The sequence below is a fragment of the Geotrypetes seraphini genome, chromosome 7 (genome assembly GCF_902459505.1).
Source record: "Geotrypetes seraphini chromosome 7, aGeoSer1.1, whole genome shotgun sequence".
Taxonomy (NCBI): domain Eukaryota; kingdom Metazoa; phylum Chordata; class Amphibia; order Gymnophiona; family Dermophiidae; genus Geotrypetes; species Geotrypetes seraphini.
Window position 1 is genome coordinate 159145013 of NC_047090.1, and position 144179 is coordinate 159289191.

The 144179-nt window shown below is 42.9% G+C and overlaps 1 protein-coding gene across 4 annotated transcripts; it reads right to left on the bottom strand.

Annotated features, from left to right (window-relative positions):
* Positions 1–34503: 34503 nt before the first annotated feature.
* LBHD2 (LBH domain containing 2) lies at positions 34504–99717 on the bottom strand. Of its 4 annotated transcripts, none has more exons than XM_033950686.1 (4): positions 99495–99717; positions 57508–57592; positions 52989–53178; positions 34504–37156 (listed from the first exon to the last, which is right to left on the bottom strand). In XM_033950686.1, the coding sequence occupies exons 2-4, from the start codon at positions 57589–57591 to the stop codon at positions 37113–37115; spliced, it is 318 nt and encodes a 105-aa protein (XP_033806577.1). In that variant the 5' UTR covers position 57592; positions 99495–99717; the 3' UTR covers positions 34504–37112. The 4 variants fall into 4 exon arrangements, with proteins under 4 accessions (XP_033806577.1, XP_033806579.1, XP_033806578.1 ...); XM_033950688.1 differs by lacking the exon at positions 99495–99717 and adding an exon at positions 98856–99300; XM_033950687.1 differs by lacking the exon at positions 99495–99717 and adding an exon at positions 98847–99299.
* Between the last annotated feature and the right edge of the window lie 44462 nt (positions 99718–144179).

The window sequence follows — 144179 nt, forward strand, 5'->3', positions numbered from 1 at the left end:
GAAAACACCCTCCAGGGATTCAAGACAAAGTTAGAAAAGTTCCTGCTGAACAAGAACGTGCGCAGGTAAGGCAGGTCTCAGTTAGGGCACTGGTCTTAGACCGGAGGGCCACCGCGTGAGCGGACTGCTGGGCACGATGGACCACTGGACTGACCCAGCAGCGGCAGTTCTTATGTTCTTATGTAACCTAACCGCCAAAGTTGATGCATGTAATATAGATAAAAATACATCAAATAGAACCACCTTACAAGTGTCAGTAGTGCTCAGAACCAATTTGATGGTGCAAAGATCACAAGCGGGGTGATACCCCGGAAAATGTGCCTTTGACGTTCAGTCACTGCACTTTGAACACCGTGATGGCTGTGAATAATCCAAGCATATAATCTTGTGAATAACCCGGAAGATGAAGTAAAGCAGAGAAGAACATGAGGTCGCATTCACTTTAAAGAATTTTATGTGTGGGTTCTCTGAGGAAGCCTGGTCTGGCGAAACGTGTCAGAACCTAGAACGTTTGGACACCCCAGATGAGTAACAGTTTTTGAATTATTCACAAGATTATGTATTTGGATTGTTCGCAACCATCACAGTGTTCAAAGTGCAGTGACTGAACGTCAAAGGCACATTTTTCGGGGTATCACCCCGCTTGTGATCTTTGCACCATCAAATTGGTTCTGAGCACTACTGACACTTGTAAGGTGGTGTTATATGTACATGTGTGGGTGGTATTTTGTATTATTGTTCACTCCACCTATCACCCACGTGGTATTATATACCTTGTTCCCAAGTTCTTGCTTGGATTTGAATACCACCAGAGATGGAGCCCAACGCACCGCGTCAGCCAGGTTGTTCCAGGGATACTATGCAGCAAAGTAGAAGGGGCGGAGTCGAGAGGGGCGGCAGCGCCATGACCAATCATGTCCTCAACACCCTCCCCCCTTGCAATTGCTGCTTCTTATGGACATCTGCATGTAAACTGAGTCCTTTCTGAAATTCAATATACGAGGGGCCGCTGAAAAGTTCTCAGTCTGACCAACATAGCTTGGGCAGTCTCCATTGAGGTCTAGACACTTAAGCCAATGAGTTTCCACTTTTTCCATTCCATATTTTTTTGACAGAATGAAAAAAAAGTGGAAAATCGCCAGACTAAGTATATAGCCCTCATTGGAGACTGCCCCGACTTTCTTGGTTGGGCTGAGAACTTTTCAATGGACCCTCGTATACAAGGAGTGAAAGTATAAATCACAGAAACTATTCAACAAAACTGTTTCAAAATCTGAAAAGAATGAACAAACAGCTAATTTTAGAAAATTATAGACCTGGAGAAAAACACCTCAGGATCTCACTCACATACTCCAATAGAGCTATGAGTGGGTAATTACCATCACTGTTTAAAAAACAAACAAACTGCATTATCAATTGCCAAAAACATATTACACTTCTCTATCTGTATTCACGGGTTCAGCAATCGCGGTTTCGATTATTCACGGTTTTTAGCTTGCTAGCTCCTCCCCCCCAATTATGTCAGCTTGCATAGAGAAATTGCTGATGCCAAACGTTTACAGAGAAAAATCGCCGATTCCCAGCACTTTCTTCAGGAACAGGCCAGGTCTCCCACCATATTATTCACGGTTTCACCACATTGATGGTTTTTAACATATGAAAAAGTTATTCACGGTTTTCCTGTATTTGCGGTTCTGTTAATCCCCTATCACCGCGAATACGGAGGGAGAAGTGTATGCGGTAGACAGTCTTTTCAGACTTCTTTAACTGTTGCTCAATCCTTAATGGTAAGGTGCCAAACAATTGAAAGAGGCTCAAGGCTATTTTTGTATCATTTTCATATATATCCAAAGCTTTTAAATGCTGCTTCAGCAACCACTTAATGTCAATTTCTAAAATTCCCATTTACACATGGGCATCATATCTACTCGTAAATGTCAGAATTTCCACATGGAAATTGTTAATAAGGCTTCTAAAATAACCCCCGTGGGCTGGGCTAATCTTTCGAAAACTATTAATACTGAGGCGTGTTTCTCATTCTAGCTAAAATATATTGCCTTTCCCTTAGAATGGAATTCAGTTTTATCACGCGGCTGAACTTGAGAAAATCCCTGACATAATCAGGTTCTGCAAGTTGGAACACGTTACCAAAAAATAATTGCCTATCATCTTATCGTTCTTCCAGCTTCTTCCTTGCTGTATAAAATAGGATATCAAGTTTCTCGGAACTTCTATAAGGCATGGAGAACAGCAAAGATCAGCAACAAGTTTCCAAGTTTTATTAAAGATTTGATTAAACGCTTATATAATTTCTAAGCGATTTACATTAAAATAAATGATACATACAAAGAAGACAGATAAACAATACTTATGTTAATACTGACTTACAAGAGGCACCAGGAAAAAATGGAGAGAACTACAGTTTTTTAAAAGCAAAGAGACATTCAAGGGAGGGAAGGGTTTTTAGTAAAGCTAGTTTCTGTTATTTTAGAGAGTCTTATCTATCACTTTTAATGGATAATATCAACCATTTCAGAACCTAATTCTGAAAAGCATCTTTAAATAGACAAGTTTTAAGGACAATTTTAAATTTATCTAACTGTTTTTCTTCTCTTAAAAAAAGACCGAAGACGATTCCAAATTTGTGGGGCCGCTCTTCTCGTATTTGTGATTTTCAATGATGGAATTGTTAAAAGATTTTGTTCCACTGATCTAAGTGCTCGTGATGGAGCATAAGGCAGCAGCAATGCCAAGGAAAATAGGTTGTTGTGATTGCCGCATTTTAAATGTGAGAAGCGCTAGTGGGGTGTAACGTAATCAAACTTTTTTGAGTTAGCAACACTAAGTTCTCCACTGAAAGAGATGGAAGGTCTTAACATGCCAGACTTAAAGCCCTAGTTTGCAAAGGATGAGTATTTTACAACAGGCTCTGTTGAATAAAGAGCCTTTTATAAACTGATGTATATTTGCAGGCTGTCCGTAGGCTGCCTGCCTTTCGAAAATATACCACCTTTTGGGAGCAACACTATAAGTTGGTCTTCCGTTTGTACATTTCTCCTAAGAGGACTTATTTATCACGACTACGTGAGACCGCTGCCTGTCTTCATTGTCAGGTTTCAGAAGTGGGCTTGGGACACATGTTTTGGACTTGCCCTAATGTACACGATTTTTGGAATGCTATTTTTGTGTTTGTGGAGCGCATTTGGACAATTACCATTCATCACTCCCCTTTGCTCTTATTTGGAGCTGTCCCCCACTATTTCCCTTGTACAAGGGGGGGCTGCAGCTTTCCTTAAGTGGACTGTCCTCGTTGCCCTGAAATGCATTTTGTCGAAATGGCTTAAGGATGATGCTCCTTTGGCGCTGTCGGATGATTGCTCTCCTGATGTGGGAAAGGAGGGATGTGACGGACCTTTCTTCTCTCTCAGGCCGCATTTTTCAGCGCATTTGGGAACCATTTTGGACAACCATGACTCCTTTGGCTCGCAGCCGTTTGCTTAACTGTTGAATTTTTGTTTTCTATCCCATCATGTTGCATTTGGTATGCCTGTATCTTTTTGTGTTTTTCATTGGTACTGTTGTACCTGGAAGGAGGACCCGGGGGGGGGGGGGGTTTGGGAGGGTTTGTTTGGGGGCGAGGTGGGGTTACTCGGGGGGCAGAGATCTGTGTGGTTTGGGTTCTGTAATCTAAAAATGTTGAGCTTGTCTGTACTTCGTTTTGTTACACTGTTGGTGTTTTTGCTTAGCTCAATAAAATATATTTGAACATAAACTTATGTATATGGACATTGGCACATAAACGGTCATTTGCTCACATGTATGGACTAAATTGTAAAATAAGCGCTAAGGGTCTAATTCCATAAGCAGCGGCTTCCGCTGCAGGTGCCTTCAAAATATACGGCTGCAGCGTGTCAATCACGGACAGGCACAGCTTACAGAATCACAGCTATTAAGGATCCAGGGTTATACAGGGCTACATTTCTGGCGCCTAGGGTCCTTGCAGAATCACGGCCAGTGGCGCCTAGTGATGCTGAAGTCTGGTACCACCCCTAAATACGCTCATTTACGGGCTTCAGTATCACTAGGCGCCACTAGTTTTTAGTGGTGCAACCAATTATCACGCCACTTAAAATCATGTAAAACATTTACGTTAGGCACCGGTAGACACCAGAGAATGACACGTGACAAAATTTATCACTATTCCCGTCCCTGCAGTGTGGTGGAGTGGCTAAAGCTACAGCCTTAGCCCCCTGAGGTTATGCTGCTCATTGTGACCCTGGGCAAGTCACTTAATCCCCCCATTGTCCCAGGTACATTAGATAGATTGTGAGCCCACCGGGACAGACAGGGAAAAATGCTTGAGTACCTGAATAAATTCAGGTAAACCGTTCTGAGCTCCACTGGGAGAACAGTATAGAAAATTGAATAAATAAATACTATGAAAAGTTTCAACCTCTGATAACCACAGCTGGTATTGTGACATCATAATTCTTCATTCCACCAATGAGTAAGAGCCAACCTCATCAGTGATGTCACAATAGCTTGATTGTCCTATATTTGGATCACTTTTACTACATTTTGATTTCTAGAATGGTGCAGTGGTTAAAGCTACAGCCTCAGCACCCTGAGGTGGTGGGTTCGAACCCACGCTGTTCCTTGTGACCCTGGGCAAGTCACTTAATTCCCCCATTGTCCCAGGTACATTAGATAGATTGTGAGGCCGCCGGGACAGACAGGGAAAAATGCTTGAGTACCTGAATAAATTCATGTAAACTGCTCTGAGATCTCCTGGGAGAACGGTATAGAAAATTGAATAAATAAATAAATAATCATATGAAACAATCCCGTGCCATTCTATCATGTCTATCTCAACCTCAGTCCTTCTACACCAGCATTCTTCAATGCAAGGCTTGAGGGTCAGTGGCTGGGCCCATTCATACTCTGATTCTTATGTAGCCAAGTATAGGATTATGAAGCCATTGTGACATCACTGATGAGTTTGGCTTGTAGGCATTGGTGGAATGAGGCATTATGACATCACAGTCTCAGCTCTGGAATGTTGCTACTCTGGGTTTCTGCCAGGTACTTGTACGGCAACACTTATGGTCTTATGTTCCAACCATCCTGTGTCATTATTTAGTGTCTGTCTCAACCTCAGCCCTTCTATACCAGCATTCTTCAATGCAAGGCTTGAGGGTCAGTGGCTGTGCCCATTCATACTCTGATTCTTCCCTCTTTCCTTAAAGAATAACATTTAGATGGTTTCCCGCGGTTATCCATAATGCCGCTTTATAGAGCGATGGTCAGACCACACTTGGAATACTGCGTCCAGCATTGGTCTCCATACCTAAAGAAGGATATAAAACTGCTAGAGAGGGTGCAGAGACGAGCAACAAAGCTGGTGAAAGGTATGGAGGACCTGGATTACGAGGAAAGACTTAAGAGACTGGGATTGTTCTCCCTTGAGAAAAGGAGACTGCGAGGGGATATGATCGAGACCTTCAAAATACTGAAAGGAATTGACAAAATAGAGCAGGAAAAAACGTTATTTACAATGTCCAATGTGGCACGGACAAGAGGACATGGGCTGAAGCTAAGGGGGGACAAGTTCAAGACAAATATCAGGAAGTTCTGCTTCACGCAATGAGTGGTGGACACCTGGAATGCTCTCCCAGAAGAGGTAATTGCGGAATCCACCGTTCTAGGATTTAAGGATAAGTTAGATGTACATCTCCTTATGGATGGCATGAAGTGACATGGATAAGGGTACGCTAGATGCACTTCTCTTTACGAGAAGCTTGGAGCGATATGGGGACCAAAACTATGCCAGGGTACACCTGGCGGGGCCTCCGCGTGTGCGGATCGCCGGACTTGATGGACCTAGGGTCTGTTCCGGAGATGGCGCTTCTTATGTTCTTATGTTATCCACGGGGACAGGAATGGTGATGAATTTTGTCACCATGTCATTTGCTAATAGGCGCTTCCTGATGCCTAATTGTTGGTGACTTGTTTCAGAATCTGGCCCTAAGTGCTATTATCTAAATGGCGCTCAGAGTTGGTCACCGTGTATAGAATAGCGCTTAGCGCCAGGATGTGCATCCACGTTTAGGTGCAAGGATTTGCAGCAACTGATATTTGGTTGAAATCCTCACACCTAACTTAGGCATGGATTTGCCTTATTCTAAAATACTGTACACAAATTCTAGGAATGCCCTGCCCCCCCCCCCCCCCACCACCTCACCCCCAAGCCCCTCCCATGGCCACGCCCTCTTTTTTTGAAGCCATGCAGAAATATTTATGCATGCATTTGTGTACAACACCAACTACAAAGATGCATGCATAAATTCAAATTGGTCCAATTAGCACCAATGGTTGACTCATTCTTCACTTAAATTGCGTATGCAAATTGAGTGCGCACCCAAATTTGCATGCACAATTTTGAACGCCATATATAGACTTGGAGGGTAAATGTTCAGGGAAAAAAAATGTAGCTTCACCTGGCAAGTTCTATGTACAATTGCTGATAATTATAATTACGGAGGTCAATATTCAGCTCACTGCCGTAAGTGACGTAAAAGTCGCTTTCAGTTGCTGGCTGACCCAACCCTAGATCTTCAGTGCCAGGGCATGCATAACTCCCAGCATTAATAACCAGCCAATGTTCAAACTAGTGCTGGTTAACTGGCCACACAAAGGTAGGATACAGCTGTTTGCTGTCCTAACTTCATACAGTTACTCAGCTGCTTATGTTAATCAGATTTTCTATTCCGCCTTTACCTATTCAGTTCAAGGTCAGATCGCATTACAAGAGGTTGGGTCAGTTGCCCAGGAAATTACAATGGACAATTTAACATGGACATTCAATAGGATTGTTTATTGAGAGCTTTTATACCAAAAAGTTTGACCACGTAACACCCCTTCTCAATAAAGCGCACTGGCTATTGACAAACGTAACAAAACTAAGAACATAAGGGAAGAGAGGGATAAGAACTACAAATTATTTAAAAGTTAAAGAGACAGATAAGGGAGATACAGAAGGAAAGGGAAGTTAAAAATTACTTCAATAAAATTAGAGAGAAAAAGTAAAATTGGTTGGAAGACTAAATGGCTAATTTTCAAAGGCGTCTTTAAAAAGAAAGCTCTTTAGTTTACTTTTGAATTTTTCTAAGTTGTGTTCTTTCCTCAAGTGAATAGGAAGTGAGTTCCAAGTTTGGGGGGCTGTAACAGAAAAAATCAATTGCCGTCTAGTATTAATAATTCTAAGAGAGGGAATCGTCAGCAAGTGCTGTTCAGTAGATCTTAACGTTCTATTGGAAGTATATGGAATTAATAACTTATAAATGAAAGCTGGAGTTTTGTAAAGAAGGGTTCTTATCCCTCTCTTCCCTTATGTTCTTAGTTTTGTTACGTTTGTCAATAGTCTTGTCAGACCTGATTTTTGTTATTTATTGTATTGTTCCCCACATTTTGTAATTTTATTATTATGTACATCGCTTAGAATTATGATTAAGCGATTAATCAAATCTCCATTAAACTTGAAACTTGAAACTGACTAATGTCTGGGGAGTCAATTTAGAGTGGTCAACATGAGCTTCTGCAAAGGCGCTACAATGCATGAGCTTCTGTAGAGATGTTACAATAAGGAGTTGTGAGGTGTTAAAATACTGTACATGGGCTCTATGCTGAAATACACGGAGCTCTGTGGTGGTGTTACAGAGTTATTAATACCGGCCTGATTATGCCATAATCTACCATCCTACATATACGCACATGTTTATACCAAATTAATTGTCCTATTTATATACACATGCAATACTAGGTTTTGCTATTGCAGCTAAATACTCAATACATTTTTATTTTAATACCACCTCTTAAGGAGGTTGGCCATTTCAACTACATATAATCTATTTACACGCATCCCTGAAAGTTCTAGTTTCCTCTCTCTGTCAACTCCCCATTAAAATCTTTAAGATCAGAAGACAAAGCCCTATTAATAGTCCCTTCTTTCAAAGTTATATACTCTAGGAGAGACATGATTTTTTCTGTTTCGGCCCCCCACATCTGGAACTTACTTCCACTTAATCTAAGAGAAGAAACACTATTGAACAAATTTAAAAGTCTCCTAAAAAGCTGGCTTTTTAAAGACGCTTTTTAATAAATCAGTCTTACTATATTTTAGGGTAGGATGAGGAGGTTACTGAAATATGTGGGTATGTGTCTCCCATCCTGTGTGTACTAAACCTATACCCGATTTTATTTTTGGCTTTATTTTTTTAATATTGTAATTTAAGTTGCCCTTTTCCCTAATGTTTTAATGTCAATTAGCAGTATATGTAATATATGTGGATTTTATTATTTTATCTGATTTTTATCTGATGTAAATCGCATTGAAATGAGATTTTGCGATCTAATCAAAGAATTTATTAAACTTGAAACTTCATAATTTCAGTTGATTGCTAGTACAGGTAGATCAGTGCAACTATTAATAAAGTTAAGTCATATAGTAACAAAGTAGTTGACGGCAGAGAAAGACCCAAATGGTCCATCCTGTCTGCCCAACCTGATTCAATTTAAATTTTTTTTTTCTTCTTAGCTATTTCTGGGCAAGAATCCAAAGCTCTGCCTGGTACTGTGCTTAGGTTCCAACTACTGAAGTCTCTGTCAAAGTTCACTCCAGCCCATTTCCACCCTCCCAGCTATTGAAGCCCTCCCCAGCCCATCCTCAACCAAAGGGCCATATACAGACCCAGACCATGCAAGTCTGACCAATACTGATCTTAGTGCTTCAATATTTACTATTATTTTCTGATTCTAGATCCTCTGTGTTCATCCCACGCTCTTTTGAACTCCGTCACTGTTTTCCTCTCCACCACCTCTCTCGGGAGCGCATTCCAGGCATCCACCACCCTCTCCATAAAGAAGAATTTCCTTACATTGCTCTTGAGTCTCCCACCACTCAGCCTCAAATTATGTCCTCTGGTTTTACCATTTTCCTTTCTCTTGAAAAGATTTTGTTCTACGTTAATACCTTTGAAGTACTTGAACGTCTGAATAATATCTCTCCTGTCCCTCCTTTCCTCCAGGGCAGGGGTGCCCACACTTTTTTGGCTTACGAACTACTTTTAAAATGACCAAGTCAAAATGATCTACCAACAATAAATTTTTTTAAAAAACACAAAGCACACTGTACACAGAAAATGTTAATTATCATTTATATTCAGGGGGGGGGGTTTCAAAGAGGTCAAGGAAGATGACTTTAAAATATGCAATGTCACCTCAGTAACAACTATACAAAAATAGACAAATATACCCCCTCCCTTTTTACTAAACCACGATAGCAGTTTTTAGCACAGGGAGCTGTGCTGAATGCCCCGCGCTGCTCTCAGCACTCATAGGCTCCCTGCGCTAAAATCCACTACTGCAGTTTAGTAAAAGGGGGCCATAGTGCAAAATATAGACAGCAGATATAAATTCTCAAAATGGACACATTTTGATCACTAAATTTAAAATAAAATCATTTGTCCTACCTTTGTTGTCTGGTGATTTCATGAGTCTTTGGTTGCACTTTCTTCTTCTGACTGCGCATGCAATATTTCTTCCCTCCTTTCTGCCTCCTGCATGCTTTGTTTCCTCCAGACCTCATTCCATTCCCCAACCAACATCTCTGTCCTTCCATGAGTCCAACTTTTTCTTCCTCTCTCCCTGCCTGCCCCTTGCCACCCGACACACTCCACTCCCTCCCCCTTTTCCTTCCTTTCTCCCTGCCCCCTCCCCTTTCTTTCTGCCTCCTTGCCCCCTTTCTTTTTCTCTCTGTCTGTCTGTCTTTCTTTCTGTCTCCCTGCCCCCCTTTCTTTCTCTCTGCTGTCTGTCTTTCTTTCTGTCTCCCTGCCCCCTTTCTTTCTTTCTGTCTCCATGCCCCCTTTCATTCTTTCTGTCTCCCTACCCCCATTCATTCTTTCTGTCTCCCTACTCCCCTTTAATTCTTTCTGTCTCCCTACCCCCCTTTCTTTCTGTCTGTCTTTCTGTCTCCCTTTCTGTCTCCCTGTTCTGCCTCCCTGTCTTTCTGTCTCCCCTTTCTTTCTCCCCAAGCCACCACTGGGGCTGTCATCTGGAAACAGGCCCCTAAACCACCGCTGCCATTGCTGACGAATTTTCCCTGTTTCCCAAAGCTGCAACAGGCCAGTAGCCTTCCCCCCTGACGTCAATTCTGACATCGGAGAGGAAGTTCCGGGCCAGCTAGGCAGCAATTGGCTGGCCTGGAACTTCCTCTCCGACATCAGAATTGACGTCGGGGGGGGGGGGGGGCTGGCTTGCCCGGCACATCTGTAGTTGCTGCTGGCCTGTTGGGGAACAGGGAGAATACAAAGGCAATGTGAGTCTATCACGGAGCCCGAGATGGGCTCTGCGATCGATTCGCGTTGCCTTTGCAATCGACTGGTTGATCCCAATCGATCTTTTGGGCACCCCTGCTCTAGGGTATACATATTCAGGGCTTCCAGTCTCTCCTCATAGGTCTTTTGGCGCAAACTTCCTATCATCTTCGTCGCCCTCCTCTGGACTGCTTCAAGTCTTCATATGTCCTTCGCCAGATACGGTCTCCAAAACTGAACACAGTACTCCAAGTGGGGCCTCATAGTTGCAAATGAATAGTTACAAGTACAAGTGGTTCATCATTGGTTTTTTGTTTTGTCCCAGGAGTTGCATTATACAGTTTAGGGATGGGGTTTTACAATTGACATTTCAGTTACTTCAGAGCTCGCTCCCTGTCTTGGTACATAAATGCTTTTAAAAGTTTTCTGAACCTGAGATAGTGGTCACAATATCGTAAATTGGTTCCAGCATTTTGTTCATTGATATTTGATAGATAAGGTGATTTGCCTGGTAGACTTTATATTGTTGCATGCTGGGAATTTTAAGTGGAAAAGATTTCTGGTAGAATATCTGATGGAAGCACCCTGGAGTAGGATGGCCAACTCTGTTAGGTAGTTGGGGGCATTCCCTGTTAGGATCTTAAAGGCAGTGATGTGTAATTAAACTTGATTCTTGCAGTCATGGGCAGCCAACGTAGTTTCATATAGGATGGCTTTAGATGTTCTGATTTCCATAGTCTTTATATGAGTCTTACTGCGGCATTTTGAACTAGTTGTAAATGCGACAGCAATATTTTAGTCGAAATAGGATTAGGGATTGCACTAAAATTTGGAAAGCCTCAGTTTTGAAATATTTTCTGCTGGATCTCAGCTTTCTCATCACAAGGAAACATTGTTTTGTTATTGATTGTACCTGGCTTTTCGCAGATAGATGGTTATCAATTTAGAGGTTACAGGACTGAATATTACCACTAACCAGCTCAGTTGATGGTCTACCCATACTCTTCTCCCATTCTGCTCCTAACCCTGTGTGACAGATTAAGGGGTTTCTTTCACCACCAGGTAGCAGGAAGCGCTAACTAGAAAGGTGAACTACAGGTCCCAAAGTGACCTGCATTTTAGAAGCTCACTGCTGAGTCATAGAGGTGAGACTCAGGCAGAGAGGAGTATTTTTGCCCCAGACCAGAATCATTCAGGTAGGTCCCTGAGAGAGAGAAAGAGGAACTCCCGGGTTCCCTAGAGATAGGCTAAGGCAGAGCCTTGGGAATCAGAAGAGTGCCTATGAGTAAAGCAGCATAGCTGACGTAAGCCAACACCTTTTGTGTTTTTGTGTGAGGCAAACATAATGAAAAGAAAGATTTTTGTTCATGTGTGCTGAATGTATTTTCTCCTGGAAGTCCGGGCCAGTCTGCAACACCTGACTAGGTTGTTACACCCTGCCTGTTATGGTATGGCCGATTAGCAGAGATATTGAGCATCACTGACCAATTAAGTACCACTGAATATCAGTGGTCAGCTCTTGTGCCTGGTTAAACCTTTTTTAATATTAACCCCATAAATCCCAATCACTTGGTTTAGAGCTCAGGTGAACTTATGGATGCCTTGGAGAAGCTGCAAAAGCCAACAGGGAAATGTTTAAAACTGGCTCATGCAAATCTTACCCTAAACACACCTGTGCATTCAGGGCAACATATGTGTAAACATCAGCATTTTGAAGTTGTCATTTACATGTGAAGGCAATTTATATGTGTAAATGACATTACATTAGTGATTTCTATTCCGCCAATGCCTTGCGGTTCAAGGCGGATTACATCAAAGTTATCAAGAATTACATTAAAAATTTGCAGGAACAGCATAAGCGATGTCATAATATTTACTTAAGAAGTACCAAAGAGAAGTCGAGATCTTAAGGTGATAAGTATTGGGTAAATTAGAAGCATTTTAGACTTTGTTGGGTAGTTAGAAGCACATTAGAGAGTATTAAGGGTATAGAGATGGTGGGGGGGGGGTTGGGTAGGGACTGGTTGTGCTAGATGGGTTTTATGTATTTTTTGAAGAGTAAGGTTTTAATATCTTTCGTAAAGGTTTTGTAGGTTGTGGTCGATGATAACAGAGTGGTGATTTGTCTGTCTAGTTTAGCTACTTTGGAGACTATTAGGTTGTCATATAGTTTTTTTTTTCGTTTGACATTTTTGGATGTGTACCGTAGATGTCACACAACCCTTAGAAAATGACCTCCTTATGGTGGTATATTGTGGCTTATCAATTTAGATTGTTTACAGATTTATTGACAAATCAGAATAAATATAATGTAATTTACTTTCTACACACATTGATCCCAAAACTAATTGGTTGATATTCTTTACTGGAAAAACTCAGCTTACTGATATTGTAAACGGTAAAATCACTGATCATTGCCTGCAGATTTTCGTTCTCCATCTAGCTTGTAGGAAACTCGATTTTCAGCCCAGGAACGGAGTAATCCCCGTTCTGAGATTTATAATGTAAAGAGATGGATTGCATTTGGTTATTTGTTTCCAAAGAAGCATCCCAAGCCGGACGTGCTCCCTCTGCGGCAGGCCCCCTAGTACTCCTACGGATGTCATCACATCCAAACGGTGTCAGGTCAAAAGCGCGCCGGGACAAAGGCGCGCCCAGACAATTGAGCGCAGCGCGGAGCGCACACCGCTCTAAATTACTGTTTTTAGGGCTCCGACAGGGGGGTGGGGGGGAACCCCCCCACTTTACTTAATAGACATCGCGCCGCATTGTGGGGGCATTGTGGGGGCTTGGGGGGTTGTAACCCCCCACATTTTACTGAAAACTTCACTTTTTCCCTGTTTTTAGGGAAAAAGTTAAGTTTACAGTAAAATGTGGAGGGTTACAACCCCCAAACCCCCCATAACACCGGCACGATGTCTATTAAGTAAAGGGGAGGGGTTCCCCCCATGCCCCCCCGTCGGAGCCCTAAAAACAGTCATTTAGAGCGGCGCGCGCCTCCGTGCTGCGCTCAATTGTCCGGGTGCGCCTTTGTCTTTTGCGCCGTTGTCTATGAACCCATCCAAACAGGGGAGATCAAGTTTCAAGTTTATTATAAATCTGATTGATCGCCTATTCAAAATTCTAAGCGATGAATATATCAGTAAAATTACAAAGTTTAAGGGGCAACAAAACAAAGAACTAAACCTTACGAAACATATTAGAGACTAACTTTACAAACATATTAAAACAGAAGGAAAGGATGGGAAAAGAAATACAATTGTTAATAGGAGAGAAGACAATTATGGTTAAAAAAAAAACACAATAGGAAGGGAGAGATCAATGAACCTCAGAGAGATTATGGAATTGGAATGAAACTCCTAGTCAAGCTTTCTAATTATCAAATGCATCTTTAAAAAGAAAGCTTTTTAGTTTGCTCTTAAATAATGGGCAGGACATAATTGTGACCTATATATGGGCATCGGGCTCACATATGGTACCTTGCTGTGATCCTGTCAATAATTGCACTGTCTCAGTAACCTACACTGAAGGAGAAATGGGATCTCCAAAATAGTCATTTATTTAGTTGCTTTCAAGTGAGATATTATGGAGGTCATTTTAAAAAGGCTTATCTTCTTACAAAGCCACAGTGGCGTAGTAAGGTGAAATGGGTTTGTGACGTACTCACATACTTTATAAAATCTGCATGCATATGCATCATCCCCTTACATAGTTCTATAAAAAGCACTAGAGGGCATGCGATGAAGTTACTAAATAGTTGATTTAAAACAAACCGGAGAAAATATTTCTTCACACAATGTGTAATTAAACTCTGGAATTCGTTGCTAGAGAATGTGGTGAAATCAGTTAGCTTATCGGGGTTAAAAAAAAGCTTGGATAATTTCACAGGTCAACACATCATTTTCATCAGAGTTAATGTTGGATAAGTTTTGTAGTATTTTTTCATGCTGATTCAAATCTGTGTTTAATCTTTCACTAACATGTCACATTTTTGTGATGAAGCTCATTATATATAATTATAAACGTTAATTGGGTGAAATATCATGCATTTATAGGATAAATGTATAAGGAAGATTAACAACAGTTGTCTTTGTTTTTTTATGCTACAGACATTATTTATGGTGATTAATAACAGTCTTTATCATGCCAAGACATTGTATTAATCACCCAGATAATTTCTGTTGCGTCAATGGCTGGGAGGGTGTAGATGGGCTGGAGTAGGTTTTGACGGAGATTTTGGCAGTTGGAACCCAAGCACAGTACCGGGAAGAGCTCTGGATTCTTGCCCATAAATAGCTAAGAAGAAAAAATTGTATAAAAAATTTAAATTGAATCAGGTTGGGCAGACAGGATGGACCATTCAAGTCTTTATCTGCTGTCATCTACTATGTTCCTATGTCTGTGGTTCATTCACGACGAAAGCACGATGTCGCCCAATTACCATAGATCTGAAGAAGGTATACAAATTGTACTTTGGCTGTCGACTGGGTGTCCAGGATAAGTCTTGGGCTCCACATATCATCTGTACCAGTTGTTCCAACGGACTTCGTGACTGGCTCAATTGATGAAAAGCAGCGATGTCATTTGCAATCCTAATGATATGGAGGGAACCGCGAGACCATATTAAAGATTGCCACTTTTGCCTTGTGAATACAAGTGGATTCTTAGCTAAGCACAAAATTATATATCCTGCTCTGGATTCTGCTATTAGGCCTGTTCCTCATGTTGACTCACCGCCTGTCCCTGGACCTCCATAAGATGGACTTGCTTCTGTGGGACATGATGAGGAATGTGATGATGACGCAGCAGCTGGTCACAATCCAGAATTGTCTGATCCTGATGTAAATGATGAAGATTCAGAGCCAGAGACCTTTACACAAGCTGAAATCAATGACCTTATTCGTGATCTAAATCTTTCAGAAGGAAAAGCAGAACTTTTTGCCTCAATGCTTAAGCAAAAGCCCTTGCTTGCAAAAGATGCTAATATAACTCATTATAAAAAAAGGAATCATAACTTAACAACATTCTTCACTGTAAATGGCTCATTGTGCTTTTATCATGACATCAATGGGCTCTTCAGCAGTTTGTCACAAGTGCATTGTCCAGATGATTGGCATCTCTTCATTGATTCTCCACAGAGAAGCTTGAAGGCAGAGTTATTGCACAACGGAAATTCCAAACCAAGTACAGTATATCAATTGCCCATTCTGCTCATCTAAAGGAGTCTTATGAGGATATGAAGAATTTACTAGAAGCAATCAGTTATAAAACACACCAGTGGAACATCTGTGATGATCTGAAGGCCGTTGGCATGCTAATAGGAATGCAAGGAGGATTCACTAAATACTGCTGTTTCCTGTACTTGTGAGATAGCAGATTTACAGCTGAAAATTATGTCAAGCGTGTCTGGCAGCTGAGAGATACCTATAACCCAGGGACAAGCAGTGTGAAATTTATGCCAATGGTGGATCCTCATAAAATATTTCATCCACCTCTTCATATCAAGCTGGGATTGGTGAAGAACCTAGTAAAGGCCATGGATAAAGCAAACTCACAAGGTTTTCAATATCTTGTTAAGAAATTTCCCAAAATCAGCATGGCAAAACTGAAGGAAGGGATATTTATAGGCCCACAGATCAAGTCCGTTATGCAGGATGAAGAAAATCACTCTCAGCAGCTGAGATTGAAGCTTGGGAGGCATTCAAGTAGTTAGTGGAAAACTTTCCGGGCAACCATAAGTCTCCTTCATACATGGAAGGAGTTCAGAATCTCCTTGACTCATATCAGAAGCTTGGCTGTCGCATGTCATTAAAAATACACTTTTTGCACTCACATCTTGACTTTTTTTCCGTAAATTTTGGTATGGTGAGTGATGAGCAAGGAGAAAGTTTTCACCAGGACATTCAGTTAATGGAGCGTCGCTACCAAGGTTTCTGGAATGAGAATATGATGGCCGACTACTGCTGGATGTTGTGCCGTGACAATCCAGACACATCTCACAAAAAGAAATCATACTCTAAGCATTTTTTAAGAAATATTGGTTGCTAAGTGACGCAGTCCAGTATAATTATGCTATGCTGTGTGCTTATTTGACTTTGGACCAAAGATATTTCTTTAAGTTGATGCTGCAGTTCTTAAAACCCTAACACTAGTTATAACTTTAAAAGTGTATGTGACTGAAAAAACTAATAACAGATCTGGAATCAGCGTGTCAAACTGATTTAGAAAAATGTGCTCTGTTGTCAGATGATTCTGAAAAAATATTTTTTGTTGCCTTGTGTTATCCGCCTTGAACCACAAGGTAATGGTGGAATAGAAATCACTAATGTAATGTAATATTCTATTCACCATCTCGTACACTCCGTTCCCTTCAGCAAAACCTTCTTGTAATTCCTTCTGCAAGACAAATTATATATGCATCCAACAGAGATTGTATTTTCAGAGTAAATGATCCACAACTCTGGAATGCTCTTCCAAACTATATTTGATTAGAATCTAATCTTGAACATTTTAAAACATTATTAAAAACGTTTCTGTTTATGGATGCATTTGGTTAATATTCACAAGGCAATTAATGTTACCTTATAGGATTTTAAGGATTGCAGCATCAACTTAAAGAAATGTTGCAGTATCTTCGGTCCAAAGTCAAATAAGCACACAACATAGCATAATTATACTGGACTCTGTCACTTAGCAACCAATATTTCTTCAAAAATGCTTAGAGTATAATTTCTTTTTGTGAGTTGTGACATGATCAAATTTCTTTTTTCCCTGAAATCAGTTTTATCGAAGTCCTTTTGTCTAATACCATAATATAATGAATTACAGTAATCCAGTGTACCAATTACTAAAGAATGGATGAGTATATTAATAATAGAAGGAAGTAAAACATTAGATATTGAACGAATAAGGTAAAGATTATAATAACTATGCTGTATTACTGTAGAAATTTGTGATTGGAAGGTTAACTTTGAATCAAATGTAACACCTAGAATTTTTAATGTTGTTGAAAGTTGAATAGGAACATTAAAAAGTAACAGTGGGGAAGGAAAGTGATTGATTATCCCTTGTAGTGAAAAAGTAAAGCTTTAGATTTTGGAGGTTTCAATAAAAGATTATTTGTAAACAACCATGAAGAAATCAGGTCAAGTTTTCGATTAATGTCTTATATCTCCTGAGGATTTGTAGTATCAATTGGATGAAGAAGTTGAATGTTGTCCACGTAAACAAATATAGTAAAACCAATGAACTGTGCAAGAGATTTGGGAGAATTAGTTTTTCTTAAGGAAGATAAGTTTGTTGGCTGCTTTATAAGATTCTGAAATCCTTCCAGGAGCCTGATAGTCTTATGGTTGGAAGATTTATTTGAATCATAAATTAAGTTGCTAATTTTTTTCTGAATTCTTCTATTCCATATGTAAAATTGGCTCCCAGCAGATGACATATGAATACAGGTGAAAAAGTAGGTTAGGACTGAACCATGTGCTATGGTACTCCCCTCTAAGGGTGACCAAAGTGGTACAGTCCAAGAGTTTGTCCATGAGAAGCTTAAGAGAATCTTCCTGAGAAAACTGAAGAAGGTGGGCCAGGAGAGCAGGAGGATATGTGTCTGAAGAGCTCTGATGTGGAAAAGAAGTCCAGTTACCTGTTCCTACTGTTTTTTAGAACTGGAGAGGAAAAAGACTTAACTGTATGTTTTCTCTCTAGTGCTCTCTGGTGAATTCAAATGACCCTGCAGAAGAGGTCCTATAGTGATGCTTCTGGCAAACCAGAGGAACGATGTCCTGAGGAGTTTGCTGCATGGGTAATACAGTAAAGCAGAAAGCCATTAAACCAGTCTATTGCCTCTCCATTTCTGGAAAAGGTTGTTTTGTTCTTTACTATATTTTGATAATTTAAATGCCATATGTTTCCTGTCACTCTCTCATACGTCTTCCAGCACAATGGCTTTGAGTCTTATCTTGGCAAGATATGTAAGGTGCCTTCGACTTGTGTTCGAACCCTAGAAACTTGAAAACATCATCAAGTTTTCATGGCAGAATACAGAAGTAGACTGCCGGACCTTCTGCACAGTATAAATTCAATGTTGTCACCGTTGTTGCTTCAAACACCATCCTCCGCCTCCAACACTGCCTATCAATAGAAGTTTCGTCAGCCGAAAGCCTGAAGTCATAATGCCGTTGTACAGGGCCATGGTGAGACTTCATCTGGAGTACTGTGTGCAATTCTGGAGGCCACATTACAGTAAAGATGTGCGCAGAATTGAATCGGTTCAGCGGCCACCAGGATGATCTCGGGGCTCAAGGGTCTCTCGTACAAAGAGAGACTGAACAAATTGCAGCTCTACACTCTCGAGGACCGTAGGGAGAGGGGAGACATGATCGAAACATTTAAGTACCTCACGGGACGTGTCGAAGTGGAAGATGATATTTTCTTTCTCAAGGGACCCTCGGCCACAAGAGGGCACCCGCTCAAACTCAGGGGCGGAAAATTTCATGGCGACACCAGAAAGTATTTCTTCACAGAGAGAGTGGTTGATCATTGGAACAAGCTTCCAGTGCAGGTGATCGAGGCAGACAGCGTGCCAGACTTTAAGAATAAATGGGATACCCATGTGGGATCCCTACGAGGGTCAAGATAAGGAAATTGGGTCATTAGGGCATAGACAGGGGGTGGGTAAGCAGAGTGGGCACACTTGATGGGCTGTAGCCCTTTTCTGCCGTCATCTTCTATGTTTCTATGTTTCTATCTGTTGCTACCCATCATTAGTCTGACACCTCCATTGGAATCTGTCCGCCTTGGGAGGCCCCGCTGGTAGTGAAACGACTGATGGCATAGCTTTCAGCTTCTCAGAGGCGCGCAAGCCCCAGTGCCACGACAAACCCGTGTACCATGACATGACTTGACAAGATACAGCCTCTAATACTGCACAGGGGGCTCACCACCAACTTGTACAGGGACACCACCACCCCCCTTTTTTTTTTCCTCTGTTCAAGCCCCTCACAATGCAGCCAAGCATCCTTCAGCCCTTTCGTGTCTTCTGTAAATTTGTCTGCGGTAATACTTGGAAACTTTTCTACTCTGAAGGAATCTTGAAAATTAAACTGCGAATTTCTGTTTTGGGTTCTTTCTCCCTTGGATATATAAGTTCTCTCTTTTTATAAATATATATAGAACATGCTGAACTCAACTGCACATTTGTTCCTGATTCCTGTAATTAAAAATGACTAAAATTCTTCACAAAAGCTCTTCTAGAAAACATTTATATTCTCTTTCATCATCGATTTAATTATAGTACCATCATTTACTCAGATATGATGTGGTGGATAAATTGTTTTAGTTCAATTCTGACATGAATAGAAGATGTTAATGCATGACTATTAGTCTCATTTCTAATGTATTCATATGAAGTGAACTATCACAATTTTACTGCTGACCTTCAGCAAATGGCTCCTCGCTTTTTCTGCCATGTGCACACGCACTCACACTGGTACCCACTCCTCTAATCCAAAGCACAAATGATGGGTGTACTGTAGGCCTGCTTTCTCTAAAGTGATCATTCAGACCCCTTACGCCAGTCCTTTATGGGTCTCATTAGAGATTGGCATGGAGACAAATTTGTCCCTGTCCCTGCAGGAACTCAATTCCCCCGCCCCGTCCCCATGAGTTTTGTCACTGTCCTTGTTGCTGTAAGCTCTACCTTAACCACAGAAGCTTCGAACACTTATGATTTTAAAATGTTTGAGGCTTGTGCAGATGAAGACAGAGCTTAGGCATTGGGGAATGAGGCATTATGACATCAGTGTCTGAGCTCTAGAATGTTGCTATTATGATTTTAAAGTGTTTGAGGCTTGTGCAGATGAAGACAGAGCTTTGGCATTGGCAGAATGAGGCATTATGACATCACAAACTGAGCTCTAGAATGTTGCTACTTATAATTTTTAAAGCGTTTGAGGCTTGTGCAGATGAGGACGGAGCTTAGGCATTGGGGAATGAGGCATTATGACATCAGTGTCTGAGCTCTAGAATGTTGCTATTATGATTTTAAAGTGTTTGAGGCTTGTGCAGATGAAGACAGAGCTTTGGCATTGGCAGAATGAGGCATTATGACATCACAAACTGAGCTCTAGAATGTTGCTACTTATAATTTTTAAAGCGTTTGAGGCTTGTGCAGATGAGGACGGAGCTTAGGCATTGGGGAATGAGGCATTATGACATCAGTGTCTGAGCTCTAGAATGTTGCTATTATGATTTTAAAGTGTTTGAGGCTTGTGCAGATGAGGACGGAGCTTGCAGGAATGGGGCAGGGACAGGAAAAGAACTTGAGGGGACGGGACGGGAAAATGAGTTCCCGCGGGGACAGGGAAACATTTGTCCCCGTGTCATTCTCTAGATCTCATCACTGCCCGGATTCACATGATCCAGCGCATTGGCAGAGTGACAAGAAAGCCAACCTTTGTACCCTCTACGATAATAGTACTGCACAGGGAATACCCATTACCCAGATTCAGAGTCTGATGTCTCATGTGATGAATAACCCCATCAGCAGACATACTGCAGACTTCAGAGTGCGTCTGCGATGTATTAAGGCAGCAGCCATATCACATGATGCTACGACATGAGCAGATGCATCTGTACAGTGAGCCCCCCCCCTCCCTTAGCCCATACAAAGCCTGACCATTGCACCACTGTCATCCCAGCACTCACTATAGCCCCTAATATAATAATAATAATCTTTATTCTTGTATACCGCCCAACCATAAGTTCCAGGCGGTTCACAACGAAGAAGGACTGTACAATCAGTGAAATATACCGGTACATATAAACAGAGATACAACAATAATCACGTTACAAACTTATCTAACTTTCTAAAAGCATAATATGATTGTGCTTGTGGAATCATCTTTCTGATGTATACACTACCACACTCTCTTCCCCAGCCATACGCACCTATAGACACACTGGATATATTGCTGTCTCCAAAGGACATATTTAATTGATTACAACAACAACAAAAAAAAAAAGAGTGAGGAATCATTCTATGGCTGTGTACAAAAAAATACAAATAATGTAAACATTTGATACCAAGAACATGCATAACAGTGAGTACATGACAGCCCCTCCCCCATCCAATGCACGTATACATAGAGGCGAACAGTCTGGGCCTCATAGATGAACTGCACACTGCCAGCTGTTCGTTGGCTGTCAGCCACCCCAGATCAGTGTGCCTGCTCCTTAACAGCCAATGGGGCAGAGGTTTTTGAATGATGCCTGTGATGCGGTTTTCTCACTACCAAAGCTTAAATGCGGCCACAGTTATCAGGGCCAATAAAATGCAATTTAAGTAAGTTCCTAATAGACCTTAGCGTTGTATCCCACAAACGAGAACACGTAACACCACATTTTGGTTGGGTACACATGCTATCCCCGTGAAGACTTTCAAAGTACAGGTAGGGCCATTTGGGCACATGTACGGTAACCAAAGTCTAGCCTACAGAGCAGAACGGGCTACCTTATATGTGCTGAGCCACAAAGCCTATGGCCTTTTACCATGCCACAGCACAACCCCATTCATAAAACAAGCCTTCCACACTCCTAAAAGTGTGATCCCGTGATGGTCTTTGCGAAAAACAATGTTCAAAGGATGTATAGGCATTTGATGTACATAGCCCACCTATCACTTAAAGAACAATTACATGGCCTTCGAATATTCTAGATACAGTGACTGCAAATCCCAGCTCGCCCAAGTCACCGGCCCTTTATCACAGTGGCCCAACCCACGTAACTTTGTGTATGAATGCCATTGGAAGTCACATGCGAGCTCTTCACTGAGATGCATGCACTCCCCAATGGATAATAAACAGCTACTCCAATGACAGTGGCATGCAGTCAGGTCCTTCAGGGGATTAAACCCACCCCCTAAAGGCCCTGAGGGCACTGCTATGAATTTTATTGGTTGATCAGGCAACAGGCAGATGCTGTTCAGCCAATCAAATTCAGATCAGTACTGTCAGGGTCTTCGGAGGGGGGATTTGGAGAATATCCAGCCTAAGAGCCCTGCTTTTTCTTTTCTTTGATGCGGTTTGACTGGTTCAGGAGGCTGCCTACTCAGCAATCAATGAGCAACCCGGTTAGCGATGCAGCTATAGAAAGCCATCATTCATGGGATCCCAGACTGGCATTAGTGGGATCCAAATGGGCACATCACATGGCATAGCTACATTGCAGTTATCCTACCACACCAATGCCTGGGGCTTGATTTTGACCTCCATGCTTAGAAGAGAGTAAATGATGCACTAGGACTCACCAGAGATATTGGATGGCCTGGAATAGAAACACTCCCGATGAGGAAAGCATATCAATGAGAGTCATAACTATACCAATTAGGATCCACACCAGCTCAGATAGCATTATCCTCATTGTTCATAGGGGCCACTGTGTCGAAATGGTCTTCTGGGAACTACATGGATTAATATGAAAATATTATGTGTACATGAAAAATGAATGGAAGAAATTGGGGGGCGGGGCTAGGGTGGGATTGGGGGCGGGGCTAGGGCAGGATTGGGGGCGGGACTGAGAATTAATAGATGTCCCCTTTTGATGAAAAAAATAAATGGTCACCTTAAGCATGAGCAAAAGGCTAGAGTAACTGCTCACGGTGGTGAAGATTTTAAAGAGGTACTTGGGTACAGGGAAGGGAGGGTGCGAGCGTGGCATGTAGGGGGGGCAGAGAGGTGCTGGCATCCCCACCAAGACAGTGCCTAGAGCAGTCCGCCCCCTGCTTCTCCCCCTTACTACACTACTGTGTCTTCATAGAAAGTTAAGTGCCTACCTGCCCTCTTAAACCGGACACCCAGATAGAAAATTACCCTCTAAATAGAATGGACATTTTTTCACATCACCTTCCTTCAAAATTAACACAACCATGTACAGCAATTTTCTAAATGATGAGAGAACTTCAGCTTGACAGACCAATGCGCTCTTTCAACCACGCTGACACATAACCATGTGCTCAAACAGGCAACAGCAAGAACTGCTACTAATAATGTCACAATTAGACTGTAAGCTCTTCTGAGAAGGGACCATCTCTCGCATGTACAGCGCTGCGTGGGCCTGGTAGCGCTATAGAAATAATAAATTGTTGTTGTTGATGCCTTTGAAACATAATTTGGAGACTTATGAGCTCTCTTCATTCATATCGCTAGTATCTTACTCTCGGATTTTTAGACTCAGAGATTAAGCCTCTTTTTATAGATGTTCTCTGGGGGGTTTTTTTCTCTTTTACCCTCATCCCGCCCGGTTGTGTTTTTTTCCCTATGGGCTCCTTTTATGAAGGTGCGTTAGGGCCTTAATGTGCAAAATAGCGCGCGCTAGCCGCAACCGCCTCCTCTTGAGCAGGCGGTAGTTTTTCAGCTAGTGTGCGCTAATCCGGTGCGTGCGCTAAAAATGCTAGCGCACCTTCGTAAAAGGAGCCCTATATGTTCTTTCTTTATTATATAAAATAAATACATATAGGGATAATACTAATTTAATTGTGTTGGTTTATGGCTGCTAAATTGTTTATATCAAGCACATATCAAGCACGAGCACTTTACAACTCCAAGTTGCCTATTGGGTGACCATCAACAGAGAACTAACCACCAAAAAAGATAGGTTCATTGTTAAAATAAAAAAATATATGAAAAGTTTAATTGGTGGTATAGACATAAATAGTGTTATGATAGTCTAACGGCAGCTGGTGTTGTGTATATGATTGCACTTAAACACTGTTTAAATTGTTTTACGTTGTCCTCCCCTCAAAATTTTTGTTTTATTGTTATACGCATTGAAAATATTTGATATTGCGTTTATATCAAAATTTTTATAAACTTGAAACTGAAGGTTGCGGGTCTGAACACTATTTATTTATTTATTCATTTAAAAAAAAAAAGAGGTCTGAACACTATTTATTCATTTAATTTTATTTTATACTGGTTATATTGTGATGTTCGTATTTATAGTGACTTTCTTTATTATAACCATTGCAGTTCCTCCGCTCTTTCACTCTGTACCAGTCCTGTCATTTATATGTCTGTCTAATATTGTACAATAAAGTTTTCCCCATTTTAGATCTGTAATACGCTTTGAATTTATGACCATGCGTGTACATCAAATTTTAAATAAAATTTGAAGCTTGATCAAAGGGATCTTGTATAAGAGAGAGAATTCTTACAGTCAAAACTGTCATCGTATCGGAACATACAGCACATTCAGCGTCAACACCCGCGGTCCAGAAGTTTGAGGAAATAATACATTACTTATAAAGGAAAATTGTAGCAGACATAATTAGATCTGCCAATCATATTATTGGACAAAATAAATACAGGGAGTTGTCGCAAAGAAACGTACAAGAGAAAATATTTTTGATCAATTATTACATTTGTTTTCGGATCAATTAAAGTCAATAGGAAGAGCTTTTCATCCATTTTTAATGACACTTGACTAACCCTTGCTAGCAGGCAGCGCACCCCAAGACTCCAAAAGTGTCAAGAAGAACCCAAGGCACTAAAAGAGGGCAAAGAGCACGAATCATTCTAAATTCTTCTACCAGCTTTCTGGCTGTTCCAAAGATCTTTCCAACCAATTAATCCGCTGTGGTCCAAGCCGATCATCCCGACTCTACCCCTGCCCGCTAAAATCCATCTGGAATGCACCTGTCCTGTGGCTTCCAATTCACGTGCCATCCCTCTGGACTTCGCAGATCCAATTTTAGATCTGAAAGCGATTTGGCCAGGTTTAGGTCTGCTCTGAAAACATAACCGTCCTTTCAAGCCTTCCACCACAGCTGCCTGAATTTAAAACCAACCTGTGCTAACGGGACCTATTTCTATTTTCTAGCAACCCTGCCCCCTACAAAGCAATTACTGGAATTTTTTTTAACAAAGCTGTATTCTTGTACTCATCAAGATACTGGTGGGTTTTTTTTTTTTTTTTTTGGGGGGGGTGTTTGTTTCAGTGGAAAAAGTCAAAGCAGAGTTCATGCTGTAGTCAGTGGCGTAGCGAGGGTGCGAGGCGCCCCTCCCAGCCCTCTTCTCTGCCCCTCTCGCTCCCTCCCCGACCCCCATACATCTAGTTTTTCACCAACGCGAGCGGCAAGAACTTCAACGTGCTCCTTGCGCCCCTGTCATCTCTCCCGCCGTCACTTTCTATGGGCGGCACCCAGAAGCGACGTCGGCGGGAGAGACGACGCGGTCGCAAGGAGCACGTTAAAGTTCTTGCTCATGGCAGTGAGCTAGAGGTATGGGGGGGAGGGAAGTGGGGGCGCACATGTGACAAGGGGAGGAGTGGGAAGAGGCGGAGCAGAGAGTAGGAGGGCCCAGGGCGGACCGCCCCCCCCCCCTCCTTACTACATCACTGGCTGTAGTGAAGATTCCACAATTTATCTCAGGTGTCCTATAGGCATAACCTAGACAATGTGTGATACACTAATTACTGTATACTGTGGCAAGTACCTGTCATTTCTTGTAGGTTACACCACTTTATGACCTGTTTAACGTGTGAAGATCAAGTAAGTTTTGCTTTCATTTCTTCTTCATCCTTCATAGGGGTCTTCTGTCTTTATCCCAAGTGTTTCTGAATTCTCTCTCTATTTCTGATTCCACCAACTCCACCGGGAAGGTCTGCCAGTCATCCACTTCCCTCTTATTTTTTAAAAAAAAGTATTTCCTGATGTTTTTCTAAGTCTACCTCCCTGCAGCCTCAATTCATGTCCTCTAGTTCTACTGCTTCCCTGACTCTGAAAAAGATTTGTTTGCATATCAATACCTGTCAAGTATTTAAATGTCTATCATATCTCTCCTGTCACTCTTTTCCTCTAGGGCATACATATTCAAATCTCTTCTCGTTCAGCTTTTGGCACAAACTCCATAACATTTTTGTCACCTTCCTCCTAGACTGCTTCAAAGTCTTTTTCTGTCCTTAGCAAGATACGTACACGGTGAACTTAAAAAAAATAAAAAAATTAAAAAAAAACCCCGGGCCCGCCCGGGCCTGTTCCCTCTAAGCTGAGCAGGAGTCCTCCACCCACAGTCTCACCAATAGAGGGTGCTGTTTTACTGTCACATTTTTCAATTGTGAGGGACAGGCAAGTTCTGCAGGACTCCAGGGAACATACCTGTCCTTAGCGACTGAAAATATTCCACCCCCTAGTGGTAGCAATGCAGCTGGAGGACACCTGCTCAGCTTAGAGGGAAGGGGCCGGGCCGCACACCCAAATGTTTTTTGTCGTATCTTCTACCGAACTCAGCCGGTTCTTATGAAATTTCGTGCAAATGAAGTTGATGTAAAATGTTGTAAATATTTCCAACTGCACAACACTACCCTGTGAAATTGAATAGTTGCTATATGCAGGGCAGGATTAACCAATAGGCCAAGTAGGCACGTGCCTAGGGCCCGAAATGGTCAGGGGGGCCCGATGAAGAAGGGTATCAACATTGTTTTTTCCAAATGGCAATGGGCCCCTCCAGCATTGATCGGCAACGCAGGCCCCTCCCCCCCCCCCCCGATCGGCAACGCGTCCCCCCCCAATCGACGGAAAGTAAGACAAGCAAGCAACGTGGGTAAGAAAGGCAACGGGAACTGTAATTGTGCAAGCGGTGCTGCTTGCCCAAAGCTTCCCTCTGATGCAGCTTCCTGTTTCCGCCTGGGCGCATGGTGGGGTGGGGTGGGGCAGGGCGGGGCAGGGGGCCCAGTGTACTTGTGTGCCTAGGGGCCCTCGACAAATTAATCCTGCCCTGGCTATATGATAAGCGCAGAAGCAGATGATAGCTTGTAAACAGTTTCTGTATCAAAACGGTTTTCACTGCAGAAGGGTTGGATCAAAAATGGCCTTGATGTGCTGCTAAGCAAGATCCAAGCAACGGGCACTGTGGATCGTAAGCCAGGCACTCGAGACGCACACAGGAGCACATTGACGTTGTACGTGATCTTGTACTGAGCCCGGACGTGCCACAAACATACCACACATCAAGAGAAGCAGGAATAAGCCAGACAGCTGTGGTTAGGATAATTCATGATCTGAAATTAAAGTGTCTTAAAATGTGACATGCCCAAGAGTTAGCTTTACACAACAAAGACACACGCCTGAAACGGTGCAAGTAGCTTTTGACCAAGTACCCAGAGCACAGCGTCAGCTTCATCTGGTATACAGATGAAAAGATATATACAGTATCTCCACCGACTATCACACAACATGATCGCCTGTATGTGCCTTTAACAACACTGAAGCCATAAGGTTAATGCCAAATGCCTACTACGGATTAACCCGACCTTCAGCCAGTCAGTCATGTGAAGTAGAAAATGACACAGGGACGGGTACCCGTGGGACGGGGATGAGGCAAAGTCCGTGGGGTGGGGGACAGGGACAGAGCCCGTAGAATTGGGGCGGGGATGAGGATAGGGACAGAACCCAGAGGGACATACGATATACATAGGATGAGTGTATTGTGGTATAAATATATAGGATGGGTGTATATATAGAGTAATTATTTTATTCTCTGGTGTATATATAGCATGAAGATAGTATGCAAACACTATATATTTGCTGTAGGTGCCGTGTCATTCACTAAAAACCTTGAAACTAGCATCAATATGTAAAAAGGTAACATATCTTAGACTTGATTGTCCAGCCCTCTTTGATTTGAACCGTCTAGAAGTCATCTGACTATGGCGGTATAGAAGAATAAAATTATTATTATTATTATTATTTACGAAGGCGCGTTAGGGCTTTAACGCGTGGAATAGCGTGTGCTAAAATGCTGCCCGCACGCTAGCCACTACCACCTCCTCTTGAGCAGGCGGTAGTTTTTTGACTAGCGCACGCTAATCAGGTGCGTGCGCTAAAACCGCTAGAGCACCTTCGTAAAAGGAGCCCTTAGACATTTAGCAACTGATGGAATTCAATGATTTTTTTTTTTTTTTAATGCAGAATTTGCTTTTGGATTTCAATGAACTACTGCTAAATGACATCATTTGTGTCTTGCCTGACATCTGCAATGTCTTTCCATCGTGTGACCAGCTGCTCAAGCGCCTTACTGTTACTGTAACAGATTCATCCATCGTTGTTGGCATCAAGGAACATTTCACTTAATTTTCCTGTTCATCCACTACACAGTTTAGGTTCTCTTCTACACCCATGTCTGAAAGACAATCCAATTACCTTCCCAGGGGATGTAAAAACATAGGCAACTGAATCTTTGGGAAGATTGTACCCAAACCAGATAGAGAAAGAAAGCTCTATTTGTGATTTATCTAATCTAATCTGCAATTTCTGGGTTGATCTATGCCTAACAAGGTTCAAGGCAACTTACAATTCACAGGACTAACAATGAGTTTAGGAGTACACAGTAAATATAGAGCAAATAACATACAGAGCGGAAAGCATTGGAGAATTGGGGAGCGAGTATTACAAGGAAGATAGAGAGGAATGGGTATACAGAACAGGACCTATGTTTACAATTCCATGTAGACAAGTGAAGGCAGAAAAATAGGTCTGTTTAGTGTCTTAGTGTTAATTGTCTATGGAGTACATTTCCTCAAAGAGATGAGCTTTTAGCATCTTTCAAAATCTAAGGCAGGTGGTCTCAGCCTCAATGATGGTAGGGAGTCCGTTCCAGATCGTCGCACCGATATGGGTGAACAGCGAGCTAAATATGCGTTTGTATTTAGGGGCTAGATGCACTAAAGTCAGCGATCATCGCTAAACCTGTTATCACAGCTTTAGCGATGATCGCTTTTACCGACCCGATGCACAAAACGGCTCACAGTGTGGTTTTCCCCTCGAACGACCATTTTCCAATCCAGGCCAAGTAAATTAGCTAAAATCCCATGGAAAGTAGCTAAGCGATTGATGCACTAACATCGCTTGGCTGTGCAAACCCCCCCCCCCAAAAAAAAAAAAAAACCCCAGGGGTTTTAACTATCGGGAAAAAAGCCAACTGTGTTACCATCAAAAAAGAGAACATAGGCAAAACCATAGGTATAGGTCAGGCCAGTGGCAGTAAACAAGAAGATTCTAGTTACCCTGAGCGTGACACCGACAAACTTGTGTCCTGAGGAATCCCCCAATGAAAGTTTACAAACCAAAACGCCAAAGGGTGCAGTATGTTAGCTGCACCCTGGCATCAATTATGTAAGTCAGACAGCGCTGGAGTCCTAAGGGACAGATGAGTGCAGTTTCACACGTGATTTGTATCAGTTGCTAGTGCACTTTGTTGCGATTGTGCTAAGGAATATTTCATATTTAATTAATTTAAAATAAATAATTAGTAAACAAAATTTAGAAATAGGAAGGTAGGGGGTGGGTGGGGGGAGAAACAAATGATTAAAGAACTGGGATTGGTGAAGGGGGTTCTGAAAGAGCTGTGTGCTTTAAGAGGCCCCATGATCCCTTTCCCAAGTTGAATTTCTGATGTTCCTCTCCTGGTTTAGCTTTAGTTTTTAAAAATAAATTTTAGTGAGTACATATCAAAGACCCACCTGGAGCAGAGGATGTTAAGATGTTTTGAATATTGATTTTTGAAGCCATACTAGTGCAGAAGATAGAAGATATAGAGGTTGTAGGATAACTGGAGTGATCTTACTCATTTTGAAGAAGTAAAGTGATAAACACTACCTGGGTTTTCTCTTTTTTGATGATATGCAATGTAGGTGTGAGAAGTGTTGGATATTTTTGAATCTCCTGATTAATTGTTAACTGTGTTACCGACAGGTCTGCCTGGTTTTGTTTTTTTTTCATTTTTTCAGTGGCACAGATATTTTACATGTGTTACACACGCAAAATATCTGTCCCATAAAAAAAGTCCCCCCACCAACGACCCCCAATGAACGTGGCACCAGGAATCCTTCCCCCCCTCGAGAGAAAATTGGCAGAAGAGATATATGAGAGAGAGGCCAGACCGCAGTGGGGGGGGGGGGGGGAGGGAGGAGGCGGAGACATGGATGATGTTGAGGGAGGATGAGTGGCACAGAGAGTGACCCAGACCAGCAAGGGGTGGGTGGGAAAGGAGGAAGAGATGCTTGGCCAGTGGAGAGAGATGCCAGACCATGGGAAGTGGGACGGGGCTTCAGGGTGTGAGCAAGAGAGGTACTGGTGGGTGGTATTGGGTAGGGTGAAGGAAGGGGACATGGATGCTGGACCTGCAAGTGGGATTGGGGGGAGGATAGAGAAAGAGAGAGTGGCCCAGACCAGAAAAGTGGGTGGGAGAGTAGGAAGAGATGAGAAGACTGCGAGGGGACATGATAGAGACTTTTAAAATACTAAAAGGATTTGACAAAATAGAGCAAGAATCATCGTTATTCACATTGTCCAATGTGACTCGGACAAGAGGTCATGGACTGAAGCTGAGGGGCACCAGGCCCAGGACAAATATCAGGAAATTCTGCTTCACACAACGAGTGGTGGACGCTTGGAACTCACTCCCGGAGGAGGTCGTGATGGAGACCACCATTCCGGGATTCAAGGGCAAGTTGGATGCACACCTTCTCGCAAATCACATCAAGGGATACGAGTAAACAAGGTTTCTCAACAGGGAACACCTGGCTTGGCCTCCGCGAGTGTGGGTCGCCGGAATGGATGGACCTAAGGTCTGATCCGGCCATTTCTTATGTTCTTATGTATCTTTAGTGAACACCCATGACCCACTCATGCTCTTCCCATGGCACACCCCCTTCTCAGTTGCGTACTAAGAAATTTACAGGTGCATCTGTATAAAATAGTGCTTAGCAAAATGTAAATCTAAATTGTCGCCGATTCATGCCAATTGATTGTTAGTACCCAATTATTGGTGCAAATTTGCTTATTACTTAGCTAGCACACAGAAATTGGGTGTACGCCCAAATTTGTATGCACAATTTTGAGTGCCATAAATAGAATTGGAGGTAAATGCTACATCGTAGGTTTAAAATGGACATCATAGCCTTCAGTGCATATTAATTCTATTAGAATTAATTCTATTAGAATGTTAGATTAGAAAATTCGGATATCGGGATGGTCTGTTTAAACTGAAAAAGGGGGATATAATCTTGAAAAAGTCTCACGGCGAAACATGTCGATGTGACAAGCCCCTACCCGATCCTATTAAGGAAACAACATATACTTAAGATAAGTTAAAACTTTTATTGCAAAAATTTTTTATTGCAAATATTTATGAGAGCACTATGCACTTTATACAAGAAAAGGAATTAAATTAAGGAAAAACATATAAAAATTATTTAAAAATATTAAAACGTTTTAAAAAAATTCTTTGAATGGGCGAATGAAGAAGCCACAGCCATAGCCACTAAGACTACTTTGTATCGCCGAAAAAACGGGCGAACAAAAAATGGCATGTCTGAAGCCCTAAACAATTAAATAATTATATAGAGGTTGATGAGATAGTAGAGACATTAGTCCTTTGATATTGAACATAAATTATGGACCAATGTTGAAGAAGAGACTGGGATATTTACTTATTAATTCTATTAAAACACACTAAGCTTTAGTAAAAGAGCCCCATGGTGTCACCCAAGGATGTAGTAAGGGGCCAAGGAGGCGTACACCCCAGGCACCAACTTGATGGGGGCGCTTGCATCGCTCCTACTGCCTGGTGCGGGGGGGGGGGGCTCTCAAATATATTCCTACCCGTACCTCTTGTAGTTGCCACTTTCAGCGAGCAGGGTCTCCTCCTCCCTCGCTGCTTGTGCCAGCCTCAACCCTCCCTCTGATGTCACTTCCTGTTCATGGGGTCAGAGGGCAGGCTCAACTAGCGCGAGCAGTGGACAGGAGACCCTGCTCACTGCTGGTGATGACTACAAGAGGTACAGAGGAATGTCAGGTGCCTTCACCCTGGGAGCCACCTCACCTTGCCATGCCACTGGCATCACCTATCAAAATATAGGCAATTCCCTACCACATTCCACGCTATGCAGTTAACGCAGGGCTTTGCTTGTGCTAAGTATCAAGCTGCTGCATTAACTGTTGGTTGTGTGTTAACTGTGTAATACCCTGTTATATCTGTAACGGCAATTTTTTAAATAAAATATATGCCCCACTCTCACAACCTCAGGTTCAGAAGGGATTACCGCCCTTCCTCTCCCCCCAGCTCATTTGTAGAAAAATTGGCAAGCCTAGAATCAATAAACAAAAGGAACTGACCCCAAATGTAGAAAAATTGGCAAGCCTAGAATCAAAAAACAAAAGGAATTGACCCCAAAATATCCACAAAGAAGAAAATCCAGAGAAAACCAAAAAAAACTCTGTGGAGTGACAATGTTCCTAAATGTACTTTATTTGAAAGTGTCAGAGTTCCAAAGGTACACTGAAATCATCCACATAAAATAAATTCATCCACATAAAAGCCTTAAAGGACCTAGTACGCTAGGGATACAGGACCGAACATGGTCTGCGTTTTGACAAAAAGTCTTCTTCAGGGGTCCCTGGGGGTCCTATAAAGGTGCAAATGCAAGCAGTGTCTCACTTCCGGCTCACCACACAATTGTTTCCCACGTACTCACCTTTATAGGACCCCCAGGGACCCCTGAAGAAGACTTTTTGTCGAAACGTGGATCATGTTGGGTCCTGTATCCCTAGCGGACTAGGTCCTTTAAGGCTCTTATGTGGATGATTTACTTTTATGCGGATGGAATTATTTTATGTGGATGATTTTAGTGTACCTTTGGAACTTTGACACTTTCAAATAAAGTCCATTTAGGAACATCGTCACTCCACAGAGTTTTTTTGGTTAACCCTAGAATCAAACCCAGGATTTCTGCTCAGAAGCGCTGCCGAGGCAACAGCTTGATTCCACGTGGTTGATTAGTAATTACTTCACTACCTTTGCTGGAAAGCCACCAAAACTGTAGCCAAAGAGAATGCTACTAGAGCTACTTATCATTTCTATAGTGTTACCAAGCTCACGCAGCACTGTACACTTCTCTCTCCGTATTCGCTGAGATAGGGGATTAACAGAACCACGAATACAGAAAAACCGCAAATAACTTTTTCATATGTTATTCGCTGTTTTCTATTAAAAACCATCGTGAATAGGGTGAAACCGCAAATAATAGGGTGGGAGACCTGGCCTGTTCCTGCAGAAGAGGCAAAACACGGTGAAGAAAGTGCTGGGAATCGGCGATTTTCTCTGTAAGCGCTTGGAATCAGTGATTTCTCTATGCAAGCTGACATAATTGGGGGGAAGGAGCCAGCATGCTAAAAACCGTGAATAATCAAAACTGCGAATGCTGAAACTGTGAATATGGAGGGAGAAGTGTACACCAAAACATGGAAGAGATGGTCCCCGCTCGAATGAGCTTACAATCTAGCTGAGACAAACTGGACAAAAAGGTGCATCTATATACAGAGGCCAGTTGGAGGAATTATAGAGGGAATAACTAGACAGGTATGGGTGCTTAGAAGTTGGGTTGGAATTGAAAGCAGCTTCAAAGAAGTGGACGTTGGGTCTGGATTTGAATACTGCCAGGGACAGAGTTTGAAGTACCAAGTCAGGCAGTTTGTTCTAGGCATTCAGTGCCGTAAAGTAGAAAAGATGGACACTTTCACGTAGGACGATTGAATAATGGATACAGAGACGTGGACAATAATCTGCTTCAGTCAGTTAACCAGAAAATAGCCCTTCTGATATTTATAAAACAAGTACAATGAGTTCCGATAGCTCTTTAAGCTTTTCAAAAATCTTAAGTGTATTTTCAAATAGACATAATCAGTGGCATAGAAAAGGTAGGTGGCCCCCTCCCGCTCCTTCCCACCCCCCATGCCACACTTGCACTCTTCCCTCCACCCCCATACCTCAAGTAGCTTCTCCAGCACGCTCCTCGCACCAGCGTTGGATTTTCCTCTGACATCACTTCCTGGCCCCGTGACCTGGGAAGTGATGTCAGAGGGGAACCAGGCTGACGTGAGCAACAGGCAGGAGAAGTTGCTCGTGCTAGCACAGACCTACAGAGGTGCAGGGTGGTGGGGAGGGGAGGGATGGCGTGGTATGGCAGGGCAGAGCGGTGCCTGCAGTCTGCATCCACCACATACCCCTTACTACGCGCCACTAGACATAATAAGGTGCTAGACACAAATGAGGCAACCTAACATAAGATTTATTTTTTAAAAAAGTTAAAACAGAAGAAAATGAAACAAGGGTCTTATTTCAGAAAGCTTTTATACATCTACAGACAACATGAAATACAGATCTGATATACTTCCAGCTAGGCTAGAAAAATATTGCTATGAATAACTTTTTCATATTTCTATAAAGCTTTTTTCATCCAGAATAAAAATACAAAAACAATGGATGGATGATACCACTAATGTCACATGTATAGAAAAACTGATCACTTTTTTTTTTTAAGAGTTGCAACATAAATAAATTAGGGAAGGGGGATTTCTCCATGAGAACACTCATTCTGTCTCTCTCTGTGTTTCATTTGTTCTTTCTGATACTTTAATACATAGTAGATGATGGCATATAAAGACCTGAACGGTCCATCCAGTCTGCCCAATGGTCACACACATTACTAATTCATGATTAAATCAACAACGAAAGTTGTATAAACACTTGATCCTGGTATTTCTGTGACGTAGGACCATAAACCACCCAGCGACTGTTCCAACTACTGCTGATTAAGGACTACCTTTTGGTGTCAAACACCTGTCAATCTGATGGCATCAAAGTTTTATGGGGAAAAAGAAATCCTTTCGGTATCTTTAAATTGGCATTTCCTTATTTATCCATTTTAATTCAAAGTACAGATACAATTAGAAAGCAAAAAAAAAAGCATTTGTAGGAGTTCGAAAAACAGGACTTAAGACATCAATAAAGAAGTGCTTCCATGGAACGACAACAAATTTTAGAAAATGGATGCTGTGCTGTAATTTACCATCACTCCACCTTCCCCGTCTTCCTTGAGTTTTGCTTCACTTGAGCTCACACTCTTCTTTATTAAAAAAAACAAAACAATCTTCTTCTCGAACCTCCCAGTTATCGTGTGGCTACAAAATGGATCCAATCAACGAGGAGCTTACAGATATCTCAAGGTGAAAATTCTTCCCTTCCGCTAGTTTAATGGAAATTAAATGCAACAATGAAGTTAGAAAATCATCCAAAAGCAGCTGAGTTAATCATTCTCAATGAGAAGAAATGATTCTTCACATCCTTTAGCTCTGGTGTCCATGAAGCATTTTCAGAACATTCTGACGAGGAGGTGTAGCGAGTTATCTATTTAATTTCTCATATACCCTCTGTAAGCCTGTACATTCAGACACAGTAAATATTCCTCTGTCCCACGGACGGCTCACAATTGAGCTCCGTACCCGAGACAAGAGTTATGTGACTTGCGTAAGATCGCAGGGAGCCATAGTAGGATTTAAACTGAGACCCTCCCCCCGATTCTCATTCTGTTGCACTAACCGTTAAACTACTCATCCACTTCTAGGAGCCTTTGTGGGTTGTGACATTTTCCAAAGGACTGATCAAAAGAGATTGTGGCCATAAGCTGTCGAGCCCTTTTTTTTTTTTTCAGGTGCCACTAGACAGGTTTCCTCCTCCAACTCTATGGTCACATCTGAAGAAGAGGCCTATGAGGTCTGTAAGAGCTCATGGACCACATCATTTTGGTTTGTCTTCATAATCTTTAAGAATATGTAGGGAAGCTTGGGGAGTTATTAAGCTGGTATGAGACTAGTCAGCACAAGGTAAATTAAAACATAAAATCCATTCTATTATAGTCCTGGGGGAGGGTTATTCGAATGTAAATTTCTTGCTGGTTTATAATTTTTATTTTAGCCATTTACAAATGAATGTAAATTGCATTGTGATAAAACAAATAAACATTGTGTCTCCTTAAAACAGGGGTGTCCAACCTTTTGGCTTCCCTGGGCCGCATTGGCTGAAAAAAATGTTTCTGGGGCCGCACAAACGATGCAGCAAGACAGAGGAGGGAGCCAGCAACACCCAGGAGCAGCAGAGGAAAACACTGCATAGCCCTCGACCAGGGCCGCACAAAATACTTCACGAGGCCGCATGTGGCCCTCGGGCCGCAGGTTGGACACCCCAGCCTTAAAACATGCTCAAGAAGAATCTTCACTATACACTTAGGGCTCCTTTTACTAAGGTGCTCTCGCATTTTTAGTGCACGCAGGAAATTACCGCATGCTACGCTTCTAGAACTAACATCAGCTCAATGCTGGCATTAAGGTCTAGTGCGTGCGGCAATGCAGTCGCGTGCTATTCCGCGCGTGAAAGCCCTAGCGCACCTTAGTAGAAGGAGCCCCTAGTCAAAAACATCACAGTGCTAATTTTAAGTAGCTGGGGAAAAGCAAAGGGTCAAAGAGAGCTATAATCTCGGTAGAAATGCATTTATTTTGTGCACCTATTGGAACCTGAAGTTGCACTTTTGCTGAACTAGAAGCTGCCTTCAAAGTCTGGTCATTGTGAGACTCTTAGCGTTTTGCAGTTTCACGATCGTTGGAATGCAACAACTTTACTTCTTGTAACTCGGTAGTTTTCTAAATGAAACTAAACTATATACAATACAAGTCTCTTCCCGAAAGCTTAAAATGTGAAAAAGGAACAGCATTATAGTCCCCGAACATCCTAAAATTTGCTACCAGCACTGGGGGTTGGCAGCTTGACCTTAGATCACTTCACTACTTTTTCTAAGGGGTATTTATCTTCCAGTAGTCACCAGGAGCTTGCACACAAGACGCCCCTGGAACTTCTAGTTATCCTCTCCAGCTCCTGTGCTCTCAGCACTGCCTGCACCTGATAAAAGAGTAAAAGTAAATTACATACAACGCTTGCATTAAATCAACAACAATAAAACAATTCACATCTTACCAGCAATGAGGGACTAATTTCTACAGGTGAACTTAAACATATTCTAGATTATCACAGTGTAGGTACCAATTTATGGCAGAGGATCTTGATTCCACTTAAGTCTTTATTATCTAAGTGTAAGGACTCTGGTCTAACTAATTTATCAAAGAATATAGGCCGTTTATTATCAGGAACCAAAAGAGCATCAAAACTACATAAAATCTTAAGAGAGTGTGAGAGAGAAAAAGATATTCCCCTTCGATAATATGTGGGCAACAGATCTTAATGAAAATCCAAGAGTAATAGATTGGAAATCCTTCTGGGCATTTTCAGCTAGACCTACTATGTCGGCATCCATGTGCCAGTTTACAGTTTTCATTATGCATAAAGCTGCTAAAATGGCTAAAGTGTTACATGCGACTTCAGAGCTCTGTTGGTCATGCCAACAGCAACCTGGGACTCTAATACACTTCTTATATGAATGCCCTAATTTACAAGTTTACTGGTCAGACATTTGGTCCAAAATCTGCTCAATTTTAAACTTGAATATTAATGAGTTGCCCATGTCATATAAATCAATCATATTGCGTTCCTCTAATCCAGATATATCAATACCACCATTAAATAAAAAAATAGTTGATTTCATGATTGCCTTAGCTATCCACCATATAGTTTCCAATTGGAAAGACAATTCTAGGCTTAATTTTTACGAATGGTGAAAACACATTTATGTCATCAGAAAGTATGAGGAAATAATAACATTCAAACAAAATAGCATAGCCAGATTCACAAAAATTTGGACCCCTCATGATGAATATGTAAGGACTCGTATATATATCCTAATTATCTTTACTTTGTATATTAACTATTCTATATTTTGCATATTATTATGTATATTTTGGTATCTGCTGCTTATTGTTTTGTTTTATTCTTATACTTTTGATGTTTGTAAAATTTCAATAAAAAAACCCAAAAAACCAATTCTCTGCAACATAAGGCTGGTCATATTTATTCAATGTACACAGCACAGACATGTGATTCTACCGTTGTGTTATCACACCTTTCAATGCTGAAAATTATACAGCTGAACTTCTTGGACAGGAACTTCCTCTAACCTACTGTATTTGTTTTACCCCAGTCAATACCATATACTGCACAGAGTCTCATATTTCTTATATTCAGCACAGAAGAAGGATTACTAGGTGCCACAGCTAAGATACAAAGTAAAGGGGTGTAAGGTGAACCAGCATTTGTAGAAATTTCTTCTTCTTCTTCTTTTTTTTTTTTTAAATAAATCTTTATTCATTTTAATAACCAACATCAACATATTATCAGACAATGTACAAAATAAACAGCACTTAATTCCATCAAATGATATAATAAATACGTAATCCTTCCCCCCCCCCCCACACACACACCCTTTCATACAGTATAAAGATAAGCAAGAGTAATACCAACACATTACAATCAGATACCATTATGACGTCCGCCGATCTACTCGTGATTCCCTTCTTTATCATGCCCAACATCCTGTTTGCTTTCTTTGATGCCGCTGCGCATTGAGCCAACAGCTTCAGGGTCCTGTCTATCAGTACCCCCAGGTCTCTTTCTTGTTCGCTCTTGCCCAAAGTTACACTTAACATTTTATATTCATGCTCCTTGTTTTTCCTGCCCAGGTGCATCACTTTGCATTTTTCTATATTAAACTTCATCTGCCACTTTTCTGCCCATTTCTCCAGCTGGTTCAAATCCTTCTGCAGTTTTTCGGTGTCCTTTTGTGTCCCAACTGCCCGACCTAGTTTTGTGTCATCTGCAAACTTGATAATAATTCTTGTTGTTCCCTCTTCCAGGTCATTTATGAAGATATTGAATAAGATGGGCCCGAGAACCGAGCCCTGGGGCACACCGCTTGTCATCTTCTCGCAGTCCGAGAACTTCCCATTTACGTGGACCCTCTGCAATCTGTTTTCCAGCCATTTGCCTATCCATGGCTTTGTAGTTTCCTCAGAAGCCTTGCGTGCGGAACCTTGTCGAACGCTTTCTGGAAGTCCAAGTATATTATATCCACCGGGTCTCCGCTATCGATTTGTTTGTTCACCTTCTCAAAAAATTGAAGTAAATTCGTCAAACATGACTTCCCCTTCCTGAAGCCGTGTTGACTGGCTCTCATCAGGTCGTTATTTTCCAGGTGTTGTACTATGCTGTCCTTGATTAGTGCTTCAATCATCTTCCCAGGAACCAACGTAGGACTCACAGGTCTATAGTTACCTGGTTCTCCCCTCAATCCTTTTTTGAAGATTGGGATGACATTCGCTATCTTCCAATCGTCTGGTATTTGCCCGGTTCTAATTGACATGTTAGCTAGGGTTTGCAATAGTTTTCCAATTTCGACCTTAAGCTCCTTTAGCACTCTCGGGTGAATTCCATCTGGTCCAGGAGATTTGTCACTTTTTAACTTGTCAATTTGGTTGTATATTTGGTCCAAATCCACGTTCACTGTGGTGAGGCTTTCCTCTATTTCTCCCTATATAAAATGCACTGTGCTTTATGGTGTAAATTTGCTGTGTTTTTACAGTTCTTCTTATTGTAAACTGCACTGAACCGTGAGGTATTGCGGTATATAAATACATTTATTATTATTATTAGGTTATGTAATAATTCTGGTGCCCAGGGGGTAGTGCTGTATCAGATCCTGAGCTTATGTAAGACCTTCCTGACTCCTCAGATCACTTAGGAGAGAACTGAGGATGGGTCCTGTAGGGAACGGATCATTAACAAAGATAAGTTGGTCTATGGTTTATATTTGTTTATCAGGCTACAACCTGTGAGGTTTAGTCAAAGGTTATTTTGATAAGATCACTATCAGCATGCAGGATAAAAGTTATAGTATTTTTCACTCCATAAGATGCATCTGACCATAAGACGCACCCTAGATTTAGAGGAGGAAAACAAGAAAAAAACCCATTCTGAACCAAATTCTCCCTGCTAGGCTCTGCGCCCTGTCCCCCCTCACTGCTGACTCTGTACCCTGTCCCCCTTCTGGTAGTCTAGTGGTAGGCAGGGACAGGGCACAGGGCAGGCAGGCCTAGTGACAGGCCCCCCACCCCGAGGCAAGCAAGCAGGCAGGCATGGCCCCCCCAAAGTACATAATATTTCTTTTCTTCTTCACTATCCATGTGTACCATTTCCTACCCTTCCATTAAGTATCACATCTCTGTATCTTTATTCCTCCCCTTTCCAGCATTATTCCATGTCCCTGTCCTTATGCTCCCTCCTCCTTCAGCATTTCTTTGCTCTGTCTCTTTCCCTCCCCTAGTTGTCCTGGTTCTTATGCTGGGATTGCTCTGTCTCTTTCCCTCCCCTGATTGCCCTGGTTCTTATGCTGGGATTGTCATTTCCTTCCTCCTGTACTCTTCATCCCCACCCTCTACCCCAAGGCAGGCAGGCAGGTCCCCCCCGTACCCCCTCCAATCTCTCCCCTGTACCTTTAGTTCCTCTGGTGCAGCTTGAGAGGCTCGTTCCTCCATGTCCCGCCTGAATGCGAAGGGAGTCAGAGGAGTGGTGGTGGAGGCAGCTGAGGCCCGGATGCGCCGCCCAGTGGAATAGAAGGGAGAAAAACAGGAGGCTGGAACCAGCCGCTGCTGCTGCTATTTCCGTAGCCGCTCGCTCTCTTCCTATCCTCTAAAACGTCAGAGGTGACCAGTGGAGTACCGCAGGGCTCGGTCATGGGCCCGATCCTTTTCAACATATTTGTAGGTGACCTGACTCAAGGGCTTCAAGGGAAAATAACATTATTCGCTGGTGATGCTAAACTATGTAACATAGTAAGTGACAGCAATTTGTCCAACAGTATGACGCAGGACCTGCTTTTGTTAGAGCATTGGTCCTCGACCTGGCAACTGGGATTCAATGCTAAAAAATGTAAGATCATGCACCTTGGCAACAAAAATCAGTGCAGAACTTACATCTTGAATGGAGAGAACTTGGCTAGGACTATGGCAGAACGGGATTTAGGAGTGATCATCAGTGAAGACATGAAAACTGCCAATCAAGTGGAGAAGGCTTCATCCAAGGCTAGATAAATGCTGGGTTGTATCCGTAGAAGTTTCGTTAATTGGAAGCCCGAGGTCATTATGCCTTTGTACAGAACCATGGTGAGACCTCATCTGGAATACTGTGTACAAGTCTGGAGGCCACATTACCGTAAAGATGTGCTGAGAGTTGAGTCGGTTCAGCGAATGGCCACCAGGATGGTCTTAGGGCTAAAGGATCTTTCATACGAGGAGAGGCTGAATAAATTGCGGCTATACTCCCTAGAAGAACATAGGGAGAGGGGAGACATGATTGAGACATTTAAATATATCACAGGTCGTATCGAGGTGGAAGATGACTGTTTCTTTCTTAAGGGACCCTCGGCCACAAGAGGGCATCCACTGAAAATCAGGGGCGGGAAATTTCAGGGCGACACCAGGAAATATTTCTTCACCGAAAGAGTGGTTGATCATTGGAATGAGCTTCCAGTACAGGTGGTCGAGGCCAGCAGCGTGCCAGATTTTAAGAATAAATGGGATGCACTTGTTGGATCTCTAGGAGGGTAGAGTTAAGGGGAGGGGTCATCAGAGTGGGATCTCCAAGAAGACAGTAAGGGGGAGGGTCAATTGAGTGGGCAGACTTGATGGGCTGTGGCCCTTTTCTGCCGTCATTTTCTATGTTTCTATGAACGGAGTTTTCGGGGAGATGCATAAGGAGAGAAAAGAGAGGAGAGATATTGAGAGGCTGCAGAATAACACACTTGTAGGTTAGTAATAGGAGTTTGAACTGAATGCGAAGGTGGAGAGGGAGCCAGTGAATAATTTGAGGAGAAGGGGTTAGGCGAGTTTAGCAAGGCTGGCGGAAGATAAGTCTGAAAATGACCAGATAGACGCATACAAGCGACCTAACTGATCAGCAGCCGTTCCTGGCTGGTGAACTTGCTTTGAATTTCAGCACAGGCACAGATTGTATAGATGTCTTTGAATTGTTGACCTTTTCGCTGATTGTCCAGCGCTTCTTCTTGTAAACCGCTTCAAACTTTTCATGGCTTTGGCGGTATATAAAAATAAAATTATTATTATTATTATTATTATAGTCTCTACTGATGGCTTTAGCTTGGCTTGGGCCTTCTGCTCTCCCATACAAGGCATTTACTGCTCATAAGGGCCCTGCCAATTGCAGATCATTGCTTAATGAATCATATTTGAGGACTTGCTGACTTCTATCAACAACCTTCCTAATGCTAAATGGTTAATTACATTTGACAAGTTTCCACTTTAAATAGCTACTAATGGTGAACACCAGGTGCTTTTTTCATACATCTCATGGTCAGGAAGAGTAAATCAAAGACAGCATAAATTGGAATACTGCATGCTTGCTTAGTTCCGTTATCTCTGGAGATTAGAGGGAAGTTGTGCAGTATGCAACAAGCAACCTAGCACAGAACTAAAGACGCAGCTCATTGCGCTATTCTTCTGTAATCAAGAACAAATTGTAATCCCAAGTATGTAGGGGAGGTAAATCACTGAAAAAAAAATCCCCTTCTTTTACAAAAGTGCAGAAGAGGTTTTTAGCACCGGCCAGCACGCTGAATGCTCTGCACCGCTCCAACGCTCATAGGAACTCTATGACCGCCAGGGCAGCACAGAGCATTCAGCATGCCGGCCGATGCTAAAAACCTCTTCTGCTCTTTTGTAAAAGCAGGGGGTGGGGGGGTATGTAAGTTAAATGAACCCACCCTAAATAAAGAACAAAAAAAATACAGGACCCCCATTTCCTATTATCCAAAGCCACTGCGGAGCTCTATTCCGAGTTGAGCCCTCTTAATAGAACGGTGCTTAGAGTCCATTACCGTGCCCAGATTGGGTGCAGGTATTTACGCCAACTGAAACCTGGTGTAAATGCTGGCGCCCAGCTCTTGGCACCTGAGCAAAGGAATGGCACTGTTCTATAACTCTGCGAACAATTTTTGGGGAAGGCACCTATCCTACCCCTGGCTGTGACCCCTTCTGAGTTGCAGCCAAGGGGATTTAGGTGCACAGGAGTTAGTGCAATAATTAATTGTTCACAGGTCTGGCAACAATCGCAACAACTATTAGAGTGTACTACACCAGATTCTACCATCATTAATATTTCCAATCGTGAACTGACCCAGGAAGAAGAGAGAGTGTTATCAAAAGGGTTGGCGTTTGTTCCTACGGCCCCCTTTGACTATTTTCAGTTTCAAGTCGATCTTGAAAAATTCATTCGTTCTTTATCTTTGAAAAAATTTTTTTATGATAAAGAATCATATAATGATCGATCAGTTGTTACTAAGAAATCTAGTTGGTGCCCTCCAGGTCCTCTAGACCCCTTGCTGTACACCTTTAAAAAACTGGTCCTTCAAGACGTAGCTCCTTTTCGATATAAGAAAGTTGATTCCTATAATTTAACTAAAAGTGAACATTGTGCTCTACAGAAATTACAACAGGACTCTTCTGTAGTTATTAGTAGAGCGGATAAAGGTGGCGGAACAGTCATCTGGAATAGATCAGATTATCAGGATGAATTGACTAAACAACTATCAGATAACACCACCTATACAATGTCAGCAGTTGATCCAACTCCCCAACTAAAATCTACAATCTTGGCGTTAACCCAAGAAGGTTTTGACGAAGGATATGTGACAAAAAAAGAGTTTCAATTTCTTAACAGAGAATACAGCACTATCCCATGGATGTATTTACTTCCAAAGGTACATAAAAGACTAGATAAGCCCCCCGGAAGACCTATTATCTCTTCAATCAACTCTATTCTTGAGCCTCTTTCAACATATGCTGATTTTTTTCTGAAACCTATTGTAACAACAGGCTCGTCTTATATTAAAGACACGTCACAGTTTCTGTTATGGCTACAGAGCCTAGAATTAACTAATACTCCTATCATCCTGGTGACTTTAGACATTATATCATTGTATACATCGCTTCCCCAGGAGAAATGTTTAGAGATCGCTCATATGGCGCTCCAGTCTAGATGCCGTCCCCATCAAAGTCCGACTGCTTTCATTATGTCACTGCTAAAATTAGCATTAACAAATAACTTCTTTACTGATGGTAAAGATTTATACCTCCAAATAAAAGGGGTAGCAATGGGCGCTACTTGTGCTCCATCCATAGCAGGTCTTTACATGAAACAGTACGAAGAAATGTTTTTGGCATCCCACCAGTGGAGTCACTGTATAGTAGGCTGGAAAAGATACATCGACGATGTCTTTATGATCTGGCAAGGTTCTAACAATCAGCTTATAGAGTTTGTAGCATGGTTAAACACTAACGATGAGAATATCCAATTCACTAAAAACCAATCTATGGAAGGTATTAACTTCCTTGATACATGGGTGAGTGTTAGAGATAACCATTTTGAAACTAAACTCTTTATTAAACCTACTGACACCACCAGCCTGCTGCATTATGACAGTTGTCATCCTGTTCCACTTAAGAATAGTTTGCCATTAGCTCAATTTCTGCGCTTTCGACGGATTTGTACCCATAAAACTGACTTTAAATCGTCTGCTAAGAAACTAGCCAAAAATTTAAGATCGAAAGGGTATCCAGAAAAACAGTTAACTACATCATATCAAAGAGCTAAATTTAACTATCAAGAGTGGTTATTACAGTCTTCTAGTAGAACCACCAGAGAAGTCATGCATTCTGAATTTACGGATGAAGTTCAAACATTCGTGTTAAGATATAATACTGAATCTGATCAAATAGCAGATATCATCCGAAATCATTGGAGGATAGTTCAGAATCATTCCTGCTTTGAAAATTTGAAATTACGACTCACATATTCAAGATCACGAAATCTAAAAGAACACCTTAGATTACAACCCGATCCAATTAAAATAGACTCACATAAGAAGTTAGGGTCTCATTCAAGCTGTGGGAGATGTCAACCTTTGAGAATCCTTTGGATCATAGAAAATATGAGTTAAGACACGTTACCACCTGTAGATCTGACCATGTTGTCTATTTAATCATTTGTCCCTGCCAAAAGGTATATGTAGGTAAAACTACTAGGCGTTTTAACATCCGCATGGCAGAACATAAATCATGTTTAAAATTAAAAAGGAAAGAAGCTCCACTGGTCACTCACTGTTGTGATCACCATCATATTTTTACGGATCTGAAATGTATGATTATCGATTCAGTACCGGCATCCATTAGGGGAGGGGACAGGGGGAATAAATTGTTACGTTTGGAACAAAGATGGATAGATCGGTTACATAGCCTTCAACCATCTGGCTTGAATATTGCCATCAATTGGCAAGCTTTCATGTAATATGCTTTGTTTAATCAATGGCATTTTTTAGATATGATGTCACTTTCCTGGGTTAGTTTGCTTTGAATTTACACAGCGTTATGGCTTCCGGAAGTGACATCAGACGCCTTCAGTTTATAACTTTTGAATGCCGACAGCTTTCTAAGACGGCTCTAGAGAGAGAGTAAGCAGGGCGTGTAGTTGGACTTAAAGGTCTTTCTCTCGCTCTCTTCTTGCCTTCGGTAGAAGTGATGCCGACTTAAATAGGTATGTTTAGACTGTTGATTCTAAAGTTTGGATATGTTTAACTTGAAGCTCATTAGTGGGTTACTGAATGGTTAAATAAGTAAGCTTTTTCAATGTGTTTTAGCTAATAGAAACTTAATATATACAGCAAGTCAAAAATCATAGTAAGTTTAAAACAACAGCAGTTACAATAATTCTTTAATATTTATAGATACGTGCAGATTAGGTTAAATTGTCCTAAAGTACAACCAAAATTGATGTCCTAGTGCGCTTCTTAATACAAGTGTGTAAAACTCAAATTTTGATATTATTGTTCACACTACTTAAATACCTTTTTTAATGATATCTTTTTAAATAGATATTTTGTCTTTCTTCTTTTCTGTAGTGATTACGGCAGTTTCACCTGACGAAGCTCTTATAGAATTATTTTGAGCGAAACGGAGATCTTCCGTAGCTATTACATCACTTTAGCTATCACATCACTTTATTGAGATAAGTACTTGAAGCCTCATAGAAGGAAATTTAAAAGTACTAATAAGTATTTCATAAGAAGAAAATGCATATATATACAAATGTTTAAAAACCTTTTGTGAAGAATATTCATTTTATAAAAAAATATAATAAAAAAATATATATATATAAAAAATACAAAAGATATAAAGAATACACAGAGTGGTTTTGATAAATAAATTGAGAGAATTCATAAGGATCAATGATAGCTCACCCTGTGGTTATTAGCTCTTAAGATACATTGAGCTTTTAGCTGTGAGCGCTTGAGATTCCTTCATCTTCTCTCTTACAGTCCCGGTCGGGAATTGTTTTGGACTTGTATCTTTGCCTACTAAAGGTTTTTTGTGTGTTTCCACAGGTCTGGCAGACCAACCTGTTTTTAATCTATTTTTTTGCCTTTTTTTGTTACAACACGGTCCGGCAGACCAACCTGTTTTTAATCTATTTTGGGGGGCTTTTTTGTTACAACATGGTCTGGCAGTCCAACCTGTTTTAAATCTATTTTGGGGGGCTTTTTTGTTACAACATAGTCTGGCAGACCAACCTGTTTTTAATCTATTTTGGGGGAGGCTTTTTGGGGGCTTTTTTGTTACAACATGGTCTGGCAGACCAACCTATTTTTAATCTATTTTTGGGGCTTTTTTGTTACAACATGGTCTGGCAGTCCAACCTGTTTTTAATCTATTTTTTGGGGCTTGTTTGTTACAACATGGTCTGGCAGTCCAACCTGTTTTTAATCTATTTGGGGGGGGCTTTTTTGTTACAACATGGTCTGGCAGTCCAACCTGTTTTTAATCTATTTTTTGGGGCTTTTTTGTTACAACATGGTCTGGCAGACCAACCTATTTTTGGGGGCTTTTTCATTACAACATGGTCTGGCAGTCCAACCTATTTTTAATCTATTTTTTTGGCTTTTTTATTATGTAAACCGCTAAAGAATGTTGAGTGGTATATCAAGCTTAAATAAACTTGAAACTTATCTGTGTTTTGGCAATAGTTGCCTTCCTCAGGAGTCCATTCGATTCACTATTTTAACAAACACATTAGAGATAAAGGAAGGGAATGGGGCTTGTATACTGCTTTTTTGTGGTTACACATTCAAAGTTTTTTACATATATACAGGTACTTATTTTGATTCTGGGGCAATGAAGGTCACAAGGAATGTGAAAATCCTTGACCGCTATTTACACTGGATGTTTTTATCTACACTTTGGGCTAGATTCACAAAGCAAATCATTGTACCGATCAGTTTGCGACCCCTTTGCGACCAGATTTCCCTCCGGCCCCATTCACTAACCTCTCCTGCGATCTGCTTCGTATCCGTGCATGCAAAGTAGACAGGGACACGATTCACCATCCAAATTTTTCAAACCGACTGGGCTGGCCGATCCCAAGAAGCGACTGCTGGGAACCAGTTGAAAATGTCTTTCCAACTCTCCAAAGCCCTGCTCTCTGCTGCCCCGAATCTCTCCTGCCTGCCGCTCCGATGCTCTTCTCCTGCCTGCTCTGCCCCGATCTCTCCTACTTGCTCTGCCCCGAATCTCCACCCTACTCGTCCCCGGTTTTCTCCTGCCTTCTGCCCCGAATCTCTCCGGCCCTTCCCCGCACTGCGAGCCCATGGTTTTAACCCACGGGTTTAGGCAGGTTAAAACCATGGGCTCACTGGGCTAAAAAGTACAGAAAAAGCAAAGTTAAAAAATAAAAATAAAAAAGTCGCAGCTCGGACGGGTCTAGAGACCAGTGTTCCCTTTAAGGTGAGCGCATGAGCGATCGCTCACTATTTTCAGTGGCGTCGCTCATACTTTGTCTCCTGTCGCTCACTCGAGGGCGGGAGGAGGTGAGAGGAAGCGGCGGCGGCGGCCTGTATTTTAAAGTTAAAAGATGCAGCAGTGGCTCATCTCAAGATCCCCGACTGCATCGGACTTCCGACGCAGGTGGGGATTCGTGAGAGGAGCCGCTGTCACGTCTCCTGTGTCCTACCAAGGGGGGAGGGGGCGGTCCACCCCGGCTGTGCACTCGCCCTAAGGCTGCAGTCGGAGAGGAAGTTCAGGCCAGCCAATCGCTGCCTGGCTGGGCGGAACTTCCTCTCCGAAGGCAGAATTGACGTCGGGGGATTGCTGGTTGGCCCGGTGGGAAGCAGAGAGAGCTTGGGGCAGTCGCGGCGGTGGCTTTGGGGCCTGTTTCCCCCGATGGTTGCAGCGGTGGCTTTGGGGCCTGTTTCCCCCGATGGTTGCGGCGGTGGCTTTGGGGCCTGTTTCCCCCGATGGTTGCGGCGGTGGCTTTGGGGCCTGTTTCCCCCGATGGTTGCGGCGGTGGCTATGGGGCCTGTTTCCCCCAATGGTGGCAGCAGTGGCTTTGTGGAGGGTAGGGAGAAAAAAAGGGGGCAGGCAGGGAGACAGAAGGGAAAAGAAAAATAGAAAGGGGGCATTAAGAGGAAAAAAAAGAAAGAAAGGGCAAGGAGAGAGGAAGAAAAAGTTAGGGGAGGGAATGAGGTCTGCAGGAGAGGAAGCATACAGGCTGAAAGAAGGGAAGAAAGATTGGATGCACAGTCAGAAGATGAAAGTGCAACCAGAGACTCATGAAATCACCAGACAAGGTAGGAAAAATTATTTTATTTTAAATTTAGTGATCAAAATGTGTCTGAATTTATATATGCTGTCTATATTTTGCACTATGGCCCCCTTTTACTAAATCGCAATAGTGTTTTTTAGCGCAGAGAGCCTATGAGCGTCGAGAGCAGCGCTGGGCATTTAGCGCAGTTCCCTGCGCTAAAAACTTCTATTATGGTTTAATAAAAAGGAAGGGGGGTATATTTTTCTATTTTTGTATGGTTGTTACTGAGGTAACAATGCATAGAGTCATCTGCCTTGACCTCTTTGAAAAAAACCCAGAATAGGAATGATAATTAACATTTTCTCAGCCTATAGTGTGCTTTATGTTTTTTAATTTTATTGCTGGTAGATCATTTTGACTTGGTCATTTTAAAGTAGCTCGCAAGCCCCAAAAGTTTCAGCACCCCTAAGCTAGAGCGTTGAAGCTGTGTATTTCTATTATCCCCCTTTTACAAAACTGTGGAGCGTGTTTTAGTGCCAGCCGTGGTGGTAGCATCTCTGATGCTCAGAATTCTATGAGCGTCAAGGCTGTTCCCACCATGGCTAAAATCCACACTACAGTTTTGTAAAAGGGGGAGGGGTTAGTTTGTGATGACATATTCCATACTAGGCGAAGGTGTTTTCTGTGTTCTGTGTGTTCGAAAGACATGGTTTTCTGTTAGGATTGACGGTGTAGGATTGATCTGTGCTGGTCTGGCTTGTTTAGTTTTACAATGGGTATACTGATGTACTGCTCACTGCAATATGTAAGATGCTGCCTTTTCCTAGGTACTCATGTGTGACGTGTGGTTTGTTACTAAAAATCATGTTTTTCTTACAGATGGGGGGGTGCCAAAAAATGATGGGCCCTGGGTGTTACATAAGCTAGGTATACCACTGTATGTAAAGATACCAGAAAGCTGGCGTAGCAAAAACTTTAAGTAAATTGTTATTCTTCTAAGCTTTGAGTATTTAACCCTCCCACAATCTCACGGGCACTCGTTTCAAGTTTATTGAGATTTTGATTTAAACGCAATATCAAATATTTTCAATGCGTATAACAAAAATAAATTTGGGGAAATAAATAAAACCTTTTGAACAATAAACATACAAACATATCCATAGATGATTAAAATTACATAAGGAGTACAAGGATAAACTACATTTGTTTAAAAATGCGTCCTCCGCGCCTGCTCATAAATTTGTGGAGTATGTAACTTGTCGCTCATGCATATTTTTTTTGCACACACCTCATCAATCCTTAGAGGGAACATTGGTCTAGACATATGCGCAGACCATCTATAGATGGTCTGCGCATGCGTTGGGATCGCACACCAGCAATCCGTGCCGGAAGATGGGGGCATTCCTCCGATCACCCCTACTGCATATTTGAGTTTCAAGAATCCATCGGACCTGCTCAGATTGGGCATGGGTCAGTCCTGATCGGGCAGGTTCGTGAATCTAGCCCTATGTAACAAAATTTTTATTTACTTTTTTAACAATTAATTATTGCACTTAGGGCTAGATTCACTAACCCTCCGATCCGTGTGCGATCCGTTTCCATTTGCATGCAGGCCGATGAATTCACTAAAGGCCTGCATGCAAATGGAGATGATGGTTGGCACGCCCCCAGCCAACTACACAGATCGCTAAAGCCCTGACAGTAGTGACAGGAGAAACAGCTGCTGTCAGGGCTTCTGCTGGCTTAAAAATTTTTTTTTTTAATTGGGCAAATATTTTGCATGTTTTACATATGCAAATATCTGCCCGATTAAAAAAAAATTAAACCCCCCCTCCCAACAAGTGCCCCGAATCCCACAAAAAATTACCCCGCAGCCTGCTCTCTGCTGCCTCGAAGCTGTTCCCCGAATCTACTTGCCCCGACTCTCCCGCTCTCGCCCCAAATCTCTCCTGCCACTCCGCTCTCATCCCGAATCTCTCCTGCCCTTCCCGCACTGGGATCCAGTGGTTTTAACCCACGGGTTAAAGTAGTTAAAGCAGGTTAAAACCACGGGCTCCCTGGCCTACAAAAAAGGGAAAAAAAAAGTCGTGATTCCACCCCCCCCCCCGCACGCAAATGCCCCACAAAAGGCAGGAGGGATACCAACTCCCTCCTGCCATGTTAAACCCCTCCTGGCCTTGTTGGGCCCAGCCAGGTCCACCTCCCTCCCTGTTGCAAAATCTAGCCTGGCCGGCCAGCCGGGCCCAGCCCACCCACCCACCAACCAAAAAACAAACTTCAGAAGGGATGCTCAACCCCTCCTGCTCCAATGCCTCCCGTGATGACTCTGAGGCCTTAGGCCCTGCCCTATCATGTGATGCATGAGGAGGAGCCTAAGGCCCTGACTGGCTCAGGCTCCCACCTTGGGAGGGGCCTGGGGTACCTGAGCCAATATTGGAATTCTTTAGGGCTGAGCCTAAGGAAGTCCCTGATTGGTCAAAGCAATAGCCAATCAGGGACTTCTTAAGGCTCAGCCCTAAGGAAGTCCCTGATTGGCTCAGATGCCCCTGGCCCCTCCCAAAGCAGGAGCTTTAGCCAACCCGCCCCGTGCATTGCATGATGCACCGGGGCAGGGCCTAAGGCTGCAGGGTCATCGTGGGAGGCATTGGAGCAGGAGGGGTTGAGCATCCCTCATGTTCCGTTAAAGGTAACGGGAGGGGGGGGGGTGAAAAGTGGGCTTGGAATGAGTAGGGGGTGTCTGGGGGGTGGCAGGAGGGATTTGACATCCCTCCTGCAGTTTGTTTTTTTGGTGAGTGGGCAGGGCCTGGCCAGCCGGACTAGATTTTGCAACGGGAGGGAGGTGGGCCGGGCCCAGCCAGGCCAGAAGGGGTTTAACATGGCAGGAGGGAGTTAGCATCCCTCTTGCCTTTTGGGGGCATCGTGGAAGGAGGTGGATCATCGCAACATCCATACGTTTGAATGGAATCTATCCCCTTTTAACTTTAGAGAGTGCCCTCTCGTATTCTCTACCTTGGAGAGGGTGAACAACCTGTCTTTATCTACTAAGTATATTCCTTTCATTATCTTGAACGTTACGATCATGTCCCCTCTCAGTCTCTTCTTTTTAAGGGAGAAGAGGCCCAGTTTCTCTAATCTCTCACTGTACGGCAACTCCTCCAGCCCCTTAACCATTTTAGTTGCTCTTCTCTGGACTCTTTCAAGTAGTACTGTATCCTTCTTCATGTACAGAGACCAGTGCTGGATTCAGTATTCCAGGTGATGAAAATTCATCTGAAAATCCCTACTATACCTGAATGTACACTATTTTCAGGCCTTAAGGCAGTATTTAAGACATTAAAATAAGTTAGAGAGCAAGACACCTGCTGTAATAAGGGGGATTTTTTTTTTTTAGTTCAAAAACTTTATTGGTATATAATAGCAAAATACAAAAAGAAATAAGAACCAGAAGTTTTATATAATACAGTCTGAAAAATGGTGTCTGATCCCAGCTAACTACCGAAGGGAGAAGCTGGATCATCCAGTATAAACATATGTCTGCAGTTTATACCAGGCAGTGCAGTCTTGGTCAAAAGAAAAACTGATACCAAACTACAAGAATATGGTAGAAGTGGAAAATGGGAAATACAGATTTGAAGATTTAGCATGAAAAGCTGTGCAGGCTGCAGAACCTTGGGCTCTACTTGCTAAAGCAAGGAACGAGGGATTACGTAGAAGACATTTGAGTGAGAGGCACAAAATCCTAGCAGTAAAACCCACCAGAATCCATTATTCAGCTAGCATAAAAGTCGAGAACCAAAAGAAGGCATATGCCAAGGTTAAAGTAAAACTGTTCACTGGAGAAATTTAGGACGAATATTTCTGTTCACACCTATGGACCTTATTACCAGTGTGGAGGAGTCACTTTGCTTAGATTTAAGTGGAATAAAATTCAGCTCTTTTATTTACAAATATTTCTTATATACTGCATCTCTACAAATCTGAGAAGTGTACAACATGCACTTGATTTGAGTTGCACGGTATGACTCTTACCATCATGATAATCCTGTGTTCCTGCATATAATTTCATAGGTAAGAGAAATATTTATAGCACATTATTTCATAAATGATGATAACCTTGGAAGAACCTATGAATGTATACCTTCAAGATCCATTTGCTTTTGCTGAGCAGATTTCGATCCTCTGGAAGGATTTTTGTCCTCTGATTTCAGATCCTCTGGTGGCCATCGCAACTCACCACTCTCCACGTCCTCGGACTCGGTAGGTTCTACCACAATTGATGGTAATCTTTTGGTCAGCTTTGGATACTTCTCCCGTGTATCTGGAAAAGCCTAACATATCCATTCCATTAACACATTTTTAAAAATTAACATTTTTTTAGTTTTATATTTGAAATCTTAGCTTTTATAAATAATAATCACCCCTCTCCCCAGTGAACTAATGCTAATTTTTAAATTTGGAGAAGCAATTTTCACTGTTGAAATGTCTCTGTCCTTTCTAAGGCCCCCTTTTATGAAACTGTGTTAGAACATAAGAATTGCCATCTCCGGATCAGACCCTGGGTCCATCAAGTCCGGCGATCCGCACACGCAGAGGCCCTGCCAGGTGTACCCTGGCATAGTTTTAGTCCCCATATCACTCTATGCTTCTCATAAGGAGATGTGCATCTAGTTTACCCTTACCCGTATCACTCTATGCCACTCATTAGGAGATGTACATCTAGCTTACCCTTAAATCCTAGAACGGTGGATTCTGCAATTACCTCCTCTGGGAGAGCATTCCAGGTGTCTACCACTCGCTGCATGAAACAGAACCTCCTGATATTTGTCCTGGACCTGTCCTGCCTCAGCTTCAGTCCATGCTTTATTATTGCCGGCCATGGCGGTATTAGCTCATAGGAATTCTGTGAGCGTCGGCGCTAATACTGCCACGGCCGGTGATAAAAAGAAGCCTAACGCGGCTTCATAAAAGGGGACCTGAGTTTTCTGGATGGTATAAGTTATTGTTGCAGCTATCTGCCTTGAGGACGCTGGTAGCATGCCATTTTTATGAGTTATTTTTGAAATGTAAGTTCCTACATTTATCCACTATTTGCCCAAAAATAGCAGTTGTGAAAGTCAAGAATAGTCTGCATTCTCTCAGAGTTTGGTAATACAGTTTTGGTAAACATCAATAATAAAAAAAATACGTCATGCCATCTGTTGCCATTTTAAAAAAGCACATCACAAAAGCTCCTGTGTCTTTTGCAACGATGACAACAGATGCATTTCACAGTGTAATATCCTTATAATTTATATTGAACATCTACTTACAAGTTGGTCAGAATAGCGCATGGAAGAGACTCTTCATGGAAGTTTCCCTTGGACAGAACCTCTTTCACAAACAGAGCCCAAAGTATATTAATGGATAGTCTTTGAGGGCTACGAACAGATTGGATTGTCAGGATACCCCCTAATCAATAGTCATCATTTTTATACAACTGAGAAATTGCATGTAAATCTCTCTCATGCATATTCAGTAGGGGGGAGGGGGAGCCTGAAAACCTTGAGAACTGGAAGTGGATACCTGCTCTGATCTCAGCAGTGGTGTAATAAGGGGGGTGGGGGAGGAAGTCCACCCTGGGCGAGGTCTTCCTCAGGGCACCGGCATCCCTCCTGCTCTCTGACCCCCTGTTCCATGCATGTGCCTCTTCCCTTCCCCCCCCCCCATACCTTTTTATCTTGGGCGCGAGCAGTCGGCTCCGGCACTCTCCAACATCACTTCCGGGACCCGCACCAAGGAAGTGACATCAGAGAGTGCCAAAACCGATGTGAGCAGCAACTTCATGGTTGCTTTTGCCAAAGATAAAAATGTACGGAGAAGGGGCACGCAGCAGGGGGGGGGGGAGCAGGAAAGGGGCATCACCGCTATGCCACTGGATCTCAGTCTTAGATTAGCAGTTCCCAATCCTGTCCTTGGGTAACTCTAGCCAGACTGGTTTTCAGGATATCCATAATCAATATATATGAGATAAATCTGCATGCAATGGAGGCAGTCTTCGCTTCCTTCTAAAACGGATTCATTCAACTTGGGCAAGTCCTTCCTTCCTGACTCCTTATCCAGCATCTGGCTCTCTGGGCACAAGCTGTTTTAACTGTCCTAAATTATCCAGACAGCAGGCTGAATGTCGCTACACTTTACCTAACTTGCTGCTCCTTGCACTATCCCGGCATTAGTGCCGCTAAATATCCACAGACAGCATTTGGCCAAGGCATTTATTCAGAGAATGGATCCAGTTATATGGATAAAAGCCTTTGACTATCGAGCCATATGAACCCAAGAAAGCTCAGTTTTATCATTTCTAGAAACCAGTAAACCCCACAAGAAGCAGGGTTCTAAAAATTCTGCCAAAATTACACCTCAGGGACAGAATGCACTTCCTGCAGCTTCCTACCTCCTCCTCCAGCCCAGTACTCATTATTTATTTTGAAAGGGGTTGCGGGAAAATAAGGTTAAAGCATTTCTTCTCTGGAAAGTCATTCCAACCCCATTCCACTTCCATACAGCTCTCTTCCTCATTGCATTCCTCATCCCATACTGTTGCAGTTCTTTCTTCTCTCTCTCCTCTTAAAGACTCACAATTTTTAATTGTTGTAGCTTTTTAATTTGTGGTTTAATTCTAAATATAAAATTTTATGCATTCCACTCCATTCTATTATGAGTTGCATTGGCTTCCAATGGAGGCGCGTGTTCTGTTTAAGCTGGGTTGCTTTTGCTATAAGGTTATGTATGGTACCGCTCCGTCTTATATGGCTAATAGATTCTCTTTAGCATCGTATAAATATAGTAGAAGATCTCATGCCCTGTTTACTTTTCCATCAGTACAAGGCTGGAAAATCAAGAAATCTCTTGACCATGCTCTAGCATTTCAAGCGGCTTCCCACGATAGAGAATTTTGATCGTTATTGCTTGGAGCTTGCTCCTATAAACATTTTAGAACCCAATTAAAAACTCATCTTTTCTCAAAATACTTGGTCAAATAATTTTCCTGCCATTATCAAATTGTTTTTAGTTTCTAATCTTTTGTAAACCATGTAGAACTTATGGTTATGCAGTTAAGAAGTACGATGTTATGTTATATTATTCACCTAGAATCTAGTTTAAGATTAGTGCGGGCAATAAATATTGTAGAATAGAATAGAAAAAGAACATAATCGCCATACTGATACAGAACAATGGTCCATGTAGCCCAGTATCCTCCTTCCAGCAGTGGCCAATCCAGGTCACAAGTGCTAGACAGAATCCCAAAGAGTAGCAAGATTTCACGCCACTAATCCCAGGGACACAAATGGCTTCCCCCATCTCTATCTCAATTGCAGACCATGGATTCCTTCTCCAGGAACTTGTCCTAACCTTTTTTAAACCCAGATAGGCTCACTGTAGTTATCATGTCTTCTGGTACTGAGTTCCAGAGTTTAACTATTCGCCGAGTGAAAAAATATTTTCTACTATTCATTTTAAAAGTTTTGTCCTCCGATCCCTCATTTTCCATTTCTCCTCTTCCCTAAGCACTTTCACGTTCCTCCTCTACTCGTCTATCCCCACTGCAGCCCTCTCTGGGGTAATTTTATAAGGTTATTTTTGCATGACCACAAATGCACATTAATGTCCCGTTACAAAATTCTAACTGGCATAAAAGTACATATAATGACTTACAAGTTCCTAATCAAAAAACATAGACGTCCAAAAAGCATCCTAAATTGGCACTTAGGACGTTCTAATCGCCAGGACGCCCAAGTGCTGATAATCGAAACCGTATTTCTGTACATCTAGCAAGGTGTTCCAGCCTCTGTACATCCAGAGCACGAGATGGGCATGGTGGAGGCATGTTATGGGCGGGCGTTGGGCGGTTTCAAGGGTGGGTTAGACATGGACATCTTGCATGACAATCAAACATTTTGCAAGACATCCTCGACAGAACTTATATGTTTGAAACTAGACCTGTTTTAGAAGGGTCTAAGTGCTACAAATGTGTCCAAATTGTCCAGATGCATACATCAAGGTAAGAAACCCCCACACTCCCCCAGTGCTCACTGATCCCCCTTCCACCACACAAAAAATGAGAACATAAAGGTACATACTTGTCTCTAAAACAGCAGCAACTGGTATGGGGAAGCCTAGTAGAGCTGCACTCCTGGTGGGTGGGCTAATGAACCATAGAGAGGAGGACACGTTAGCGTTTAGCGCATGCTAAAACAGCTTGGGCGCCTTAGTATAAGGACCCCTTATTTAGGTGCACCTTTAAATTATGTGAACTTTTTATTTATGAGCGCTTGTCAGTCGGCATATTCGGGGGTCCTTTTACAAAGGCGCGGTAGCGGTTTAACACGCAGAATACCGCGCGTTAAACCGCCTGCCACGCTAGTACCTAACGCCTCCATTGGCGAGGCGTTAGGATTTTAGGCTGCCGCGGGGGTTAGCGCATGATGAAATGTCCGACGCGCTAACCCCCGTAGCACGCCTTGATAAAAGGAGACCTTGGTTTCTGAACAGAGTGAATACCCAGCTACTTCTTTAAAGTCACCCAGTGACGGTCCAAAGCATTTTACCCTCCCCCCCCCCCCCCCCCGATAGATCTATGAAAACTTTGAATTTTAAAAAGGAAAAATTCAAAATTATACCTGGGCAGATGAGCCGCCTTCTGTGTTTGGATTTAAGGCAAATTCTTCCATGGCAGCTTCACATTTATTCAATACTTCAGTCATGCTGTAATGGTAAGAACAGATTTGTGTATTTTAGCGCCAAAGATAGTTTTGTTCTTTTAATGATGAAGACCAAAGGATCAATAAGGGGGCAAATCGAGTTAGGATAAAAACTTGTATAAAAACAAACTTGTACTATAACTTAAGAACATAAGAAATGCCTCTACTGGGGTCAGACCTGAGGTCCATCGTGCCCAGCAGTCCGCTCACGTGGCGGCCCAACGGGTCCAGGACCTGTGCAGTAATCCTCTATCTATACCCCTCTATCCCCTTTTCCAGCAGGAAATTGTCCAATCCTTTCTTGAACCCCAGTACCGTACTCTGCCCTATTACGCCCTCTGGAAGCGCATTCCAGGTGTCCACCACATGATGGGTAAAGAAGAACTTCCTAGCATTTGTTTTGAGTCTGTCCCCTTTCAACTTTTCCGAATGCCCTCTTGTTCGTTTATTATTCAAAAGTTTGAAAAATCTGTCCCTCTCCACTCTCTCCATGTCCTTCATGATCTTGTAAGTCTCTATCATATCCTCTCTAAGTCTCCTCTTCTCCAGGGAAAAGAGTCCCAGTTTCTGTGGCGAATTATAACCTGTTAACGTATACAGTGGTACCTCGGTTTACGAGTGCACCGGTTTGCGAGTGTTTTGCAAAACGAGCAAAACATTTGCAAAATCGGCGCCTCGGAAACCGAGCTTGCCTCGATGTACAAGCACCTCCCCCTGCAATCCGGCACCCCCCGGTGCGATTTTGCCCCCCCCCCCCCCGCGATCCGACATCCTCCCCGTACCCATCACCCACCCAAACACATCACTTACCCCCATCTGGCACCCGGCACCAACGCACAGGACATGCCGGTGCCGGTGCCCAAAGATCTGTCGCTGGGCCTTGAGCATCTGCGCATACTCAAGGCCTTAGTTCTTGCTCTCTCCGAGATTCTCAGAGATCTCGAGAATCTCGGAGAGAGCAGGAACTAAGACCTTGAGCATGCACAGATGCTCAAGGCTCAGCGAAAAGAACAACAGATCTTCGGGCACCGGCACCGGCATGTCCTGTACCAGATGGGGGGTGATGTGTTCAGGTGGGTGATGGGTACGTGAAGGATGTTGGTTAGCGGCGGGGGGGGGGGGGCGATGCGAGCGGGGGGTTGGTAGATCACACGGGGGGGGGGGGATTCGTGAGTGAGGGGGGGAGCAATGCTGGTTCTCGGGGGGATAGAGCAGTGCCACTGGCCTCGTGGGGGGGGGAAATGAATCAAGCGAGTTTCCCTTACTTTCTATGGGGAAACTCGCTTTGATATACAAGTAATTTGTTTTACGAGCATGCTTCTGGAACGAATTATGCTCATAAACCAAGGTACCACTGTATTATGTATGTTAACCTGTAACCCGTTCTGAGCTCTTTGGGGAGGTTGGGATAGAAACAAATTAAATAAATAAATAACAATTTTATAAGTGGGCACCTCCTTTTAGGCAATCTGATACTGCATGGCGACACCTTATTATTTAATGAAATATGGGCGCCGGAATACCATTATAGGATGCTAGCATAAACCAGACCCATAGACCTGGCACATCTGCAGATGTTTACATTTATTTATCTTAATTTTATATAAATTTTACTCGAAAAATACATCTCATAACTACAATTATACACGGCTTACACAATTACACACGTGGAGGGCCATTATCAATAGGATGTCTAAGTCTGAGTTTGGACGTTTTGGGAAAGACATCCAGAAATCCAGTAGAGAAAATGTCCATTTTCAAAACAGCAAGAGGTCTTTTTTTTTTTTTTTTTTAATGACCTATGTAGTCATTTTGGCCCTTAGTACATCTAACTTTTTATGCCATTTTTTAATACAAAGATGTCCAAATAAAAAATGCGCAAAAAACACAAGTTATTGGGATGGCCAAGCAGCCAGCATTCTTAGCAAACTGGTCACATAGACATCTGAGCAGAGGGGCACTCTAGTGGGTACTGCAGTGAACGTCGCATTTAAAAGTCCTGGGTACATGCCACTATAACCTGCTTATATTGTATGGTGAGGGGGGGGGGAGAGGTAGGGAGAAATAAGAGAGAGATACTGAAGGAGATGGTGGCACATGGACAGATGGAGGGAAGGGGAAGGGAGGGAAGATAGATTTGAGATGGCGGCAGAAAAATGGAAGAAAACAGAATATGAAAATCCATGCCAAAGATGGATGTAGTGCGAGAGGTGAAAGAGAGGAAAGAAACAGTAAATGCGTAAGGAGGCCTTGAAAACAGAGTTAAGAGCTGAATGCCGGAGTTAGGAGACAACACGGCGCTTTCAATTTTAGAAAATGTTTTGCTGCATTGGGACAAATCTTTTGTGAAAGAGAGAAAAGTCCCCTGAGGCAGGCAAGTGCCGAAACACTGTCAGTGTTGGGTCATTTTTCTGGATCACATATTGTGAAATAAAGTAAATTTTCATCCCAGTTCTGGAGGCAGTTTCACCTTTGTTGGGTAGTGGTGTAGTGTGTGTCAACATTGCATTACTACTACTGTTTTCATCCAACTTGGCACACCCAAAAAAAATTTCAATTATGACATAGGGCTAGATTCACTAAGCAAACCAATCGGTTTGTGATCACTTTGCGACCCCACCCCCATTCACTAACCTTACTCCCAATCCGATTCCTGCCTGATCTGATCTGCGTATGCAAATGAGGGGGAATAGTATGTAAATGTAGGAAGGAAGTGATTCACTAAAAAAACTTCAGGAACACTGATTGGGCTGGCCGATCAAAAGAAGCGATTGTTGGGGACCAGTCACTCACCTTTCTGACTGTCCTGCTCTCTGCCTGAAATCCCAGCCTTGCAGCCTGAAACCATCCAAAAAGTGCCCTGCTCTCTGCCGCTCTCCTCTCTGCTCTCTTCCGCCATGCTGCCCTTCTCTCTTCTGCCCTGCCTCTCTGTCCTATGCCACCATGCTCTTTTCCGCCATGCCTCTCTGCAAACCCTTGTTTTTAACCCGTGGGTTAAAAGCGGGGCTGCACTTCTCACCACCAGCCCCAGCTAATCTCAAGGGCTGAAGTGTACTCTTCTGTGTCAAACTGTCACTGTCCTCTGCTAGTTGGGGTGTACTGGAAGGAGAGGCAGAGAAGAGGAGGGATCCTTCATCCTGATTCTTCCACGCTGAAGGCCGACCCTCTGACCTGGGAACCAAGAGCACCGTGTCCCGGAAACCTTCATGTCCTATACGCTGTCCCTGTCTCTTAAATCCGAGCAGACAGCCTTGGATCTAGCCTGCATATTCATTGGGGAAATCCTGAAAACCCGACTAGATTGCCCCCCCCAACACACACACACACACACCTCTCCCTCCCACGCTTGTGCTGAGAGCAAACGCATGCACTGACCAACTATAGGAAAATAAGATGGTCTGGGCATGCGTCCCAATCGCTCTGCAGCGATCTGTTCAGTGACTGTGGGGCGTGCCTCCGACTGCATTAATTTGCATGATGAGGCTTGCTGAATCGATCGCCCAGGAAGACTCGGCCATGGATCGCCCAGCAAAGGTAGGCTTTGTGAATCTAGCCCAGGGGTGGGCAGCGAGGGCCGGAATCCAGTCAGGTTTTTTAGGATTTCCCCAATGAATATGCATGAGATCTATTTGCATGCACTGCCTCCCATTACATGTAAATGGATCTCATGCATATTCATTGGGGAAATCCTGAAAACCCGACTGGGTTCTGGCCCGCGTTGCCCACCCCTGATCTAGCCCATAGTTCTGATTATAACACCTCTAATGTTATCTATCTTGTACAGCAGGGGTCTCAAAGTCCCTCCTTGAAGGCCGCAATCCAGTCAGATTTTCAGGATTTCCCCAATGAATGTGCATGAGATCTATGCGCATGCACTGCTTTCAATGCATATTCATTGGGGAAATCCTGAAAACCCGACTGGATTGCGGCCCTCAAGGAGGCACTTTGAGATCCCTGTTGTACAGTGTCCACGTTCCTTAATTTACATCAGTAAAACTAAAGGGTCCTTTTACTAAGGCACATTAGCTGTTTTAGCAAACGCTAAACGCTAACGCATCCATTATATCCTATGGACGCGTTAGCGTTTAGCGTGCACTAATATTTAGTGTGCGTTAAAACAGCTAGCATGCCTTAGTAAAAGGGCCCCTCAGTGAATGGTTAAAACCCGTATTATAGAATACAGGAGTTGTATTTGTAGGAATATAGAATCAGCCCATCTTCTTAGTCAGGGAATGAAAAAGGCCATTCCATTACTGATCTAAAAGTTCTTGTTTTTAAAGTATTATATTTGAATCAGAATGATGGTAACTCAGACACAGACCTTTTACAAGAAGAACAAAAGGCTAATTTTTGAACTTGATTCTGTTTATCCAGAATTAGATTTGAGACCATTCATTTGAATCAGTGAATGCTTTATATACTAATGTTTTCATTCTTATATTGGTAATAGTTTTTTGATCATGCAGACATATTTCTGTACAAATATTTTTTTATTTCACTATTAATGTGAGATTTAAGGTTTTGTTAGTGTACTTATATATTTTTATACTACACTTCTCCCTCCGTATCTGCGGATTCGCATTTTTCAGCTGCTGACTCCGGCCCCTAATTTTTGTCACTGAACCTGGAGTTTCACATTGGAAATCGTTGCTCCCGGTGGTTCATGGAGGAAATCGCTGCTCCCAGCGTTGTACGGAGCAAATCGCAGGTCGGGTTATTCATGGTTTATTATCTTTTTCAGGTCTATTTTACTGAAAAACTGCGAAAAAGCTATTTGTGGTTTTTCGGTATTCACAGCTATGTTCTGCCCGCATCCCCCGCAAATATGGAAGGAGAAGTGTAATATATTCTTTAAATGTTTCTGGAGTTTTTAACTTTACACTTCAAAAGGGCAATATGGCATTATCGTTTCTTAATACGATGCTAGTTTGGCTATATCATTGTTATATGCCCCCTTAGGTTCGTGACATAATTACATCAGGGTGAACTTACAAATTGGGTGTTTTTTTAATTTCTATTATATTTATTCAGAATTATGATTAATTTGATTATTTAAATTTTTTCTTTGATATTTTTAGTCCTACTAATGAGGATTTTTTCTTTCTTGCTGCTCTCAATATGCAAATTAGACACACTTGCTTCTTGGGTAAGGTCTTTAAGCTAATAATAATAACTTCATTTTCTATACCACCAACACCCAAGAGTTCTAGACTGTTTACAAAAAAGAGAACTGGACATTCGTGATGAGATACAAATAAGTAAAAAGCACAAATACAGTACATGGCTCTTAGTCAAATAGATATTTTTTTTAACAAGTAGGTCTTTGCTAGTTTCCTAAAAGAACAATATGATGCAGCTTGCTGGATCATGTCATCTAACCAGGATTGGACTTTGCCTGCTTGAAAGGCCAAGGTTCTATCCAAAAACTTCTTGTAGCAGCAATTTTTAGGATTCGGAAAAGTAAATAAACAAGTACAGCGAGTAAACTTGACTGATCTATACAATTCAAAGTGCAAAAAAAGATAAACCAAATTAAACTAAACCTTAAGTTTGTATACCGCATCATCTCCATAAAGATAGAGCTCGGCATGGTTTACAGGTAAATTCAATAAGTGAGGGAAGGGCATAATAAGAAATTAGAGGTTATGAAGAGGATAGCTAGCTTTACATTTTAAATAGATAGCTTTATGTTTTGGAGAAAAGCCAGGTTTTCAGATGCTTTCGGAATAATTGGAATGAGCCTAGGTTCCGCAGCGGGGCAGGGAGGTTATTCCAAAGCTCAGTGAATTTGAAGAAAAGGGATTTCCCTAATTTACCTGCATACATGACGCCTTTTAACGAGGGGAAAAAGATAGTTTGAGTTTGTGGGCGGATCTGGTAGTGTCAGGTCTCGAAGAACTCCAGGATAGTGGAATTAGGGGAGGAAGAATGCCATGTAGGATCTTGAAAATTAGGCAGGTACATTTAAAGTGAATCCTAGAAATCACCGGTAGCCAGCGATGGAGACAATCCAAATAACAGTTTGTAACGGATACAAGCAAATTTAAATAATATTTTAGCTTCCACTGGTAACCAGTGCAGTTGCGGGTAGTAAGGGCTGACATGTTCTCTTAATGGGATTTATAGCAGCTGTTAGTGTGGCAAACCCCTTTTCACTTGAGGCTCCTTTTACTAGCGTTTTGAGCGCACGCATTTTAGCGCACGCTAAACCCGCGCTACGCGGCTAGAACCAACGCCAACTCAATGCTAGTGTTAAGGTCTAGTGAGGGCGGCAATTTACCGCGTGCTATTCCGCGCATTAAAGCCCTAACGCGGCCTTAGTAAAAGGAGCCCTTGGTGTTTGATGTTACAGGATGCTTCTTTGTAAAGCACAGTGAGATTTTAACATTGGTAAGTTTTTTTGTTTCTCTCCTTAAATTTTATTGCTGTTTTTGTAGTTGTTCTCTGGCAGGTTCTTGCATTTTTGCTCTTCTTTGTAGCAGGGGTGTCTCTTTACCCCATAGACTATTTTGGACATTTATCTGACTTTTGTCAGTATAGATTATAGACTTGAACACAATTTAGCATTTCCAGTTGACCTGGGTGATCATTACTAACCATTTTTACTGATGTTTTATTGAATTTTTAAGGCATTTATTTTTGGCAGGAGTTAATATACAGTATGGGGCTCATAATCGAAAGAGAAAAACGTCCAAAAACCGGCCTAAATCGGCACTTGGACGAACATTTCTCTAAAACGTCCAAGTGCCGATAATCAAACCGGGTTTTGGACGTATTTCTAAACGACTTAGGCCTTCATAGAGCCGCTCAACGTTCAAAGCTAAACGGGGTGTTTCGGGAGGTATGTCGAGGGCGGGAGTTGGGCGGGACGTGGGCCACACTTAGTCGTACAGCATGTATAACCAAAAGTTATACAGCCCAGGATCGACGGAACTTGGACGTTGTGACTTAGACCATCTAAAACATGGTCTAAGTCACTAAAACCCACCTAAACTCACCAGATAATCACTGAAAACACATAACACAGACCCCCACACACTACCCCAGTGATCACTAACACCCCCCACCCCAATAAAAATTTTAATCATAACTTGAAATTTCAGCCTCCAGACCATCATCACCTGGCTGCCTAGCATAGGAAAGCCTAGTCGTCCAGACCAGAGCCAGCTTAAGTCATCTTGGAGGTGGGTTTGGGACCCATAGAGAGATGGACCCATGCCCATAAGCTCCTGTAATCACTGCATTATTACTGAAACATGTGCACTCCCCTATACACCCCCAAAACCCTTTTGTACTGGCATATAAGTGGCTCCTGCATCCATAAGGGCTATAGGGGTGGTAGATAAGTGGGTCTAGGGGATTCTGGAGGTGATTTGGGGGGCTCACCGTCACCTATAAGGGAGCTGTAGTGAGGAGAAGCCATGTCACCCTGTTTGTGAAGTTCACAGCAGTGCCCTGTAAGGTACCCCACTATTTAGGTGCCCTGTGGGTGTTCTGTCAATCACTTTGCAGACCCCTCCCACATCCAACAGGGCTTGTTCTAGACGTTTTTGACTTAGACGGACATTTGTACGAAAATTGACTATAAAGATAGACGTTTTAGATCAGATCTGCAGGATGTATAATTTGGACGATTTTCGAAAGTCAAAAGAAGTTGGACTTCTCTTTCGAAAATGTCACTTAGGCATTTTTTGGCTTTGGACGACTTGCGAAATGGACGTAAACGGACTTAGACGTCCCTTTTGATTATGCCTCTCTATATATTTATCCTTTCCTTCTTTTGGTGGAGCTGTTTGTCCATCTTTATACTTCACCTTTACTGGTTTGGGCTTTGTATCTCGCTATGTGACTTATATACTCAGTATTCATAATGGCCCTGATTCTGGAAGTGGCACCCTGCCGTCCTCTAAATTAGTTTAATTGCCTTTAACTGGCATGGTAATTGACCGCATTTAAAAGCAATTACAATAATAAAAAGATAGGAACCAGAATCTTGTCTCGATGCAGGAATCTGCTCATTACTATGTTACGTTATATGTAAATCTCGCCAAATCCAGGTATTCCAAGTCCTGGGTACCAATCAGCTGAAGATAAGTTGAATAATTATTTTTTTTCTATCATTTTGAGTTTTCTACAGCACAGCACAGAGTGTTCTCAGTTTTGATGAAGGTTTTTTGCCAATGAGGTGACCACTCAACCACCTTTAATAAACCACTTTTTGTGGAGGTGGGAGGGCCCTTTTCTGAGGCTTTTTCCTTCTATTTAATTTGTTGTAGAGCCTGTGCTGTTCTGGCATTACACAATTTGACATCATGCATTAATTTATGTGAAAGTGTTACTATCTATATCATTGATTTTTTTTTTCACTATATCTGAGCCATTGTGGTCACAATAATAGTTAACAAAGCACTAAATGCCACAGTTCTATCAAATTTCAAAGATATTAATGGAAGATAAGTCAGTATTACGCTACAAGTCCAAAAACAAGTCCTAACGCCAAATGTGGATGATCCACAATTCTTTTCAGAGATCGCAGAAATACTATTACAACAATCTCAGTCAGAATATGTTATAGGAGGTGATTATAATTTTTAAATTAAACCCACTATTAGATAGATGCTGTAAGGTCCAATTTAGAAAAATGAAACCTTGGATCTTACTGCAAGATATTATTGAGCAATTTAATTTATCGGATCCCTGGAGAATCCTAAACCCGAAAACTAAAAAAGTTACACCTTCAAATTTCACGTTTATTATAAATTTGATTGATTGCTTATTCAAAATTCTAAGCGATGAACACATCAGTAAAATTACAAAATTAAGGGGGCAACAAAAACAAACAGAGAAGCAAACCTTACAAAGCATATTGAAGACTAACTTTACAAACATAATAAAACACAAGGAAAGGATGGGAAAAGAAATACAAACTGATTGATAGAAGAGAAGACAATTATGGTAAAAAACAATAGGAAGGGAAAGGACAATGAACCTCAGAGAGGTTATGGGATTAGAATGAAACTCCTGGTCAGGCTTTCTAATTACTAAATGCATCTTTAAAAAGAAAGCTTTTTAGTTTGCTCTTAAATTTATCCAAATTGTTTTCTTCCCTTAAGTAAATACAGAGGGAATTCCATGTTTGAGGAGCTGTAACGGAAAAGATGAAATGCCGCCGTGTGTTAATAATTTTAAGTGAGGAATAACTAGTAAATGTTGATCATTGGACCTCAGTAGTCTGGTTGAGGTATAGGGAATCAATGATTTGTAAATGAAGGCCGGAGTTTTGTATAGCAAAGATTTGAAGGTAAGCAGACTTAATTTATACGTTATAAGTGTGCGACTGGGAGCCAGTGCGCTTTCTTAAGAAGGGGCGTCATGTGATCGAATTTCTTAGCTTTCATTATAAGTTTGATTGATGCATTTTGGATGATCTGTAAACGTTTGATTTCATTTTGGGCTATTCCCTTCAATAAGGCATTGCAATAATCAATTTTTGAGATAACCAAGGAGTGAATTAATATGTTAAGAGACTTTGGACATAAAAATTTTGAAACTGAATGGATTTGACGAAGTCTGTAAAAAATTGATTTAACAATATTACTAATGTGATCATGGTAGGTTAGTTTATCGTCGAAGATGACCCCTAAGATCTTAATGCTACTTATCATCTGTATCCAACCCACATAATTCTCTAGGACTGATTCTTTTCCTAACCACCAACAAAGTTACCAAATCTATGTGAAGTCATTATTAAGGAAATATTGATCTCTGACCATGCCACGATTATCCTAATCACGAACTATGGTAAACCCTCTAAAACCCAAAAAACCTTCTGCCCAATGTGCAGCAGCGGCCAAAAAGCAAACAGGATGCTAGGGATTATTTAAAAAAGGGATGGTTAACAAGACTAAGAATGTTATAATGCCCCTGTATCGCTCCATGTTGCGACATCTGGAGTATTGGGTTCAATTCTGGTCTCCTTATCTCAAGAAAGATACAGTGGCGCTAGAAAAGGTTCAAAGAAGAGCAACCAAGATGATAAAGGGGATGGAACTCCTCTCATATAAGGAAAGACCAAAACAGTTAGGGCTCTTCAGCTTGGAAAAGAGATGGCTGAGGGGAGATATGATTGAAGTCTACAAAATCCTGAGTGGAGTAGAACGGGTCCAAGTGGATTGATTTTTCATTCCATCAAAAATTACAAAGACTAGGAGACACTCGAAGTTATAGGGAAATACTTTTAAAACCAATAGGAGGAATTTTTTTCATTTAGAGAATAGTTAAGCTCTGGAATGAATTGCCTGAGGTTGTGGTAAGAGCAGATAGCATAGCTGGTTTTAAGAAAGGTTTGGACAAGTTCCTAGAGAAAAAGTCCATAGTCTGTTATTGAGACATGGAGGAAGCAACTGCTTGCCCTGCTTCAGCAGCATGGAATGTTGCTACTCTTTGGGATTTGGCCAGGTACTAGAGACCTGGATTGGCCACCGTGAGAACGGGCTACATAGCCTGGAATCTCTCTCTCCTTCCCTCCCTCCCTCTTCCTGAGGTCTAACAATTCTCTCCTCTCCTTCCCTTCCATTCTATGGTCTGGCATATCTCTCTCCTTCCCAGTCTAGTACTATGCTGAATTTTAAAGAAAAATTACAAAGTACTAACAGTAGCTCTGCAAGTTCATTTTTCAATTCTATCATCATTTATAATACCCCATTCCCTTACTTCCTTAATACCTCCCAATGTGGGATCTTGCCAGGTACTTGTAACCTGGATTGGCCACTGTTGGAAACAGGATTCTGGGCTTTCTGGACCGTTGGTCTGTCCCAGTACTGCAATACTTATGTTCCTATGTACCACCAACCAGCTTCCTATCCCAACCCTCACACTCCAGCTCTCTACCCACTGTTCTTCAGAAAACAGGCTGCCGCATACCATTTCCTACTCCCCTCCCCAAAATTCTTGTGTGGTACTCAAGCAGGGTTTCATGCCTCCAACACCATCTGAAGCCACTTCCACTCCTCTCCTTCCATGTACAGTGATCCCTTTGCCTGAAGATCCCCAGCCTGTTTTTCCAATCTTGGAAAGTAGTGCCCCTCCCCCTAATGGGTTGCAATGTCACATCTTGCAGCAGACAATCCCATCCTCTAGATGCGTTTTGCCGTTTTTTTTTCTTTCTTCCCCATGATCCATCTTTAAACAAATCAGGCTTCCAGTTAATACAACCCCGCTAAAAGGAATTCGTAAACCTTTTCGACATGCCATCTGCTTGTAATTGCTAGAGGTCAAGAGTGTATTTATCAAGGCATCTCGGCACTAAAATTAGAAGCAGCTTCCTAAACAGCAAAAGATAATACATGCTGAGCTACTACTGTAACGCAGACCAAAGCGTTACATTTGCTGCTTCCTATAGATAAGGAAGAAGGGGAAACGCTGCAAAAAAAAAACTATTCTACGACGTAGTCTCTCTTCCAATAAGGGTTCTCCCATTTCATTTCTAGGGCAAATTTTCTCACTGGGGAGGGTCCGCTGAATGGAAAAGATGAAACAAAAAAAAAAGCACAATCACATCATTAAAGGCAGAGAGCGTTAAAAATTCTGGAAGTAATTAATCCAGAAATTAAAACAGGTATATATAGCATGCAGTAGACTCCCCTGTTTAAATAAATATGACAGGATAAAAGGAAAAGTAGGCAAGGGAGAAAGAGAAATCCTAATTAGTGACATTTCTAGGATAAAAGAATATAGTATCTGCAGAGACCTGAATTACTAAAGCCCCATCTGTGAAGCTGTAGGCTTGACAGCTGATCTATGCAAAACATGTTATCCAGCACAAACCAATAATTATGGTGGGAATAAAGGTGGTGGGTTGATTTACACACCCAATGCATGGCTCGGAACACCAGTGCAAAAATTCAAGACAGGCGTGAGTGACACACTGTCAAACCAGATGTGGAATGCAAGGGACCGGGTGAAATGCTACCCTCCTTTCGCACTCGCGCCATGCGAAAGCTAAAGAGCAGAAGCTTTTTCAGATTCTGCATCCAAATGCTGGAATATGAAAACATCAGATGCCTTTCCCGATAAATTCAAGTTATTACAGGGAGAGAACTGTTTGCAGTTGATATCAAACGTCCACCACAGCTGGCTCGTTTCCTCCGTTTGGAAGAATTTCTTCCTTCAAGGAAGACCCCGATTCCTTCTAGTACACCAACTGTGGCTTTTCAAGGGAAAGGAAGCTATGAGTTCTCAGAGTAGCAGTAAAAGAAATTGCAAAAAAAAAAAAAATTATATATATATATATATATATATATATATATATATATATATATATATATCTCTGTACCGAGCAGACTGCACATTCAGTGACACTCTCTCAGCAGCAGTAGGAGCTCTCAACAAACATTTGCACACCTTTGATAAACAGGAACCTCATTTGCAGGGTATCAGAGAAGCAACAGCAGGATATTTTAAACACATCTTGTCATTAAGACTAGGGAAAAAAAAAAAGAGTCATGTTCCTGGTAAAATTAGATTTGGTTAAAAAAAATAACAGTTTTCAAATACTCTTCAAAAAGGACACCGATGAGTAATGTGTGGGATAAAGGTGCTACAGTCTAAGCCCATTGCTGTCCCCATGCTCATGTCAGACATTTTTGTGAACCCCCGAGGCTTTCAGCCGCAGGGCAAATCTTTAGATTAAGTCCAATGTAGTCATCACTGACATGTATTCCCCAGGGAAGGGATTTTTGCAACCTTCAAAGTTTGCATCTTACAATGATTTTAGATTTTGTAACAACCACTTGTTCAGGTTCATTCCAGAATAATCAGACAATCTCAGTGTATTTCCCAGATTTCTGGGGTTACCACATGGCGCCATTGTGCAGTGCTTGCACCAGCAGTGATATCTTTGATTGTGGCTTTTGCAAGACTCCTGAAGCAGCCTTGGCGAAACAAGGAAGTTCCCGGTCGGGTCCTGTAGTGAAGACCTCGTTTCAAGTTCTGCTGTCCTGCATGTGCATGCTCGTTTGGGAGGATCGTGGTACGAAAGGCATGAGATGGCCGGCAGCTAAGTATCTGGGTTTTATCCATCTCATGCACTGAGGTTAATCTGTGCCTGTTTGTGATTTTTGAACTTTCCCTGCATTTTCCAAGACTTTTGGATGTTTCGATCTCCAACTGGGGAGTGGCTACCGCTGATACTTGATTCAGTGAACATTTTGATTCAGAAAAACAGAGCCCCTATGAGAGAAAGTGGAGTTTTTTGAGCCCGTGAAGCTGAACTGAGGCTTTTTCTCCACTTTCTTTTTCTTTTCTGGTTCTCTTGTGCTCCCTTTCCCTCTGTTTCTGCTTTGAATTTAGTGTGTGGTGTATGATTGTGGTGATGTATTTCCTCTATCTGTGAGTGATTATTTGGCAGTACTGAGTGGAATTGTAGGGGGCTTCTATAGATATTGTTTATGGAGTATGAGCTTTGTTACTTGCTGATTTTACATACTCTTCCCTATTAATTTGGTAGTGTTACCACATGGCCCCCAGAAAAAAGGAAGATGGATTGAGACATGCGGGTTTTACTTCCACTGCTTTCAGATGTCCCAATCTGTCCTCTTTTTTTCTGGAGCCATATGGCAAACCAGGTGAGTATCTGAATAAATTCATGTAAACCGTTCTGAGCTCCTATCTCTGGCCACTCCATTTTTTTCTAATAAAACCGTCAATGCCTCAAACTCTAATGAGCTTGGCGGTCAAGCCAACTACCAGCAAATCTAAACAGCCCATCTGCTCACTCCTGCCTGCCAATGACAAACAAAGTGCCTCACCCTCCGCTCCAAATGCATAGCTTTTAATAAGGGAAGCAACACTGGTTTGCCATCTAACACCGTGCCACCTTCACACAAACTGGTCAGAGTATACTTCCTTCTAAGAGCCAGGACCATGATAATGGCCAAATAGGATGCCTCCCAGGTACCAGCATTTCAAAATTACTGGGGGTGCCAAATGTAATAGAGATGACCTCTTCATAGACACAACGAAAGGGCTTGCTCAATATTGGGTGTGCACAGCACCTCACTGGCACCCAGAGAATTGGCTCCTAAGGGAAGCCTCCTGCTACTGGTACCTTGATTGCACTAATTGAAAGGAAGCTCTGGACTGAGGGGGCGTGGGATGAAGGCGAAAGGGGACTCAGGAGTAACCTGAGGAAATGCTACTTCGTGGAAAAGGCGATGAACTCATGGAACAGCCTCCCATTGGAGGCGGTGGAGACAAAAACTGTGAATTCAAGAAAGCTTGGGACAGGCACATAGGATCTCAGAGGGAGAGGAAGGGCTGACTGGATAAGTCATACAGGCCTAGATTCACTAAACTCACCAATCTGGATCGATGTTGGGCGATTCGCGGCTGAGTTTTGCCCAACAACCGATTCCCTACAGGTTCAGCATGCAAATGATCTGATTGGATGCACGCCCACAAGTGATCCCGCGGATTGCTGTAGAGAGCGATCGAGACGCATACGCAGATTACTCTTGTTGGTTGTAGATGCCATTTGCGCATGCGCTTGCTCTTTGCGCAAGCGAGCTTAAATTAAAGGGGGAGGGGCGGCTGCAGTTTACTTGCTGGCCCTACGAGTGGACATAAATTTAAAAGGAATGATTTTTGTGCAGCCAGATTATGGAACAGAACACGCTTTAAAGCCGTGAGTTAAAACCACGGGTTAGCACTGCGCTTTTTGCAGAAAGGGAGTTCGTACGCATATGTAGAGATATTTTACAGTTTTATATTTTTTATTTTGATGGTTGGGGTTGTAACCTCGATACTGGGATTTCAGGGCGGCAGAGTGCAGGAGAGTCAGCAAGGACAGTAAGCGACTGGTCCTCAGCAGTTGCTTCATTTCGGATCTGCAAACAAAATCGGTGTTTCTTCTGCTGCTTAGTGAATCGATGCCTTCTTACTTATGCATGCCATTTCCCCTCATTTGCATGGGCGGATCCGATGGGAGATTGATCAGGCAGAAATAGAAAATGGAAATAAGGTGAACCTGTTTATTGGACTAATTTTAATACATTTTTTTTTTTACTAATTCAGAGACCATAGCTTCTTTCCTCAGGTCAGGACAGGGATACTGTAACAGCAGTATAGTTTACTGACCTGATGAAAGAGGTTTTAATCTCAGAAAGCTAATTGAGAAATGCTTTAGTCCAATAAAATTTTCTTTCCGCCATGCCCCATGCCTCCTACCCAAATGCAAAATATAAATTGGTGGGCTTCCCAAAGCCCTGCTAGCTGAAGATCTCTTCCTCCAGGAAGGAAGGGTGTATTTGGTCAGAGATGTTTGGAGATTGCATAGAAGAAAAACTGTACACTGGCACTGGTATGGTCATCTTTGTTGTTTGTTTTGAATTTTAAAATAAAAGAAATAAAGTGGAAATAAAGAAGTAAATAGGAAAATGGGTAAATAAATGGGGGTGAGGCAGGGGGGCCCAGTGAACTTGTGTGCCTAAGGGCCCTTGATGAATTAATCCTGCCCTGCCTGTTGTTAGAATCCTGCCCATTTCTGAATTCAAGAAAGCATGGGACAAGGGAAAGGAAGGGATGGTAGATAGCATGGATGGGCATACTTCATAGGCCATACGAGGGGCTGCTAACTTCTCAGCCCAACCAACAAAGTTGGGGCAATCTCCATCAAGGGCTATACACTCAGTCCAGTGATTTTCCACTTTTTTCATTCCGTCGGGAAAAATACAGAATGAAAAAAGTGGGGGAAAAAAAAATTTGCTGGACTAAGTATCTAGCCGTCGATGGAGACTGCCCCAGCTTTGCTGGTAGGGCTGAGAACTTTTCAGCGGCCTCCTCGTAGGGTCTTTGTCTGCCATCATTATCTTTGTTTCTACGTTTCCGTCCCTGGAATCAGATAGTTTCCAGTATCATCGGCGCCTGACTGAAGGCCTCTACACTCCTGTCATGGTAAAGAAACACACACGATCGAAGTAGCACGAGAACTTGAATCCATAGATGCCTAAAAAACACAAGTAAAAAAGGGCAACTTTTCACATCCGAGAACCAGAGGCACCTTTCACATTTAACAGTCCGCACATCATTGAGCCCATATTAAGGGGAATGCGCCAGACTTGGCTTTGGAGATTGGGGAGGGCTTTATTGCACATCGATAGCAGGCAAAAACCAGGCGTATCTCTTTGCAAACCTCCCCCCACCCCCAGCACTCCCACTCCACCCACAACCAAGCCGGTGAGTCAATGGTCAGGGATCTCTGCACACAGCTGGCTACAGCCGTGCTTGAAAGAGACAACAAGCTCCCTTTGCTCACAATTTAAGCCAAGCGACTCATGGATAAATCTAATCTCCCGAGACCCAGTTACGATCCAAGCTGTAGGCGCCAACACTTCAAAATGATTGCAGGTGTCAAACAGGATACAAATTACTCCTCCATGAACCGAGCGAAAAAGTTTGCTCAATAATGGGGGTGCTCAGCAACCACTACTCTTGGATTACCAGACGTCAGGATTTACCCGGCTATGTCCTCTTTTGACAGTTTCCTGGACTAGAGGGAGTTTGTCCGGGTTTCGGACTTGCTCTCTCCAGTCTAGCCCCTCCCCCCCACTACGGAGTCGGAAGTCTCCCATCCTCAGCACCCTCCTCCGGTGCTGCAATTTCAGAAAACTTCAAGTAGCCGGCAGTTTTAGCAACAGAATCCTGCTGCCGTTTGCCTTCCCACGAAGCCTTCACTCTGCGGCATCTGCCCACCATGAGAACAGGAAGTGCAGACTGAGTGAAGGTTCCTGGTGCAGGCTAACGGCAGCAGGATCTTCTTGCTAACTCTACCGGCTGCTCAACGTTTTGAACTTGCAATGCTGGAGGTGGTACCGGGGACAGGGGAGACTCAGAAAGCCATACCAGATTTTGGGGTAGCTAGAGAATGAAAGGCTGGGGTGGGGTGGGGAGCAGTTTAGGGGCAAGATTAGCGGGACGCAGGGGCAGGGCAGAGTCAGGTGTCCTCTGTTTTGATTTAACAAATATAACAATAACATAACAATAATCTTATATACCGCTTCAACCTCACAGCTCAGCGCGGTTTTGCCAGACTCATTTGATTTTCATTTTCATTTTTTTCTTTCAGTTTATGAATTATTTTAAATTTTATTCCATCGTTTTTTACCCCCTATTCTTTTTATTTTATTAACTGAATTCTACTGTTTAATGGTTCCCCCCTTCTATTCCTTTTTACATATTCCTTTAATTCATTTCAAGATCATTTACATAGTTGATGCTCCTATCTGTAAAGTTAGGAATTTCTATGAAATATTCTACATACTTCTCTCCTCTCCACTCCTTCCTGCCCTCCATTGTCCTCCCTACCTTCTTCTAACCCCTTCCTCTGTAATGTCGCTTAGAGCTTGTAAAGGTACGTGCGATGCACAAATGGAAGAAATAAAATAAAATATGCAGGGAAATGACAATTCTATATAAAGAATTCAAAGAGAAAAAATGGAAGTATAACAGTTGAGATGCCAAGAATTCTTCGTAAAAACGTGAGTTTTTAATAATTTCCTGAAGCTAATGTAAGATTGAGAACTGGAGATCAACTTACCAAAGATCTTATCCCAAAGGGGTAACCCCCAACTATTCCCTCAGAGCTGGCTCCTGTAATCCAGGTCTGATCAGAACAGACTGTAAGTTTGGGCTTTACCTCAATAAGATAGCACTTCACTTTCCTAAAGTCACACTTAAAAAAGACGGCATATGGGAAGGTTAATATATAAGGGGGCGCCCAAATTTAGGCAGTAGGAAAACACCTAAATGACACCTGTTTCTATAAAGAAAATAGCCGCCCACTTTTCTTTATAAAATATTAGCTTACATGGCTGATAAGGCATGAACTGTTATACCAGCCATACATCTGGTGTAATCCTCAAATTTAGATTTTAAAATCCTTTACTCTATATGCAAGTGGTCTCAAACTCGCGGCCCAGGGGCAACATGCGGCCTGCCAGGTACTATTTTGAGGCCCTCGGTATGTTTATCATAATCATAAAAGTAAAATAAAACTGTTTCTTGATCACCTTTCAACTCCCTGATTCATCTGTAGCTTTGAAACAACTAACACTTCTTCTGAAGTGATCCCCCCCTTCCTAATGTCTTTACCACTCCTCATTTACCATCCATTTTTATTAATTTTACTTTGATGTACAGTGGTACCTCAGTTTACGAGTGCACCGGTTTGCGAGTGTTTTGCAAGACGAGCAAAACATTCGCACAATCGGCGCCTCAGAAACCGAGCATGGCTCGATTTACGAGCGCCCCCCCCCCCACCGCTATCCGGCACCCACCTGCGATCCAGCACCCCCCCCCACCGTGATTGGGCACCCTCCGCGCCGCGATTGGCCACCCCCCCCCCCCACCGCTGCTTACTGTCATCTGGGCACCGGCATGTCCTTTGCTTTGGTGCCGGTGCCCGAAGATCGGCCTCCTCTTCTTGCTGGGCCTTGAGCATCTGTGCATGCTCAAGGCCTGCGAGTTCACATTCTCCGTGCATGCGCAGATGCTCAAGGCCCAGCAAGAAGAGGAGGCCGATCTTCGGGCACCGTCACCAACGCACAGGACATGCCGATGCCCAGATGACAGTAAGCAGTGGCGGGGGGGGTGCCCAATCGCGGGGGGGGGGGGTGCCGGATCACGGGGGGGGAGGGTGCCGGATCGCAGGGGGGGGCCTTCGGGGGGAGCAATGTTGGTTCACATGGGGGGGAATGGGGGGGAACGTATCAAAGCGAGTTTCCATTATTTCCTATGGAGAAACTTGCTTTGATAAACGAGCATTTTGGATTACGAGCATGCTCCTGGAACGGATTATGCTCGTAATCCAAGGTACCACTGTATTTTAAACAACCTCTCCCTCCCTTACTTTCCTCCTGTTCCATGTACATTAATTTGAATTTGTGCAATATTTTTTTAATATTTGATAAATTATTGTTTTTATTTACTTATTTTAATTGTTTTCTATAATTTTTTTATAATGTACACCGTCTAGACGTGTATTTTTATAGACGGTATATCAAAAATAAAGAAACTTGAAACTCGAAACTTGATCTTTAGCTATAAATTACAATATTATTATTAAGACTTAGCCAAAAGGAAAGATTTATAAACTATAAAGAGTTTTACCTCATGCAAAATTGTCATTTCTTTAATAAGACATTAACTGTTTTTTTTCTGAGGCCCTCCAAGTACCTACAAATCCATAATGTGGCCCTGCAACGGGTTTGAGTTTGAGACCACTGATATTTTACAGTCTGCAAATGTTAATTATGCATCGCACCCTCACCCCCAGCCAGCTAAATAGCACTTATCATTGGATGGAAAGTAATACTACTACTATTATTTCTATAGCACTACCAGACAAAGTGCCGGGTTTGAAAAGCCGTCCGGGTAAATCCTAATTTGGGTGTGTACTTACACAATACCGCTTAGCCAAAAACTGGTCATTTTCACGCACTTGTATTCATTTATGTGCTAAGTTACTAGACTACCAGCATTTATACACATTCTTGCCACCTAAAACTAGGGGCTCCTTTTACGAAGCCGCGGTAACGGTTTAACGCACATAATAGCGCGTGCTAAACTGCCGGCCGCGCTAGCCGCTACCGCCTCCTCTTGAGCAAGTGGTAGTTTTACAGCTAGCGTGGGGGGTTAGCACGTGATTAAAAGTCACGCGCGTTAAAGCCGCTACCGCGGCTTCGTAAAAGGAGCCCTAGGTGTCTCTTCATAAAGCTATCCCCTAAAGTAGCAATCCTATAAAGAGGCACTCTGATGTGATACAAGGAGCACCTATTCTAAAACTGTATTTAGGTGCCAAATTCCACTATAGAATACTTCCATGAATATACTGTAACATTGGTGCATCTAAATGTAGGCATGCCCATTTATGCTAGGCCAAATGGTCCTGCTTAAGCGTGAGCAACACGCGCAACTTCCAATTATGCGTGCAACTTTTAGAATATTTTAAGACACGGCCATGTCCCGCCCATGCTCCGCCCACATAAAAAATCTACAAGCCCATGACCCAGTCTCTCCAGCACTGATAGAAACATAGAACATGACGGCAGAAAAGGGCCACGGCCCATCTAGTCTGCCCACACTAATGGCCCACCCCCTAACTACCTCCATGAAGAGATCCCACATGCCAATCCCATCTTTTCTTAAAATCTGGCACGCTGCTGGCCTCAATTACCTGTTGTGGAAAATTATTCCAGCGATCAACCACCCTTTCGGTGAAGAAATATTTTCCGGTGTCGCCATGAAATTTCCCACCCCTGAATTTCAACGGATGCCCCTCTTGTTGCCGTGGGTCCTTTAAGGAAAAAGAGATCCTCTTCCACCTCGATACGGCCTGTGACATATTTGAACGTCTCGATCATGTCTCCCCTATCGGCCCACTGGCTGCCCATAACCAAACGCTGCATTTTCAAAGGCCTAGTGTTATCATATAAATCTATCTACAGCATGACACCCAAATACTTCTCAGACAAACTTCCTCTCTACACCCCAAAGAGAACGCTATGCTCCCAAGATGAAATACGCCTACATACACCATCAGGACACGCCCTACAACTCCAGACAGCCTAGAAACAATCCTATTTCCATTTGTTATCAAACCTCTGGAACAACCTACCTCTTCATATCAGAACCCTTAAAGGACTTTCTTAACTTTAGAAAAGCTGTAAAAACCTACCTTTTTGCCTAGTCACTTCCTCAACCCTTCACGAGCAGCAGTAAGTAATCATATATGAAGATATAAACTAAACTAAAACTTTTTTTATAGACCGAGTCGTCAACCAAGAGGAGCTCGACTCGGTTAACAATAATGTAATACATAATACATAAACTTGACAAGGAAAAGTAGACTGAAATAGTTAATTTCAAAAATGTTTAGCAAACAAAAAGGTTTTCAGAACTTTCCGGAATAAAGCAAAAGAACCTAAACTTCTTAATATATGCAGTAAAGCATTCCAGAATTCGGTTAATTTAAAAGCAAAAGAATGACTAAATCTCTTAAAGGTTCTGGTTTTACCACTGAGAGAGGGAAATGTAAGTTTTAATTTTTTGAGAACTTCTGGCAAGATGAGATCTATGAACATTTCCGTCTAAAGGAATCAAAGTCTCATTATCAACATTTTATCCATCTCGCTCATACATGTTATTACCAGGGTGGAAAGAGTCTGAATCACATCCTGTGTGTCTTCTAGAAATTCAGTCAAATTTACCTCTGGTGTGGTCAGATGGTCCTCCCCCTGGGCAGATTCAAGTTTTTTGAGGGGATTTGGTCAGGATTTTTCCGGATGTATCCAGAACTACACAGTTGAGGAGGAAAGAATTTTTGAAATTGAAGGATAGAGTATTGGCACTGGATGCATCCTTTTACCTGAAATTTCCTTGTAAATGTATGATTAAACTACAAGATATCGAATATTCTTTTTGGGATCCACTACAACTACAACAATTCTTAATTGCAAGAGAAAAGAAATAGAAATGAGATTTGTTTCACCTTACTGAGAAATATGAGGAGAATTAATATAACAGTATCCTAGATTAAGGAATGATTCAGGGTTCATAATTATGAACCAAGAATTACCATTCTTTATATTTCCTGAACTTTATTTTTAGAAATAGCAAGATATACTCCCCATTAATGTGGGCTTGAAAGGAACTTTGTATGTATGATTTGATTATGTATTACTTTATTTTATGTGATATCCTTTTTTCTTTTGAACTCTTGGATATTGTAAAGTATTCAAAATTATAAATAAAAAAAAAAAAGGAATCAAAGTGGCAAAAATGCCAAATAGGATCTTAAATGCAATATAAATGCACTTAAATTGAATTCTGAGATACACTGGAAGCCAATGTAATTCCTTAAACAGAGGGATTACGTAGTCGAATTTACTCTTACCGAAAACAAATTTAGCTGCAGTGTTCTGTATGTAAACTCTATATTGTAACACTATGAATGTAAACTGTAACCCATTCTGAGCTCTTTGGGGAGGATGGGATATAAATCTAAATAGATAAATGTATACCACCTTGCAATTGCTTGCTATAGCACTTGCGCACACCCTTGAAGAATAGTGCTGAGGGTTATTAGCTATGTAAGTGCTAATTTCCTCTGCACTTATGCTTGTTAGGCATATGTACATGCAAGGAACAATGACAAAATTGCACCCCCCAAAAAAAATAAATAAATAAATTGGCACTCAAAGATGAACGCCGATGACAGAATTGTATCAAGTGCCCAATTTGGGCAACAAGACTTATGCCTGCTAAAACCAGGTGTAATCTCTGGTGCCCAGGCTGGGTGCACATCCTTGGTATTCTACAATGCTGCGCCTAGATTTCAGGAATGCCCATGGCTTGCTCATGCAGTCCCCACAGCCACGCCCCCTTTGGGGTTGAACACTACGAGATTCGGGTGTATATTGTTTTAGAACCAGGCGAAGAGGGTAACCTGCAATCAGATGGCCGGACATGTTAAACGCAACCGTGGGGATGACACTGGGGGACTTTGCCGGACTGATCTCTTTTTAGATCTGTAATTTATCAAGTCGCTAGGACGCGAGCACAAGTCGATGGCACCTAACTATTGCTTTAGAAACGCACACAGCAAGATGCGTGCGCAAATTCAAACTAGTGACAATTGGCACCCAATTATTGGCACTAATTGGTTTGTTAGCTGTTAACCTCCCAGCTGGAAAAAAAGAGGGAGACGCAGAGACAGCAGTGAGACAGGGCAAAGGTAGTGTGGAAAAAAAGGTATATAAGAAACACTGGGACAGTTCCAACATGAACCCAGCTGCAGCCCCGGGAACCATGAGCTGTACCACCTATTGATCGCCCGGGTTCCCGATCAGGATGGAAAGTGGCAGAAATGGTGATGGTTTCTATTTTGTGTATATAGATATCCTTTGCCTCTACCTTGTATATTATCTGATGTTTATCTGCATTATTTAGTGATCCTCTGATGTTTATGCAATAAAGGATCATATTACTCTGCTGCTTTCTTGGAGGTTACTTTTACATACCCGTGCTTGTTAGATAAGAAACGTGGCAGTACATTAGCCAATTTAGTTGGGCATACATCCTCGATCAGCACCCAAATATCAGCGCCATATATAGAAACCGGGGTTAGTGACTGGAGGCTTAAAGGAAGATTCTATAAATTATTATTATTATTAAGTTCTTATATACCGCCATACCCAAAGAGTTCTAGGCAGTTCACATCAATTAAATTAGGATCCGGTCTGAACACGGATTTACAAAATTTTGTCGGAATTACAAGCAACGAGGAAGGAAGTATTGGGTTTTTGCAGATGTTTATCATAGTTGGATTGGAAGAAAAAAGGGAGGGAGAGGGAACCAAGAGAGGGGGGGGGGAGAGAAAGGAAGGGGTGGGGGGGGGTAGGATTGTAGCGGGGAAAGAGGGTTAAGGGTCCTGTTCGCGGAAGAGGTGTAGGTGCTGGTGAGATCTGTGTTAAACTAGTATTCCATACAGTGCTATACGGTGCTAAGAGCCTTTATAGAAACACAGAAAAATAAAGGCAGATAAAACACCATATGGCCTGCCTTATCAGCCTCTCCATCAGATCCAATGTACTTAACCCATGCTTCCTTGAATTCAGTTAACACTTTTCATCTTCACCAACTAAACTAGGAGGCCGTTCCAAGCATTCACTACCCTTTCCGTGACAAAGTATTTTCTGAGGTTACTTCTGAATTTATTTATTCAATTTTCTATACCGTTCTCCCAGGGAAGTTCAGAACGGTTTTACATTAATTTATTCAGGTACTCAAGCATTTTTCCGTGTCTGTCCCGGCGGGCTCACAATTTACCTAATGTACCTGGGGCAATGGGGGGGGGGGGATTAAGTGACTTGCCCAGGGTCACAAGGAGCAGCGTGGGTTTGAACCCACAACCCCAGGGTGTTGAGGCTGTAGCTTTAAGCACTGCGCCACACACGGTTTACATAAGTAACACACATAAAATTTGACAACATAATTGTTATTAAAACAAATTCTACATAATCATAAAATAACATCAAAAGGCATAAATCAAATCCTTGACCATGCACCACAGCTTCATATCTTGAATCACATTTGCACTCAATTACATAAATGCGTCGACAAACCAATAGGTTTTTAAAAGTTTCTTAAATCCTAATCTGGGTACATAAAACCGCAAGGTTCCAGTCGAGCTGTTCCAAAGCTTGACGCCCCTCCCCCCACTAACGACACCATAGCATCTCATATCCTTGAATGAACAATAGACTGACTTTTATTGGAATTTAATTGCATGCATTTTTCAGATCTCATACTTCTTTGTGGGCGGTAGATTACAAACTACTCCTTCAGTGTAGCGGGAGAGACGTGGTACACAACCTGATGAACTATCGACAGTACCTTGTATTGCACCCTGTGCTGGATCGGTAACAGTGCAGTCGTTTATGAATTGGCGTTATATGGACTTCTCTCGGCACGCCGGTTATGAATCGTACTGCTGAATTTAGAAGTAGCTGCAACGCCCTCAACTTCACCTTTACAACCCCTAGATACAATGCGTTACAATAATCAACCTTGCTTAGAATTAGCGTCTGCACTACCGTACGAAAATTATAATCCTGCAGCATCGGTTTCAACCTATATAACATTCTCAACTGCATGTACCCTACCTGTATTGTCTTCAGTATTTACCTTCAACCTATGCCCCCTCATTCCAGAGTTTCCTTTCAATTGATAAAGACTCACACATTTATACCATATAGGTATTTAAACATCTCTATCAAGTCTCCCCTCTCCCACCTTTCCTCCAAAGTACATATATTGAGATCTTTATGTCTGTCCCCGTACACCTTATGATGTAGATCACCATCCATTTTAGTAGCCTTCCTCTGGACTGACTCCATCCTGTTTATATCTTTTATAGAAATATATAGGACTATGAAGGCAGATAAAGAGCATATGGTCTGTCTAGTCATAGAATACTAGTTTATCGCAGATTTCATACCTAATTTTGGTCACCAGCATTTATACCTGTACCAAGAAAGAGATGGCTAGGCTTAGACTGATTCAAAATACGGGGGTCAAATTCATTTATGGTCTAAAGAAATATGATCATGTGACTCCTTTCTACCGTAAGGTGCATTGGTTTCCAGTGGAGGCGCGTGTTTTGTTTAAGCTGGACTGTCTTTGTTACAAAGTTGCGTATGGTATTGCTCCAAACTATATGACCTATAGATTTCTCATAGCATTTCATAAATATAGGAGAGAACCACATGCATTGTTTAATTTTCCATCTGCTCAAGGTTGTAAGAGCAAAAAATCCTTGGAACATACACTAGCATTTCAGGCTGCTTTCTATGACAGGGAATTTAGGCCACAGTTGCATAGTGCTTGCTCTTACAAGCACTTTAGAACTCAATTGAAAACTCATCTTTTTTCAAAATATTTAGCGAACCAATTTAAATCATCATTAGGTTATGTTATTTTTAATCTTTTGTTCACCACATTGAACTTACGGTTATGCGGTTTATAAGTACGATGTTATATTATGTTACCTTCTGAAACTGGTGAAAATGCTGGCTTCTAATTTCTCTATAGGCTTGCCACTCAACTTGGGATTTAGTATCAATTTTATATATACCATTCAAAAATTCCCAAACAATTAACCACTTTTATCCCAAAACCTCAGCAACACCACTCAAGGCTCAAGAATTTCATTGCCTTAAGCTTTTATGTGTCCACTCGTCATCGGTCCTTATTTTTTTTAGTACCGTATTTTTTGCTCCATAAGACACACTTTTTTTCCATCTAAAAAGGGGGTGGAAAAGTGGGTGCGTCTTATGGAGCAAATACACTTTTTTAAAACCTCCCCCGGTACCTATTTTAAAATGCTGCTTCCTCGCGCTCAGCCCCAGTCCTTCCTCAGCCAAGATCCACAGAGTCCTGCCTCTCCGATCGTTCTGTTGGGGCAGGTACCTAGTACCTGGCAGTATCCGGTAGCCCCGCCGTAGCCAATTACAATGCACTTTGGGATGGTGCAGCTGGCCCCGCCCCTAGACATTTATGTTCCTTCGGGCCGCTCTCTTCTCTAAGCTCCGTGGCACATGCCTGCCCCTGCCATGCCATTGATGCAGATCTCTGCCCCCTTCCAAGGGTTAATGTTGCTCCTAAAGCCTGGCCCCACCCCCTCTCCCCGCGTACTCTCTGACTCCAGTTTTCAATGTCTTCCGCCCAATCTTTCAGCCATCTGTATTTGTCCTCTAAAACCCAAACAGTCACTGCCAGTTCCACCGCTTGGTCCTCATGGGCAGAAACCCAGTCCTCCACCTGCTGGAGTTGGGTAGCCTGCCTTTCTACATTGTCTTTAATCCCGTCCACCAAGATTTGGTTGAGGTGGTCATCCAGAATCGCCACAAGATGGTTCTTTAGTTCGGTGATCGCCTCCGCTTGTAGCGTTACCTTAGGTCTGCATGTCGAGGCAGTCAGGGTCACTGGAGTCACCATATTAACTGGAGCAGCGTGGCCTCCCGGTGTCTTACTTATCTTCGAGGTACGAGCGGGCATACAGTCAAGGCATGGCGTACAGTCAAGGCGGAGGGAAGAAGAAGGTCTGCTACGATGGTGAATGACGGGGATGCTGCGGCCTCCAGACTCCACAGCAGCAAGGGAGATGGGCTGCTCCACTGGGCCTAGTGGGAGTGCCATGGCACTCCTAATGCTTGAGAGGAAAGGGAGGATGGTGGAGAGAAAGTCTGAGGCCCTGAAGCACAGGGATCATTTTTGTGGAAGGAAGGCAGAGAGGAAAGGGAGGGAGGAGATGAGGGGAGGTCTGAGGCCCTGAAGCACAGGGATCGTCTTCTTTATGGAGGGAAGCCAGCAGCAAGTAACAAAGGCTGCAGAAAGCCCTTCACTCTCTCTGGATACTCAGCTCCAGAGCCACAAACTCCTGCACTTCCTGTGCTCAAATGCTGCCCTGATGCACGCTCCTGCATCACCCACATGTCCCTAAAGCATCCTCAGACCACCAGATGCACCCATGTGTAGAGGAGGAAAAACCAAGAAAAAAAATTCTGAACCCAATTTTTTTTTTCTTGGTTTTTCCTCCTGTACACATGGGTGCGTGTTATATTCAGGTGCGTCTTATGGAGCGAAAAATACGGTAACTATTCAAACTTTTTCGAAACAAAATTAAAAAAAAAAAATTCTCAACTTATTTGTTTAATAGTTTGCTTAGGTTAATGGTCCCAGGGTCAGGGAACTTCAAGCCAAAATGTTCTGCCCCCAAACCACCCATAACCCTCCCATAGCTATGTCCTGTTCAGTTGCACGCTATAAGATTTACATGTGGATGTTATAGAATAGCGACTAGGGCAGACGAATGTGCAAATGTGATTGTTGCCAATTAATTACAATTACTGATTTTCAACACCTTGTTAACTTGCTTGCATATCTATCCTCATGCCTAAATTTAGGCGCCCAACTTTTGGGTTAATCTTCTTTGTTTTGACTTTATCAGAAGAAGTTCTCTCTCCATTCACATACTGTAGTGCAGTTTGTTTCATACTCGATCCAACTACAATGGAAATGAATGTCATTCTACAGGACTGTACTACGGACCTGAGGAGGGGAGTTACCCAACAGCAGTAGAAAAAATTTTCATTAGTCCAATAAAAGGTATTTTTTGGTATTCTATCCATTAACCTCTATGAAAGTTGTATGTTCCCAATGTTCTCAAAAACCCTTCAAAGGCATGAATAAACATGTTGATAAAGGTGAGCCAGTTGATGTAGTGTACCTAGATTTTCAGAATAGAATAGTTAAGCTCTGGAACATAGAAACATAGAAAGATGACAGCAGAAAAGGGCTACAGCCCATCAAGTCTGCCCACTCTTCTGACCCACCCCATCAAGTCTGAGTGCTAATGACCCAGTTCCTTAGCTCGACCCCTGTAGGGATCCCACGTGGATGTCCCATTTATTTTTAAAGTCGAGCACGCTGGTGGCCTTGACCACCTGCACCGGAAGTTTGTTCCAGTGATCTACTACCCTTTCTGTGAAGAAATACTTCCTGGTGTCACCATTAAATTTCCCTCCTCTGAGTTTGAGCGGGTGCCCCCTTGTGACAGAGGGTCCCCTGGGGAAGAATATATCGCTTTCCGCCTCGACGCGACCTGTGATGTACTTAAATGTTTCAATCATGTCTCCCCTTTCTCTACGTTCCTCAAGAGAGTAGAGCTGCAGTTTGTCCAGTCTTTCCTTGTATGGGAGACTCTTGAGTCCGGAGACCATTCTTGGGACCGATTCAGCTTGAAGCACATCTTTTTTGTAGTGCGGTCTCCAAAATTGCACACAGTATTCCAGGTGAGGTCTCACCATGGTTCTGTAGAGCGGCATTATGACTTCAGGTTTGCGGCTGATGAAGCCTCTATTGATGCATCCCAACATTTGCCTTGCCTTGGATGAGGCCTTGTTTGGCAGCCTTCATGTCTGCACTGACGATTACTCCCAAGTCCCGTTCTTCTGAAGTCCTAGCTAGTGTTTCTCCATTCAAGGTGTAAGTTTTGCATGGATTTCCGCAGCCGAGATGCATGACCTTACATTTCTTAGCGTTGAAGCCCAGCTGCCATGTCGAGGACCAGTTTTCCAATGTGATCAGATCCTGCGTCATACTACCCTTAAGATTGTTTTCACTTACTATATTACACAGTTTGGCATCGTCGGCGAACAGTGTCACTTTACCCTGAAGCCCTCGGGTCAAGTCTCTTATGAATATGTTGAAAAGGGATGGTCCCAGGACTGAGCCCTGCGGTACTCCGCTAGTCACCTCCGATGTCTCAGAGAGGGTGCCGTTGACCACCACCCTCTGAAGTCTACCACTCAGCCAATCACTGACCCATGCAGTTAGCTTCTCGCCTAAACCCATCGATTTCATCTTGTTTAATAGTCTGCGGTGTGGGACACTGTCAAACGCTTTGCTGAAATCCAAGTATACTATGTCCAGAGACTCTCCTTGGTCTAGCTTTCCCATCACCCAATCAAAGAAGCTGATAAGATTGGATTGGCATGACCTACCCCTAGTGAATCCATGTTGACGGGGATCCCTTAGGTCTCCCTCATCCAAAATCGTGTCTAATTTACCTTTAAGTAGAGTTTCCATGAGTTTACACACAATTGATGTGAGACTCGCTGGTCGGTAATTCGCAGTCTCTGCTCTGCATCCCTTTTTGTGCAGAGGAACGACGTTAGCTGTTTTCCAGTCCAGGGGGACTCTTCCCGTACTTAGGGAGAGATTGAAGAGCATGGCTAACGGTTTTGCTAGAACATCACATAGCTCTCTGAGCACTCGTGGGTGCAAATTGTCCGGTCCCATGGCTTTGTTCACCTTGAGTCTTGACAGTTCTCTGTAAACATCAGCAGTTGTGAACTCAAAATTCTGAAATGGATCTTCCATGCTTTGCTTTGTTTCCAACCGTGGCCCGTGCCCTGGTGCCTCGCAGGTAAAGACAGAGCAGAAGTAATCATTCAGCAGTTTAGCTTTATCGGAATCTGTTTCCACATAACTCCCGTCTGACGTTCTAAGGCGTACTATCCCATTTGTGTTCTTCTTCCTGTCGCTAATGTACCTGAAGAAGGATTTGTCCCCTTTCTTAATGTTCTTCGCTAGAGTTTCTTCCATTCGAAGTTTGGCCTCTCTGACAACTGTTTTGACCGCTGCGGACTTTGTCTTGTATTCAATGTTTGCTTCTTTCTCCCCGGTGCGTTTGTATGAGAGAAATGCTCTTTTCTTCTCCTTGACGTGGCACATGACCTCATCAGTGAACCATTTGGGTCTCTTGTTTCTTTGTTGTTTATTCACCGATTTAATGTAGCGGATAGTTGCCTCCTGAAGGGTCGATTTCAAGGTTGACCACATAGCTTCCACATTATCGGTTGCTTTTTGACCCTGTAGTGTCTGATGAACGAAATCTCCCATGCGTGCGAAGTCAGTGCCCCGTAAATTGAGTACCCTTGTTCTTGTTTGAGATCTAGGGAAGCCTTTCCTAAGATTAAACCATACCATGTTATGGTCACTGGTGGCTAGCGCTTCTCCCACCGAGACCTCCGAGACGCTTTCCCGTTCGTAAGTGGCAGAGGATGTGGCAGCAGCAGTTAACATGTCTGGGTTTTAAAAAGCAAGGTTTGGAGAAGTTTCTGGAAGAAACATCCACCGTCTTTTATTGAAACAGACATGGGGAAGCCACTGCTTGCCCTGTGACCAGTAGCATGGCATGTTGCTACTATTTGGGTTTCTGCCAGGTACTTGTGATCTGAATTGGCCACTGTTGGAAGCAGGATACTGGGTTAGATAGACATCTACACACTTTTATTCATGCATTAGTAATCTCAAAATTAGATTATTGCAATGTTGTATACCTGGGATTATCAAAAAGAAATCTTAAAAGATTACAAACCATTCAAAATATTGCCATTAAGTATTGGGTTTTAAAAAGAAGTTCGATTGGGTAACACCACGCTATTTACAATTCCATTGGTTGCCAGTTTTTTTTATACAGAACCCGTTTCAAAGCACTAATTCTTATACATCGAGCTTTTTATTCTCGGCAACCCAATTATTTGCATTCTTTGACAGTTCCCTATGCACCGATAAGAAAGCAATGTTACTTACCGTAACAGTTGTTATCCAGGGACATCAGGCAGCTATTCTCACTAGTGGGTGATGTCATCTGACAGAGCCCCGATACGGACGTCTCACAAGCATATTTTGCTTGAAGAAACTCAGAAGTTTCGAGATGCCCGCACCGCGCATGCACCAGTGCCTTCCCGCCCGATGGTCCGGGCATGTCTCCTCAGTTCAGGTAGCTAGCAGAGAAGCCAACCCAGGGGAGGTGGGTGGGACGTGAGAATAGCTGCCTGCTGTCCCTGGATAACAACTGTTACGGTAAGTAACATTGCTTTATCCCAGGACAAGCAGGCAGGTATTCTCACTAGTGGGTGACCTCCAAGCTAACCTCAATGGGATGGTGGGAGAGTTGGCAACTTAGGAGAATAAATTTTGTAACACTGTTTGGCCAAACTGTCCATCCCTTCTGGAGAAAGTATCCAGACAATAATGAGAGGTGAATGTATGAACCGAGGACCAAGTGGCAGCCTTACAAATCTCCTCAATCGGTGTCGATCTGCGGAAGGCTATAGAGGCTGCCATTGCTCTGACCTTATGGGCTGTGACCTTACAGGGAAGGGGTAATCCAGCCTGGGCATAGTAGAAACAGATACAAGCCGCCATCCAGTTGGAGATGGTGCACTTCAATACAGGTCGTCCCAGCTTGTTTGGATCAAAGGAGACGAAAAGCTGAGGAGCAGTTCTGTGTGGTTTGGTGCGATCCAGGTAGAAAGCCAAAGCACGTTTACAGTCCAGAATATGAAGAGCTGATTCTCCAGGATGAGAATGAGGCTTTGGAAAAAACACTGGAAGTACAATGGATTGGTTGAGATGAAATTCAGAGACCACTTTAGGCAGGAATTTCGGATGAGTGCGGAGGACCACCTTGTCATGATGGAATACTGTGAAAGGAGGAACCGCCACTAAGGCCTGAAGCTCACTGACCCTGCGAGCAGACGTGAGGGCCACTAGAAAAACCACTTTCCAAGTGAGAAACTTTAGTGGAGCCTTGTTGAGAGGCTCAAAAGGAGGTTTCATAAGCTGAGAAAGGACAATATTGAGATTCCAAACCACTGGAGGAGGTTTGAGAGGATTGACATGGAAAAGTCCTTTCATAAATCTGGAAACCACAGGATGAGCAGAGAGAGGTTTCCCTTGTAGAGGCTGATGGAAAGCCGCAATAGCACTCAGGTGGACTCGTATAGATGTAGACTTGAGACCAGACTGAGACAGGTGTAGAAGATAGTCCAATACAGAGGATAGGGAGGCTCGCTGAGGCTCCTTAGAATGGGAAACACACCAGGAAGAAAATCTAGTCCATTTTTGGGAGTAGCATTGACGAGTAGCCGGCTTCCTGGAAGCCTCCAAGACATCCCTCACCGCCTGGGAAAACTAGTGAGGAGTTACGTTGAGAGGAACCAAGCTGTCAGGTGGAGAGACTGCAGGTTGGGATGAAGTAGAGATCCCTGATGCTGAGTAAGCAGTGAAGGAAACACTGGAAGAAGGAATGGCTCCCTGCTGCTGAGTTGAAGCAGAAGGGAGAACCAAGGTTGTCTGGGCCACCGAGGAGCTATCAGAATCATGGTGGCATGGTCGGACTTCAGCTTGACCAGAGTCTTTTGAATGAGAGGAAAGGGAGGAAACGCATACAGAAAGCGATTCCCCCAATCCAGCAGAAAGGCATCTGCCTCGAGACGATGAGGAGTGTAGATCCTGGAGCAGGAATTGAAGAGAGTATCCTTCCTTGACGATGGACAGGACCCAGAGGTCGGTGGTAATAGCCTCCCAACAATGAAAGAAATGATGGAGGCGACCCCCTATAGGAAAAACAGGAGGATGCAGAATGAGGTTGGTTATGCTCCCGGAGAGAGAGTCAAAAAGGCTGAGGAGCCTTGGGGATAGTAGAAGGCTGAGGTTTCTGCTGAGCCTTCTGAGGCGGCTGCCTCTTCGCTGGTTGCCTCGCAGCTGGAGCCTGCCTTGGAGTGTACCGCCTCTGATAGATCAAGGGCGGTCTAGTAGGCCAAGACTGTTGAGGCTTAGGCTTGGGCCGAAGGATTGACTGAAAAGACTTTTCATGGTCAGATAACTTCGTCACAGTCTCGATGGACTCGTCAAATAAATCCGCTCCTGCACTAGGAACATTGGCAAGTCTGTCCTGGAGGTTCGGATCCATGTCAATGGTCCAAAGCCATGCCAATCGACGCATAGCCACGGAACAGGCGGCAGCCCGTGCCGAAAGTTCAAAAGCATCGTAAGAGGATTGCATCAACTGGAGACGTAGCTGGGACAGCGAGGCCACTACTTCCTCGAATTCAAAGCGAGCCTGAGACTCAATGTAAGGTGTGAACTTCCGAAGCACAGGCAGGAAGAACTCCAAATAAGTTGTTAAATGAAAAGTGTAATTCAGAACTCAGGAAGCCATCATCGAGTTCTGGTATATTTTCCTCCCAAACTCATCCATGGTCTTGCCCTCGCGACCAGGAGGCACCGAGGCGTACACCTGGGACGGATGAGACCGCTTGAGGGAGGATTCGACCAGCAGGGATTGGTGAGAGAGTTGAGAGCCCTCGAACCCCTTGTGATGAACCGTGCGGTATCGAGCATCCAACTTGCCCGGAACCGCAGGAATGGAGAATGGCGTTTCAAAACATCTCATAAACGTTTGATCGAGTAGTTTATGCAGCGGCAGGCGAAGAGACTCCGCAAGAGGATGAGGCAAATGCATGGTGTCCAGGTATTCCTTGGAGTACTGAGAACCGGTGTCCAAGGTAATGTCCAGGTCATCCGCCATCTGCCGGAGGAAAGAAGAAAAAGACAACTGATCCGCCAGCACAGGCCTCTGAGAAGGACTGGACGAAGTCAAGGCCTCGGGATCCACAGAGACCTGGGATCGACAGGGAGAATAAGAGGTACTCGGTTCCTCGTACTCCGGCCCCCACGGAGGAGACATGTCAGACGAAGAGTACCCCATACGTTGCAGCTTCTTCTGCGGCAAAACTTCAGAGTGCCACAAGGAGTGCCGTGAAGAATGTCTGGACCGATGCCCCCTCGGTGTCTGGAGGGAGATCTAGAACGACGATGTTTAGCATAGTCCCCCGACGCCTCAAGCGAGCAGATGGGACTCGAGGCCGTGGAGCGAAGAGGCGGGAGATTCGACGCCTCTCGAGATGCATTCCAGGCCTGATATGGAGTGCGGAAGAACTCTTCCTGAGACTTGCGATGCCCAGGGCTTCGATTACCCGAAGAGGTATGCCAGACTTCTTCGTCTGGGGGTGTGATGGGCTCTAAAGGGGGCATATCACTAAAGGAGGCCCGCCTCGAGGGACCGGCCGCCGCCCGCCGCTCCTCCTCGCCAAGCAGCGAGACCGACCGGCGAGGAGGAGGAGGAGGGGGCAGTCCGCCCCCCGGAATCGGAACCGGAAGGTCACCCTGGATGGTGGCGATTAACCTGGGTCCCATGGTGTGCATGAGCTCGACAAACTGAGCTTCCAAAAGGGACCGCAACAAAGCCGATATGGAGGGATCCGCACCGAAAGGGGGTCCTCCAGCACAGTCTTCGCGCTCCTTCGTGGTTGAGTGCTTTTGCTTGGAAGCTTTCGGCACTTTGATAACCACGGGCGGAATGGTAGAAGGCGGTACCTGATCCGAAGAGACGGAAGGCACCGGCGCCGAAGACGGGGTCAAAACCGGGACAAAGGAAGCCGGCTTCAGTAGACCCGGAGTAGCAGGAGTGGTGGTGGGCTTCGCATGGGCAGGCGAAGCGGCAGCCAAAGTCGAAGATGAAGGTTCCTTCGCAGCTTCCATTTTGAACATCGACTCCCACAAAAAACAGCGATGCTTAAACGCCCGCGCTGTAAGAGTGGAACAAGGCCGGCACGATTTCGGGAATGTTCTGGACCAAGACACTACAGGCAGCGTCGATGCGGGTCCGTCAGCGAAATCGCGCGCTGGCACTTGCTACACTTTTTAAAACCGGTAATTGGCCGGGACATAGGCCGAAAAAGCTCCGCCGCGAGATCGAAGGAGCGGGGCCTGAGCCACGCAGCCGACCCGGCCGAATCGCCGGAAGAATTTTTTTTTTTTAAAAAAAAGAAATAAAAGAAATAAAATTCACGATAAGAGTAAAAAGAACTCAAAACCGCGGCTATAAGAAGGCAAAAAACGAGAATTCAGTCAGAGCAGAATCGAAGTAAAACTTCTCAGCTCCGCGGAAAGAAAAGAACTGAGGAGACACGCCCGGACCATCGGGCGGGAAGGCACTGGCGCATGCGCGGTGCGGGCATCTCGAATCTTCTGAGTTTCTTCAAGCAAAATATGCTTGTGAGACGTCCGTATCGGGGCTCTGTCGGATGACATCACCCACTAGTGAGAATACCTGCCTGCTTGTCCTGGGATAACTAAGAACTATTCAGGACAACAGATTAGTACTTCCATCAGTAAACAGGGCAAGGTAGGAATTTACGAGAAATAGAGCTTTTTATTTCATGGCACCAAATTTGTGGAATGGTCTGCCCCATGATCTGAGGCTGGAGGAAAAACTTAATACTTTTAAAATTATGTTGAAAACCTTTTTCTTCCCTGAGGCTTTTGAGCGAGATTCAATTGAATCTGAGCTTATTCATATTTTCTAATGGACTTTTGAGTCTCCAGTTAGCTCTCCTGTGATTTGACATTAGTACATGATATATTATGGCATGAATTATATATGTGAATGTTGCTCTGTATGTTTAGTTTTTGCGTAATTTAGGTCTTTCCTATTTTAAGATGGAGTTCTTCTACTTGGACCAGTCGTATGAACAAGCAGTATAACAGGGTTGGACCAGTCGTATGAACAAGCAGTATAACCCCACACTTTGCAACATTGTTGTATGGTGTCAGAGATGTGCTCTAGGCCAGTGTTTTTCAACCTTTTTATACCTATGGACCGGCAGAAATAAAAGAATTATTCTGTGGACCGGCATCGGTCCGTGGACCGGCGGTTGAAGAACACTGGGCTAAGTCGTGGGCCAGACCCCACCCATCTCTACCCAATCTCCACCCCAGACCCCGCCCCCATAATAGTACTAATTGCACCTCGCACGTCCCGTGCCTCATCTGGAAGCCTTCCCTCTGATGTTGCAACGTCAGAGAGAAGGCTTCCGGTTCAGGCACAGGATGCCCATAGGAGCCACTGCCCGTTAGGAAGTGGGAGCTGGCTCGAAGATAACGCCGCATCGATCGCACCGTGGACCGGCGGTTGAAGAACACTGTTTTGGGCCTGATGCACATGCTGGCCCTGTGGACCGACAGGAAATTTCTGTGGACCTAGGGGCTATATTCTCCTCTATTAAACACATTCTAGAATTCTTAAAATTTCTACTGTATAGTTAGATGGAAAACTAGATCAGTCAAGTTTGCGATGAATTATTCGTCTATCTTCTTTAACCAAATCAGACATAACATAACATAGGTCCATCTAGTCCGGCGACCCGCACACGCGGAGGCCAAGTCAGGTGCTCCCAGATGGAGAACCTGATTACCTGTATCCCTCAATGTGTTTTGCAAGGAGGTGTGCATCCAACTTGCACTTGAAACCCAGAATGGTAGTCTCAGTCACAACCTCCTCTGGGAGAGCATTCCAAGCGTCCACCACTCGCTGTGTGAAACAGAACTTCCTGACATTTGACCTGAGCCTGCTGCCCCTCAGTTTCAGTCCATGACCTCTTGTCCGTGTCACATTTGACAAAGTGAATGACAAAATGATGTTTCTTGCTCTATTATGTAAAATCCTTTTAGTATTTTAAAAGTCTCTATCATATCTCCTCGCAGTCTCCTCTTTTCGAGGGTGAACAATCCCGATTTTCTTTCTGCTCTATAGGGGCAGAGACTTCTCAGTGCAAATATTTGGCCCCAGGACTTTATATGGAATAAGAGAAATTAGAAGTACTGCCCATGTAGCAGGAAAGCCAAGAGTGAAGGCAAGGAAGCCTTATCATGCAGAGCCCGGCACAGAGAACAACCAGATGGCTGAGGAAGCTGGAAGCAATTCTCCCAGAAGGGCAGTGCAGACAAAACGAAAGGGTAACAAAGCTTCACATCCAAAAACACCAGTCCATCAGAAACAGGAAGGGATCCCCAATACCTTGGTGAGACTGAAAAAGTTGGAGCTGGACTTTGGGAATGCACTTCTCAAGAGGCTAGGTCAGGAATTGGCCTAAAGGACTCGTTTTGTGTAGAAAGAACAACCTGGAATATGCTCCCCCTCTCTTAAGGAATTTAACGTTGCCCTCAAGACATGGCTGTTCACACAAGCCTTCCCACCCACTTAGCATAAATTATATGAACATCCTCGCTGTAGCAAGACCGTCCACAAAGACACATCTTCCACAAAATTGTGTTCCTAACTCTTGACTATCACCCCACTTTATGTGCTGATCAAATAATATTCTGATGTTCTACTCCCATTGGATAGAATCCCTTTTAGACTGTCCTCTGTCTTATGCTCCACTTTTACATGCCGAGTGATGCGATACTTTCCTATCTACAAATTGGCTTTCTTTTCCTACTCTGATAATCTCTTTCTTAGACTGTAAACTGCTAAGACCTGTCCAGAATTTGCGGTAAAGCAAACCCAATGTAAATTATTCATACAGAACCGATGTATAAGGCACTGGCTCTCATCCCAGGCCATGGACAACACTCTACCAGTAAGATTTTTCTAACATCCACAATGAATATTGATGAAATAGTCATGCATATCGAGGAGGCAGCACATGCAAATCTCTCATGCGTTTTCATTGTGGATATTTTGAAAACCTGACTCACTAGGAGCACGCCAAGTCCTAGTGTAGGGAGTCCTAGTATAGGAGACACCCACATTTTTTTTTTAATTAATAGCCTTTTCAATTTTAAATCAAGCATACATAACTTGAAAAAGATTGGAAACAAACAAAAAGAAAAGAAATCACATAATTATGCAATCAAATGTATTGAAAATATTAACTAATATTTAGTCCACAATTTTGAAAATCAAGAAAGGAAAATTTCATCAGTTTGGAAATAAAATTATATATTAGAGTAACGGCAATAGGTAACCCAAGCTACAGCCGGATGGTAGGTCATTTATCATTGGACTGAGATTCCAACCTTTCTTTTGGTCCAATAAAATCTAAAAGCTGTTTGGTCTCAAAAAAAAAGAAAATTCTTACTTTGATAGGTAATGTAACATTTTGCTGGAAATTTAACCAAAAAAGTAGCCCCAAGAGCTAGGACTCTTGGCCTCAGGGCCAAGAATTCCTTCCTTCACTTCTGGGTTTTCTGAGCCAGATCTGGAAAATTTCTAACATTAGAGCCCAAAAACTTATTGTTAATGTGTCAGAAATACAAACAAAGAATATATTCCCTATCACTTTCCAAAGCACAATGTCAGCAACATAGAGGTTCTGTCGGTTATCACCTCAAGGGAACTTTCCAGAAATGAAGACAAATTCATGTCCAAATTTTCTTTTAGATTTTCAATAGGAGTAGATTCCCCTTGGAGGTTTCTTTATACTCAAATAGTAAGCCCTCACAATTGGAGGTAAATTTTCCAATGGAATGGCAAGAACCTCTTGGAAATATTTTCTCGCCATCTCAACAGGTGAAATGACGGGACATTTAGGAAAATTCAAAAATCTTAGATTGTTCTTTCTCAGAGAGTTTTCAAAGTTCTCCAACTTGTGGGAAATAAATGATCTTTCTTTAACCATTTCCATTTGGACAATTTTAATTTCCTTTAAATTTTAAAAAAAATGTTCTTCTTGTTTCTCCAATTTTTTAGTTAAATCAGACAGTCGCACTCCTTGCTATTCTACTTTGGAGTAGATAGTCCCATAGTCAGTTTTAATAGCCGAGAGACTCAACTTAAGGTTGGCGTCCATGATAGATATGGGGAGGGACTGACCTCTGCTCTGGGCTCAGAATCGCCCGTGCAGCTCCTGCGCCGAGCTCCCCCGATCAATCCAGGCTCGTCCCTGAGGTAGGAAGGGTTCCTTCAGTTGGACGGGCAAAAGCACTCGTTATTGTATTATTGGGTTGGCGGGGATCCCACCTCAGCAGCCTTCAATAATTCAGCACAGCCACACTTGCTCTCTTCAAAAGGCTGTAGACCAGTGGTTCCCAACCTTGTCCTGGAGGACCACCAGACCAATCGGGTTTTCAGGCTAGCCCTAATGAATATGCATGAGATAAATTTGCATATAGTAGAAGTGACAGGCATGCAAGCCTGCTCCATGCATATTTATTAGGGCTAGCCTGAAAACCCAATTGGCCTGGTGGACCTCCAGGACAGGGTTGGGAACCACTGCTGTAGACAATGGTGCTAACATGCTGCCCATGGATGACCTGGACGCCTTCTCTCTGACATATTTTATGACAAAGGGAAGGCTTCCAGGTTAGCCACTAGCAACAAATAGTGGCCTCTTAGAAGAGGAAGGAGGAAGTGAGAAAAAATGCTGCATGGGAGGGAGGAAAAAGAGGAGAATATATAGAGAATATTATTTGGGGGTCCCCAATGCTCTGGTTACGTCACTGAAGGTGGCTATGGGCCCAGTACTAAGAAGAAACACATTGTGAGTGAAGGGATTGTGAACCAGCTAGAACAGGCTCACAATTTCCCATGGTGACCCTTCCTTGTCCTCTTACAGGCTTCCTGCCCAAATAAGAAACCCACACCAAACAAGGTTGCCATATTCACACACAAGATGCAAAAACACTATGCTCAGGGCCACCACTAGTTTCAAGGACTTACTAAGCAGGGATATGGCGAGACTGGAGGTTTGGTAGATGCAGTCAGTAGGGCGGAGGCCCAATAGCAGCAGCTGAGGAGCGAGACAACGAGGAAAGAAAGTGAGGCCAAAGGAGCAAGAGATGACAGAAAGGGGAAAAAATGAGGGATGGAGAGAAAACACAAAGACTGGGAGAGAAGCACAGAGAATGAAGGGAAGAGGAACTAAAAACAGGAGAGAGAGATCAGAAAGGAAGGGAAGAATCACAGCCTTTTACTGAGCCTGGGAATTAATATCAATTAACACCAGTGCAAATAAGAGAAACTAGGATGCAGAACAAGAAGGAAGCCAAAAATGCACAAGCCGAATAGGTGAGGTGAGGAGGAGGAAGCCATGAAAAGAAGATAGTGGTAGAGAAGGAAAATGGGGGGGGGGGGGGGGGGAATCTAAGATAAAGGGTAAGTAAGATGCTACATAGGGAGAGAAGAGCCATGGGACAGGAATAAGGGAGGAGTTTCTTTCTGTACAGAGGCCTTTCTTCCTAATTTACAAGGGATCAAATTATTGCTTGCCTATTGTTTAATGTGCTACTGTGGTTGAAAAGCAACCATCATTAACTCTATTTAGGAACGGTCTACATTAATTACGGCTTCCCAAGCCCGACCATGTCCTTTCACAGCCCTTTCAAATGAACTACCCAATAGGAGGTGTGCACAAGACATCCGAAGTGAGCGCTGCCAGCTTCCGAGTTACACACAGTCTCTGGACCAGTAATTACATTCTAGAAGAAAGCCCTCATACACTAACCTCAGTAGCACTCTTCTAGAAGAGAAGGCAATCGCTTTATGTTGTATTATTACATCTCGCACGGTCCAATTATTCCTACCACAAAATTCAGACATGTTGATATGGGGCCCTAGCGGTTTTAGACGCTAACGCCTCCATTGAGCTGGCGTTAGTTTTTCCGCGTAGCGCGGGGGTTAGCACGCGCTAATCTGCAGCGCGTGCTAAAAACGCTACCGCAGCTTAGTAAAAGAAGCCCATAATCTTTTATAGGCTCTGACTCTCTATATATGCCTTTAGAGTAGCATATTCCCAGGTCCGAGGACCCCAAAAGCACATTTAAAAAAAAAAAAATCAGTTATTGAATTTTCAAAATTACAGCAAACTTGACTTGACTACAGAGTTAGTAAATGAAATGTACTAAACGTGAAATAAAGAAGTGGGGGGGGGGGTGTCAAAAAATTATTCCCATAATTTAGTCCACAAATTTAGAGATACAGATATTAAAAAAATAAATCCAAAACAAATAATCATTAAAAAAAAAAAAAAATCTAGAGGATAATATTGAAAACAAATTCCGAGAGCCGGTTCATTTTACTGTGGGTGATGTAGTCACTCCCCCTCCCTAAAAGCACATTTTTAAAATGCAACCGGCTTTCAGTGGCGAGCAAAGGAGCTATTTGCCTGAAGGGCTTGAATCAGAGCAGCCTCAGCTCCAAATGCTCAGGAATGCCGAATCTCCTAGAATTGGGAGCGCATTTACCCTATTTTTTTTAAAAAAAAAGGCCGGTGAATAGGTCTGGAGAGGAGCTTTTAAACGAACACGTGTCCGTTAATTAATTAAATAACAGATGAGCTCCTTCTTAGAGAGCACAGGGAGCCCAAACTGCCACGGGTATCCCCCCTCCCCCCCCCCCCCTCATTGGCTCCGAAGGGGAAAAAAAAGAATCAGAAAAGGGGCTGGATCCCAATCAGCAAACCTCCCCCTCCCCCTCACACACCCCAATCCATCCACCCACTCACCAGCTTCACCTTATTCTGCCTTCGGCGTGACTAGACCGAGAGAGCCATCCCTCTCTGTCCTCAGAAGCAGGGCTGAGGTAGGGAGCAAGAAAAGCTGCAAATGCACCCAAGCTTGCTCGACAGCAAAATAGCGTCCGTACAATTAATGACTTTATTTCCAATAAAGCACGTCTTTAAACGGTGCATCAGAATTTTCTCCCCCCGCAGGCGCCAAGGCTCCCACCCATCTGACTGATTTCGGTCTAACAAATCTCTCTTTGTGTCAGCTGGTCATGCATTTTTCATTTTTTCCCCCCTTCTAATCCAACTTTTTCTTCTTGCAGCTGGTTTGGTTGGTTTGTTTGTTTTTTTCTAGCACTCCCTCCCCCAAACGGGAAATGACTTGTATTTGCATTCCTCCCGAAGAAACTCGAGAGACAAGAAGAGAATTTTATTTTTAACGCGCTGCTCGATTTCTTTCCTTCCTCTTTTTTTTTCTGAAACTAAAATCTCACCCCAAACGGAAAGAGACAGCGAGCACATGCTTGTCCTTCCCCCTCCCCCCTCCCCCCCTGCATTAACGATCAGCCCGTGCGATCCGTTGATGGCATATTTTCCAAGAAGAATAAAGGCGCGAAGAAGGACCGGGACTGTCAAAGCTCGGCTCACCTGAGTTAAGCGCCGGTGGCTGAGAGGACGACTAAAGATCCCAGTTCCTCGTTTCCTCTTTGGTTTCCCCCCCTCCTTCTTGCCCGCGAACCGAAGATCCGTCTGAGAAAGAGAAAAAAAAAAAAAGCAAGTTGTTGGAGAGAGAGAGAGAGACAGCGCGTCAAGAAACTGTGACTCTGAGATGCTGCGGGAGAGACCCTCAGAGGAAGAGTGATATACAGCGCAGACAGGCAGGCAGAGGGAGCCTGTGCTCTCATCCAATCCACTCCTCCACTCACTGACCGGGGTCTCGCATCATCAAGCCAAGCCTTACATGTAAAGTAGCGCTGTCACTTTCACTGAAGAAGAAAAAAAAAAAATTTTCTCCCGACCAAATCGAGTGAAAGTTGGGTTTTAAAAAAAATATATATATATATATAATTATTATTTTCCATATTTCTCTGTGCGATAATAATTAGACAGTGGGGATAAAGGAGAGAGGCTAAAACCACTGTCCTCTGAGAAGGGGCCAAAGAGCTCTCCAAAATTTAACTAAATGATCTGAAACGTGGTACGTCTGAACCCCCCTTACTCTCCCCCAGTAAAAAGACACATCAAGTTAAAAAAAAAAAAGAATGAGTGGATAAAGGTTTACAAAGAAATAAGCTCTCCCCCCCCCCATTTAACTAAATTAACTGAAACGTGGTACGTCTGAACCCCCCCCCTACTTTCCCCCAGTGAAAAGACACATCAAGTTAAAAAAAGAATAAAAGTGGATAAGGGGTTACAAAAAAATAAGCTCTCCCCCTAAATATAACTAAATGAACTGGAACTTGGTATATCTAAACTCCCCTACCCCCCCAGTTAAAAGACATATCAAGTTGAAAAAAAGGATACAAGTGGACAAGGGGTTACAGAGAAAAAAGCTCTCCTACTCCCCCTCCCCAATTTTTTTTAACTATATTAACTGAAACTTGGTACATCAAACCCTCCCCCCCAATAAAAACACACCAAGTTGAAAAAAAAGGATAAAAGTGGACAAGGGGTTACAGAGAAATAAGCTCTCATACTCCCCCCCTCCCAATTTTTTTAACTAAATTAACGGAAACTTGGTACATCTGAAACCCTCCCCTCCCCCCCCCCCCCAATAAAAGAACACATCAAGTTGAAAAGAAAGGATAAAAGTGGACAAGGGGTTACAAAGAAATAAGCTTTCCTACCCCCTACCCCCCCAAAAAAAAAAAAGGCCCAATGTATTTCTATGGGAACAGGTCTGGGGAACAAGAAAGCTCTGAAAACTTTACAGGATGAGATGGAACTTGGCATGTTGGGGAAACTGATTAAAAAATACCTGAGATTTGAAAATGGGCCAATTCAAACTGAGGATTCATAAGAACATAAGCAATGCCTCCGCCGGGTCAGACCTGAGATCCATCGTGCCCACCAGTCCGCTCACGCGGTGGCCCAACAGGTGCAGTAATCCTCTATCTATACCCCTCTATCTCCTTTTCCAGCAGGAAATTGTCCAATCCTTTCTTAAACCCCAGTACCGTACTATGCCCTATTACGTCCTCTGGAAGCGCATTCCAGGTGTCCACCACACGTTGGGTAAAGAAGAACTTCCTAGCATTCGTTTTGAATCTGTCCCCTTTCAACTTTTCCGAATGCCCTCTTATTCTTTTATTATTCGAAAGTTTGAAGAATCTGTCTCTCTTTACTCTCTCTATGCCCTTCATGATCTTGTAAGTCTCTATCAAATCCCCTCTAAGTCTCCTCTTCTCCATGTAAAAGAGACCCAGTTTCTCCAATATTTCTCTATCTATCTCTCTCTCTCTCTTTCTCTCTCTTATTTCTGTGTCTCTCACTTTCTCTCTCTCTCTCTATTTCTCTCTGTCTCCCTTTCTCTTTTTCTGTCCCTCTCTACTCTCTCTATGCCCTTCATGATCTTGTAAGTCTCTATCATATCCCCTCTAAGTATCCTCTTCTCCAGGGAAAAGAGACCCAGTTTCTCCAATCTCTCAGCGTATGAAAGGTTTTCCATCCCTTTTATCAGATGTGTCGCTCTCCTTTGAACCCTCTCGAGTAACGCCATATCCTTCCAGAGAAATAAGCTCTCTCCCCCCCCCCCAAAAAAAAAAAAAGCCCAATGTATTTCTGTGGGAGAAGGAGTTCCAGCTTCTGTAGCATAGGCACTTACAGGGCTCCTTTCACTAAGCCGCGTTAGGGCTTCAACGTGCGGAATAGTGCGCGCTGGACCTTAACACCAGCATTGAGCTGGTGTTAGTTCTAGCCGCATAGTGCGGGTTTAGCGCGCGCTAAAAATGCTAACGCAGCTTAGTAAAAGGAGCCCATAACGAAACACATCTTTAAAAACTGCCCGGCCTCTACTCTCCCAACCCCCTTGAATTATGGTCACACCCCAAAATACCCTCCGCGCAAAGCACCCATTTCATAAAACTAACCTTCACAACTTCCCCCCACCCCCAAAAACCATTCCTACAATCAGTGGCGTAGCGAGGTGAGAGGCGCCCGGGGCGGTGGTGCCCCTCCCCCACCTTCTTCTCTGCTCCCCCCCATCCACTCCTTCCTCCTGCTGTGCCCACTCACCCTTTCCCCCCTGTACCTCTTTAACGTTCCCGGCGTGAACAGCAACCCTAACCCGCTGCTTGCGCCAGCATTGGCTCTTCCTCTTGACAGCGCTTCCTAGGCGCAGGTCCAGGAAATCACGCCGGGAATGTTAGAGGTACAGGGGAAGGGAAGGGGCACATGCCCACGCAGTACTGTTGGGGGAGGGGAAGGAGCGGGGGAGGGGACATTCACTATTTTTAGTGAGCAGACGTTATCAGCAGGAGGGGGAGAGGGATTTACCCTTTTTTTTTTTACCCTCAAGAGTACCTAAAACAATGTTGTGCTGAGTTTGGTGCTTTACCTTGTGTTCATTTCTACAAAACGATAGACTACAGAATAATATCCAGTCTTAGGTTAAGACTCCTGATGCCGGCCAGATAGGCCGATACACTTACGTGTCGAGTCTTTAAGTAAATAAACTGTAGAACACAGAGGTCACCTTCTCTGGGGGGGGGGGGGGGTTCTTCATTTCTCTGTTGTGAGAAGGAATTTTCTCCTGTGATTGTTGCATTCTGTTGGAAACTACAGGCCAGTAAGCCTCACTTTGATTATTGGAAAAAAATAATGGGAAGCGATAGTGAAATTCCTAGAATCAAATGAGTTACAAGATCCAAGACAACAGGGGGCTTATAATCGAAACAGAAATACATCTTTTAAAAAAACCCGCCCAAGTCGGCACTTGGACAATCAACAGGACAGGTCGTCCAAGTGCCGATAATCAAAAGGGGTGTTTGGATGTATCCAGAGACATTTTAGGCCTCAGAATCTTGCTGTGCGCACTTCTAAGGACTATGGCCCAGAATTAACAAAGAAAAAAAAAATACATTTTAATATGAAATTGTAATACATGGGATTATAGGGTAGACTGGATGGGCCATTTAGGTCTTTATCTGCTGTCATTTATTTATTTATTTTGATGTCTATCCCATTCTCCCAGAAGCTCAGAACAGGTTACAAGTAGACATTCACAATCGTTTGAAAACAGACTAGTCATATGTAACTCCCCCCCTCCCCCGAAAATCCCCTGCCAACTGCTTTACCATCCTAGCTACACCTCCCCCCCAACATAGCACATGCAGTGCACACATAGAACATATACACACACACACACATATATATATATATATCTATATATATATCTAAACTGAATAATACAAAAATATATATTACTTGCCAGAAATATACTTCTCCTAGTACTCTTCGCTAAGACCAGTCTGGTCTCTAGACTAAGCTCTGTGATTGTCTGCTGTAACCTATTTGTCGTCAGGACTAGTCTGTCGTCACACGATTGCAAATGTCAACTTTTATAACACGTTCTGAGCTTCTGGGAGAACGGGATAGACATCAAAATAAAGAAATTGTTTAAAAGCAAATCTGGGACATTTCTAAAGAAAAAAAGGTGTTAGAAGTAGAGTACTTCAGTTTAAGTATCTATGCCGCCTTTCATCCTGGGAGGAAAAGGGGGAGATGGGAAGGAAGGGGGAGTGAAAAGCCATCTGTTTACAGCCTTCAATAACTGACCTCACAGAAACCCAATATGCTGGTATAATTAATATATATTTTATTATCAATCAATAACAGGTTACAAGAGCCAATCCTTACAGCATATGGAGCTGACAGATAGTATGCCTCAAGCGCTTGAGTATGGTTTGTCATATAATATGTTTGACGGAATGATGATAGTTTTTATAGATTATATTGATTAGAATTTTAAAATATGTGAAATCATTTGTAAGGAATATTTTTATGCATTGTATGAATGTATTTGTACTTTATTCCTTCAATAAAAATGTTTGAACGTAAGTATCTATGCCTGCAAGTGTGACAATTTTTCTCTTAGATATTCTATCTGCTTTATACACTGCTAAACCTCCCAAAAAAATGTCCACGATCAATATTGAAGAGGCACAGGTATGATAGCACAAGTTATTTAGAAGTTAGAGACTACGCATGATGCTTACACAGATACCGAGGCCCAGATGCTCTAAAGCCAGCGATCATCACTAAGCACAAATATGGGCACCATAGAGAGAATCCAGAGGATTATTTGATACAGATTGGCAGAGAATTTCAATATGAAGATAGTAGCGCACTTTCAGCTAAAACAGAGTTATGAGTAGTATACTAAAGTGCTGTCTCACATTATGATATCAACATTATGATATCAACTAACATTTATATGTTAGGCTGACTACATAACATCTCTTGTCAGTGGTGGAGCCAACCAGCATCTGCCCTCATATCTCTGAACCCCGTCCCTCCTTGGTGTACCTTACAGGCGTCCCCAGTACTAGCAGCAATTCATTTTAACTGCTGATGCCAGCTGTCCCTCCCTCCCCCCCCCCCTCCCGGCTTCCCTCTGCTCTCTCCCACCCTCGCTGATGTAATTTCCTGTTTCCTGTCCAGTAGGATGTGGCATAGGGAAGCCTAGGGGCCGGTGCCAGCAGCATAGATGAATCGCTGCTGGCGCTGGGGTTGCATGTAAGGTATACCAGGGAGGGACGGAGTTCGGTGATAGGAGGGCAGATGCCAGGAGGCCACAGAGTTGAAAGATGCTGGATGCAGGGTAGGTGTTAAAAAAAAAAACCCCAGTATTTTTTTTTCTTATCTATGGGAGGGTGGAGGTAGAAGTTACAGTAACTGTGAGCCCATCCAAAATACTGGGTCTGGCTATACCACTGTTGCTTATCCTGAGTGGCACAGTCATTGAGAGCCAAACTCCTTTTGATGTTGGGCAAATCACAACACTCCATAGTTACTGGTATAAATTTAGGGCCTGATTCTAAAAATGGTAATTGAGGCTTCCTAGCGACGCCTAGCTAAATTTGCACCACCCTATATTCAATTAATTGGCTTAAATAGCATGATAATTGACCATCAGACTTCCCCAAAAAACTTCATACATATGATTTCACAGTTATATACAACCTTAGTTACGGTGATTGACCTTCTGAGGTATAACTACTATTAATTATTTCTATAGCACTACCAGATGTACGCAGCATGGCATTAAAGCCAGCGCTTAAAAGTTTTCCATCTTCATCAGGTCACAAAATCCTTAAAGGCTTTGTAAATAATATTTCAACCAAAAACTTATTTCTTTTCTTTTGAAGAGCCCACCTTCAAGTGCAGGAGACAGGAATTAACCTGAGATGAATTCATGTGTCGCCAAAACGGCTGAGTCATGAGTATCTCCTAGAAATCAAACATGCATAACATTCCAGTTAAACTTCTTCATTTATAAGTCACTTTTCACTTACATCAAATTCCTTCATTACATCTCAATAGATTCTCTACAGAACCGATTATCTCCATTATGAGGCATGTACCATTCAACAGATCTGTATTTCCACTTCTGCAGCTTGTTTAAAATGGTGTGGCTTGTTTCATATCCGCTATCTTCGTGAGAGCTTGGGATCCATTTCTCATGATCATTATGCTACTCTATGGTCTAGAGATTTATCCTGTGTGGTTACTGGATTACAAATTCAAACTGGACTTAAGAGAATTTATGGCATTACACCTCAAGTGACTTTGATTGAAATGAACTACAAATTTCTTCTTCGACTTCATCGGTCCCCGGTTTATCTTTATAGAGCCAAAATTAGTACCACTGATACTTGCCTCAAATGTAATCAACCTTCGGCTTCTTTGGGACACCAATTTTGGGCTTGCCCTCTGGTTCAGGGCTTTTGGACTCAGCTGCACCAACATATTACCGCTATGTGGCATCATGGATATACTCAGGGTCCTGAGATGCTCTTTACCTTGGACCATCTTCCTCGAGTGTCCACGAAGGGTTTTCGGGGTTCCTGGAGAGAGCCTTCTTGCTGGGAAAAAAAACTATTCTTCACTGTTGGATTGTATCAGACTCACCGACCTTGTCGCATTGGCGTACTCTCATGCTTCACCAGGCTTCTATGGAGCGCCTTTCCATGCCAGCTTTGGACTCACCTAGGGGACGTACTTATTGCTCCATTTGGGAGCCTTTCTGGCTTACTCTATCTCATAGAGCTCGCAGTAATTTGCTAAACCCATGATTTTCCTTTCTCTGGAAGATGGTTTCTTTTTATTTTTTACTGTGTATATTGGGCAGGGGGTGGGGGGGAGGGGGCATTTGATCTGTTCTGCTGTACATTTATGTTCTGGTATGTTCTTATTGCAAAATTTAATAAAAACATTTAAACATAAAATGGTGTGGCTTCTCTTGAAGCTTTTTCAACCAACTCAACTGAGTATGGGCAGCCAATCAAAGAGTCTCTTCAGGTAAGCATTATCCATTCAATTTCGTGGTTCAAACCCGATAGGGGTCACGGAGACCAGCAACTAGATCCAATGTTGTTCTTTGTTGTTTAAAGCTCTCTCCATATTACCATCCTCCCACCCGACTTTCACCGTGTCTATAATCCTCCATCGAATGTCAGAAATGGAGTGCTTATAGTCCAAAGACACAAGAAAAATACCTCAAGTCTCCACTCAAAAAAGGAAGAACCACAAAAACAAACCTCTTCTACACATAAGTGCAAGAAAAAGTGAAGTAGATGAACTGGATGCTGTCAGGTTTACTCGAATAAACAACAAATCATAAAATAATATAAATGATTATATAGACAAATGCATAAAATGATATCAAATAGTCTCTGATAGGTGCTAGTCCATAAGATGAAAATGCCTGTATCGGCCAAAACTGGTCATGGGGTGTGGTGTAGTCAGTCGCATCAACATATGATATCATAAGGGTCCCAGACTGGTGCTTAGTGAGGAAGGCGATATCGCCTGTATTAGCCAAAATGGCCCTGAGGTGTAGAAAGCCAATTGCTGGAGTGCTATGTGGCAGTGCTGAGGAACTGAGAGGTAGGAAGGACCCTACACGGTGTGAAAATGCCTTCATCAGGGGTCCTGAAAAAATATATTAGTCATGAGACAGAGGTATATGGAGAGCTGAGAAGGAAAGACCCATGGCCACATCAAATGAAATAACGTTGTTGCAAAAGCTATTAATGGTGATAAGGTGGTATAAAAGAATTATATAGAAAAGAGACTATCAAACTCAAAAGTTGTATCAATTTAAATGTATTGATTGAAAAATTAGAATTACATGTATGTTTTGATCCTCAGTAGTACGAGGAGAGTAAATTTCTTTCCTGACAGCGTTTTTGATTCTGAGTACAGATGAATATTGGCCCAATTTTGTCAGCAGAAAGTCCGATCATCTAAATCTGAAATGCTGCTTTGCTCCTGAAGAAGTTGTTTCCTTACAGTGAAATGGAGAACCTTCGTGGAGTGTTGAGTGTATTGCATCACTGTTAATTGAAATACTCTTCAAGTTTTGGAGTCTTAAAAGAACAAAAGAATAGCCTTCCTGGGTCAGACCAATGGTCCATCAAGCCCATTAGCCTGTTCTCATGGTGGCCAATCCAGGTCACTAGTACCTGGCCAAAACACAAAGAGTAGGAACATTCCATTTTGAATCCTAAAGAATAGCAAGGTTCCGGAACCCCAAAGAGTATCAAGATTCCGTGCTACTGATCCAGGGCAAGTAGAAGCTTCCCCCATGTCTCAATAACAGACTATGGACTTTTCTTCCAGGAATTTGTCCAAACCTTTCTTAAAACCAGCTACGCTATCCGCTCTTACCACAACCTCTTGCAATGCGTTCTCTGAGTGAAAAATATTTCCTTCTATTGGTTTTAAAAGTATTTCCCTGCAGTTTCATCGAGTGTCCCCTAGTCTTTGCCATTTTTGACAGCGTGAAAAATTGATTCACTTGTACCCGTTCTACTCCACTCAGGATTTTGTAGGCTTCAATCATATCTCCCCTCATCCTTTTCCAAGCTGAAAAGCCCTAACCTTTCTAGTCTTTCCTCATAGGAGAGGAGTTCCGTCCCCTTTATCATCTTGATCGCTCTTCTTGAACCTTTTCTAGCACCGCTATATCTTTCTTGAGATAAGACCAGAATTGAACGCACCATGGAACGATACAGAGGCATTATAATATCCTTAGTCTTGTTAACCATCCGGATCAACATTAACCCCCTCTTTAATTTTTTCGAATAGTTCTTGGGAACTTTAGTCATATTTAATAATAATAATAGTTTATTTTTGTATACCGCCACACCATCAGTTCTTGGTGGTTTACACAATAAATTACAAAGTATTTAAAATACAGAGCCAGATAACAGAGTCTTATAGAAGGAAATAACACAATTCAATAAAAGATACTAACTGACAAAGTACGACCCTAACTCATTCAAACAAAGTATGCACAATACAGATTATTTATACTAAAATAGATAAGCTTCTGTAAGCCTTATTCCATAAACATAATAAAAATCCATTTATCAAATTGATATTGATATCTATTAAGTATTGTACTGTTTAAATAGATAGGTCTTAAAATCTTTCCGAAATTGCTGATAAGTGAGGGCTGGAGTAGTAACATTCAAGCATGTATTCATTACTCCTGCTTGAAACGCCAGAGTCCTATCTAAAAATTTCTTAAAACGGCACGCTTTCGCTGAAGGAAAATAAAACCAGCCAGTTCTACGTATATTTTTTTTACAAATAAAAAATCTAAAATGAGCAACAGGATAAGATGGGGCCAACCCAAATAAGACTTTTTAGCAAATACATCCAAATTTAAACCACACTCTAGCCTCAAACGGCAACCAGTGGAGCTTTTGATAATATGGGCTGATATGATCATGTTTTTTTAGATTAAAAATCAAACGAATTGCTGTGTTTTGAATTAATCTTAATCTACTAGTTGTTTTTTTATGAGCACCCAAATAAACAACATTACAGTAATCCAGCACTGAAAGAATTGATGATTGAACCAGTATTTTAAATGATATGAAATCAAAATATTTTCTAATGGTACGCAACTTCCAAAGAGTGATAAAACATCTTTTGAAAAGTAAATCTGTATGAGCCTTAAATGATAAAGTACGATTTAATATATGGACTGCTTGCTTGCCTGTGAGATAAGTGGAAATAGGGCATTTCATGGACATATAAATTAGCAAATTGGGTAAAAGAAATTTTGAAAAAAAAAAAATAGAAAAGAAATTAAGAAAATAAGGATAATGAATCTCTGGTTCATCATATGTAAAAAGAGGAAGTTTTTCTGACTAATGATGGCTCGACATATGTGAGTAGTACAGGAATGCTATTATGCTTTCAGGAGCTGTCTCACTAAGCTCTTTAAGTCTTTTCCTCCTCTCTTAACTCTGATAGCATTTCTGTAATTCTTCTAATTTTTCAATCAATACATTTTTTGTTGATACAATTTTTTGAGCCTCAGTCAACTTTGATATTTTGTATTTCTTAGGCAAGATATTTTTTTTCAGTGCAGGTAAAATAATTATACGACATAAAACAGTGATGATGTGAGATAGTGTGAAAGAATTATATGACAGAGGATGATCATCCATCCACGTGCATGGGACGTATGGATATACCGTTATTAGAAACAATTTTCCTTAGCCATGCTGTGAACTATAAAAGAAAGTGTGTAGGACATATGGATATGCCGTTTCTAGACATTATACACCTGTGCCGTGCAGTGCACTATAAGAGAGATTTGAAAAGGTGTGCATGAAAAAGAGACCCTTTTAATATTGTATGTTGGTACAACTGACTGTAATACACCCCAAAACCAGTTTTGGCTAAAGTAGGCATTTTTGCCTTATTGACTAGCACCTATCAGAGACTATTTGATATCAGATATCTTTTTGTAATCCACCGTCTTTAACTCTTTTGTAATCCGCCTTCAACCGCAAGGTAATGGCGGAATAGAAATCCCTAATGTAATATAATGTAATCATTTTACGCATTTGTCTATATCATTGTTTATATCATTTTGTAGATTTTTATGATTTGTTGTTTATAATAAACCTGATAGCATCCAGTTCATCTACTCTACTTTTTCTTGCATCTGTGTGTATAAGAGATTTGTTTTTGTGCTTATAGTTCAACCAATGTTTATGGTGGTTACTTAATTCACCATGCCACTGAAGTTAATTGAAATTTATAATTAAAATTTAGGCACAGAATTCCACATGGTGCCTAAGTGGAGGTGCCTTCCGATGCCTAATGACACCTACCTGAAAAATAAGGGTGGAGAATAGGCCTAGTTGACTTAGGTGTTGCTAGATGCCTGAGTTAGGTGCTGGTAAAACCAGGCCTAACTTACTGGCGCCTATCTCTAGGATGCCTAGAGACACCTAAGCATGCCTAGGTGCCACTAGGCGGGATTCTATAAAAGGCGCCTAGCTAGGGTTACCATACACTTCTCCCTCCGGATTCGCGGGGGATAGGGGCAGAGCCGGACCGCGAATGGTGAAATACCACTAATATCTTCTGGTCCGGTTCTGACCCACCCCCGCCTCCCTCCCGCCTTCCCCCCCAGCATCCTGGCCTTACCTGGTGGTCTAGCGGGCTTTCGGGGCAGGAGCAATCTTCCTACGCTCCTGCCCCGTGCAGATCGCCAACAGGAAATAGCTGCCATGAGTTCCCGTAGTCTCTTGAGACTACGACGGGAACTCCCCACAGCCATTTCCTATTGGCGATCTACATGGAGCAGGAGCGTAGGAAGATTGCTCCTGCCCCGAAAGCCCGCTAGACCACCAAGTAAGGCCGGGACACCGGGGGGAAGGCTAAACTGTGGGGGGGGGGGTTCTTTTTTTCCCCCCCCAAAAAAAAAAATCATGAATATGTGAAATCGCGATTACCGAAACTGCGAATGGGGAGGAGAAGTGTATTTTACAAAGGAAAACCTCGGACACATAACCATGCCCTGTTCTGCCCCAGCCCTGCCTAGTTCTGTCTCAAGCCCCGCCTAGTTCTGCCCCCCAGCAAGCCTCCTCTCTTCTGTGACGAGCTCCGGTCGTGTCTGGGGGGCCTGGAGCATGTGCGGATGTGTTTGGCATCATCTACACATGCTCAGAGGCCCTCCATATGCGGCTGGAGTTCGTTGGGGCTTTCTAAAACCCTGACAAATGCCGGGTTTTGAAAAGCCTGTCGGCACCAACTAGAACAGTGCTCGATGCAATTCTATACAAGGTACGCGCACCTTATAGAACTGCGTTAAGCGCTGGTGCCTGTCATAACTTTTAGGCGCACCCATTTAGACCACGGAAAACCAAGCCTAAATAACTGCACCTAAGTTGTAAGTGTAAGACGTATTCTTTATCGGGATGCATAACTTTTATGAATGTTCACGATGCACCCATGCTCCTCCCCTGGCCACGGCCCCTTTCTAGATTTGCACCCTAAAACTCACACGCACCACTGTATAGAATGTACCTACCAAGTGGTGTGCGTAACTGTTACTTTGTGCCAACTGGCATTCAATTATGAGATGTTAATTCCCAATTACTTGTTAATTTGTGCACGCAGATTGACTCTGTGTACGATGTGGCTGCATAACTTAAAGCGCCATATACATAATTTAGGGGATAGAGCTGCCACAAGTTGGGCACCTGGATGCAGCACGCCGATCGCTAATTCTATAATAGCATCTAGGCACTAAGATTCCATCAGAGCAGTGGCCTTCTATAATTTTTAAGTCGGGTAGGGGGGCTACTTGGGATCCAAATGAACTGAAAGAGAGCCACCAAGTTTCAAGTTTATTTAAAATTTATTATACCGCCTAATCAGACTTCTAGGCAGTGTGCATCAATTTAAAAAAAAATAAAAAAAAAGTAATTATTATAAGGTACGTTTAAAAAAATAAAGAACATCTGAATTAGTAAACTAAACTAAACTAAACCTTAAGTTTGTATACCGCATCATCTCCATAAAGACAGAGCTCGGCACTGTTTACAGGTAAATTCAATAAATGAGGGAAGGGCATAATAAGAAATTAGAGGTTTTTGAAGAGTATAGGTAGCTTTACATTTTAAATAGATAGCTTTACGTTTTGGAGAAAAGCCAGGCTTTCAGATGCTTTCGGAATAATTGGAATGAGCCTAGGTTCCGCAGCGGGGCAGGGAGGTTATTCCAAAGCTCGGTGAATTTGAAGAAAAGGGATTTCCCTAATTTACCTACATACATGGCGCCTTTTAACGAGGGGAAAGATAGTTTGAGTATGTGGGCGGATCTGGTAGTGTCAGGTCTCGAAGAATTCCAGGATAGTGGGATTAGGGGAGGAAGAATGGCAGGTAGGATCTTGAAAATTAAGCAGGTACATTTAAAATGAATCCTAGAAATCACCAGAAGCCAGTGAAGTTTGGACATTAGTAAATGTAAACATCACGGGAAAAATTAGTACGACACACAAGTGGACGGGACAAACTGTAACAAAAGGAAAGAGGGATAGAACTACAAAATTAACAGAAAAGGAACCTGGAAGGGACAAACAGAAGGTGGGAGAAAGGACGCAGTTGCAGGACGTCAAATTGTCCTTATAAGGACAATTACCGTACTTCATTGGCTGCCTTTGGAGGCAAGAGTATTATTCAAATTTTCCTGTATCTGCTTTAAGCTGATATCGGGATTGTCTCCAGCTTACCTTTTTCCTCATTTTGTGTTGCATAGACTATCAAGAGAAACTAGAAACTTCTACTTATTTGCTTATCCAAAAATTAATGGGTGTAGAGATAAGACCTTCTTAGATAGGACCCTAGCATTTGAAGCTGGTAGGCAACAATCTTGGTTAGGTAAATGTATTCAGCAAGCTATGTTAGCCTATTGCTGTTTTTGGAAATTAATTAAGACCACTTTGTTCGATAAGTTTATTATTTAGTGAGTTTTATTATTGAAATTCTATTTTACAAATATTTGTTTTTTTTAATTGTGTTATTGTATTTCGCTGAATGTCCAGCTCTTTTTAGTGTAAACAACCTAGAACTTTTGGTTATGGCGGTATAAAAGAATAAAGTTATTATTATTATTGGTCAGACAAGTAAGGATGGGATCCACCAATGGCATGCACCTCAGTTGTTTCAAATAGTCCCGCTGCAATATGCCCATGATGAGCTCTGTGCCAGACACTAAGGGGCTCATTTTCAAAACAGAAAGACGTCCAAAAAACTGCATAAAGTGGCACTTGGATGTTTTTCTTGCCAAAACGTCCAAGATGCCATTTTTGAAACTGACTTTCTAGATGTTTTGCTAGGCTTTTTTGTCTGCATTGCCTCTAAATCTTAAGGGTGCGTGTTGGAGGCATGTTATGGGCGGGCTTAGGGCAGGCTTAGGACTTGGACATTTTGCAGGGATAATCAAACATTTAACAAAACGTCCAGGGCACCATTTAGACGTGTGGGGCTAGACCTGTTTTAAAAATTAATAAGGATCAAAACGGTACCCAAACTGACCAGATGACCACTGAAAGGATTAAGGCATGAACTCCCACCCCTTCCTCTCCCAGTGGTCACCAACCTCTCCCACCATCCAAAGATGTGAAAGAAATAGTACATTCTAGCCTGTATGAAAGTTTCAGGTGGGCTCACAGACATCTGAGCAGAACAGAGGGGCAATTTAGAGGGTACTGCAGTAAATGCCACTTTAAAAAGTCCCAGGTACAGATCTCACTATAAGTCGCTTATATTATATGGTGAGCCCTCCAAATCCCAACCAAAGATGACACCTGCAGGCATAAGTGCTATTGTTATGGCGTACAGATAGGTACAGTAAGTTTTGGTTGGGGTTTGAAGGGCTCACCATATAATATAAGTAGGTTATGGTGAGATCTGTACCTGGGACTTTTTAATGTGATGTTCACTGCAGTACCCCCTAGAGTGCCCCTCTGCTCTGCTCAGATGTCTGTGTGGCCAGTTTGCTAAGAATGCTGGCTTCTTGCATGTGCCAATGGGTTTTGTTTTGGGGGCTTTTTTTTGTGTGTATGTATGTACATTTTTTGTTTGGATGTTTTCATATTTGAAAATGGTCAACAATGACAGATGCACTAAGGGCCAAAACATCTAGAAAGGTTATTTTCAAACAAAAGAAGACAGAAGTCTTGCAGTTTCAAAAACGGACATTTTCTCTACTGGATTTCAAGACGTCTTTCCCAAAAAGTCCATACTCTGACTTAGACATTCTTTCGACAATGCCCTTCTAAGATGATAAGGTCATAAATGAAACCTTGTTAGCCCCAAATGCATCAGGATATGAAACCATATACCAGAAGCTGTTTAACCTGCTCATCTTCCTCCCATCAGGATCCCTAAGAGAAATGAATCACCTTGCCCTGGTCCAACTTTCAGATTTATTGGATCAGTCCAGTAATCTGAACCTCTTGTAGAAATCTGTATATTTTAACATTCATTTGTACATTTATCAAATAAGTAGAATGCCTACCCACTCCTTACTGTACCGCTGAAACCACGACCACCATTTTTTATTTTTTAGTAGATGGAGTTTGCCAATACAGGTGAGTTCGGACTAAGGACATCGGTTTAAAGGTCAAGTAATCAAGCATGTGTGGAAACTTACTACATCCCCATCTTCAGTCCTCTACTCAATTTGAAAGAACTAATGAAACTATTATTAGCATCTTGAAAAGTGCTTGCCAACGTCCAATAGAGATTGGAATATGAAGTTTTCCTTGATACTGATGACTATCAAAGTTATACAGCACACAGAAAGGGATCAAAATACACAAAAAAAGTCAGCAGCACCCACAAAAGAGTGTACATGCCAATATTGGTGTGTACACTCTTTTGTGGGCGTTATCAAAGTTATACCACATCGCTCTACAGGAGTATCACCATCAAGATGATAGATAGGAAGTGTCATATTCCTATCTATCTGTTTATTGGACCAATGATGTAAATCTAACCAACACCACTACAATGTATGAAGATACATAACTCATTTACAGCGGCATTTGCAAAATGTATTTTCTTTTCACCAAATAAATCCCAAGAATACTGCTTTGAACTGTATGTCCAAAATTGGGCAGTATATCAATTTTTAATAAACAATAGATATAGGAAAGCCTACCATGATTTGAATTTGAACACTAAAGAAAGCCATATCAGTGATACATATGTTCTATTATAAATCCGACAAATATAAAACCATATCCCACAAATTCCAGTACCCAGTAGAAAAAGATAGGTTGTTCATCCTCTCCAAGGTAGAGAGAACGAGAGTGGTAGAAAACTTGAACACTCTTCCGGAGGCTGTTATAGGGGAAAACACCCTCCAGGGATTCGAGACAAAGTTAGACAAGTTCCTGCTGAACCAGAACGTACGCAGGTAAGGCTAGACTCAGGGCACTGGTCTTTGACCTAAGGGCCGCCGTGTGAGCAGACTGATAGGCACGATGGACCACTGGTCTGACCCAGCAGCAGCAATTCTTATGTTCTCATGTATGGCCTTTACCTAGTGATAGATAAAGCATCACCTGTTACCTAACAAATTCATATTACTAAAGATGTTGAGGGTTGGACATGTCCAAAAAAAGGACATTTTTTACTTTTATGGGCACAATAAGAGGTTTATAACTTGGGAATATATTTTGGACATGTCCAACCCCTGGACTTGATTTCTCATTATTCTATCGTTGCAAACCTCTCTGTGATAGTTCCTCACAGCTCTCTCAGTCAGAGCCCTTTCTAGATTGAAGATTTCTGTATTCTTTTACAGCTTTTGCAATTTAGCAAAATACATTTTCTAAAGCAATCATTTGAAATCATTCTCTCTGCCTGCAAGGAGGAAAATAAAATGGTGCTGTATTCTCTGTCTCACTCTGCCAAGGAGCTGATGATGATGTCATCAGCCATGGGTTTTGGAGCAAGGGTGTCAGGGACAAGCTTGTTTGGCGGTTTGTCAAAAATATTTCAACGTGATTGGTGAAGTGCCTTGCACGTCTGCCTTCTCCCCCTCCCAAAGTAGCTTTTGTTTTGGCTGCCATCCTTCCAGAGGGTTACAGTGTGTAGCCAAAACCAAACGGAACGAAAGGGCACTCAACTCAGTGGTTTGATTCATATAAACGTACGTGATCTAAAAATGCCCGAATCCATTGCATTTTACCATGTGTCTGTAAAGGACTGCATGTTCCTAACTAGCATTGATTCTTTTCTTCAGTTCGACACAGGATCCTACCAGCTATGGAGGGTAACCACAGCGATTGATCCTTGCAGTCCTATATGTCAGTGCTACCTCCATTCCCCCTTCCACCAGTGGCGTACCTAGGGTATATGACACCCGGGGCCGATCATTTTTTAACATTTTTAGTAATAACTATGAAATGAAATGAATGGTCAGAAAAGAAAGGCAGTGAAATTTTTATTTTATTGAATCTCATATATATAAACTAAACTAAACTAAACTAAACCTTAGGTTTGTATACCGCATCATCTCCGCAAGCGCAGAGCTCGGCACGGTTTACAGAGGTTGAGAGGAAAGGAACTACAAAGAAGGATATAGGAGAGGGAATAAGAAGATAGGGAGGGAACAGGGTACTAGAGAACGGGGGGTGATTAGATTTTTTAAAATTTTATCACCGACCTCAGCAGGATTAGCTCTGATGCTCATAGGAATTCTATGTGTCAGAGGTAATACTACCATGGCCGGTGATTTAAAAAAAAAGCCTAATATTGCAGTGATTCAGCGACGTTGCCCATGGCTTCCCTTCCTGCTTTCCATCTGCCGTGACACCACTTCTGAAAAAAGCACATTGGTTACCAATCTCCTATAGAATCACATACAAAATTGCATTAATAACCTTCAAAATCTGACTATCAAATGCAGCAATATTTCTTGACCGTCTTCTTATACCATATACTCCTTTTAGGACATTAAGATCTACAGAGCAGCATCTTTTGACTATTCCTTCTCTAAAAGTTATTGGCACAAGGAGGACTACTATTTATTCAGTCATAGCTCCTCAGCTTTGGAATACTTTACCAAGCTATTTGTGTGGAGAAACATCATAGAAACATAGAAACATAGAAATAGATGGCAGATAAGGGCCACGGCCCATCCAGTCTGCCCACCTTAATGACCCTCCCCTACCTTTGCCTTGTGAATAGATCCCTTGTGTCAATCCCATTTGGCCTTAAAATCAGGCACGCTGCTGGCCTCAATCACCTCCAGTGGAAGACTATTCCAGTGATCAACCACCCTTTCAGTGAAAAAGAATTTCCTGGTGTCACCTCGTAGTTTCCCGCCCCTGATTTTCCACGGATGCCCTCTTGTTGCCACGGGTCCCTTGAAAAAGAAGATATCTTCCTCCACCTTGATGCGGCCCATGAGATACTTGAACGTCTCGATCATGTCCCCCCTCTCTCTGCGCTCCTCGAGCGAGTATAGCTGTAATTTGTCTAACCGTTCTTCGTAAGGGAGATCCTTGAGTCCCGAAATCATCCTGGTGGCCATTCTCTGAACCAACTCCAGTCTCGGCAAATCCTTGTGATAATGCAGCCTCCAGAATTGCACACAGTATTCCAGGTGGGGCCTCACCATGGATCTATACAATGGCATAATGACTTCCAGCTTACGGCTGACAAAACCCCTGCATATGCAACCTATGATCTGTCTTGCCTTGGATGAAAACAGAGATCAATCCTTGCTGGTTATAATACCGCTCTCAGAAACCTGTGCTGTCCTCACACTACAGTGTATTCCTCACACTACAGTGTACGGAACCCTATTCGCAGGTAAAGGATATCTTTCATTGAGTCGGTATTTTTTATGCAAAAACCATAATCACGCAAGCTCGTATAAAGTGCTGAGTGCAATAAATAAATGACTTTAAAAATAGATATCAAAAAACTTTTTGCACTTATCTTATAAAGAGCTGGCTTGTAGTTCTTAGTTGTTCATTATATGGCTTAACGCCCTACGGGACCCGTTTCACCACAAATAAAGGGCTTCTTCAGGGGTCTTATATTATAATTAGAAACTGCAATAGAACAACAAAACAAAAACAAAAACTTAAGTTTCATATGAATGTAATAATGCAAGAACTTCATTTAAATGAATAAGACGGATGTACTTACTGTGCTACAGTATTAGTATTAACACAAAATGGCGCTGGTGAACTACAAACGCCGCGCCTGCGTCTTATATTCCCTTCTGAAAAGTGACATACGCATGCGCTTTGCTTGCGCAAGTCTCACTAAACAAATTCAAAAAACTTTAAACATAATATAAAGAAAATTGTGTTGAAAAAAATTCAAAAACTGTCAAAAAGTATCAAAAAATGTTAGAAAAAAGATGTTAGAAAAAAGAATACCAGTCGATGCCAGAATTTAACCCATTCGGTTTTATCGTATTCAGTCTAAATATCCATCAGGACTCCCGCTGATGCAACCTTCGTTGCCTATTGCCACCTCTCATATTCTGTTCTTCTTTATCAATCCCAAAGCTTTTTAAATCGGAAAAAGAATGATTCATCCTGATGCAATGTTCAGCTAAAGGTGCATTGCGTTTAAAACATTTGATATTTGATTTATGTTCCCCCAACCTGTAGTGTGAGGACAGCACAGGTTTCTGAGAGCGGTATTATAACCAGCAAGGATTGATCTCTGTTTTAGTCCTCCTTTGCGTTGGTTGGATTTAGTTTTCACATGAGGACTTGTTTGCCTAACATAGTGGTTGAGTATATTGCCTTGGATGAAGCCTGCTCCACCTGACTGGCAGCCTTCATGTCCTCACTGACGATCACCCCCAAGTCTCGTTCTGCTACCGTTCTAGCTAGGATCTCACCATTAAGGGTATAAGTCTTGCATGGATTTTGGCTGCCTAGGTGCATAACTTTGCATTTTTTGGCATTGAAGCTGAGTTGCCAGGTCCTAGACCAGCGCTCTAGTAGGAGTAGGTCGTGCACCATGTTGTCGGGCATTGAATCTTCGTCCGTTGTGCATTTGCCCACTACATTACTTAGTTTGGCGTCATCAGCGAATAATGTTATTTTACCGCGAAGCCCTTCTGCCAAGTCTCTTATAAAGATGTTGAATAGGATCGGGCCCAAGACCGAGCCCTGTGGCACTCCACTGATCACTTCTGTCATTTCGGAGGGGGTGCCGTTCACCACTACCCTTTGAAGCCTACCTCCAAGCCAGTTCCAAACCCATTTTGTCAATGTGTCACCTTGGCGGAATCGACTTCATGAACTTATGGGCTGGGAGGCCCGTTTGGCTTGTTCTTCTCATCGCCAGAGCAGAGACTTTATCAACACTTGGACTCCCTACTTGAACATTTTGTCCCCTGCGAGTCGTAGCCATATCCTGAATAGACTCCAGATGTAATGGCATATCTCTATTTGACATATCTCCTCCCTCTGTTTGGGTGTTGGGGTATATTTTTCTTGGTGGGGGTGGGGGGTAAGAGGGGAGGGTGGGGTTCTGTCTGGGGGGGTTGGGATATTGCTCTGGATCGTGGAGGACATCAGAGTCCAGTCCTCCGCGGTAGTTGATTGTTATTGTAACCCTTGTTTTCTGTTAAGGTTATACCTGCTGTTGTCATTGCTCAATAAAAAGATTTACACATAATCCTATAGAACTCATCTTGCTCAGCAACCTGCGGTGTGGTACGCAATCGAATGCTTTGCTAAAGTCCAGGTTCACAATGTCCAGGGACTCCCCAACATCCAGCTTCCCCGTTACCCAGTCAAAGAGGCTGATCAGGTTGGATCTTAAAAAAGCTTTCTGTTTAAGGATGCCTTTGTTCAGTTCATGTTAAAAATAATTTTTTATATCTTAACATTCAACATGAAATCAGGCCTCATTTGTAGGGCCTTAATTTTTAATCTTCATTTTTTGACACCCCCCCCCCCCTGGTGTGTTACCCATATATGTCCTCTTTTTTAAAAAAATTATTGTAGTTCACCCCCCCCTTTTGTACCTGTATTTAATTTTTGTATGTATATATTAGTTTGTACTAATCTACTACAGTTTTTCCGCCATTTTTAAATTTGTAATACGCTTTGAAATATTTGACAATGCGTGCACATCAAATTTTAATAAAAACTTGAAAACTTGTTGCGTCATTGGAGAAAGGCAGACTTGGAAAGCAGGAAGGCTAAAGAGTCTCCCGTACGAAGAAAGACTGAGCAAATTGCAGCTCTACACTCTCGAAGAGCGTAGGGAGAGGGGAGACATGATTGAGACATTTAAGTACATCACAGGATGGGTCGAGGTGGAAGATGATATCTTTCTTCTCAAGGGACCCTCGACCACAAGAGGACATCCGCTCAAACTCAGGGGAGGGAAGTTTCGTGGAGACGCCAGGAAGTACTTCTTCACGGAGAGAGTGATTGAGCATTGGAACAAGCTTCCAGTGCAGGTGGTCGAGGCATGCAGCATCCCAGACTTCAAGAACAAATGGGATACCTATGTGGGATCCCTACGAGGGTCATGCCAAGGGATAGGGTCACTAGGGTATAGACTTGAATGAGCGGGTCAGTAGAGTGGCAGTATAATTACAATTATTCTTAAGGGGGTCAGTAGACTTAAGAGGGTGGGTCAATAGTGTGGGCAGACTTGATGGGCTGTAGCCCTTATCTGCCGTCATCTTTCTATGTTTCTATGAAGGGGAGTCGCGGGCAACATCACTGAATCACTGCCGAGGCCGGCAGTTTTTTTCAGCTTGACGGAAGGTAAAGGTGACATCGGACTGGACAGGAGAGAAGGGTGAAGACATGCTGGGCCACGGGGACCACCCAGAGGCTTGGGGCCGGGCCGTGAGAAGGGGAAGTTCCTGGACCTTGACTCCAAGGCCAGAAACACCTTCTCATGGCTTGCACCCGGGGCAGTGTGCCTCCCGCCCCTCCCTTATTACGCCACTGCCTTCCATCCACCCCCAATGGCCTCCTAGGCAAATGCCTGCTTCATCTAGTGGTTAGACTGGCTCTAATTGTGTTCCCAACAAAAGGTATGATAATCTGCAAAAGAATACTGCATACGAGGAGTTAATTTGCATGCTATGTAAGGAAGGAAATGGAAGAAATACCAAGTGGAGCGAACTTATGTTTCAGACATTTTCATGGTCTCCTGCTTGCATTTATACTTTAACATCGAGAGGAATTTCCTTGTCAGAATCATGCCCCGGCAATAGGCATGCTTTGAAGAGGCATTTCAGCCTAATCAACTCAGAAATTCAGTTAGGTTTAAATGGTACTCAAGGGCGTGCAGAGCTAAAATATAGCACTTTGCACTTTTTAAAGAAGAATATATGTTTGGAATGATTTTTTCCATAAATCAAAGGGTTTTGCAGTAGCATACCAATTGAGGTTGGAGGGGGAGTGTGGCTCCATGACTCTCAGTTGCTGACCTGGGTCCCGTGCCTAGGAAGTGATGTCAGAGGAAGTGGCGACACCAATGTGGGCAGCAAGTTCGTAATGCTGCTCATGCCGGGAAAATTAGAGGGAAGGGGCGTGGGCGGGCGGCATGCAGAGGCGAAGTTGGGGGAGGGGGTACCACCGCCCAGGCGCTACTCACCCTCACTACGCAACTGGGGTATGGGTGAGATGGGGACTAGAGAGCCATAAATGGATAAGGGTCATGTATTTGATATACCAAGTTTTTCTGATAATTATATATGGGTACTTTCTCTGTCCCTAGTGGGTTTATAATCTAATTTTTTTTTTTGTACCTGGGGCATTGGAAAGTTAAAGTCTTGCCCACAAGGAACTGTGGTGAGACTCTGACCCGGTTCCCCTTGTTCTCCATCACTTCATTGGCTCCCCGTCCATCTCCAAATACAGTTTAAACCAGGGGTAGAGAACTCCGGTCCTCGAGAGCTGTATTCCAGTTGGGTTTTCAGGATTTCCCCAATGAATATGCAGGAGATATATTTGCATGCACTGCTTTCAATGCATATTCATTGGGGAAATGCTGAAAACCCGACTGGAATATGGCTCTCGAGGACCGGAGTTCCCTACCCCTGGTTAAAACTCCTCTTGCTGACTTACAAGTGCATTTACTCTGAAGCCCCTCCTACCCCCCCCCCCCCCCCCCCCGATATCTCTCTTCACTTATCTCTCCCTATGCTCCTTCCTGTGATCTCCACTCGTCGGGCAAGCCCCTCTTATGTGTACCCTTCTCTTCTACTGCCAACTCCAGACTCCGTCTCTTCTTTCTTGTGGAGCCGTATGCCTGGAACAGGCTGCTTGAATCAATACGTCATACTCCCTCCCTAGCAGCGTTCAAATCCAAGCTAAAAGCCCACTTTTTTAAAATCTGTTTTCAACTCCTAACTCCCACTCACCGCTGTCAGATCCCTAGACCCACTGTATCATTTCCTCTAGCATAATTTCCCCAACCCCAAAAGGTCCTGTCTAAATTAGATTGTAAGCTCTTCTGAGCAGGGGCTCATCTATTGTATGTTCAAATGTACAGCGCTGCGTACGCCTTTCAGCGCTTTAGAAATAATAAATAGTAGTAGTACTCATTCTACTGCACTGAGCATTAGACCACTCCTACAATTCTCATAATTAAAGTAACGGAGTATTATTTGGAGACTGCAAAAGAAGTGTAGATTATGCTATCCGGAACTGCATAAAGACTGCCTCTGCTCTCCCTATTATTAAGCTATAGAGAAGCCTACAAGTACAGTTATTTTTGGCTCACATCACAACAAACAATGTAATCTGGGATATTGAGTGAGAGAGACTTTTCAGTGTGGGAGTTCAGATTATACCTTTCTGGCCTACTGCAACATAGAAACATGATAAAGGCCAAATGGCCCATTTAGTCTGCCTGTCCACAGGAACCATTAACTCTTCCTCTCTCTAAGAGATCCCATGTGCATATCCCACACTTTTTTGAATTCAGGCACAGTCTCTGTCTCCACCACCGCTTCCGGGAGACTGTTCCACACATCCACCACCCTTTCTGTATTTAAAAAAAAAAAAAAAGTATTTCTATAGATTACTCCGGAGCCTATCACCTCTTAACTTCATCCTATGCCCTCTCATTCCAGAGCTTCCTTTCAAACGAAATAGACTTGATTCATGCGCATTTACATTACGTAGGTATTTAAACATCTCTATCATATCTCCCCTCTCCGTCAGTTTAAATACACAACAACTGACCCGAGCTACTATAAAACATCAACACATGCCCCCGACCCAATCATGTCAGCAAGAGTCTGAGGGATGGCATGCATCCAACATCCCCATTCACCAGGGTCACCCGACCCAGCTCGGGATACCACTCCCACTACTTACGCTAATCTACCCAATCAACTAACCAACATAAATAGAAAAAAAGGGGGGAGGGTGGGCGGGAAAGCCGCCTCAGAGGATCCGGAGCACCCTGAGTCCTCTGAGGTCCTGGCCTCTTATCACCTCCCTCCCCTCACCCCGACTGTGGCCGCCCAATCCCTTCACTCTTCTTTGGTGGGAACGACCCACTGGCCAATCCCACCCCATCACACTTGTAAATTTCCTTCAGCCCGCCGCTCGAGCGCATGCTGGCCTCCCCTCCCCACATTATTTGCACCCTCGAGATGAGCTCTCGGGCTTGTATTTTCTGTGTAGACATCTGTAGCCATGTTTTGTTTTCCCACTAGTTGGTTTGTTGCTGTTCTAGGGACCGGTGTAATGCTTGTAGTGTTGTTTTTTCAAAGGTATAGTTGGTGCTGTTATGGTTTGGCGATTTTGCTAAAGGCTTTTGAGTGGGGGGGTTGTATGGATTTGTATTATTTCATAATGTGCCTGATAGTTGACGTTGGAGATAAGTTGTGTTGCTGTTATTGGGATCACTTTCTCAAAAATGTGTGAATTAAATGTATTCAATAAACATTTATTAAATACATTCAATAACTCTATCATATTATTTGGATCTTCAGAGTCTTGCGCAGTAATCTTTCATTCATTTATTTAGAAGACTGCAGAGATCGTCATTGATCCACCTTTTTTTCTTTTTTCTAGTTTTAAAATTTTTTTAGTTTTTCTTATTTCCTCTATTTTTTACCTTCTAACTTTAATAATTTAGAAGGGCATAATCGAAAGGGACGTCTAAGTCCGTTTACGTCCATTTCGCAAGTCGTCAAAAGTCAAAAAGTGCCTACGTCCCATTTTCGAAAGAGACGTCCAACTTCTTTTGACTTTTGAAAATCGTCCAAATTAGACGTCCTGCAGATCTGATCTAAAACGTCTATCTTTTTAGTCCATTTTCGTCCAAATGTCCGTCCAAGTCAAAAACGTCCAGAACAAGCCCTGCTGGACGTGGGAGGGGCCTGCAAAGTGAGTGACAGAACACCCAGACAGGGCACCTAAATAGTGGGGTACCTTACAGGGCACTGCTGTGAACTTCACAAACAGGGTGCCATGGCTTCCCCTCACTACAGCTCCCTTATAGGTGACAGTGAGCCTCCCAAACCACCTCCAGAATCCCCTAGACCCACTTATCTACCATCCCTATAGCCCTTATGGATGCAGGAGCCACTTATATGCCAGTACAAAAGTATAGGGGGTGTATAGGGGAGTGCACATGTTTCAATATCAATACAGTGATTACAGGGGCTTATGGGCATGGGTCCATCTCTCTATGGGTCCCAAACCCACCCCCAAGATGACTTAAGCTGGCTCTGGGCTGGATGACTAGGCTTTCCTATGCTAGGCAGCCAGGTGATGATGGTCTGGAGGCTGAAATTTGAAGTTATGATTCAAATTTTTATTGGGGTGGGGGGGGTGTTGGTGATCACTGGGGTAGTGTGTGGGGGGGTTGTTATGTGTATTCAGTGATTATCTGGTGAGTTTAGATGGGTTTTAGTGACTTAGACCATGTTTTAGATGGTCTAAGTCAAAACGTCCCAGTTTCCTCTAGGCTCTGTTGTTTAACCTTCGGTTATACATGCTGTACGACTAAGTCTAAGCCGGCCCACATCCCGCCCAACTCCCACCCTTGGCACGCCTCCCGAAACGCCCCGTTTAGCTTTGGATGTTGAGCGGCACTATGAAGGCCTAAGTCGTTTAGAAATACATCCAAAACCCGGTTTGATTATCGGCACTTGGACGTTTTAGAGAAATGTTCGTCCAAGTGCCGACTTAGGCCGGTTTTTAGATGTTTTTCTCTTTCAATTATGAGCCCCTTAATTTTTAAATCATTGCTTTTTCTTAAAATATTCATTTCAAAAAGTCAGAACTTTTTTTTTTAATTCCGTTGGCTGGGGACGCTGCCGACATGTTTCGCCACTTGGGCTTTCTCAAAGCTGTCCCCTTTTGCTATCGCTGTCCCCCATCAAGTAAGGAAGCATGAGCGGATGTTGACACAATGACATCACATGCATGATTGCCTGCGTATGATGTCATCACTGTGGCAGCAAAGGCTTCCAGACGCAGCCTCCGAGCTCAGGACTTCCAAAACCTGGACATACTGCCGGGTTTTGGAAATCCCTGCTGGCGTCTGAACAGTCCTCTAAAAAGGGGACATGTCCGGGTTTTCCTGGACTTCTTCTAACCCTAGGCAGGAGGAGCGCCAGTGGCAGAAACTAGGGTTACCATATAGCTCCAGAAAAAAGAGGTCAGATTGAGACATCTGGGTTTTACTTTCACTGAAAGCAATGGAAGCAAGGAGGACAGACAGAGACATTTGGGTTTTATTTCCATTGAAAGCAATGGAAGCAAAACCTGGATGTCTCAAGCCATCTTCCTTTTTCTGGAGCCATATGGTAACCCAACATATGGTAACCCTAAGAAAGAGCAGGTTAGAGAAACACTGGGCCTGCTGTGCTATCTATCTATCAGCTGAGACTTGGGGCAGGGGGGTCAGAGGAAATTTGGTGGGGGAGGGGTATAAATATAAACACTGACGCCCAGGTGCTAGAGTAGAGACCCACCGCTGCTTTGCCGTCTGGCAGATCTGGCTGGAGCACCAAACCTGAAAGAACAAATGTTTGTTCATTGCACTCCACACCACCACATATTAGGGCTTTAAAAGTTTTAAAATTTAACACGGACATTCTACCCCTATTTACAGCCTCAAATATATATCTTAAGTTGTAAGCCCAGGGGAAGCATTTCAGCCTAGCCAACATTTTGAGTCATCTAGACTGAAGTGCCTCTTAAACAGGGCTTAATAGTTAAAAGGTAAACTAATTAAGCAGTGGTCCCTTTGGTAAAGGGCTCTGCTGTAAGATAATTGCCTTCAACCCCAGTTATACATTTTGAGACAAAGGCTGATGGAAATCAACAGCTATTCTTTCAAGGCAGGAGGCCATAAACAAGGGGTCGCCTGCTTTTAGAATGAGAGAAGGGGGTATTCGGTTTCCATAGAAACCCATCGGCCATGCAATGGAAGTTATGCTGTCAACATTCCAGCAACCTTCTAGCGTGAGTTAGAGTTCATCGCAACTTAGAGTTGGCTGCTTTACAATAAATCTTTACATTCAAGCACATTATTATTGTATTTCTAAAAGAGTGGGTATAACGGGAATGACTAATTCAGTTCTGAACACAGCAGGGCCAATATACAGAGCCATGACTCCTGTGTAAAGATAAGGAGGATGGCTTTTCTGCTTTCCTTCCTGCACAATTTTCAGCAGATCTATCGTTTTCGACAGGACTTCTCACTATGTGACTTTAAGCTAGTAACATAGTAGATGGCAGCAGATAAAGACTCGAATGATCCATCCAGTCTGCCCAACCTGATTCAATTTAAATTTGTTAGTATTTTTTCTTAGCTATTTCTGGGCAAGAATCCAAAGCTCTACCCGTTACTGTGCTTGGGTTCCAACTGTCGAAATCTCCGTTAAAACCTACTCCAGCCCATCTACACCCTCCCAGCCATTGAAGCCCTCCCCAGCCCATCCTCCACTAAACGGCCATATACAGACACAGACCGTGCAAGTCTGCCCAGTACTGGCCTTAGTTCAATATTTAATATTATTTTCTGATTCTAGATCCTCTGTGTTCATCCCATGCTTCTTTGAACTCAGTCACAGTTTTACTCTCCACCACCTCTCTCGGGAGCGCATTCCAGGCATCCACTACCCTCTCCGTAAAGTAGAACTTCCTAACGTTGCCTTTGAATCTACCACCCCTCAACCTCAAATTATGTCCTCTGGTTTTACCATTTTCCTTTCTCTGAAAAAGATTTTGTTCTACGTTAATACCCTTCAAGTATTTGAACAACTGAATCATATCTCCCCTGTCCCTCCTTTCCTCTAGGGTATACATATTCAGGGCTTCCAGTCTCTCCTCATACGTCTTCTGGCGCAAGCCTCCTATCATTTTCGTCGCCCTCCTCTGGACCGCCTCAAGTCTTCTTATGTCCTTCACCAGATACAGTCTCCAAAACTGAACACAATACTCCAAGTGGGGCCTCACCAATGACCTGTACAGGAGCATCAACACCTTCTTCCTTCTACTGGCTACACCTCTCTATACAGCCCAGCATCTTTCTGGCAGCAGCCACTGCCTTGTCACACTGTTTTTTCGCTTTTAGATCTTCAGACACTATCACCCCAAGGTCCCTCTCCCCGTCTGTGCATATCAGCTTCTCACCTCCCAGCATATACGGTTCCTTCCGATTATTAATCCCCAAATGCATTACTCTGTATTTCTTTGCATTGAATTTTTGTTGCCAGGCATTAGACCATTCCTCTAACTTTTGCAGATCCTTTTTCATATTTTCCACTCCCTCTTCGGTGTCTACTCTGTTATAAATGTTGATATCATCTGCAAAAAAGCACACTTTTCCTTCTAATTCTTCAGCAATGTCACTCACAAACATATTGAACAGGATCGGCCCCAGCACCGAACCCTGAGGGACTCCACTACTCACCTTTCCTTCCTCCGAGCGGCTTCCATTAACCACTACCCTCTGGCGTCTGTCCGACAGCCAGTTTCTAACCCAGTTCACCACTTTGGGTCCTAACTTCAGCCCTTCAAGTTTGTTCAACAGTCTCCTATGAGGAACTGTATCAAAGGCTTTGCTGAAGTCTAAGTAAATTACATCTAGCATATGTCTTTGATCAGGCTCTTTGGTCACCCAATCAAAAAATTCAATCAGGTTCGTTTAGCACGATTTACCTTTTGTAAAGCCATGTTGCCTCGGATCCTGTAACCCATTAGATTCAAGGAAGTACATTATCCTTTTTTTCAGCAACACTTCCATTATTTTTCCAACAACTGAAGTGAGGCTCACCGGCCTGTAGTTTCCTGCTTTGTCCCTGTGACCACTTTTGTGAATAGGGACCACATCTGTTCTCCTCCAATCCCCAGGAATCACTCCTGTCTCCAGAGATTTGTTGAACAAGTCTTTAAAAGGACTCGCCAGAACCTCTCTGAGCTCTCATAGTATCCTGGGATGGATCCCGTCTGGTCCCATTGCTTTATCCACCTTCAGTTTTTCAAGTTGCTCATAAACACTCTCCTCCGTGAACGGCGCAGAATCCACTCCATTTTCTCATGTAACTTTGCCAGACAATCTCGGTCCTTCTCCAGGATTTTCTTCTGTGAACACAGAACAGAAGTATTTGTTTAGCACATTTGCTTTTTCCTCCTTACTCTCCACATATCGGTTCCCAGCATCTTTTAGTTTACCAATTCCATTTTTCATCTTCCTCCTTTCACTAATATATCTCAAAAAATTTTTGTCTCCCTTTTTTACATTTTTAGCCATTTGTTCTTCTGCCTGTGCTTTCTTGGCTTCTTTCAGTTTCACCCTGTAGTCCTTTTTTCACTCCTCTTGTTGGTTTTTTTTATAGTTCACGAACGCCAACTCTTTCGCCTTTATTTTCTCCGCCACTAGTTTGGAGAACCATATCGGCTTCCTTTTTTTCTTTTTTTTATTGATTTTCTTCACATAAAGGTCCATAGCCCATTTCCATGTCCATAGTCCATAGTCCATAGTCCATAGACATAGTCCATAGTCCATGTCCATAGTCCATAGCTCCTTTCAGCTTAGACCACTGTCTTTCCACTTCTCTTATGTCCTCCCATCCTAACAGCTCTTTCTTCAGGTACTCTCCCATTGCATTAAAGTCTGTACGTTTGAAATCTAGGACTTTAAGTATCGTGCGGCCGCGCTCCACTTTAGCCATTATATCAAACCAAACCGTTTGATGATTGCTACACCCACTCGAACATTAGAGATACTCTCTCCATTTGTGAGGACCAGATCCAATATCGCTTTTCCTCTCATGGGTTCCGTCACCATTTGTCTGAGCAGAGCCTCTTGAAAGGCATTCACAATCTCCCTACTTCTTTCCGATTCTGCAGACGGAACATTCCAGTCTGCATCCGGCAGGTTGAAATCTCCCAACAGCAGAACCTCCTCTTTCCTTCCAAACTTTTGGATATCCAAAATCAGATCCTTATCAATTTGCTGTGATTGAGTCAGAGGTCTGTAGACTACACCCATATAGACAGAAGTTCCATCTTCTCTTTTCAGAGCGATCCATATTGCTTCTTAGGAATGCTATATGTCAGTGGCGTATCTAGGGTGTGTGATATTCAGGTCCGACCATTTTTTTTAACACCACCCCAAAATAAAAAAAATATTTTTACTAATTTTACTTAATTAGTTAGTTTTATATCTCATCCTCCCCAGAGAGATCAGAACAGGATACAGTTTAACATTCACAGTGTTACAATATAACATTACATAGGGTTACAACCTTTCCACCCCCCACACAGGCGCTGAGGTATAAACAAAATATACAAAAAAGACTTCCTCTCTCTTTTAGGTTCTAGCTCACACTTGCCGTCTAATACCACTCTGGCAGGATACGCATTTCAAATCTAACATATTATAATTACAAAATAGAAAATAAAATTATTTTTCCTACCTTTTGTTGTCTGTTCACTTTATTATTCAAATCAGGTTGGTCCCAGGCTCTGGTTTCTGTTTGTCTTCTGTTAACTTGCTCACCAGGGTCTCCTGTCCATTTGATTTTTTCTTCTTTCTCCATGCTCACCATCCATCTTTCATCTCTATACCTTCCCTTCCATTGCCATAGTCAACATTTCTATTTCTTTCCCACTGTCATTGTAGACAATACGATTTGAAAAATTCCGCCCAATGTGTGGTGGCAGCCAAAAAAGCAAGCAAGATGCTAGGAATTATTTTAAAAAAAGGGATGGTTAACAAAACTATGAATGTTATAATGCCTCTGTATCGCTCTATGGTGCAACCTTACCAGGAGTATTGTGTTCAATTCTGATCTTCTTATCTCAAGAAAGATACAATGGTGCTAGAAAAGGTTCAAAGAAGAGCGACCAAGATGATAAAGGGGGTGGAGCTCCTTTCGTATGAGGAAAGACTAAAAAGGTTAGAGCTCTTGAGGGGAAATATGATTGAAGTCTACAAAATCCTGAGTGGAGTAGAACGGGTACAAGTGGATTGATTTTTCACTCCATCAAAAATTACAAAGACTAGGGCACTCGATGAAGTTACAGGGAAATACTTTTAATAATAATAATAATAACTTTATTTTTTTTTATACCGCCAACACCCAAAAAGTTCTAGGTAGTTCACAAAATAAGAAGACTGAATATTCCAGTGATAATAAAAGGCACTTTAAAAGGCAGAGTACAATATTCCAATTATAAAAATACAGTATAAAGACTATGACATAGTCATCAATCAGGTAACAAATTTCTTAAACAAATAGGGCTTGACTAATTTTATAAAAGTGCAATGAGATGCAGACTGTTGAATCATATTGCCTAACCATACTTGAAAAACATTTTAAAACAGCAATTTTGGGGATTAGGAAAAGTGAATAAACCAGTACGCCGAGTAAACTTAGTCGGGCAGTACAATTCAAAATGAGAGAAAAGATAAGATGGAGCTAATCCAAATAACATTTTATAGCAAATACAAGTAAATTTGAAAAGTATTCTTGCTTCCATTGGCAACCAGCCAGAGGTTGTGGTAAGAGCGGATAGTGTAGCTGGTATTAAAAAGGATTTGGACAATTTCCTAGAGGAAAAGTCCATAATCTGTTATTGAGAAAGACATGGGGCTAGCCACTGCTTGCCCTGGATCGGTAGAATGGAATGTTGCTACTCTTTGGGTTTTGTCCAGGTACTAGTGACCTGGATTGGTCACCATGAGAACGGACTACTGGGCTTGATGGACCTTTGGTCTGATCCAGTAAGATTATTCTTATGTTCTTATGTCTACCATCTCTCTCTCTCACTCTGCCTTGTGCCCTGGGTCAAAACTCTTTATTCCCCTTTATGCAGCATCTCTCCCTTCCTCCTCTCCATTATCATATGCAACATTTCTTTCTCTCTCCCCTTGCACCTTCTCTCCCTGCTCTCCACCTTATGCCCAACATTACTCCTTCTATCTTCTCCATGCGTGTCTCCTTCCTCTCCACCATATGCAGGATTTCTACCTTGTTGCATCTCCCTTCCTCTTCCCAGCCCATGCAGCAATGGTGGCGGTGGTTGATTGTTAAAAGCAGTGTCAAACAGGCTGTTTGCAGCCTACTCCACTAGGGCTTCTCTCTGCTGCATCATCAGTGATGCGGCAGAGGGAAGGCTCTGGCGGCTGGGCCACAAGAAACTTGTTCAGAGTTCTGCCTCCAACAGCCAGCCATCCCCACTGCTGCTGCTTTAGAAGGCAGGCCCAGAGGTATGTGAGTTCTCTCTTTGTCGGCAGCCTTAACTCGCTGCTCTGCCAGCATTGGCCTTCCTCTCTGCCAGTCCTGCCTACTTCCTGCCTCTGCAAAGGCAGGACCCAGCAAAGAGGAAAGCCTCACACAGGCAGAGCAGCGAAGTTCCCAGACTATGACACTGATCCTGGGAGCACCCCTCATGGTTTGTACCTGGAGCGGATCCCCCTCCCCCATTAATAAGCCACTGCTATTTGTACAATCTCCCTGGGTGTGGTGCAGTGGGGAGAGTGTGGTGCAGAGGTTAAAGCTACAGCCTCAGCACTCTCAGGTTGTGGGTTCAGACCCATGCTGCTCCTTGTGATCCTGGGCAAGTCACTTAATCCCTCCATTGCCCCTGGTATGTTAGAACACTTCTGGGGCAGGCAGATGACAGGAAGCTGGCTTCGTTATGCCTCCGGCTGCCCAAAGATTTTAAAATACAGCAGTGGGGAGCTAGTAGCTGGGGAAATCAGGAACTGGGGAGAGGTCAGATCCAGCTGAGAGGAGTGGGGCCTGGAGTAGGAATAAGGGAAGGACAGATGCTGCACAGGGATGGGGGTGGGTGGGAAGGACAGATGCTGCACAGGGTGGGAAGGACAGATTCTGCAGGAGGGTGGGAGGTGGGAAGGACAGAGGCTGCATGGGCTGGGGGTTAGGAAGGGAGGGAAAGAGAGCTACTGCCGGTGGGTGAGGGAGCAGGAAAAGAGAATTGTTGGACATAGGTGTGGAGTGAGAGGGAAAGACATGGTGCACATGGGGAAAGGAAGAAAGAGAAAAATTGGGCATAGAGAAAGGAGAGAGGTAGAGATGCATGGGGAGAGAAGGATGAAAGGGAGAAATGTTGGATATGGTGGTGGAGAGGGAACAAAGGGACAGATTGAAGGGGATGAAAGGTGGAGGAATATTGGACATAGTGATGGATGGAGATATGTGGCATGGTGCTGGAGATGGGTGATGGAAGGAGAAATGGGCATGAAGCTGGTGAGCAGTGGTGAAAAATGCTGCACATGCTCCAGGAGAAGAAAGAGGGAGAAATATTGGATGTGGCAGTAGAGGGGATGGGATCTCTCAAGAGAGATGGACAGTGAGAGAGAGAGAGAGAGAGGGAGACATGTTGACAATAGGGGTGGAGGAGAGAGGAAGAAAATTTGGACTTATGGAGGGACAGAGAGAGATGTTGGTTGGGGAAGGGAATGAGATCCAGAGGAGATGAAGTGTGCAGGAGGCAGAAAGAAAGACTGGATGCACAGTCAGAAGGAAATGTAACCAGAGACTCATGAAATCACCAGACAACAAAGGTAGGAAAACTGATTTTATTTTCAATTTAGTGATTGAAATGGGTCCATTTTGAGAATTTATATCTGCTGTCTATATTTTGCACTATATTTGTCTATTTTTCTATAATTGTTACTGAGGTGACATTGCATATTTTAAAGTCATCTGCACCGATCTCTTTAGAAAAAAACCGAATATAAATGATAATTAAGATTTTCTCTGCATACCATGTGCTTTGTGTCTTTTAAAAAAATTTTGTGGGTACCATTATGTATTAATAAGATTATATTGTGTGTATATGAAAAATGGATGGAAGGTCTGGGGCGGAGCTTGGGTGGGGGTACTCAGTTGATATTTGTTAGGGGGTACTTGGATTGAAGAAGTTGAAAAACACTGCTCTAAGGCAGCTCCGTAGATGCAATGAAGGCGCCATTTATCTAGGCGCCAGTAGGTGCCTACATTTTTTTGTTTAACCCTTTGTTTGGCATTGTTGCTCAGAAGTGACATGTGTTTTCTATGGCTCCTATGGGAGATCTGGACCTCCAAATGCCTGTTGCATGACACTGTTGCTCTCGTTCAACCAGTGGCATAGTAAGGGTAGGACAGGAGGGCAATCCACCCCGGGCGCCAACTTGGTAAGGATATAGGCACCTGTCCTTCTCCCCACCCCCCACTCCTTCCTCAACCCCCACTGCCGTGAGTGCTTGCCACTTCCCATCCCCGTACCTCTGTAATGTTTCCTGGCGTGAGCAGCAACCCCCCAACCTACTGTCACACCAGCATTGGCTCTTCCTGTAACATCACTTCCTGGACCCGCATCTAGGAAGTGACGTCGGAGGAAGAGCTGATGCTGGTGTAAAGGCAGCTTGGGCTTTGCTGCTCGCGCCAGGAAAGTTACAGAGGTACAAGGGAAGGGAAGCAGTGCGCACACAGCAGAAGGGACGGGGAAGGAGAGTGCGGAGGTAGGAGGGGCGGAGAAGAGTGCAGGGGAGGGGCACTACCACCCCAGACACCTCTCACCCTCGCTACTCTACTGCGTTCAACATCAAGTTACGTAAAGCAGCCATTTCAACATCTGCCAATTAAAGGGTTATATGATTTTTAAATGCCTTTACCAATTAAATTAGGCCCATATTCTATAAATGGTGCCTTAATTTAGGCACCGGAAGACGCCCTACTGGTGCCTTAATGCACCCCTTTGCCCTAAATTGAGGCACCAATTAATGGAATTGCTGCCAAAGTGAAAAGTCAAGATCGAACTTAATGCAGTTCATCGCAGACCATCAGCAAACATTTTATTTATCCTGAAGTGTGCCAAGCATAATGTCCCAAGAGACTGTATGTGTCCTGTCATCCTTGAGTGCCTCTTCTGCAGAGCTAGAGGCATCCACCTGCACAGAACGTGGAGCAGGTGTCAGGCAAAATTGATAGGAAATTCGAAATGATTTACTGAGCAAAGTTAACAAGACGTGACCAATTATTGTAATGACTTCCCTTCTGCTGGGAGAATATGAGCTGTGGCTCTTTTGGCAAAAAAAAATAATAAGAGGAGCCTAGAGATTCGGCCGGGGGGAAACTGCATGCATAAACTTTGACATACCTTTCTAGGTTAAAAACAAAAATCAACGTTCTGGATAATATGCCATTTGGAAGGCAGTAATGAATATCCGACAGGATTTGCAGGCTCTCGGGTCCATTGTGCCTGCAGAGTTTTCCCTTTGACGACTGGGAAGCCGCAGGGTCGGCCTGCCACTGCATCTTACACGAAGGACATGGAAATGTACCAAGGAAAGGCAGACACAAAGGGAGAAATTATGTAAAGGGTGTCTAAAAAGATAAGCGCTTATAATGTAGGCACCTATGCCTTGTTAATCACACTTAGTCGACTAACTAAAAACTTAGGTGCCTGTAATGTAGGTCAGGGTTTTTAAGGCCTTTAGAGAATCATGTCTAGCAGCGTCTAAGTCCTTCACCGTCCCTAAACACGCCTACTTTGGAGTAGGGCACATCTAGACAACGTGAGTAGGTGCCTATCTTTTGTAGAATTGTGCCTACTACTATTACTACCAGTGGCTTAGTAAGGGGAGATGGGGGGCAGCCCGCCCCAGTTGTCTTGGTAGTGGCACCGGCACCCGTCCCCCCTCTCTGCTCCTTCCCCACCCCATCCCCTCCACTTCTGCACATATGTGCACCCTTCCCCCATACCTCCCTAACATTCCTGGCGCGAGCAGCAACCCCGACCTGCTGCTCGCATCCACATCGGCACTTCCCCTGATGTCACATCGGAGGAAGAGCCGAAGCTGGCGTAAGTTGCATGATGGGGTCGCTACTCACGCCGGGAGCAAAGAGGTAAGGAAGAAGGGAAGGGGGGGGGCGCACGTGTGCGGTGGGGGAAGAGCAGAGAGGAAGACCGGTGGCAACGCCCCCACCGAGGCAGCGGCCTGGGGTGGACCTCTATGAGCGTCGGGAGCAGCGCGAAGCATTCAGCACACCAGCCAGCACTAAAAAACACTTTCACAGCTTTGTAGAAGGGGGGGGGTAAGTTATGCACCTAACCTTAGGTGCTATTTATTTAGGCAGCTATCTTTATGCACCTCTTATAGAATTTGTCTCAACGTCAACCTCCCCCCCCTCCCCTGACCCAGTTCCAGCTCTTACTGGTGCTTCTAATCTAGTATTTCTGACTTACGCTAAGCCTAAACTTACAATACATGAATTGCAGAATGTACTGTATATGCTACATTTACAGTAGTTTGAGGAGGACAGAATTATGAATGGGGTGATAGGGAGGGGAGTGTGTGGCGCAGTGGTTAAAGCTACAGCCTCATCATCCTGGGTTTGTGGGTTCAAACCCACGCTGCTCCTTGTGACCCTGGGCAAGTCACTTAATCCCCCCATTGACCCAGGTACATTAGATAGATTGTGAGCCCACCGGGACAGACAGGGAAAAATGCTTGAGTACCTGAATAAATTCATGTAAACCGTTCTGAGCTCTACTGGGAGAATGGTATAGAAAATTGAATACATAAATAAAATGGAGGTTCTATGATTGTATTGGTATAGCACTTGAGTAGAGTGTGGGATCTAGTAATAGGTATTTTGAGTCAGTTGTCTATGGTATGTATACTTTCAAAGAAGAGTGTTTTTATTTTTATTTTTTTAATCTATTGCAGAATGTTTCCATCCTGATGTCAGTTGGGAGGTTGTTCCAGGTCTTGGTACAAGAGTCGAATATGCATTGGTATTTAACCCCGATGGGAGGAGCTGTTGAAACGATTTCAATTTTCTGGTTGATATAGACCAGAAGTTGACAAATACCCACAGCGAGGGTGAGGAGGTAAATTTTCAATGCCTATCTCCCTAGCTAAAATGATAATTACTTTTGAAATTGGCATCCCTCATGAGGACAAAGTCAACAGGTACTTTCAATCAATTTTCAAAGCAAAAAATACACACTTCCTTTCACTGAAACTTTGCCAGGGATATAGAACACCTGTTGGCATTTGCACCTGCTGTTTCTGGAGATCCATTTGGAGGGATAATTTTCAGAAACACTTCCACAGGGGAAGTAGTGCTTTCTGCGCAGAAATGGCCTGTTCAAAGCAAACATGTATATGGCCAGGATATGAGCAAATTTGGCTGCTGTTTGAAGAGGTGTTCCTGAAGGTGGCCATAGGGAAGATATTCCATTTGCATGCGTATATTTGAAAATTTCAGGAAAATGTTGCATTGCAAAGATCATGGCCAAATGACAGCGCATTACCCCCTTCCTGGAAAATAATGCAATTTATATATTATTTTGCTTCCCTGTCTTAAATATGTTTGCAGAAGCTCCTTTAAAAACAGCTAGATATATGTATACAATGGAACAGCATGCAAGGTCATAACTGCACTGAAGAAGGTTAATTTTCAAGCAACAAATTTACATGGATAAATTACCCACCTGAGCAACTGTATTAGAATAAAAGACTTTGAGAATCGTTATTTTCAATTGTCTGTAAACCTACGTCTGATTGCCCACATGGGCATATGTGAGTACTTTGATAACATTTTTAGTGGATTGTTTTTTGTTTTGTTTTTTCTTACCTGTATTATTGGGTTGTAACATGTCTTATTTCTCAGTATCTGCTGTTAAAAATTCTACGGTGATACATGCTAAAATAGAAGCTATAGAAAATATGAATAGAGGGGCAAATCTACGCTTAGTCAATTTCCCAATAACGCCTGAAATTCTATTAAGGAAGTTTTTTAAAGAAGTACTGGGATTGGCTAATGTGGAGAATTTTCCAATAAATAATTACTATTATATTCCTCCAAAAAAAATAGAATCCGCCCAGGAGGTGGACCATCTGGTCACGACTGAAGTAAATTTGACTGAGTTTTTGGAAGATACTCAGGATGTGATTCAGAGTCGGTCCACCCTGGTGATAACATGCATGAGTGAAATAGACAAGATGTTATTGATGAAACTTTATTTTAAAAATAGGTTAATGAAATTTTGTGGGGATTTGGTTAGGATTTTTCCGGATGTCTCTAGGACAACTCAATTGAGAAGAAAATAATTTTTGAAGTTAAAGGCTAGAGTTTTGGCTCTAGAGGCATCTTTTTACCTGAAATTTCCTTGTAAATGTTTGGTTAAGTTGCAAGATATGGAGTATGTTTTTTGGGACCCTATACAATTACAACAATTTTTAGTTGCAAGAGAACAGAAATGATTTTGTTTCATCTGTTGAGAAATAGAGGAGAAAACTAGAATCCCTATTAGTAAGGAATGATTCAAGGTTCGCTAGGACGAACTGAGAATTTCTTGTCCTTAATCTTTTCCTTTAAATTTGTTTGTTTAGAAATTGAAACATGTTTCCCCATAAATGTGGGCTTAAAAGGAATTATGTATGAATGATTATGAATTGTTTTGTGAGATTTTTCTTTTTTCCTTGAATTATTGGATATTGTAAATGTATTCAAAAGTATAAATAAAAAAATCAATAAAATCTTTGAACTAAAAAAAAAAACTTCCTATCTTTTGAATATACCTATTCTCGAAACTGAGATGATTGATCCTAACATATCTTGGGAAGAATTTTCACCTACCACTTCTAAACCAATTTCTGAGATAATGAATCATTTATATTACATTAAATTACAGATTTCTATTCAGCCATTACCTTTCGATTCAAAGCGGATTACAAAAAGAGATATGGAAGAAGGGTTACAACGTTAGATCAGAGAAGATTTCCAAGAGAGGGAAAAGTAGGATCTGGGGTTAGGGAGGGGATGGTAAGAGGGGGGTTAAGCTTTATCATGGTATTAAGCTTTATTAAGGGATTTCTTGAAGAGTATCGTTTTTATTTCCTTTCTGAACATCTTGTAGTCTAGGGTTGTTGTCAATAGGTTGGAGACTTGGTTGTCTATCTTCGCTGCCTGAGTGGCCAGTAGTCCGTTGTATAGTTTTTTCCGTTTTACTTCTTTGATTGGGGGGTAAGTGAATGGGGGGTGTTTTTCTATGCCTGGTAGAGGTGGTTTGGATGAGGCGGTCGTTTAGGTAGGTTGGGCTGTCTCCATTTATAGTTTTAAATAGTATACAGTAGAATTTAAATTGTATTCTTTCCTGGATTGGAAGCCAATGAGAATTGATGAATGCCTCAGTAATGTGATCATGTTTTTTCAATGAATAGACGAGTCTCAGAGCTGTATTCTGAATTGTCCGTAGTTGTTTAATCATTATTGCAGGGCAGGGGAGGTAGAGGATGTTGCAATAGTCTAGGATACTTAGGATTAGAGATTGTACTAGGAGCTGAAATTTAAATTTAAGTTGTCTTTTGCCCTTATTAAATTCCTGAAAATAGAGTTAGTGGAGGCGATTGCAAGTTTGATGAATAAATCTTTGAAGCAACAGTTCCAAATTGTTTAAAACAGTTGTTTCTCAACTCGTTCCCGGAGTACCCCCTTTCCAGTCAGGTTTTCAGAATGTCCACAATGAATATGCATCAACTTGATTTGCACACACTGCCTCCATTATATGCAAATTTCTTTCATGCATATTCATCGTGAATATCCTGAAAACCTGACTGGAAAGGGGGTATTCCGGGACCGAGTTGACAAACACTGGTTTAAAAGATGACGCTATCCTACCACTATTTAAAAAAATGATCATCTTGATATAAATGACTCAGGAAAATATCATAAGGCCTCAAAAAAGTCCAGCAGAATACAAACCCATGCAGGCGAAACGAGACGGGAGAAAAAAGTGGGACGGGGACAATGGACTCTCTGCCATATCAAAGCCAACAAAATTTCTGTGAAACAGTTTATTAGTGTTCAAGTTGAATAAAACACCCAATGTTCAAGTTCAATCATTTTTAGTGGTTATATTAATAAAGAAAGATAATCCGCTATAATAAAACCCGTGGCGCGCAAGCGCAGTTGAAACTCTGTGCGGCTGTGATCCATGATCCATGGCTCCATGTCGCCGCATGCACAGTAGGAGCCTTCGGCGGTTTGCGATGCGTGCGGCGGTTTCCCCAGCAACTTTCCTGCCCCGATCTCCGACGCCGGCTGACTTCAGACGACGCCTCTCCTTCTTACCCCCGGACCAGCAGCGGCAGCAGTCGTGGGGCATTTGCTAGGCCAGCCCACTTCGATAATGCGAGGCGGGCCGGCCTAGCAAAAGCCCCGAGACTGCCTGGCCTAGCGGATGCTGGTCAGTGAGCAGGTAAGGGAGAAGGGGTACTACTGGACAGGGGGAGGTAAAAGTAAGGGAGAAGGGAAGACAGACAGGGGGAAGGAAGGAAGGAAGAAAGAAAGAAAGAAAGAAAGAAAGAAAGAAAGAAAGAAAGAAAGAAAGAAAGAAAGAAAGAAAGAAAGAAAGAAAGGAAGGAAGAAAGAAAGAAAGAAAGAAAGGAAGGAAGAAAGGAAGGAAGAAAGAAAGAAAGAAAGAAAGAAAGAAAGAAAGAAAGAAAGAAAGAAAGAAATCTACACATCTATTCTAGCACCCGTTAATGTAACGTAGACAACATAGAGCGGCATGAATGTGCACTAAAAGTGGGAATATGAACTGTGGATATATTTGAGCAATCAATGTCAAGAGGATGTAAGGCTGCATTGAATAAGTGGTTTCCAAATTCTGAGAAATTTATGTATGCAGTTAGTTTTTTCAGCCGCTACTCTTTCAAATTTGGCAGTTATACAGACCATATTCCACCAAGTAATGTATTCAGCTGCAGAAGCGTCTTTCCGATGACTTAGGATAATTTTGATAACCACGTTTATAAGGATTCTTAAAAGTTTAATATTTCCTTCCTCTACTGGCAAATGTTGAACATCAATAAACTGTTTCACAGAGATTTGTTGGCTTTGATTTGGCGGAAAATCCCTTGTCCCATCCCAGTTTTTCTCCTGTCAGGAAAATAACATCCCATTTCCACCCTTAGATTTGTTTCTAAAATACTTGAAAAAGCGATGCTATTATCTTGAAATCAATTTCCGAGTGTGAACCAATTTGGAATTAGACACTAACACTTCACTGAAACTCTTATCTCAGCCTCTGATTCTATTTGAACAGGATTTGACAGGGTTATTGAATATTTCAGCAACCTTCGATACTGTTCACTATGGAATACTTGTATATCATTTGAGCTTAACTGATTCGCTTCATTCATTTCACGCAGAAGTGTTTGAGTTCAGAAAGATAATGAATATTCTGATTGGATGAGTCTATATTCTGGTGCCCCTCAGGGCTCTGTATTGCCTGCCATTTTAACCAATATTTATATTGGCCCAGCTTGTCGTGTTTTGGCATACCTTGAAGTACAGTTTTGCTTATATGCTGACGATGTGCAATTTTTCTTTGCAATTTGTAGTTCAATTGATAAGGCTTTACATTTTGGGTATTTGCCTTCAGATAGTAAACGCTTGGATGATGGCATACAGGTTTAAATTGAATGTATTTAAATCACAAATTTTATTCCTGTCAGATGAAGTTTCCCCTTCTGTGGTTCCAGAAAGTTTTATGTTTGATGTCTTGAAAATTCCATTTCTGACTAATTAAAATATCTTGTGTTTGGGTTGATTCTTCTTAGTCTTTGAATATCCAGCTTAAAAGCACCATTCAGAATGTGGTTTTTTTTAATTAAAAATGATCATAAGACTAAAAGATTTGCTATCATTCTCACATTTTACAACAGTGGTGCAATGTTTAATTATCCCAGTACTTGATTTTTGTAATTCATTGTCAGAACTGCCAAGGGGGCCATCCTCCTAGGCAGGAGATTTAGGGCCCACCCCACTCTGCCTATAACTTCACCCATAACCCCGCCCTGCCTACAATTCTGCCCAACCCCACCAACTCCACCCAGCCCTGCCCACAGCGGCACCAGTGGTAGCCTTTCCTCCTGAGGGACTAGTAGCAACAGGAGATGATGTTTTAGGAAAGCCTCTCCTGCTGTTGCTAGAAGGGAAGGCCACTCAGCAGGAGATCCTGGCTTCTTGGTAGAAGCTCGGGAGATGGCCAGCAAAAACTGGACTCTCCCGCTGAAAGCGGGAGACTTGTCTAGTCTGCATTGTACCTACATACCCTATAAGTAGTTCATAGAACAGCAGCCTGTCTTTTAGTTAATGTGTTCCAGACTACTTACATTTCCAATTTTGAAAGAACTATACTGGCTACCTGTACTCTGGAGAGTGAAGTCTAAAATTTTAACTTTAATTCATAAAGCCTTGAATGACAGTGTACCCTTAGCAAGTACTAGAATTAATAGGCCACTACATGGTCATGGTCATGCTACATGGTCATGGTACATGGTACATGGTCACAGTACATGGGCTTGGTACTTGGTACATGGTCATGGTACATGGGCTTGTTGTGCCACTTGGGCTTGCACGCATCTGAGAAGCTGAAAGCTATGCTGTCCGTAGGGCCTCCCAAGGCGGTTTCAGCGGAGATAATAATAATAATAACTTTATTCTTGAATACCGCCACACCCTTACAGTTCTAGACGGTTCACAGAAAAGAGAACTGAACAACCAGTGATAATACAAATACTAGGGAAATACAAACGATGTACCACCCATGTGGGCAGCAGCGTTGCAGACGGAGGATTGCGTCCGATGTGACAATGGCGATAACATCGAATTTTTACCACGCAGAAGAAAGGCCTGGCAATCGACTTCTGTATTCTGCCTCGAAAACTTAGGTTACCAGACGTCCGGGGAAACCCGGACACGTCCTCTTTTTTTTTAAAGAGGAAATCTGGCAACCCTACAAAGATGTTCATGAAGTCGCTAGAACTTGAACATGAGTTGATGGGACCTATTTTTAAAAAAACCAAAAAACCTATTGTGAAGTACTCTGTGTAACAGAAAATATTAAGTTAAACATTTACGGGTCGATATTCAAAGTGATGTAGCCGGCCAGAATCAGCTCCTAGCTGGTAAAATAGCTTCAGCGTTACTGTCCTCTGATATTCAGCAGGACTTAATCAGTCAGTGCTGCTGAATTTCACCATAGGCTGCTAAAGTGAAAGCCGGCTATTTTATGGGCAGTCCAAGTTTCCAAGTTTATTTATTTCTTTGATATACCGTCCAATCAAAATTTATCTAGAAGGTTTACAGTTAATAAAAATATTTTAAAACAAAAGGAAAAGCGGAAAAAAAAATCCATCACAAAATACAGTAAACCCCCACGAATTCGCAGTTCACGAATCGCGGGCTCAGTATTTTGCGGTATTTTCCAACCGCCACTTCCTTGTACTAAAGTCATAGGGCTCCTTTTATGGAGCCACGTTAGCGGCTTTAGCGCATGCACCTTTTTAGTGCGCGCTAACCCCCACGCTAGTCAAAAAACTACCGCCTGCTCAAGAGGAAGCGGTAGCGGCTAGCGCGGCCAGCAAATTAACACGCGCTATTATGCGCGTTAAACCGCTAACGTGGCTTCGTAAGAGGAGCCCATAGTTACACCAATCAGGAGCTGCTTTGACACACTATCTGGCAGGTCAAAGCAGCTCCTGATTGGTGTAGCCTGACTTTAGTAACAGGAAGAGGCGGTCGGAGCATACCGCAAGTGATTTTCTGCACCCGCCGGCGCCCCAGCTATCCTCTCCTGCCTCTCCTGCCTTTTGATAGGCGAAATACTGTATTCGCAGTTTCTCAAAATTCGTGGGGGTTCCTAGAACGGAACCCCCCTGAAATTCGGGGTAGAGAGTTGCACGGGGACAGAAATCCCACCATCCCCGCCAGGATCCTCTCTGTCCCCACCCGTCCCCGTCAGGATCCTTTCCGTCCCCACCCATCCCCGCAAGGAATTACCTCCATCCCCGCCCGTCCCCATAAAAAGCAGCAATTACTTCTGACAGGATCATCAATTCCACAGTTTCTTTTGTGTTTGCGCTGCTGTTTTCCTTGTGGAATCTCTGGTGGAACCCTTTTTTTGTTTTCTGTTCAGGTAATTAACTTATAAACCCCCTCTTTTACTAAGGCTGATGTGTCTGTTATATTATATGGACGAACCCTGCTTCCAAAGCCTTCCATCCCCATGGGAGTCCCGTTGGCTAGAGGGGGTCCCGTGGGAGTCCCGTGGGCCAGAGGGGGATCCCCATGGGAGTCACGTGGGTTAAAAGGAATTCCTGCGAGACACCCGTGGGATTCCCGCGATCCCCATTCCCGTGCAGACCTCTATTTCAGGGGAGTACTGTAATTAAGTGAGGGGGAGGTTACATAGCTTACTTAAGACTGGTATGACAGGATAGGAAGGTACAAGAGGGGGCAAAAAAATACATCGAGTTAAAAAAAATATATATAAATGAAGGAGGGGGTAGATAGAACATTAGGGGTTAGTTCGCCTCTAGACAGGCGTTTGGAGTTGAGAACTTGAATATTATTTCAGGGAAAGAAAAAGGGATCTTAAATTAGGCACCCTTGAATAATGTGAGAGAAGACTCTTGCTTTATATGCAGGGGAAGAGTGTTCTAGAGTGAGGGTGCCATTACTGACTTTCGGGTGGTGTCGTAGAAGATTTCTCGGATGGAGGGGACAACTAGCGGGTCTTGATAATTTGAGCGTAGTATACGAGTCAAAGCATAAGGGATTAAATATTTGTCTATAAAGGCAGGGATCTGGTGTTGTTTGATTTTATAGGTGAGTAATAGCATTTCAAATGCGATGTGATGGGGGATTGGAAGCCAGTGAGCATCACGTAAAAGCAGGATGACGTGATCAGATTTTTTTTTTGCGTGGTAGATGGAGTCAGTACTTATGTGCAGCGGGATAGTGAGGGAGGATGGCGTCTGGGGCAGTCGC

Bases quoted from the DNA above. Each gene is read 5' to 3' on its own strand.
- LBHD2 (XM_033950684.1), bottom strand. From the start codon at position 97,942: ATGTCTGAATTTTGTGGTAGGAATAATTGGACCGTGCGAGATGTAATA. The intron at 57,593-97,847 runs GTTAGTGTATGA...TTACCATTACAG, and splicing joins TCTAGAAGAGTGCTACTGAG to CATGACTGAAGTATTGAATA. The intron at 53,179-57,507 runs GTATAATTTTGA...TGGATATGTTAG, and splicing joins AAGGCGGCTCATCTGCCCAG to GCTTTTCCAGATACACGGGA.